Source organism: Lepus europaeus, chromosome 17 (assembly GCF_033115175.1).
Source record: "Lepus europaeus isolate LE1 chromosome 17, mLepTim1.pri, whole genome shotgun sequence".
NCBI lineage: Eukaryota > Metazoa > Chordata > Mammalia > Lagomorpha > Leporidae > Lepus > Lepus europaeus.
Window position 1 is genome coordinate 83,957,252 of NC_084843.1, and position 115,595 is coordinate 84,072,846.

The following is a 115,595-nucleotide window of genomic DNA, read 5'->3' on the forward strand; positions in this document are numbered from 1 at the left end:
ACATTTGGTGCCCCGTGTAAGGAGGGGCACAGGAAATCAGACTCTTACCCATGGCATTCCCTCAGAAACTGGCTGCTCCTTCATCCTCTGGGTAAGTGCCATGATCCGTCCCCCCCTTCTTCTGAAGTTTCTTCTTTCTGTGGCAAAGTGCTTTGGTCATTCATCTCCTCACCTCCACTTGAACTTTCTTACACTTTCTCCTCTCCCTGTAAATTGCAGATCTCATTGTTGCATGCTGCACTGGACCTCATTCTCAACCCACCAGATTGATAAGAGAGGCCTCTACAACCTCAAGCACTCTAGGGCTGATGCTCATGGCTGGTTCATCCCTCCTTTTTAGGGCCTGGGTGTTCAATCAGTTTTCCAGCCTCCTACACCTCCAAGAGGTGTGGGAAATACTCATCCATCACAGCTTAGAACTGGGACTCTGATCTAAGCTTTGGGATTCTCACTCTCTCCTCCAAGAGGACTTGGAACTTAGGTTCTCAGTTGGAATGACTCTTCCCCAGGGATAACTTATGAAACAGCCTCCTTCCCTCAGGCTGGATTTTGCTTAATCCATGGGTTCCAAAATTTCTCACATCTCGCCGGCCTCTCCTCTGGGCTGTCTGTTAGTAAATCTTGAGCAGGTTGGGCCTAAAGAGAAATAAAGCCAAAGCAACTAACTTTCTTCTGCAGTAAAGTGTGGCCTCAATATGAATTGGACAATGGCTCCAAAATGGCCAGAATTTGACCATTTTGTCTCAAAATCCTCTACAACTTTAATAACTTTACATAGAGAAATGGAAAACAGTCAGAGGTCTGCTGCATCCAAACCTTTGTCCTCTGAGGCTGACTTCCTCATTCCAAGCCATTGGGCAGGAGAAAGGCTTAGAGGCTCCTCTTGAACCTCTGATTTCCTCTCTTCCACTCTTCCTCTTCCTTCAACGATGCTGCACCTCAGGAATATGACTCTTTACTCACTGTGTCACCCTGTCTGGCTGCCTCTCTCCTCTCTACCTGACCCCTCCTCCTCTGTCCTGCTGCTCTCTTTCTATGGGTGCCAAAGGACACTGTAAAGGCTAGCAGAATGCACACTGTAAAGGCTAGCAGAATGTTAGCAGGTCTGAAAAGTCCTGCACCTGGGACATTCCAAACCACTAAGGCAGTGTACTGTAAACGTCACTGAGGAGCCTTGCTTACATTTTCTGCCTACCTTATCAGGGTTGATGTGGTGCTCTGTACCTCCTGCAGAAAGCAGCCTAAGAAAGGACTGTGCCTATGGCTCATTTGAAATGCAGACTGATCTCAAATCCTGCCCCTCACCCTGTGTCCGGGCAGGCTCAGCCCTACTCTCTCTTTACCCTCCTGTCCTGTCCTCCCTAGAATAGAATCTTCTCTAACTAGCCACCTACTCTTCTTTTATGAACTGTAAAATACTAAAACCTAACATAATGGAGCCATATCTCACATTGCTACTCTGTCTTACATATAAATTTGCTCTCTCATGAAGACAAAAACCTCTGTTCCAGCCATCTCCAGTAATATATTTCACAGAGCTAGAAAAAAACAAGAACAAAACAAACAAAAAGCAACTAAAGAACAGTGGTAGGTCCTAAGCAACTTTGCTCCAAAGAATGCTCCATGCCCAGCCTTTTTTTTTTTTTTTTTGACAGGCAGAGTGGACAGTGAGAGAGAGAGAGACACAGAGAGAAAGGTCTTCCTTTGCTGTTGGTTCACCCTCCAATGGCTGCCACGGCCGGCGCACCACGCTGATCCAAAGGCAGGAGCCAGGTGCTTCTCCTGGTCTCCCATGGGGTGCCGGGCTCAAGCACTTGGCCATCCTCCACTGCACTCCCGGGCCATAGCAGAGAGCTGGCCTGGAAGAGGGGCAACTGGGACAGAATCCGGTGCCCCGACCGGGACTAGAACCTGGTGTGCCGGTGCCGCAAGGCGGAGGATTAGCCTGTTGAGCCACGGCACCGGCCCAGCCTTCTTTTCTTTTCCCCTGCCTTGTCTAACGGCAGCCAAATCTTTTTGCCAGTATTTCATGGAGACAGAAGCTTGCCCACTCTCTTTCTCCATAATTGCCCTTTACTCTATCACCTATCAGATTCTCACCTCTTAGGAATCTCTCTCCATCCAGAGGGGTGCCCATCTGCTCTGATGGGTGCCCTCCCCCTTTAACCTAACATAATAGTGAACAATCTTCAGTGAGTAACTCATCCATGGCATTAGAAGACTTAATCAAATTTAGTATCTAACCTTAAATAAGAAGCTGTTAGAATAGTACATCACAGCAACTTCATTATTCCAACTAAGATTACCTACTACAGTGAACCTATTAAAAACAGCATAATTGACACAGAACATTGAAATATTTTCCCCTGGAAGCAGACCTAGACATAGCTGTTTGTTTTCATTATTTCTCTTCAACATTGTACATGAGGTGTAGTCAGAGAAATTAATAAAAAGGAAATATTGGGTGAAAGGACCAACTTTTTAGCAACAAAACTGTCAGTATATGTGAGTGATGCCATTGTCAACAGATAATCCAACATAATTCAGATATAATAGAAAATATTAACAAAATTAAACAAGATTACTGGGTAGAAAGTCAATATATGCCATCAACTGGTTCACTATTCACCAGCAAGAAATAAACAGAAAACAATTTGAAGGACAAAACAGAGACTAACAAACAAATCCCTATAGGAGAAATGAAAGATAAAATAGTCCATGTGATAGCTTTAAGTACAATCAGATAAACAGCTTTACAAACCCTCACGTGAGCTAACAACAGCAAGCCAAGACTGCGGGAAAGGCAGCGTTCAGCGAGCATCTTGTGAACTGCGGCTCTCAGGAAGCAAGCTTGGGCTCACAGGATCCAGCAGGGCCGCAGACAGCTGAGGGCGCCCAGAAGCCGAAGTCACCAGAGCTGGGACAGCGCCCCCTGCTGCCGGAGCACCCGGGCCGGAGAAGACGGCGGCTCCAGTCTGAGCCCCACCTCCCCTGTTACCAGGCCCCGCCCCAAGGAGCCGCCCCAGCCTAGGGGATGCTGATTGGCTGCACCTTCTGTGACGTCGCGCGGGCCGGCTGCAGCCACGGTCCAATCAGGCACGTCAGGGCGACGCTGCGGAGCCCCGCGGGACCTTTCTTTGTGGCAGCGCTGGGAGGGGGTCCCCGGTGCTGCTGCTGAGCGGGCGCAGGTGCCTCAGGGGCTGCGCTGTGTGAACTTCCTGCACCGCAGGAGCCGCCCGAGGACCCCAGAATGCCTCGGGAGCGAAGCGAGGAAATGGTGAGTGTGGGGCCCACCGGGTGGGAGCTGCGCTGGTGGCCAGGACCCGGGCTTCTGCCCGTGCGGGCTCAGCCCAGGGACCGCAGCCCCAGGTCTGCCCTGTTTGTGCAGTTAGGGCGGGACGGTCCTCAGGGGGACCGTGGACTGCACTGTGGGGAGGAGCTGTGGTCTGCGGGTCCTCCTGCCCCTCTCTCTGCCCAGGGTGCCCTGAGTGCCCTGAGTGTTCTAACTCCACGGGGAGTGGAGTCTCAGGTACACCGCCGGGTTCTCTCGGAGTAGCTCTTCCTGGGGCACTGCGTCCTTGTCCTGTTACCTGAGCACAGCATCCCACGCCGGGTGAGCGGTAGAAGCGGTTTATTTGGCTCAAGGTTTTGGTCCGAGGTTGACCAGCACCTGGCGGTGTCCTTTTGTTGGCAGAGGCCTGAGGTGGCTCGGGGACAAATACAGGGCGGGAGAGAGAGGCCAATTAAAGTGGATTTCATGGGAGATCCCCGGAGATCAGCCATTGACCCATTAATCACGTGAGTGGATTTATCCTAATCACCTCTTACAAAGTCTGACCTGGACACCCCGCCCCCTCTCCCCCCCCTTAAGATTCATTTATTTATTTGAAGGTCTGAGTTACACACAGAGAGGAGAGGCAGAGAGAGAGAAAGAGAGAGAGAAAGGCAGAGAAAGAGAGGTCTTCTATTCACTGATTCACTCCCCAAATGGCCACAACCGCTAGGGCTGGGCTGATCCGAAGCCAGGAACCAGGAGCTTCTTCTGGGTCTCTCACTGCTTTCTCAGTATATAGCATAGAGCTGGATTGGTGCCCATGTGGGATGCTGACACTGCAAGTGGTGGGTTTACCTGCTAGGCCACAGCACTGGCCCTTGGACCCACTTTTTAATATTTCACAATTGGGATTAAATTTCCCCATGAGTTTCAGAGGGGACAAATCATTTCCAGTCCAGAGCACTAAGTCTGGCAACAAACCCATAAATGTGCAGAGATCTCCCCAAGTAGCTGGATGCCAACTTCTGACCTGAAACTTACAGCATTATGAATCATTTTTTCCCATGGAAAATCAATATTTCAAAGGTTTGTTTTCTGTTTGTAAATGTTTTCCATGAGAGGAAAGGAGGTAATATATACTTAATACTCCAGTATAAAATTTTTATGCTGAGATGGGTGATTGGTGTAGTAGTTAAATTGTTTGGGAAGTCTACATTTCATATCAGAGAGTAGCTAAGTTTGAACCTTGCTCTTCCAATTCCATATTCTTGCCAGTGCACACCATGGGAGGCAGTAGGTGATCATCGTAGGTGATGTTTATTAAGTACATGGGTTCCTGCAATCTGCATGGAAACACAGATTGAGATCTAAGGTTTCTGGCTTCAGCCTGGCCCAGTCTTAGATGTAGTAGGCATTTGGTGAGTGAACTAGTGGGTGGACAAACTCTTTCTCTCTCTCGCTCTCTCTCTCTCTCTCTCTCTCTTTTTTTTTTTAACAAATTGATTATTTTAAAACAACTTTTAAAAAGCTGAGAGCTGGGAACTAAATCCAGGTCTCCAAATGGCTTAAGGTTCCCAATCACTTTGGCCATTGCCTGCTGGATGTGCCCCCAGGGTTTCCACTAGCAGGAAGCTAGAATTCAGTCAGGAGTGGAAATGGCACTCAAACCCTGGCACTATGTGATCTGGGTGTCCCCAGCAGCATGTTGAGCACTAGGCCAACTGCCCCCACCTCCTACTTTCTTTTAGAGGCGCTAAAGTGTTCTAAATTGGCAGCAGAGATGGCTACCAAGAACTGGAAAGGAATGAATTGTATGTATATTTTTAGTTCATGCATTCCGTGAACATAACTCATTTATACTACATAAGAAAGTTATATGATTTCTGATATTTTTAAAAGTATGTATTGGATTATTTCGGAGTTTTATGTAATATTTTATATTGTAGTATTCCAAACTCAAATCCACATGAAATCTGTCTTCCCTTCATTGCATATTTCTATAGACATGTGGATATAAATATAAGAGAAAAGTGATAGGAGGATGTAAACTGTACATCACAATGATTGATTCAGGACAGAGGTTGTGAGGAAAGGTAATATTAATTTTATCTGAATAACTGTTTAAAGAATATATTTGTAAAATAAATAAATACAAACATGGCCAGACAACACAGGTACATGACTAAATATTTTTAGTAGTGGTAATCAGAAAAGGTTGTCCTTAGCTCTTAATCTTTGTTGGATTCTGCATTTGTCAATCCCGCTTCCTGATTGTCAGTCCCTATATCTTCATAACAGGGACTATTCATTCTTCTGCATTCAGGAAAAGATAAATCCTCCAAATGTGAAGTCCAGCCAACACATGGAGTATACAGCTTGGACAACGAGAAAATGAGTGCCTAGGACAGCAAACTATCAGCGTGGTCTTCATACTTTCTCTCTTCTCAGGAATTCTCCCAGAATCCACACCTCCAATCCTAGTATGAGCAGCTCCTGGTGCCAGAGGTGTATGACCACCTAAATAGGAGGAACCATTCCTAGGAAAGGACATAAGGACCAAATGCTCTTTGGTACAGGCTAGTTCTTTGATACCTGCAAGTTCATTTTCTATTTCAAGGACTATAACTTTGAGCTCTATATATTCATGGCACAGTTGCTTCTCTGGTCTGAGATGCAGGGGCCTAAGCTTTGAAGTTTGAAACTCATTGCTTAATTTGTGGAATGAAGTCACTGTGGAGCAAGGGCAGAGTTAGAGAAGCCACAGGAATTTGAACAGTCCAAATGATATCTTGGGTATAAAGGAAACCATGGGTAGGTTGTTAACCAAGAGTTAGCACATCACACTCCCACTCAAGAACATATCAGCCCTGACCACAGGAGCCATGCCCATCTCTATTTGGAGAGGAGCTTCTTAAGTAGTGGGAGATCCATGAAATTCTGTTTGACCTCCTTGCCTAGTGGGAGGCACAAAGCAGCAAATGTCAGGGAAAGTTGAGGTCCTACTCTCGAAAGGGTAAGGGAGGATTTGTGACATAGATGAACAGATGGATTTCAGGAGTTCCTAGGCAAGTATCTACCAGACATTGTAATTTTTGTATTTGTACAATGAATTTGGGATGCACGAGCCTTAGGACCCAGTATCTTATTCCAGTGTATGCAATAGAAGAGTTTTCCCAACTCTCGAATATGATACATGAAAGATTCACAAGCTACTTTAATAGATTAGAGCAAGCATCTTTTTATTTTTTAAAAAATTTCTGCCTTTATTGCATATTAATAAAACAAATCTTTGCATATACAGCAATGTAAAATTTTGAAAACTATTACATTCCTATAAGTAGGTGCAGTCAATATGATGGAGGAATGGTGAGCACTGGTATAGAACACACTGTACCAACACACAGGGTTTTTTGTTCTGCTGGCACAATCTGAGGGGCAGTCTCCAACAGTTTAAGATGCAGCATTTGACAGCTATGTAAATGTGCTCCTGAAGCAACCTGTGGATTTTACCTTTAGTTTTTAGCTCAGTGTAATTCTCACTTTGTGATATCTACCTCATCTTTTCTCCAGAACTGTTTACTTTTCTCTCATTCTTTGTCTTGTCATGGTCATCATTTTTAGCTTTTTTTGGTTTCTTGTCTACATTTCTTTTTTTTTTATTAAAAACTTTTATTTAATGATATAAATTTCCAAAGTACAGCTTATTAATTACATTGGCTTCCCCCCTCCCATAACTTCCCTCCCACCCGCAGCCCTCCCCTTTCCTGCTCCCTCTTCCCTTCCATTCACATCAAGATTCATTTTCAATTCTCTTTATATACAGAAGATCAGTTCAGTATATATTAAGATTTCAACAGTTTGCCCCCACATAGCAACACAAAGTGAAAAAATACTGTTGGAATACTAGTTATAGCATTAAATAACAGTGTACAGCATATTAAAGACAGAGATCCTACATGATTTTTTTAGAAAATTAATTAATTTTCTATGCCATTTCCAATTTAACACCAGGTTTTGTTTTTTTTTTTCATTTCCAATTCTCTTTATATACAGAAGATCGATTCTGCATATACTTAGTAAAGATTTCATTAGTTTGCACCCACACAGAAACACAAAGTGTAAAAATACTGTTTCAGTACTAGTTATAGCATCACTTCACATTAGACAACACATTAAGGACAGATCCCACATGAGATGTAAATACACTGTGACTCCTGTTGCTGACTTAACAATTTGACACTCTTGTTTATGGCGTCAGTAATCTCCCTAGGCTCTGGTCATGAGTTGCCAAGGCTATGGAAGCCTTTAGAGTTCGCCGACTTTGATCTTATTCCGATAGGGTCATAGTCAAAGTGGAAGTTCTCTCCTCCCTTCGGAGAAAGGTACCTCCTTCTTTGATGGCCCCGTTCTTCCCACTGGGATCTCACTCGCAGAGATCTTTCATTTAGGTCTTCTTTTTTTTTCTTTTCCATGGTATCTTGGGTTTCCATGCCTACAATACTCTCATGGGCTCTTCAGCCAGATCTGAATGCCTTAAGGGCTGATTCTGAGGCCAGAGTGTTGTTTAGGACATCTACCATTCTATGAGTCTGCTGTGTATCCCGCTTCCCATGTTGGATCATTCTCTCCCTTTTTGATTCTATCAGTTAGTATTAGCAGACACTAGTCTTGTTTGTGTGATCCCTTTGACTCAGACCTATCAGAGTCATCAATTGTGAACTGAAATTGATCACTTGGACTAGTGAGATGGCATTGGTACATGCCACCTTGATGGGATTGTATTGGAATCCCCTGGCACATTTCTAACTCCACCATTTGGGGCAAGTCCAATTGAGCATGTCCCAAATTGTACATCTTGTCTACATTTCTTACCATCTCTGCTAAGCAAGCATCTTTTTAAAGGTTAGACATGAGTTGCCATAGTAATATCAGTTTCTTGTTCAAATATCTTAAAGTAAAATATTCATTGCCATTTTCCCCATGCTTTATAGAAGATCTGTAATAAAAATATATGTGTTCTATAAATACAGTACAATTTTCAGGACATAAAATGAAAATAAATGTAATGACAGTGATCACCACTGTCCACAGTATAATTTCTCTATTCCTCACACATTCCTTTAAAATGTAAGCTTGTGAATCTGTAAATTAGTCACCAGAATTCTACATGGTTGCCAGATAGAGGCCAATTCTGATGCATCACATCTGGTCTCAAGGTAGCAGGGCTGAGGCCCAGGACATAGACACATCATTTTCTTGTTTCTTTGTGAAGGGGTGCAGAGGCCTAGGGGAAATGAAGTCTCTCCTTCCCATGACAGCACCAGCACAGGTCCATGGGAAGGGATTTCTCAGGTCTTTCCCAGCGTGGGTCATGTTGCTCACTCTTGTCCTCTTCTTCCCTGAAACTCTAGGCCCTGCAACTGTCCTGATGCTGATTCAAAGGCACTGAGTGTATTCTGTGTTCCTGAAGGTAAGTGCTAGAGGGAAAGATGGGGCCCACAGACCACGGGGATCCCTGGGGAGTAGAACGTTTGTTCTGTTGTTGGGAGCAGAAGCATCCGTGGTTCTTGTGTGGGTGAGGCCTGATAGGGTGTTGCTTGCCACAGCTCTGGGCCTGTGGGGAACAGCACAGTCATTAAAACCTAAGGTCTGAGGGTGAGGAAGCCCACCATGGGCTGAGCTTCGAGTGAATACTCTGCTGGAGGTGGGTGCTTTGCGAGAGCACCTGTGTCCTTCCATCATGCAGAATCTGATGTCACATATTCCACAATGATGTGGTCAATCCAAGATGACAGTGGGGCAAGGAGCACCTGCAGATTGTATGAGCCGGGAGGTGTTTGGAGTGAGTCTAGTTCCAGCTCAGCCACTAGAGGATCCCATTACTGACCTCTGTGGCATTGGTTTATCCATCTGTAACCTGAAGGCATTCCCAGTACCAGTGACATAGCCCTGATTTCCCAGAGAAATCATTGTCAGCCCATGTACAGGCTGTTTACAAAAGTGTAGTTGTGTTTGTGGGGTTTGTTGCGTCTCCTCAGCAAGTGGAACTTCCTGTCCCCTGCTGCACTGTGTATCCTGCCCACAATGTTGTATGGGTTTATAGACACACAAGTTCTAGTTTCCAAGAATACTGGATCTCTAAGGGAAATTAGAGTGCTGATGGATGATCCTATTTTCTTTAGAAAAAAGTAGTTTGCTGTAAGGAAGAATGATTTCATGAGTAGAAATCCACCTGAAAGGATAACCCTTTGGTCCACATCTTCTGCCTACTGCTTCACAGGCGATCAGATGAATCCCTTTTAAAGGAGAAGATCCTAGCATGGTATGGCTGAGGCAACTATGGATCCTACTGCCCAGAAAGATAGAGATTTGAATGATGCTATCTTAGCTCATGCATAAGCTACTACAGACTGGATGACATTGGAAAGTTTGTATGATCTATGAGAAACAAGGTCCTAGGAAATATTGCTAATTGGAAGGGTCTTGAAGGTGTTGCCTGCAGTGGAGGGGGTAATTTGTCCTATCTGAGAGTCTATCAATATTGCCCCAACCCCATTCCCAGTACTTCATTCTGCTTCCATTATTCCCAGAATCGGAGCTCTCTGAAGCCTAGTCTGTAACCACCATTGGTATAGAGATGTGATGATGCCCCCTCTGTCCGGAGAGTTCTTCCTGTCAGGACAGGGGAGGTGAAAAGGATCTGTCTGCCTGATAGGAGAGATGGAACAGAGTAGATTTTTAGGAGATGAGTGAGTGGACCAGTGTCACATGATTTGTGGATATCAGGCTCTCTTAGTTTTGAGCAGTGCTGTTTGTCTTGCTGCAGCTCGTTCAAAACTCATGTTTAGTTTTGAGATTGATTTTAGGAATCACAGTCAATCTAGAACTGTTTTAAGAGACTTTGACTTCATAATGGCTTGTCTTTATCCTTTCTCCCAATACTGTGTATGGATTGTGTTAGCCCCAAAGGTTTGTAATACAAGCTTTTCTCACTTAATTCTAGTTATCAATTGTTGATAGTCATAAATTCTATAGACATTTAATATTAAACTTTTTTCAAATGTTTAAGATGGTAATCAATCACTTTATTAATTGTTTTGATAAATACAAGTGAAATGACATACAATGCCAAATACATGTAAAAAATTGAAGCATAGTCTTTTTAAAAATTAACATTTATTTGAAAGGCAGAGTTACAGAGAGGCTGAGGCAGAGAGAGAGAGGTCTTCCATCCACTAGTTCAGTCCCCAGATGGCCACAGGCCGGAGCTTTGTTGATCCAAATCCAGGAGCCAGGAACTTCTTCCAGGTCTTCCATGTAGGGGCAGGGGCCCAAGGACTTGGGCCACCTTCTCCTGCTTTCCCAGGTGATACTAGAGAGCCGGATCGGAAGTGGAGCAGCCGGGGCTCGAATCGGTGCTCATATGGGATGCTGGTACTGCAGAGGGCAGCTTTATCTGCTATGCCACAGCACCAGCCCCTGAAGCATATGATCTCCAGTCTCATGTGGCAGTGACCTTGCTGACATCCCTCTGGTTGGTGTGGCTCATACTCATGAATATATTTGTGTAATCATGAAATTCTGATCATTGTATTTGGCATGTAATTCAGTTTTTTTCTCACCGATACATAACAGCATTGATTTTCAACAAGTCAACAAAAAACTTGCAAATTTAAAGTATAAGCACTGTATTTATAATTCTGATTCAACATTTTAAGGTGGGCTTAGGTAGGTACTTCCTGTGTAGGTGTTGCCTTGGATCACAAATGAGGGTTAATATATGCGCTGTTGAAGGGAGCACACAAATGAGGGTTAAGTCATCCAGGGCCTGTACTGGGGCTGGTGCCTTGCAGATGGCTTCACTCACGTGTCTGGTAGTTGGCACTATATCTCAGCTGGGTCCTGTGTCTCCAACAGGCAGCTCCCAGGCTTCTTCACAAGGTAATTATGTCCAGTAACGTAAACCCCAGCAAGCAGTTAATTTTTAAAAGTTTGTATCATATTCCTTGATGTTCCATGGGCTAAAGCAAGTAAAATGACAAAGCCAACATTGTGGGGAAGGAATACATAAAAGTGTAAATAAATAAAAGAGGTATGTTGTTTAGAGCAATTATTTGGAAAATGTAGTAGGGCAAACCCTGTGGTGAAGTAGGTAAAGCTGCCACCTGTGGCGCTGGCATCCCATATGAGCACCAGTTTGAGTCCCAGCTGCTCCATGTCTGATCCAGCTTCCTGCTGATGTGCCTGGGAAAGCAGTGGAGGATGGCCCAGGTGCTTAGGCCCCTGCACCCATGTGGGAGACCAAAAGAAGCTCCTGACTCCTGGAAAAAAACACATCAGTTTTAAGAGCCATACTTTTGGCTGGCGCCGTGGCTTAACAGAATAATCCTCTGCCTTGTGGCACTGGCACACCGGGTTCTAGTCCCGGTTGGGGCGCCGGATTCTATCCCGGTTGCCCCTCTTCCAGGCCAGCTCTCTGCTATGGCCCAGGAAGGCAGTGGAGGATTGCCCAAGTCCTTGTGCCCTGCACCCGCATGGGAGACCAGGAGAAGCACCTGGCTCCTGGCTTCTGATCAGCATGATGCGCCGGCCACAGCGGCCATTGGAGGGTGAACCAGCGGCAAAAAGGAAGACCTTTCTCTCTGTCTCTCTCTCTCACAATCCACTCTGACTGTCAATAAAAAAAAAAAAAAAAAAAAAAAAAAAAAGAGTCATACTTCTATGGAATATTAGATATCTAAAAGCAAGAGAAGTTCTATGGGAATCACGAATATGGAATCCTTTGTGGAACATTTGTATCAGTAGAAAAATAGCTAATTCTACGCAGTATTTTCTGTGGTAAGAATTTTGGACACACCATGTTGTGTGTTTCTTCATTATACTACAATTTATTTGGATAATAATTCTCAAAATTATAACATTTCTTTGCAGTAGTATTAATTTTTTATAAAAAATCAATAGCAAATAAATGTTTTCATCAACCTTTAGATAATATATTTAATCTCTACTAATTAATAGAATGTGAGTGCTCTTTCAGGGAGCATTTTCCTGCCTCTCTAATGTAGAAGAAAATCTTCCCCCATGGAGAATCTGATTTTTTTTTATATATATATTTTTATTTTTGACAGGCATAGTGGACAGTGAGAGACAGAGACAGAGAGAAAGGTCTTCCTTTGCCATTGGTTCACCCTCCAGTGGCTGCTGGGACCGGCGCGCTGCGGCCGGCGCACCGCACTGATCCAAAGCCAGGAGCCAGGTGCTTCTCCTGGTCTCCCATGGGGTGCAGGGCCCAAGCACTTGGGCCATCCTCCACTGCACTCCCGGGCCAAAGCAGAGAACTGGCTTGGAAGAGGGGCAACCGGGACAGAATCCGGTGCCCTGACCGGGACTAGAACCTGGTGTGCCTGCGCCGCAAGGCAGAGGATTAGCCTGTTGAGCCCTGGCCCCGGCCCTGATTTTATCTTTTTTTTTTTAGCTGATGTGTCCACTATTTTCAGTTCATTTCTATCATGATCTTGCTTTTCACAGTAGAATCTAGAAGCAAGCCCAATCACTTCTCTTTGAACTCCCTCCATTCACCTTTTCTTTCAGATATAATTCCAGAGATCTGTACGTGTTTCTAAGGCAAAAGAAAGTGAATGTATCTCCAGTAAATCCATTACTTAATTATTCCTCAACTTGTTTTCAGCCACGTATTTTAGGAAATTTATGAGGGTTTATTATTTTTATTTTTTAAAGATTTATTTATTTATTTGTAAGTCAGAGTTACACAGAAATAGAAAGAGAGATAGAGAGAGAGAGAGAGAGAGAGAGAGAGAGAGAGAGAGAGAGAGGTCTTCCTTCCACTGGTTCATTCCCCAGTTGGCCGCAATGGCCTGGGCTGCACCAATCCAAAGCCAGGAGCCAGGAGCTTCTTCCAAGCTTCTCACGCGGGTGCAGGGGCCCAAGCACTTGGTCCATCTTCCACTGCTTTTCCAGGCCACAGCAGAGAGCTGATTGGAAGTGGAGTAGCCGGGTCTTGAATCAGTGCCCATATGGGATGCCGGCACCGCAGGAAGCACTTACCCGCTGTGCCACAGTGCTGGCCCTGAGTGTTTGTTAGTTTTAAAAACATATTTCAAAAAAAAAAAACAAAACTTATTTGAAAGGCAGAGTAATAGAGAAAGGGGGGGGGGGATGGAAGGTTTTCTATCCCCTGATTCACTCCTTAAATGGCCACAATAGCTGGGGTTGGGTCAGACCAAAGCTGGGAGTCTGGAACTGCATCTAGGTCACCCAGACAGGTGGGAGGGGTGCAAATATTGGGGCCATCTTCTGCTGCTCTCCTAGGTGGATTAGCAGGGAGTTGGATTGGAAGTGGACCCCCCAGGATGTGACCCAGTGCCCACACTTGATGCCAGCATGACAGGCAGCAGATTAATCTGCAGCACCAAAATACAAGCCTCAAGGGGATTTATTAATTTTTTAAAATTTGACAGGTAGAGTTACAGACAGTGAGAGAGAGAGACAGAGAGAAAGGTCTTCCTTCCATTGGTTCACTCTCCAAATGGCCGCTATGGCTGGTGCTGCGCCGATCTGAAACCAGGAGCCAGGTGCCTTCTCCTGGTCTCCCATGCAGGTGCAGGGGCCCAAGCACTCGGGCCATCCTCCACTGCCTCCCAGGCCACAGCAAAGAGCTGGACTGGGAGAGGAGCAACCGGGACTAGAACCCGGCACCCATATGGGATGCCGGTGCTGCAGGCGGAGGATTAACCTAGTGAGCCACGGCACTGGCCCCCAAGGGGATTTATTAATTAAATGGAATCATAATAATAAATATAATTTAGCATCAGGTAATATATATAAGCAAGGTAAAATTTGCATGCTTATAAGACATTAGAGCTATCTAATATGGGTGCAAATTGGTCTCTTCTTTCTGATGCCATATCAAAAAGACATTTTGTCCGGCTGTTCCTCTTCTGATCCAGCTCTCTACTTATGGCCTGGGAAAACAGTGGAAGATGGCCCAAGTCACTGGGCCCCTCCACTCATGTGGGAGACCCAGAAGAAGCTCCTGGCTCCTCTCTTTGGATCGGCTCAGTTCCAGCATTGCATCCATTTGGGGAGTGAACCAGGGGATAGAAGATCTCTCTTTCTCTCTCTCTCTCTCCCATCTCCCCCTTTCCCTGTATCTCTGCCTGTCAAATAAATAAATAAAATCTTTAAAAAAAGACATTTTCTTATATAATTCAAATTGAAACCTAGATGAGAATATGCTACATTGTTGTGGAACATGAAAGCTGAAATGGAGCTCTTATTATTCATATTTATGATAATGTTGATACTTGTTTTCCGTTTGTCTCATCTGACTTCTTCCGCTTTCTTTATTACCTTTCTTCTGGCTCATCAAGTATTTTTAATAATTTATAAATGTTTTGTTTATTTCAGAGACAGAGAGAGATCTTCTATCCACTAGTTTACTCTCCAGATGCCTGCAGTAGGTGGAACTGGGCCAGGCTGAAGTCAGATGATGGGAGTTCAATTCAGGCCTTCCACACAGGTGTCTGTAACTCAATTACTTGAGCCATCACTACTGCCTATCAGAACTGGAATCTGGGGTTGGAATCAAGCCCTGGGACTCCTGTGTGGTACAAAGAGATATTTATTTATTTATTTATTTATTTATTTATTTATTTGAAAGGCAGCATTATAGAGAGAGGAAGGGAGGATGGGGGGGAGAGAGAGAGAGATGGAGAGAGGTCTTCCATCTGCTGGTTCACTCCCCAGATGGCCACAGTGGCCAGAGCTGCACCAATCCGAAGCCAGGAGCCAGGAGCTTCTTCCAGGTCTCCCACGTGCCATGTGGGCATAGGGCCCAAGGACTTGGGCCATCTTCTACTGCTTTCCCAGGCCACAGCAGGGAGCTCGCTCACGCCTTGGAGCCCACACGGCTTTAAATGAAAGACGGTGGGTGATGACGGGCGGAGGTATTACCTGGGCACCCCTGGGGCTGAGACGCCTGCCTCAGTACAAAGAGATTTTAATTGACATCTTAGCCATGAGGCTTAATGCCTGCACCTATAAATTATTCTAAATATTTCATTTTGGTTCTTCTCTTTTAGTTCTATGTTATGGACTGAATTATTTTCTCCCAAAATCTATAAATGGCCGCTCTAATCCCCAAATTACTATTTGAGAGAATGCCTTCAAATAGGCAGTTAAGATTAACTGAGGGCCTGTAAAGACAACGAGGGAAGAGAGCACCTGCAGAAAAGACCAAGGGAGGTTGTGGTGAGAATTTGGCCACCTTCAAACCAAAAGGAAAGGCATCAATGGAAAGTAGAAACCAACCCAGAGACAGCTTTTCTTTGAACTTTCATCCTCCCAAACTATGACAAAATGATTTTCTGTTGTTGAAGCCACCCCATCTATAGTACTGTGTTATGGCAGTCCTATCAAAAACATATACTGCTTTGTTTCATTAATTTTCTCTGATTATGCATGAATTTGCTATTAATTCCTCCAAAGATTTGAATAATGAATAATTTGCCACAGTATTCTTGAGGTTATACTGTAGTGCTTCATAGGCAATACAGGAGCTGTTCAATAGATTAGTTCCATTTTTGACCTCTATACATTGTGCTATGATTTTATACATATATTTGCATAGTCAATCAATATATAAGTGTCCCACATAGTATACATTTTTTCTTCAAATAATCCTACCTCTTTTGACAAAATTAAGAGAATAACAAGGTATATAGCCTTTTATCTTTACTCACAATTTTTTTTTATTGTTTTATTTTTATTTGAAAGGCAGAGTTAGAGAGAGGAAGAGATGACCATGACTGGCATTGGGCTTGGTGAGGCCTTATCTAGGAGCCTGGAATTCCATCCAGGTTTCCCACTTGGGTGGCAATGGCCCAGATACTCAGGCCATCTTCTATTGCTTTTCCTAGGTGCATTAGCAGGGAGCTGAACCAGAAGTGGAGCAGCCAGGACTTAAACCAGTGCTTAAATGGGATGCTGGCATTTCAGGGGATGGCCTAATCCACTGCACCACAATGCTTGCCCTATGCTCACCCATGTATACCATTTTTAATGATCCCGATTCTTTCTAGTACATCCACATTAAAATTTTGTATTATTTCCTTTCAGTCTGGTGAACTTCCTTTAGCATTCCATAGTGCATGTCTACTGGTGATTAATTTAGTAGTTTGTTTTCATCAGAACATGTGTTGTTCACCTCGTATTTCAGTGTCTATTTATTTAAAAGGCCTAATGACACCCACAGACACACAGACACACACACACACACACAGAGAAAGAGAGAGAGAGCAAGCGAGAGAGAGAGAGCAAAAGAGAGAGAGAGAGACGTCTTCCATCTGTTGGCTCATTCCCAAATTCCCACAGTGGAGGCAAGCTCAGGCTGAAGGTAGGAAGCTCGACCTCAGTCTAGGTCTCCTGTGCAGGTGACAGGGACCCAGTGCTTGAGCCCACATCTGCTACCTCCCTTTAGGCACATTAGCAGGAAGCTGCCTTAAAAACAGAGGTAGAACTTGAACACAGACACTCAGATAGGATAAGTGGGCATTCCACTCAGCACCTGAATGCATTGTACTACAGTGCCCACTCCTGTTCGCCTCACATTTTAGAATAGTACCCTTGGATAATGAATCAGGGATTGGAGGATATTTTCTTTCAAATCTTTGTAGATGTCTTTCCATTGTTTCAGAGGTGAACTCAGACATCATTCATGCCTGGTTGTTCCTGGTGTGCTATGGTCTATAATTTCTCTCACTGCTTTCAAGTTATTTTCTTGTATTTGAGATTCTTTTGTTTCTGATTTCTTTAGCGTAGTTTTCCTTGTATCTATACAGATTAGGGTGTCATTGAGGATTTTCAATCTATAAATAAATTGATGTTCACAAATCATGGGATATTTTAGCCATGACTAAATATACATTTTCTGATTTACTCATTCTCTTTTCTATCTGAAACTCCAATTGCATGTATGAGGATACTTCAAAAAGATTGTGAAAAGTTGAAATAAAAGATAAGGTTATTTTGATGCAAAAATTTTTGTTTGAAATGCTCACACTAGGAGTTTTCAAGAAGTTTATTGATAGGGCCAGTGTTGTGGCATAGCAGGTGAAGCCACCAATGGGGACACTGATAGTGCCAGTTCAGTTACCAGTTGCTCCACTTCTGATCCAGCTCCCTGCTATCAGAGCTTTTCCAACCGTGTGAGAGACTTGGATAGAGTTCCTGGTCCCTGGCTTCAGCCTAGACCAGTTCCAGCCATTGCAGACATTTGGTTTTTGAACCAGTAGACGGACGATCTCTCTTGTCTGGCATGCTGCCTGTAAAGTAAATAGATTTTTTTTTGTTAACAAAAAGAAGTTCAGGGGCAGGCTAAAGCTGCCACCTGCAATGCCAGCATCCCATATGGGCACAGGTTTGAGTCCCTGTTGTTCGATTTCAGATCCAGCTCCCTGTTAATGTTCCTGGGGAAGCAGTCGAGGATGGCACAAGTCCTTGGGCCCCTACACCCATGTGAGAGATCTGGGAGAAGCTCCTGGCTCCTGGCTTTAGACCACCCAGCTTGGCCACTGAGGCAATTTGGGGAGTGAAACAGGGGATGGAAGATCTCTCTTTTTCTTTCTCTTTCTCTGTCTCCTTATCTTTTTGGTAGCTCTGCCTTTCAAATAAATAAATAAATCTTTAAAAAAAGTTTAAAAGGTTCCATATGATTTTAAAAATGTTTTTACCAAAGTGAACTTATGTTTACTTCCACTTTCTGCAAACTTTTTGAAGTACTTTAGCTTAGTATGTTGGTTTCATGGTGTTCTAAAGCTTTCTGCATTTTCTTTCTCTCTTTCATAAATATTAGGAAATATCAGGGCCAGTGAGGTGCAACGGGTTAAACCACCAACTGCAATGCCGGCAACCCATATCAGAGTCCTGGTTTGGATCTGGCTACTCTTATTCCAATCCATTTCCCAACTGATGCACCTAGGGAAGCAGCAGATGATGCTCTACGTACTTGGGCCAGCCATGCATGTGGAAAATCTAGATGGAGTTCTAGGCTGCTGGTTTTGTCTGGCTCAGCCCTGGCTGTTGTGGCCATCTGGGGAGTAAACCAGCAGATAGTAGATCTTTTTGTCTCTCTCTCTCTCTCCAACTATCACTCTACCTTTTAAAATAAATAACAATATTTTTTAAAGATTAGAAAATATGTATTTGTCTATTTTGTGTTGTTATAAAAATGTCATAAAATGGATAATTTTATAATGAAAAAATTATCTCTTGCAGTCTGAAGTCTGGGAAGTCCAAGGCCAAGAAGACCCATCTGAAGAGGGCCATATTCCTGCATTCTAACATGACAGACATCATTGCATGGTGAGAGAGTAAGAGAAAAATCTCATAGCCTCAGACCCTTTCAAAACTGGCGTTAATCTGTTCCTAAGAAGTGAAATTATTGCCTTGGGGATCAAGTTCCCAACACATGCTTTTGGGGGAGTATATCAGAATCAGACCATATTTCAAATTCAATTAAATTTTTTGTTCCTATTCCAAACTATTTAGCCTACAAGTGGATTTTTATTATACTCACTCTATTTTATAGATATAAAAATTAAATTACATTTTTTTCCTAGTTTTCCTTTCTATTGGTAATCTTGTCTATCACCCTTTATATTATTATTATTTTAAGATTTATTTATTTACTTGAAGATCACAGTTACACAGAGAGAGAAGGAGAGGCAGAAAGAGAAATGTCTTCCATCCGCTAGTTCACTCCCCAGTTGGCCACAACAGCTGGAGTTGTGCTGATCTGAAGCCAGGAGCCAGGAGCTTCTTCTCGGTCTCCGATGTGGGGGTAGGAGCCCAAGGACTTGGGCTATCTTCTACTGCTTTCCCAGGCCACAGCAGAGAGCTATATCAGAAGTGGCACAGCCGGGACTTGAACTGGAGCCCATTTGGGATGCTGGCACTGCAGGTGGTGGCTTTACCTGCTGTGCCACAGTGCCAGCCCCCCTTTATATTATTTTTATATTACTCTTTAAATACTGTAAGATATTTAAAGATAGTTTAGGCATCTTGTAAGATAGTGTAATCAGCAAACAGATGATTTTACTTCCTTGCACTTTCATGCGGTTTTCTTTTTCTTGCCTAATCATTCTAGCTAGAAATTTAAGTACTATATGCAATTGATATGATTAGAATGTATGTCCTTGTCTTTTTAAGTCTTAGAGGAAAAGCTTTCAGATTTTCACTATGACTCGGTGGTAGCTGCAGGGTTTTCATTTATGACTGTCATTGTGTTCAAGTATATTTCTTGGACATCTGATTTTTTTTTAAAGATTTTATTTATTTGAAAGGCAGAGTTACAGAGAGGCAGAGGCAGAGAGACAGAGAGAGAGAGAGATGTCTTCCATCAGGTGGTTCACTCCCTAAATGACCACAACTGTATTGGGTTCTACTTTCATATCACTGTGGTTTGAAATGATATTTGACATAATACTAGTCTTATGTTTTTAAGACTAGTTTTGTGACCTAATGTATGACCAATATATTCCATGTGCACCTTACATGAATTTTTATTTTATTGCTCTTGAACAGAGGTTTTGTATATTTCTGTTAGACCCATTTGTTCTCATGCATTGTTCAATTGAACTGTGTTTCTGACTTTACATTTTCAATCTGTCAGTGTGCTTTAGAGTGAATGAGTCTCTTGTATCCAACATATAGTCATATCTTAGTTTTGTTTTATTCATGCATCCACTCCATGGTTTTTGTTTTGAGAATTTAACTCATTTACTTTCCAAATAATTATTAATAGAGATTTGTTATTGGGGCCAGCATTGTGGCACGGTGGGTAAAGGTGCCACCAATAATGCCAGCATCCCATGTGGGTACCAGTTTGTACCCTGGCTGCTCCACTTCCTAGCCAGCTCCCTGCTAATGGTCTGGGAAAAGCAGTGGGAGGTGGTCCAAGTGTTTGCACTCCTGCCACCTGCATGGGAGACCTGGAAGAGGCTCCTGGCTCCTGGTTTTGGCCTGGCCTAGCCCTGGGCCATTGTGGCTGTCTGGGGAGTGAACCAACAGATGGGATACCGTTCTCTGTCTCTCCCTCTTTCTCTGTAGCTCTGATTTTCAAATAAATCTGTAAGAGAACTGGTGGTGCACTAAAAAAAAAAAAAAGGATTATTATTAACATTTTACTAATGTTTCTTGTTTTGTAAAATTTTTTAAGATTTGTTTATTTATTTGAAAGTCAGAGTTACACACAGAGAGAGAAGGAGAGGCAGAAAGAGGGAGAAAGAGAGAGAGGTCGTCCATCTGCTGGTTCACTCCCCAACTGGCTGCAAAGGCTGGAGTTGCGCTGATCCGAAGCCAGGAGTCAGGAGTTTCTTCCAGGTCTCCCGTGTGGGTGCAGAGACTCAAGGACTTGAGCTGTGTTTCACTGCTTTCCCAGGCTATAGCAGAGAGCTGGATTGGAAGTAGAGCAGCTGGGACTCGATCCAGCACCCAAATTGGATGCTGGCACTGCAGATGGTGGCTTTACCTGCTACGCCACAGTGCCAGCCCCTTGTTTCATAAATTTATTTAACCTTTTTTTCATCTCTAACCTATGTCCTTTGTGACTTGATTACTTTCTATAGTAGAATATTTGTAATATTTTTTAAAAAGCCTTTTTTTAAAAAAAAGATTTATTAATTTATTTTGAAGGCAGAGTTATGGAGAGGCAGGGAGAGAGAGAGGTCTTCCGTGGACTGGTTCACTCCCCAAATGGCCACAGTGGCCAGACCTGGGCCAATCTGAAGCCAGGAGCCAGAAGCTTCTTCTGGATCTCCCACCATGGGTGTAGGGGCCCAAGGACTTGGGCCATCTCCTACTGCTTTCTTTTTTTAAAAGATTTATTTTAGTTATTTGAAAGACAGAGTAGCGCTGAGAGGTGGAGAGAGAGAGAGAGAGAGAGAGAGAGAGGCCTTCCATCTGCTGCCTCACTCCCCAAATGGCTGCAATGACCAGAGCTGAGCTGATCCAAAGCCAGAAGCCAGGAGCTTCTTCCAGGTCTCCCACATGGGTGCAGGAGCCCAAGGACTCAGGCCATCATCCACTGCTTTCCCAGGCTATAACAGAGAGCTGGAACAAGTGGAGCAGCCAGGTCTCAAACAAGTGCCCAAATGGGATGCTGTCACAGCAGGCAGCAACTTTACCTGCTACACCACAGTGCCAACCCCCCAAAAACTTTTGGTTATCTGTGAGAATGTTCCAAAAAGTTCATGAAATTGGCATTAAAAGATAAGATTATTTTGGCAAAAAAATTTTGAGATATTCCCATGGTTTTTTGAACATTACGCATTTCCTAGAATTTTAAGAGGTCCCTCATATTATAGATTTATTCCTGGTAGTTGCACTTCTGCTTATATAAAACATCTCATAACATGCCATTTTAAGCTGATGCCATCATCGCGATACAGCAGGTTAGACCACTGCCTGTGATGCTGGCATCTCATATCTGAGTGCCAGCTCAAGTCCCAGCTATAGCTTCCTGATACTGTGACTGCAAGGCAGCAATATATGGCCAGCTACTTGGGCCCCTGCCACCTCCTTGGGATACCAGAATTGAGTTCCTTGCTCGTGACTTTGACCTGGCCCAGACCCAACTATTTTAGGCATTTTGAGAGGGATCCAGCAGATAGAAGGCCTCTCTATGTGTGTGTCACTCTGCCTTCCAAATAGATAAATAATTCCTTTAAAAAGTTGATACCCTTAATTTTGCTAATATATATAAACTATCCTTTTACTTCTTCTCCTCTAACAATCTATGTTTTGATGACACATTTTGTGTTTTTTTATCATTCAGAAAACATTGCAGCCATAGTTGTTTTTCATTGTTTTATCTTTTAACCTTTATGTTGTAATTGATCAACCCACTATCATTACGCTATTAGTGGTTTGAATTTGACACTGTATGCACATTTGCTGATGAACTTCCTACTTTCACATAATTTCCTTATACTGGTTACCATTCTCTTCCTTTTACTTGAAGAATTTTCTTTAGTATTTTTATAAGGCAGGACCAGTAAGTGGTGATAAACACCTTGACTTGTTTTTCTCGGAAAGTTTTTCTGTGTACCAATTTTGAAATATATGATCACAGGCCGGTGCTGCGGCTCACTAGACTAATCCTCCGCCTGTGATGCCGGCATCCCAGGTTCTTTCTCTCTGTCTCTCTCTCTCTCATTGTCTAACTCTGCCTGTCAAAAAAAAAAAAAAAAAAAAAGACATGATCACTTAATACAGTATTTTGGTTTGCAATTTTCTTCTTTACTTTTTTTAGGACTTTGAATAAACCGCACCATCACCTTCTGGCCTGCAAAGTTTCTCCTGGAAAAAATACTGACAGTCTTCAGGAGGTCCCTTTGTATACAGTGAGTTGCGTTTTCAGTGCTGCTCCCCAAAGTCTGTCTTTAAACCAGGAGCCAATTTTCAAACTCTCTTCATAATAGATAGCCAAATACTCAGTGTAAAATGTGCACCTCCTCCCTGCCCTTGCAAGTCATCCCCCTCCTTCCTTTACTTGTAACACACAGCAGGAGTTCTCTACCCTCTATGGGTGCCACAGTCCCTTTGCCCTCTACACACTTGCTCCTTGTCTCTGACTCACAGACACTCACAGACACAGTCAGGGGTTGTACTGTGCCTCTTGCTCATTGGAGCTGCTGAAATTGACTTCTTGCCTCAAACTGTCCTGAGCCCTCCATTGTCTTCCTTCTGCTATCTGCATTCCAGGGGTGGGAGTGGAGGAACCATGTTAGAGGCCTAAGTTTCTGGAGGAATCCCTCCTTTTTCAGGACACTCTTTTCCTATGAAAACAAAGTGTAGGGTGAGTAGGAGGCTCAGTTGGAAAGGAGTGGGTGTAGTGGTGGTAAAAGGTGTAGGAGCACAGTGGCAGTTTTGGGAAGTTTGGGGAAGTTCCATAAGGCTACACCTCCTTGCCAATGATGCCAACCGCACTTTGAGAAGTTCAGATCCAGGGCACGAGATAGGGCTAGGGTTCCCTTGGGGACTCTAGTCCCAACACCTATGCTATGCCAATCACTCATGCCGCCAAGTGAGGGGGGTCAACATCTCAGCATCATGCTTGTAGGAGGAAAGCCTTTGTGTTAAGCAGCTCCCTCCACAATACTGCACAATCCTCTCCGGGGTGATTCTTCTCAGCCCCAACCTTCCCTGTGTCTTGGCCCATCTTCTGAGTATTCCCCTTTTGTTCACCCTCTTGATTAAAAGTGACTTCACCTATGTCCTTCACATGGATATCATTAAGATTGTTATTGTGGGGGACAGTGCTGTGGCATAGCAGGTAAAGTCACTGCCTGAAACATTGGCATCTCATGTGGGTGCTGTTTAGAGTCCTGGCTGCTCCACTTCCAATCCAGCTCCCTACTAATGGCCTGAAAGAGCAGCAGAGGATGGCCCAAGTCTTTGGGCCTGTGCATACACGTGAGACACCTAGATGAAACTCTTGGCTCCTTGTTGCCGTTGAATTCTCTACAATGTTGCAGTGGGTTCGTTTCTGAGAGTAGCAGCATGGTGGGGGCAAGAGGTGCAGAGTCAACACACAGACCCCGGGAGTCAGGTGAAAGCAGGCTTGAGGCGAGCAGCTGGCAGACTCATTTATTACAGTTGGTACAACAGCTTATGTAGCCAAGACCAGCCAATCTGGTCAAGGGGTGGTCTATACCCCAACCAATCACAGCCTGTTGCCAGGCAGTTTCCAGAGCCATCCAATCACAGCCTGTCGCCAGGCAGTTTCAAATCCATCCAATCACAGCCTGTCGCCAGGCAGTTTCCAAAGCCAGGTGGGTTTCAAAGCCATTCCTGACTAACTGATGCTTGCTTGCCAGTGGCCACCTTGGCATGGCCTTCTCATTCCACTACAGCTCCTAGCTTTGACCTGGCCATTGTGGCCAAATAAATCTTTGTAGTACACACAAAGCATGGAAATCCTCAGACATTAAGTCAAACTGGCGACAGCAGTCTAAAGTCACTTGGAGACATCCCTGGTGGTCCCTTCAGCTATCCAACAACTGGAACTGCCCTTCTATGGCTCCTTTTCGGGTGACTCAGCCTACTTTCCTCCACATGTCTTCCAGATATATTTTTGAAGTTTCAGGATCAACAGATGTATTATTGCTGATAGGGCTCAGGACATAGTACTCATAAAATATTTGTAGGCAACAAGATTATATCACCCCAAAATATACTGTTTGTCATGTTTTGTGCTGGTTATTATGAGAAACTATACAAATATACAAGGGACTCTAAATAATGTGCTTTTTAAATAAAAGCTTACATCTATAAAAACATTCTACTTTAATATAATTATTTGTATTAGGAAGAAGGATGCTCTGTACCACTGTTATCACTCAAGAGGTTTTTTTTATCTAGTCTAAGCCTTTAACTATGAGTCAGTTGTTTGTTGTTTCCACTCAGATTTAATTGGAATTACACACTTCAAAACAAAATTTTTTTCTATATGTTGGTCATAGACTGACATTCTTTTATTAATATATCCTGTAAAGAAGCAAACACAGGTTATATTTGTAAGTGTGGGATGTACCAATGGTTATGTTACATATAATGAAGCTTTTATAGTCTGTTGATTTTGTAATATAGATAGAATTTTCAAGGAGCTCCTATGGCAAGGTCTTAAGCACTGAAGAGCATGAAATTCAAGACTCAAATTCTGTGTTTGACTTCCTGTAGGAGGCCTGCTATGGATCTGTGTTTCAAAGTACATTAAATATAATGCAGTACACATACTTTGAATAGTCCTCACTTAAGCCATATTCACACACTTTGCGTTTCCTTTAAAAGGAGGATAAATATCAAGAATTTAATTGTTGTAAAGTATTGTCTAATCATATTAATATTTGCTGTTAGCCTCTATTAATTTGTTGAGTAATTCTATGGAAAGTTTTATATTTATAGGAAATTAAGTCATAATGTATAGTTTTTTTTTTAGAAGATTTATTTGTTTATTTGAAAGTCAGAGTTACACAGAGAGAGGAGGAGAGGCAGAGAGAGAGATAGAGGTCTTCCATCTGCTGCTTCACTCCCCAATTGGCTTCAATGGCTGGAGCTGCGCCAATCTGGAGCCAGGAGCCTGGAGCTTCTTCTGGGTCTCCCACATGGGTGCAGGGGCCAAAGAACTTGGGCCAATTTCTATTGCTTTCCCAGGCCATAGTAGAGAGCTGGATCAGAAGTGGAGCAGCTGGGAATCGAACTGTTGACTGAATGGGATGCTGGCACTGCAGGCAGTGGTTTTACCTGGTACGCCACAGCGCTGGCCCTCATAATGTGTAGTTTTATATATTCATACATACAAACACTTAGCTTCCCACTTAGCGCTTGTTTCAAGACTCAAGATTCTGCTATGTTAAAATGATCTGATTATCGACACTGTTGAACCTGAAGTTGTTCTAGTTTTGAATAGTTTATACAAGAAATTCGTCTTTTCATAATTCTGTTTAATGAGACCATGTTCATATACATATGTTTTCAATGCAATTTTTGAATTTGCTGAGACTTGCTTTATGGCCTAGTATGTGGTCAATCCTAGAGAAGGTTCCATGTACTGCTGAGAAGAATGTAAAGTCTTTAGATGTAGGATGAAATGTTCTGTAGATATCTGTTAGATCCATTTGGGCTATAGCATCATTTAAATCTACTGTCTCCTTGTTGATCTTCTGTCCTGTTGATCTGTCTATCTCTGAGAGTGCAGTATTGAAGTCCCCCAGTACTATTGTATTGGGGTCTAAGTCTCCCTTTAATTCCCTTAACAAGTCTTTTAAATAAACCAGTGCCCTGTAATTAGGTGCATATACATTGATAATCATTATATCTTCCTGTTGAATGGATCCCTTAATCATTATATAGTGCCCCTCTTTGTCTCTCCTCATAGTTTTTGTGGTAAAATTTATGTTATCTGATATTAAGATAGCTACGCCCACTCTTTTTTCATTTCTGTTGGCATGGTATAACTTTTTCCAGCCTTTCACTTTCAGTCTGTGTGCATCTTTGTTAGAAAGATGTGTTTCTTGTAAGCAGCAAATAGATGGTTTTTGTTCCTTAACCCAATCAGCCAATCGGTGTCTTTTAACTGGATTGTTCAGGCCTTTAACGTTTAATGTGACTATCGATAAGTAGTAACTTTGCCCTACCATTTTTGGATTTCCTGTGATCTTTTGCTGTGAGGTTTCCTTCCTTTACCTTCTTTCATATTGGTGACCGTGTTTCTGTGTTTCTGTGTGTAACACATCTTTAAGTATCTTTTGCAGGGCTGGACAAGTGGCGACAAATTCTTTCAATTTCTGTTTGCTGTGAAAGGTCTTAATTTCACCTTCATTCACAAATGAGAGCTTTGCAGGATATAATATTCTGGGCTGGCAGTTTTTCTCTCTTAGTACCTGGGCTATATCTTGCCATTCCCTCCTTGCTTGTAGGGTTTCTGATGAGAAGTCAGCTGTGAGTCTAATTGGGGATCCTCTGAGAGTGGTCTGACGTTTATCTCTTGCACATTTTAAGATCTTTTCTTTATGTTTCACTGTGGTGAGTTTGATTACAACGTGTCGTGGTGAGGATCTCTTTTGGTCATGTATATTAGGGGTTCTATGAGCTTCCTGTACTAGGATGTCTCTGTCCTTCTCCAAACCTGGGAAATTTTCTGCTAGTATCTCACTAAAAAGGCCTTCTAATCCTTTCTCCCTTTCCATGCCTTCAGGAACTCCTATGACCCGAATGTTAGGGTTTTTTTTTTTTTTTTTTTGAAAGGCAGAGTGGACAGTGAGAGAGAGAGAGACAGAGAGAAAGGTCTTCCTTTGCCGTTGGGTCACCCTCCAATGGCCGCCGCAGCCGACGCACCACGCTGATCTGATGGCAGGAGCCAGGGGTTTATCCTGGTCTCCCATGGGGTGCAGGGCCCAAGAACTTGGGCCATCCTCCACTGCACTCCCTGGCCACAGCAGAGAGCTGGCCTGGAAGAGGGGCAACTGGGACAGAATCCAGTGCCCCGACCGGGACTAGAACCCGGTGTGCCAGCGCCGCAAAGCGGAGGATTAGCCTAGTGAGCTGCGGCGCCACCGAATGTTAGGTTTTTTAATAGTATCCTATAGATTCCCGACAATATTTTTTTTTAGATTTCTAATTTCCTCTTCTTTTCTTTGGTTTGCCTGTTTCCTTTCCTGTTCTCTGTCTTCTAAGTCCGATATTCTCTCTTCTGCTTCACCCATTCTGTTTTTAAGGCTCTCTAATGTGTTTGTCATTTGATCTATTGAATTCTTCATTTCATTATGGTTTCTCGTCACTATCACAGTTTCTTGTTCTACTAGTTGTTTCATTTCATTTTGATTCCTCCTTAATATTTCATTTTCCCGAGAGAGATTTTCTATCTTGTCCATCAAGGATTTCTGTAGTTCAAGAATTTGTTTTTGAGAGCTTCTTAATGATCTTACCAATTTTTTGAGATCTGCTTCTTGCATTTCTTCTATCTCATCATCTTCATAATCTTGAATTGGGGTGTCTTTTTCATTTGGGGGCATCATAGTGTCTTCCTTGCTCTGTTACCTTAGTTTCTACGTTTGTTTGGCATCTTGGAGGTGTTCTTTGTTTCCTTCGCTGTGGTGTTTTATCTCATTATACTATGACTCTATAGTATGTGGACTGCCTGCTTTTGATGGATCCTTAGAGGCTTTGCTGGGTGTGGCAAAAGAGCTCTGTTTGGTTCTTCAGGGTTAAGAGTGAGCCCAAAGTGACTCACCCAGATTGTTCTCTGGCTTGCTCTCTTGCTCTCTCTCTCTCTCTCTCTCTTTTTTTTTTTTTTTAAGACTCAGTTGGGAAGAAATTCCACACAGCTCACCGGGTTGCCTAGGTTACGGAGTTTGTTTCACTTATGTAAAATGGTGCCTGCTCTTTGTAAGGTGAGTGGTGAGAGAGGCTAGTGACCCTGCTGGTTCCCCCTATTTATTCGCTTTTTTTTTTTTTTCTCTCCTTCAGTCAGCCTGGTACACTTTCCCCCCAGTGTGACTTCAGACCACGCTCTAACCTTCCCGGCCAATGTCTGTGGTTACCTCTCCTTCCAGCACCGGGGGCTCAAATTCTGTGACTTTGCTTCTGTGGCTGGGTTGGCTGGGTTCCTGGCTCCTGCAGCTCCTCTCTCGCGGCTCCGGTCCCGAGGCGCGGCGCGGCAGTGGGCCACCTTGCTCTCCCCGTAGGTCTTCTGTGTCACATCCACTAGATCCGGAAGAGTTTCCTCTGCAGTTCTTTTTCTGAGTCTCTTCTGGGGGTACACTAACTCCACTTTTGTTAAACTATGTTTTCCCGGACTGCTGGTGCACGCTCTCACTCTTCCGCCATCTTGGCTCCACCTGCCAGCGCATTTTTTACTTTCAACTGGTTAACTTTTAAAGATTTCTAGTTACTTCTTGGAAGAATTATGCAGTTCTGTTCTTTCATTGCTGCTCCTTGGACTGTTGGGTGGTCCTGGGCCCTTCGGTCTTAGCAATGTGAAGAGAACAAAACTATCCCCTCCCTCTGGAACTCTGGATGCCTCTTAACTGAGGTCTTCCATTCACCCAGTGGGAAGCTTCTGTCAGTATTGCACTCACCCATGTTATCTATCAGCGATCACCCTAAAGTGCTTTACTGTGGGGCATTCTCTTTGGTACTGCCCTCTCACTGTGGAAATGCAGTAAGGCAGTGAATGCCTTACTTACTACTCATGTAAAGGGACAGACCTCAGATATATGAGGCAGGGGACTTTGCAGTCAGGTAGTTATAGACTGATAGAATGAAATTAATGTAAATATTGAAATCTATTATTGGATTTGAGATTTTTTTTTAAGATTTATTTATTTGAGAGGTAGAAAGAGAAAGAGAGAGAAAGAGAGTGAGAGAGAGATCAATTTTCCATCCACTGGTTCACTCCCAAAATGGCTGCAATGACCAGGACTGGGCCAGGCTGAAGCCAGGAGCCAAGAGCTCCTTCACATAGGTGCAGAGGCACAAGTATTTACCATCTTCCACTACTTTCCCAAGAGCATTAGCAGGGAGCTGGATCAGAAGTGATCAGCAGTGGAGCAGCCGGGACTTGAACTGTCACCCATATGAGATGCTGGCACTGCAGGAGGAGGCTTTCTCCATTATGCCACAGTGCCGGCCCCACATTTGGGATTTTTAAACAAATTTATTCTATTTAAGTCTAATTCTATAGTTCTACTTTGAAAATATGTATTATTTAGAAAAATAAACTATGTGATTGCTAGCTGAGGAATGGCTGTTTTACCTCAGTTGTTTGCATGGGAGGACTTTGTTACTAACTGGAGCACATCTGCTTTGTTTTTCACTATCTATAGGGGTGCTGGAGCAGGCGACATAGCAAATGGCAATGCCTTGAGTGTTTACTTCAAAACTATTGTTTTTGGATGACAGTTCTTTGGACATGTTTATTCCCTGTCTATCCCCACCCCTTTTTCTTCTACATATACATTCCAGGCAGATTATGTTTTGAAGATAGTCTTACCAATTATTTATTTCCAGTCAGGAAAATTTATCATGATTACATGATTGGTACTTTTTAATAGTTTTAAACACTTTGGAGGGGGAGTGAATGAAAATGATGGCACTAAGTGCTGCTCAAAGACCATGCAATAAAGAGATTTGGGTGCTATTTTGACCACTTAGTACATACTGACAGTTAATAAAGGAACAGAGGGGCTGGTGTTGTGGCACAGCATGGTAAGCTGCTGTGCCAGGGCAGTTTTTTTTTTTTTTTTTTTTTTTTTGACAAGCAGAGTTAGACAGAGAGAGAGAGAGAGAGAGAGAAAGGTCTTCCTTCCATTGGTTCACCCCCAAATGGCCACTACGACCAGTGTGCTGTGCCGATCCAAAGCCAGGAGCCAGATGCTTCCTTGTGGTCTCCCATGCGGGTGCAGGGCACTCCCAGGCCACAGCAGAGAACTGGACTGGAAGAAGAGCAACTGGGACAGAACCAGTGCTCCAACTGGGACTAGAATCCGGGGTGCCAGTGCCGCAGGTGGAGTATTATTAGCCTAGTGAGCCGCGGCGCTGACCAACCAGGGCAATTTTAAGCTGATGGTCAAAAGGGGTTGGGTGCAACCATACAAAGAAATTAGGAAGCTGTTGACCCAGTCAAGGGGATATTGACTATATTTTTTCTAAAGATTTATTTTATTTATTTGAAAGATAGAGTAACAGAGAGGCAGAGGCAGAAGTGAAGGCAGAGAGAGAGAGACTGGTTCAGTCCTCAGAATGGCTGCACTGGGTGGAGTTGGGCCGATCTGGAGCCAGGAGCCAGAAACTTTCTTTTGTGTCTCCCACACAGGGGGCAGGGGCCCAAGGACTTGGGCCATCTTCTACTACTTTGCCAGGCCATAGCAGAGAGCTGGATTGGCAGTGGAGTAACCAGGACTTGAACCAGTGCCCATATGGGTTGCTAGCACTGCAGGCAGTGGCTTTGCCTGCTATGCCACAGTTCTGGCCCCCTCCAGTTGGATTTTTATCCAAAGCCTGAGCCCCAAAGAGGGACATTTTCTTATATATCATCTTAGTTTCTTTTTCTCCCATATTTAGTTAGACAAATACATTTCATTGGATATTCTAATGTTACACACAATACTGTGCATGCATACATGGTTGCTAATATTGTTTTTTCTACCCACATACTGAGTTACATGCTGTATGGCAAGAGTTAACATCATCACTTTGTGCCAACAAGCAGAATCCTAGTTACATTGCAATCAGATGTGGATCCTTCCTAGGGTAGGATTTTTTCTGTTTCACCTCAGTAAAGCCTCTACCACATTCCTCCCTTTAATGCTCAGACCCACTCAGGGTCAGAGAGCACCATCCTGGTGTAAGGACTTACATTTTCACAGTGTCATGACATGTGTAACTAAGCTATTTTTTATTACTATTTCAAATCTCCTTCTTTTTCATTGGTCTGTCTAGGTTTTCTTTGTCTTTATGAGTCAGTTTTTGTAGGTTATGTGTGCCCAGAAATCTATACATTTCTTCTTGATTTTCCAATTTGTTGGCATATAGCTGTTTGTAGTGATTCCTGATTATTCCTTTATTTCTGTGTTGTCTGTTGTAACATCTCCTTTTTCATCTCTTATTTTATTAATTTACATATTCATTTCTTTGGTTAGTTGGACCAATGGTGCGTCATTTTTTTCCTTTTCCAAAATTGGTTCTTCATTTCACTGATATTTTGTATTTTTTAAATTTTATTTTATTTACTTTCTAGTTTTAATTAATTATTTCCTCCAACTAATTTTGGATTTGGTTTGTTGTTGTTTTTCTAGGTCCTTAAGATGCATTGTTAGATCATTTATTTAATGGCTTTCTAATTTCTTGATATGGGCACTAATTTCTATAAATTTCTCTCTTAACACTGCTTTTGCTGTATCCCATAAGATTTGACATGTGTGTCATCATCTTCCTTTATTTCTAGGATTTTTTTTAATTTTCCTTTTGATTTTTGCTATGACACCATGTTCATTCAGGAGCATGTTCTTCAGTCTCCATGTTGCTATATATTTTCTAGAGTTTCTTAGGTTGTTAATTTCCAGTTTCATTCCATTGTGGTTAGAAAAGATAGTGCTATGATTTCAATTATTTTTGAATTTGTTGAGACTTACTTTATGTCCTATCATATAGTCTATCTTAGAGAAAGTTCCATGCACTGCTGAACAGAATGTGTATTTTGCAGCTGTGAGATGAAATGTTCTGTAGATATTAATTAGGTCCTTTTGATCCATAGTTTGGATTATCTCTGTTTCTTTGTTGATTATTTTTCTAGTTGATCTGTCCAGTGATGAAAGTGGGGTGTTGAAGTCCTGCAATATCATTGTATTGAACTCTGTCTCTCTTTTTATCTATTAACATTGGTTTTAAATAGCAAGGTGCCCTGGCTTTGGGTAAATATACATTTGCTCTAGTCACATGTTCCCTTAATCATTATAAATTGTCCTTCTTTGTCTCTGTTGAGAGATTTTGTATTCATGTGTATTTTTTCTGACATTAAGATGGCTACACATGCTCATTTTTGCTTTCCAGTAACATGAAATATTTTTTCCATCCTTTCTCTTTTAGTATGTGTGTATCTTTGTTGATGAGGTTTTAAGGTTTTTTTCTTTTCTTTTTTTTTTTTTTTTTTGTAGGCAGCAAATAGATGGGTCTTGTTTTTATTCCTTTCAGTCATTCTGTATCTTTTAATTGGAGAATGTAAGGCACCTACTTCCAAAGTTATTATTGATAAATAATGACAGTTCTGCCATTTTCCCATAAATATTCCAATTGTTTTCTTTGGATTTCTTTTGTACTTTTACTTGGAGATGTTCTGTCTTCACATTCTTTCATAATGATGACTGTCATTCTCTATTTCTGTGTTTAGCACATCCTTTAGTATCTTTTATAAAGCTGGTGAGGTGTTGACAAGTTCTTTCTATTTCTTTTTACTTTGGAAGGTCTTTAATTCATCTTTATTTATAAAGATATTTTGGGTTGACAGCTTCTTTTTTTTTTCCTTTTGGGACATGACCTATGTCTCTCCACTCTCTCCTAGTTTGCGCGTTTCTGATGAGAAATAAGCTGTTAGTCTAATTGAGTATTCTTTGACAGTAATCTGACATTACTCTTGTGCACATTTTAGAATCTTTTCTATATGTTTTACTGTTCAAAGTTTGACTATAATGTGTTGTGGTGAAAATGCTTTCAGATCATGTCTAGTAGGAATTTTATGTGCTTCCTGTACTGGGTGTCTCTGTCTTTCTCCACATTAGGTGAATTTTGTGCTACCATTTCACTGAATAGATCTTCTAATCCATTCTCTTTCCATACTTTCCAGAACTCCTAAGACATGTATGTTTGGTTATTTGGTAATCTCCCATAAACCTCAAACTCTGTTTTCCATTTTTCTTCTTCTTGTTTTGAGTCTATTTTCAAGGATTTGTCTTTTAACTCTGATACTCTTTCTTCTGCCTCACAAAGTCCATTTTAAGGCTTTCCACTGTATTTTCTGTTTGATCTATCGAGTTTTTCATATCTAACATTTCAGTCTGATTCCTTTTTTTAAGATTTATTTATTTATTTGAAAGTCAGAGTTACACACAGAGAGAAGCATAGGCAGAGAGAGAGAGAGAGAGAGACAGAGAGAGAGGTCTTCCATCAGCTGGTTCACCCCCCAATTGGCTGCAATGGCCAGAGCTGCACCGATCCAAAGCCAGGAGCCAGGAGATTCTTCTGGGCCTCCCACGTGGATGCAGGGACCCAAGGACTTTGCGATTTTCTACTGCTATCCTAGGCCATAGCAGAGAGCTGGATGGGAAGTGGAGCAGCCAGGACCGGAACCGGTGCCCATATGAGATGCCAGTGCTACAGGCCAGGGCTTTAACCGGTTGCTCCACTGTACCGGCCCCTTTACTCATATTATTAAGATGACATTTCCTCCCTACAAGTTGCCAGCTGCCCTTTTGGGGAATGGGGAAAAAGAAATGTATTCTCCCTTCACTTGGTTAGGTGGGCACGTTGCCCCTGACTAGCACTCCAGGCCAGACTCAGTCAGTATGTTCTACAATGTTCTCCCTGAGGCAGTGTCACCAGTGGTATAGACTGCCACAGTCTCGTCTCACCTCACTTCAAGGAGATGGCGTCTCTTCCAGCCCTTGGCTGTGGGTATCACTGGTAGTGTGTTGGCTCACTGCTTCATGCTTGACCTTCATCACGCTCCATGGTATCTCTCCTCTTTCAGAAGTGTTTCACTACTTACTTCTCTCCAACTCTCCCCTGGGAATGCTGCCACTCCACCATTCCTCTTTTACCTCATTCCTGTTGTCAAAATCAGCACATCTGGTGCTGGTATTGTGGCTTAATGGGTTAAGTCACTGTCTGCAAGGCTGGCATCCCATGTGGGCACCAGTTCAAGTCCTGTCTATACCACTTCCATCCCAGCTCCCTGTTGATGTGCTTAGGAAAGCAGCATTTTATGGCCCAAGTACTTGCTAATCTCCAGAATTCTGTCTGTACATTTTCCTCTATCATTCTGTGTTGTGAGTTCTAGCTGACTTAGCTCCCCTGAGTCCTAATCTCTACCTTCTAGTCAGAAAGGCAACTGGAGTATGTCTGGGCCCCTCACCCTGAAATTGAGGCAACTGTATATCTTGCTTCATCTGTTTCCCATCACTTGTGGATGACTTTCCTTCAGTGTCAATGTACAATGTTGTTTAGTGCATGTTGTTTGAAGTTCTTTCAGGTAGAAGAAATTCAGTTCCTGCTATTATCCTGACTGGAAGTGGACTAGGTATGTTTTGAATCAACATTCTTACAGATTTTTGAATTGCTGTAAAAATTATAATATGTTTAATTAATTAATTTGAAAGAAATTTTTACAGGTTTTATTAACATTTTAAAACCTGTATCTAAATATTCTTGAAACTTATTCTAAAGGAAGAAAGACTGTCTTCACAAATGGCTATCTTTTCCCTGATCTTAAAGCTCCAAGACCTGTGTACTGTGACATTCTTTTTTAAAATTAATGTCTTTACTTAGTTTTCAAGTTGAACAAATTCAGTGTACATAATATATACAGACTTGGGTGCATAGTGGTACTTCCCACCCTCCTGTGCATGCTGCCACCCTCCCTCCTCCATTTATTTGAATTTTTACTATGATCTACTTTAAATTTTTGATTCCTGAATGAAGTTGTCAGTGTTTGAAAGCAAACTAGAGAAGAATCAGAAAAGAAAGAGGGAGACCAAATGAAAGAAACAGTGAAATTTTTCTTTATCTACAATATTTTTAATTAATTAATTTGAAAGGTAGAGTGACAGACAGCGAAGGGATAGAGAATGAGGGTGAGGGTGAGAGAGATCTTTCATCCTCAATGCCTGCAAGAATCAGAGCTGAGCCAGGCTGAATCTGTGAGCCAGGAACTCCATCTGGGTCTCCCACATAGGTGGCAAGAACCCAAGTACTTGGGCCACCATGTGCTGTCCCACATGAATATTTACAGAAAACTAGATTGGAGGAAGAGGACCCAGGACATGAACTGATGTTTTGGTATAGGATGTGGGCATCCCAAGCAATGTCTTAATTTGCCACAGCCCTCTTTATCTACAATTTGTTTGCTGAATTATGACAGGCACATATTATTGCAATGAAAATTTTAGAGTATTATTTATGTAGAAATCCTATTACCGGGCTAGGCCAGCCCAGCAACTATTGATAAAGCTCATGCCCTTTAATAAGTAGAAATCTTGTTTTAAGCTTTAGTGTTGGGGCTGCAGGGGTCAAGCTCACCTAGGCTTCCCTCAGTATTAACACAACCCTGGGGCTGTTTGGTGCTGGGAGGCACAATGTCCCATATGTCTATTTCCACTTGGAGCCAAAGAGCTTCCTGTGGACAATATGAACAGACAGACTTGATTATGAGACCAAGACAAAAAAACATTTTGTGTTGGAGAAGGTTTATATGTTTGAATATTTGCTATTTTTTAAAAATTTATTTTATTTATTTGAAAGAGTTATAGAGAGAAGGAGAGCAGAGAGAGAGAGAGGTCTTCCATCTGCTGGTTCACTCAGCAAATGACCACAATGTCTGGAGCTGTGCCGATCTGAAGCCAGAAGCCAGGAGCTTCTTCTGAGTCTCCCTCATGGGTACAGGGGCCCAAGCACTTGGACCTTCTTCTATTGCTTTTCCAGGCCATAGCAGAGAGCTGAATTGGAAGTGAAGCAACTGGGTCTTGAACTGGCACCCATAAGGGATGAGGGCACTGCAGGCCAGGGCTTTAACCTGCTGTGCCACAGTGCTGGCCCCCTGAATATTTGCTGTTTAGATCTTGTATATATTCTCATCAGAACTCTCATCTACAAAAAGATATTTCAAATTTGAGTGGCTCCATAAAGGGTAAACAAAATGTATTCTTTGAATATCCAAACTTTTATTGCATTATTTTTACTCACAGTGTATCCAACATATATGTCAATAGAGTTGATATTTTTAAACACTTAATATAGTGCCTAGCATGTTTTAAGTACTTTAAAAGTATTTGGTAAATTAATACAACTAATGCAACCTTAAAAAACTAGGTAGACACGCTGGATGCCTACAACACTTAATATAACTGCAAAAAGAAAAAATAATGCAGATTCACAGTTCATATATTTGAAAGACTAAAAATTAAAGACTCTTCTTTTCCATCCCATCTCATTATTTTGGCAGCAGAATCAGAAGACTACAGTTATTGTGCAATCTCATCTCTCCTTGAGAATCTGCACAACTTTGCTGTGTACCATGCAGCAGTTCCATTCTCACACCTGTTTCCTCTCTCAAAACTATTGAACAGCTCACAGTTGTTGCAAATGCAAATTTTAAATGTTCAGACTGTGTGCTCTCTGAGGTCTGGGATAGTTGTGGCTCAAAGCATGTATTCATGGGCCCAGATTGGGTTCAACTCTAAGGATATGCTTACTGCTCATATGAGGTGGAAGAAAGGAAAGAGGGAAGGAAGGAGAAAAGGTGGAAAGGCAGGCAGGTTTCTTAACTTTTTCAGTACTTACAGAGCAAGCTGTATTTGGACTCTACAGCAGGATTCCACTGCAAGGATGTTTTGCTTGAGATGCTCCAGAGTATGCTAATATTAAACTTTATGTCAATTTCTAAAGTGAAAGTACAAAATAAAATATTTCCTTATGAAATTGCAGGCACCGCATAATAAATCTAAGGACTGAAGTGTGTTTGCTTTGCCTGTTTTATCTAGACTTTGAGGATGGAAGGCTGCGATTAAAACTACCATTAATAATTCAGAAATACTTCCACAACTCAGAATGATATCTCACTGAACTCTGCAGGCCCTGCAAGCAAATGGCAGAACTGCCTGGTAATGCTTAGAAGAATTTGGACAGGCACGATGGGAACAAAGTGCAGAATAACAGTCTTGTTGGAAATGTTGACTGAGGTGATCTATCAATAGGATGAATGCCCACCCATATGGAGGTCATCAGCAGCTGGCAGAGGCCTAGGTGAGTGAAAGTCCAAGGTATACAACCTGTGCAGAGTGCAACAAGGAATGTAACTGAGGACTGGGAGCTACATAGCCAACCATGTGTCTAGAAGTGGGAAGAGATGCTGTGACATAGATGTCAAGAAGGAGCTAAGTGAATCAGGCGCTGAACTATTAAAACATGGGACAGAACTTTGAGCCAGAGAAATAGTTTTTGATTATTTATTGCTAGCTTATTTTAACCTCAGGGACTTGTGGTTTGGGTACATATAAGGTAATCACAAACTCTATTTTTAATATTTATTAATGTATTTCATAGCACAGGTCTAATACTATAACCATAGTTCCCTCCCACCCTCCCTCAATTCCTCCTCCTTTCATTCTTTCTTTTGTTCCTTTAATTTTTACAATAACACACTCAATTTACTTTATAATTACAGGCTCCATGCACTACTAACTATAATATTCAACAAGTAAAAAGTAGAAAGACCACTGTTCCACAGGAACATAGACAAGAGCTATAAACAATAATAAAATCATAATTTTTCAGTTTCACCCTTATGCTCTTTTGTATTCTCTATTAACTACTGCATATCAGAGAAAGCATGTGGTTGTCTTTTTGGGAATGGCTTATTTCACTAAGCATAATGGTCTCTAGTTGTATCCATTTTGATGCAAAATGCAGGATTTAGTATTCCATAGTGCATATAAAAGCATCTTCTTTACATCAGCTAATGGACATCTGGGTTGGTTCCAAACCTTAACTATTGTGAATTGAGCTGCTATACACAGGGGATACAAACAACTTAGGCTGATTTCTCAGTATTTGCTGTCGTTAATTTTACCTGAGTATTTATCAGGTCAGTTAGGAAAATGAAAAACAATGTATGGCTTCTGGTAAAAGAACTGCCGTAGGCAGGTGCAGATGGACTGTAAATTCAAAAAGCTTAGGGCCAGCATTGTAGTGCAGTGTGTTAAGCTGTCGCCTATGACACCAGCATCCCATATGGACATCAGTTAAAATCCTGGCTGCTTCACTTGTGATCCAGCTCCCTGCTAAAGGGCCTTGGAAGATTTCCCAAGTACTTGGACCCTGCCACCTGTGTGGGACCAAGATAAAGCTCCTGGCTCCTGGCTTCAGCCTGGTCCAGCCTTGGTCATTGTAGCTATTTGGGTAGTGAACTGTTGGATGAAACATCTCTCCCCCGCACACCGCCCTCCCCATCTGTTTTTCAAATAAATAAATGAATCTTTAAAATTAATGAAGCTTAACCTCTAGGCTTGTCACTTGCCTTTGGCTCCTTGCAAGTCTCACCATGCTCTTCTCAGGTGGCACGGCGTCAGTCACCTACTAAGCTTAGATCCTCTTGATATTCTGATCCTTGGATTGAGAGCAGAGTGGTGGGCAGCCAGGATTATTTCCAAACGGCCCTGTGCCCTGGAATACAGATGCCATCATGGATTCCAAGAGAAGGATCTGAGACAGTCTGCTTTGCTCCCTGCTTGGAATACCACAGTAACATAGGCTCATAGTCAGTTTAAGGTTGATGGGTGGGTTGGGAAATTTCTTTGTTCAGGTAGATGAAAGAAAGAAGTTTTCCAAAGGCTTTCATGGGCTGAACAGGGAAAAAAATGGTGTGCAAGTTACAGGTGTGGCAATACCAATAATTAATATGAAGCTGAAAGAAACTAAATCATCAATAATAAAAGCCAAATTCCCACCAATGTTATTATAGGAGAATCTGATGATCTTTCTATATTTTATTTAGAAAATGGCTTTACACAATTGTAACATGAAGAGATGATCAAGAAATATGTAGCTAATATAAAGAAAAAAGTATTGCAGATATCCATGAGACAGTTTCATAATAGTAATGCTATTTTCTGGATTTTATAATAGCCATATTCATGGTATTTGCTTTTTCTAGATTTCTCTTTACATTCAAAGTCAGTCTTAAATTTCTTACTTGATTTTCTATTTCTTTTCAAAATGGGCAATTTCCAAATTATATAAATTTTAATTCTCACAAAAGCTATATCTAACTTTTTTTTTTTTGACAGAGTTAGACAGTGAGAGAGACAGAGAGAAAGGTCTTCCTTTTTTTCTGTTGCTTCACCCCCCAAATGGCTGCTATGCTGATCCAAAGCCAGGAGCCAGGTGCTTCCTTGTGGTCTCCCATGCGGGTGCAGGGTCCAAGGACTTGGGCCATCCTCTACTGCCTTCCCAGGCCACAAAACAGAGCTGGATGGAAGAGGAGCACCTGGGACAGAACCGGTGCCCCAATTGGGACTAGAACCCGGTGTACTGGTGCCGCAGCGGAGGATTAGCCTAGTGAGCCATGACACCGGCCTCTAACTTTGATCATAGACAAAACTTGCAGTAACTAAATACCTAAACTTCTCTGCATCTGTTTCTTCATCCTTTAAAATGAAGATGGGTAGGTGAGGTGATTTCTAAGATCTTTTTAAATGTTAAAATATGTAAGAAAAGAGAAAAAAATGTTCAAATATGTAATTATCAGCATTATTTTGTTAATTTACCACATGGTAGAATGCTTAACAGGTAAGGGAGACAAAGCTGATATATAGAATCTGAATAAAATGATTCAGAAATGAAGATAAAACATTAATGATTACATAATAAATAATCAGGAATTATACCTTTTTAATATATTAAATTTGGATGTGGCCATGTATGTGTTATATAAAGTAATCTTATGTCTAAACCTCACCGGTACTCTTTTTACAGAAATTTCAGCTATATTATGTGATTACTCATAATCCTCAATTACATAGCTTTTAAAAGGCATTGACTCTTTTGAAAAATATTTGTAATTTGTGCTTGGGTCTTAAATAAAACTGGTATTAGATAAACACTTGTATAAGAAAAACTCTGTTTCAATATTACCATAAATGTTTTGGTCAGTAGTGCAGGAGAGCACAGAGGTGGAGCATAGACTTGATTAGAGCTGGTGATCTAGTGTGTGTCACAGCTGCCATAACAAAATACCACAGACTGGGTAGCTTAAATGTGGAAATTTGAGAAGTTCTGATTAAGATGCCTATAGATTTGGTGTCTGCTGAGGGTCTGATTTTTGATTCATAGAGTCCTTGTTGATTATTTGTAGTTTATTTGGTCACTTGGAATTTTCAGATGTTTTTAGACGTTTGTATTCTTTAGGATCCCTGATTTTCAACAGGTTAAACGTGTAGGAGTTTTAGTGGCACCCAAATAAGTTCTATCAGCTATTCCAGTGTTACTCCAAGCAAGTAAAATCTCTATGCATTTCAAGGAAATCAATCAATGCTGCATCCCACCCAGTTTCTCTCTATTTCCTGTCGAGAAATTCTAGAGCACAGCTGCTAAGGGTGTTTTAACTTAAATTCCACAGATGCAGTCCTTTTAAACATTAAAAAATATTTATTTTCCTCACATTCTATATCCCCTGGGTATCCTTTTCCAGAATGATTTAATTTCAGTTGAAAAATCTGTCAAGTCCTTTCACAATTACACTTGGGCACTCTTTGGTACAACCACATAGATTCACAGATGGATTGCTCTACTGTGTCAGTCGGACTGCGGCATATATGTGGTCTTGTGATAGAACTGTTAACAGCTTCAGTTTTCAAAATCTTTAACTGTTAACTTCTTCACCAATATTCCAGCTTTCTCTTAAGATAATTTTCAGCTAATGAACATAGAAACTTAGTTCTGTTTCCTGAACTACATACAATATATTTTTCATTTTATCAATTACATGTTCTATCATTTGTACTTCCTTGTCAATTGCAGGAGTACATTTCAGAGAATGTACCAGTCAACTTTTCTTGTCACTTCCTTTTTGTTGTTATGTTCACCTGTGCTCCCACTGCAAGTATAACCCTTTTATAAGTAGGACCTTGATTATGCATTACTTGTTGCTTAGCTGACAGTGATTTTTAACATCAGAACAATATAAAAAAACATAAATATAGCAACCATTTTGTGAACTAACAAGCAACATAATGTGCTGAGAATTTCATTGGTAATGTAAGTATTTGGGTACATACATAGTTTTATACTGGTTAAATTTTATAGAGTTAATTTTGTACATATAGGTTTTTCATAGTCACAGTTTTACATAGGGATATGTTTAGTTCTGTGGGAAAATCTTTATCCCTAAGAAGTTTATAATTGGGATTCATTTCCAGTTATTCAAAACTAAAATAAATATATTAATTTTATTTTAATAAACTCTGGAAGATTAGATATATGTCCTACTTGTGAAATAGCACTGCTGCTCTCATTTCAGCTACTTTGTTAAATCAAATCTTGAATTATTGGGTACAATGTGCTTGAACGGTGCTGCAAGTAAAGCATGAGCCATCCATGCAAGTCCTCCTTGACACAGAAACTTTAATAACCTTTATATGTAAGAATGATCAGTTATGTCGACTAAACATCTGATAAAAGACCTATCATTTCTCTTACAGGATTATAGTTCATTGTTTCATGATTTTAAGACAAATTAAAGTGTCTGTAGCTTTTGAAAAAGTGTCACTTTTGTCATGTTTGTGTGCCAATAGAAGTACAAATCAGATTTGGTGATGTCTTCTACAGTTTTTGACTCCAACATCTGTTATCTTAGTAATGGTGCCTTACATCCCAAGGAGCTCACATTTATTTTGTACTCTCTGTGTATCTTTCTCAGATGGTGTTAAGATTAATCATTTTAAAATGTAATTTTATTACTATTTTAATCTGTATTACACCTCCTTGTGTTACTATTTCTGCACCTACCAGATTTCCCATTGGTACAGCCAGTAGTCAGAATACAATGTATATGGGAAGGCACACATTTTTTATATTTTTCATGTTGCATTTGAATTTGTTATAACCATCAGAAAAAATTCAATAACCTAATTTGTGCCAATTCTAGCACTGAAAACTTCAGGAAGACTCGATTTGCTTTATCAATGTTTGGAAATAAATTTTCTAAAATCTGGAACTTGTCCAAGCAAATTTTAGTTCACAGTATCTGAGTATAATCTTGGGTCAGGTCCATCTCTCTCATTAGCAGGGACTCTTTGTTTTGTATTATTTTAGATTTTAAGGACTTTTATGGAACTTGATATTGTTTCACTTGGGAAATTTAATTTTTTGTTTCATCTTTGAGTTAATGGAGCTCACTTTTTTCACTAATCATATTCTAGACCATTCCCAGCTCTATGAACTGATGGCCATGATGATTTAAATTTTCATTGTGAGATCATCATCACCCACAACATTCTATAGGTGTCCTGGAAACCTTCATATACATAATGTCTTAGTGCTATCCTAGTCAAGGTTAATCATTCTCTCTCCTCAAGGTAATATATGCATACATATATAAATATAATATATGTAAAGTTATATATAAATATATATGCATTATTGGATTTTTATAGAACTCTGAGTCATTGTTTCTTCAATTTTGTTGATTATTCAAGTTTTCCACTGTGGGTCTAGATACTGTACATGTCTTGGCAATTATGTGATTAAGTGGCAGGATCTTGAAATGATTTTTGATCCTTGAATTATATTTTTTAATTTAATTTTAAAAAATAGGTATGGAGACCCAGAGGGACAGACAATGTGAGTCACAATCTAGTGCTTCACTCCACAATCTCATAATCAGGAACTGGACTATTAGGGAACTCTAAACTATATTTTCCTGATGATAAATAATATATAAGTATATAGGTAATATATATTAATATATGTTTATGTATATATAAATTTTGAAGGTCTAGCTCTAGATACAAACATCTGCTTTAAAGTTCTTCTGCTTATTTGAATGATCTTTGGTCTACTTCTATTCCTTAATTTGCTCTTATTTTCTTTTTAATGTAGAAGTAATGGACTAAAAATTGACAAGAATCTCTTTTATGTGCTTGTCGCATTATTATTGTCATTATCAAGTAGCTGAATTATATTCACAGTAAGGAAAGTATAATTTTTATTTTAACTGGTACACCTCTTTTGAAAATTTTGTTTTGTTTTTCAGTTTATTTTTTTTTTTCTTCTCTTTTCTTTTTTATTTGAGTGTTACAGAAAGAGAGGGACAAGATTAAGATTTTCGGGGCCGGTGCTGTGGCAAAGGCAGAGTGGATAAAGACGCCTCATGCAGTTCTGGCATCCCATATGGGTGCAGGTTCGAATCCTGGCTGCTCCACTTCTGATCCAGCTCTCTTCTATGGCCTGGGAAAGCCATGAGAGATGACCCAAGTCCTTGGGCTCCTACACCGGCGTGGGATTCCTGGAGGAAGCTCCTGGCTCCTGGCTTTGGATCAGCACAGCTCCGGCCATTGTGACCAATTGTGGAATAAACCAGCAAATGGAGGACCTCTCTCTCTCTCTCTCTCTCTCTCTCTCTCTCTCTGCTTTTCCTTCCCACACTGTGTGACTCTGACTTACAAATTAAATAAATAAATCTTTAAAAAAATTTTTTTTTCTAACTGCTGCTTCATTCCTCCAATGGCCACAATAGCTAGAGCTGAAGTTGGGGCAGGCCAAAGCCAGGAGCCAGGTGCTTTTTAGGGTCTTGCACATGGGTGGTAAAGGCACAAGTACTTGTGACATATTCAACTGCTTTCCCAGGCTATTAATAAGGAGCTGGATTGGAACTGGAACAGCTGGGTCATGAACCAGCACCATATGGGATGCTGGTGTCACAGGAAGTGGTTCAACTCACCATGACAAATGCCATCCCCTCTTTGAATTTTTTTAAAAGATTTATTTTTATTTATTTGAAAGACAGTTACAGAGAGCGGTAGAGACAAACAAGAGAGGTCTTCCATTCACTGGTTCACTCCTCAGATGGCCGCAGCAGTCAGAGCTGCACTGATCCTAAGCCAGGAGCCAGGAGCTTCTTCCCGGTCTACCATTTGGACACAGGGGCCCAAGGACTTGGACCATCTTTTACTACTTTCCTAGGCCACAGCAGAGAGCTGGATTAAAAGAGGAGCAGCCAGGACCATAAGTGGCGCCCATATTGGATGCTGGCGCTTCAGGCCAGGGCTTTAACCTGCTGCGCCACAGCGCCAGCCCCCCCTCTTTGAATTTATTCTTATCACCTGAGTATATGATCGGTAACCTAATGGAAGGCCAGCCTATGACTAAACCTATCAGTGTGTTGCTTGACTTTTACATTGGAAGGTCTTCAACATATGCAAAATTGTGATAATTTTCTTGTCCACTTTTATGTATACAGTTCATCAAAAGGATTTTTGGCCCATATCATTCTCTTTTTCCATGTGCTATAGTTTTAACTTTTCTGGTGGTTTATAAGTATAAATAAACTTTTGATAATTCATATTTTTAAGAGTAGCTATAGATGTGAGTAGCTTTCATTAAGATTTTTCTGGTAAAGGGCTCAATATTTTCTTTGCTTACCATTGTTGATCTTTTCTTTCACTTATCAAGTTTAGTGCACACTTAGGACACATTAGTTCACATAGTTTTTTGTATATATTTGTCATGCTATTGTTGCCCCTACGTTATTGCTCACTGCTACTTACAGTAATCAGAATATAGGTTAAATACTAACACACGTATTTATTTTTTATTCTGTATTGTATTTGATTCTGTATTTTATTTTTTATTCTGAATACATGTGTATGTATGTATTGATTGTGTATGTATTATTGATGTTATAAAAAATATACATTGTTTTAGTTGATGATGCATTTTAATTCAATTGTGTGACCTGTTAATGTCATCAATATCCTATTATAAGCTAACCCTACTACTATTAAATTTAGGCCTTCTTGGGTGGCATTTTTTTGGTGATATCAACTTGATGGAAGTCATCTAAATTCTCTTTGCAGCTCTTTTATGTCTCCAAATTATCAGAGCTATCTTAACCCATTCAGTCCTTCTCAATTCTCAGTTGTTATGCTATCGAGCTTTTCTGGAATTCTAGAGTACCATATATTTAACTTTAATTTTGAAGTTCTAGAGTGTAGCTATAGATTTAAGTATCTTTTCTTCAGGCTTTCTTGGTAATTACCAAGATATTTGCTTCATTTCCATCATTTTTCCTTTATTTTACATTTTAAATGCAAGTTAATGTACTATTTTTCAAACACCTTTGTATATGCTCATCACTTTATTATTTATTTATTTTTATCTTTTAAAAAATGATCTACTTATTTATTTTAAATGCAGAGCTAGAGAGAGAGAGAGAGAGAGAGAGAGAGAGAGAGAGCTAGAGAGACCCTTCCTCAGTCTGTTCACTTCTCAAATGGCTGCAATGCCTGGGGCTGGGCCATGCTGAAGCCAGGAACCAGGAGCTTCCTGGAGGTCTCCAAGGTGAGCGACAGGGGACCAAGCACTTGAACCATACTCCATTGCTTTTGCAGGCACATTAACAGGGAGATGGATTGGAAGAAGACCAGTCAGGACTCTACCCAGTGCCCATATGGGATGCTGGCATTGCAAGCGGTGGTTTATCCTGCTGCAGTGCAATGGTGGTCCCTGTGTTTAAGCTTTATGATTACTACACAAAATAAAAGTTCTACTCACAGTAATCACAATATAATCTATACCTTAATATGAGAAAAAAATTTTTTTTATAAAACTCATTGAGTCTTTTTTTTTTTTTTTTAATGTGACAAGCAGAGTTAGAGAGAGACAGAGAAAGGTCTGTTGTTGGTTCACCCCCTAAATGGCCACCACAGCTGGCTCTGTGCCAATCCAAAGCCAGGAGTCAGGTACTTCCATCTGGTCTCCCATGCGGGTGCAGGGACCCAAGCCATCCTCCACTGCCTTCCTGGGCCATAGCAGAGAGCTGGACTGGAAGAAGAGCAACCGGGACTAGAACCTGGCACCCATATGGGATGCCGGTGCTGCAGGTAGAGGATTAACCAAGTGAGCCACGGCGCCGGCCCCTATGAGAAAAAGTTTAATCTTTACTTTGTGTTTGAATATATGAATATTACCTTATTTTACCATCAAAATAAGGCTAGTGTTTACTAGTGCTAGCATTGTGAACATGGGGCCTTTTTGTTGGCTCTTTCATTATGTTGACAATTCACTAAAGTTTTTTAGGAAACCCAAGCAATTTTTATCTTTGAAGCTTTTCAGAGCCATCTAGGGCCATGGTACACTTTTACTCTTACAAGGACATTTTTTTTTTTTACCCTTTTTGGATTTTTATGTGATTGTATTTCCCAATAATATTGAAATTTCCAGTAATTTATTTCTAGATGCTGGTGTTGTTTAACTGAGATCATTTTGTAAGAGACCTGATATTTTCTGGATTTTATTTCCTGCAATTTTTATGACTTTACCTGAAAATTTATGGATAATTATTCAATAATTAGGCTCATTTTTTCTTGACACTCATTGTTCCTACCAAAATACTCTGTTTGCTCCTAGTTATCACATCATTCTATCATAACATTTACATCCCTTTATTCCCTTTATTTCCCTTTGAATTCAATACTATTCCCCATATATAATTTTGGTTTCTTAGAGAATCATGGTCTGTAGACACTTTGATTATTTTTTTTTTTCATTATAAGATTGTCAGCCCTCTGAAACTTTTTAAGTTGTCTTGGAATGTTTCCTGTAAACAGTATCTGAACAGTCTGACAAAATTTATTGTTTCATGCTAGTGAATCATACACTTTTTAAAATTTTGGAATTTTTAGGGAACTCCAAATTTATCACTGATGTTGAAATTTTCCATTGTTTTATTCTACATGAGGGAATCTCTCTATTAGGATTCTTCTGTAAAGTGGTATTTTCTTTTCTTGATTTAAGTTCCTGTGGTATGTAATAGTTTTTAAAATATAAATACAATTTTACATTGTTTTCACTAAATTCCTTTATATTTGGTAATTTGTAATTATCCCTACCAAACTACACAGCTCCAAACAAAGTGATCACAATTTACAGTGATATGAACATCACTTTCTATTTTTCTTTGATTTTATTACTGTCATTTGTGTATCAGTAATTTAGTGTATGCAAACAGCTAGATTGTTGGTTACTATCTGTATTAAAATTTTATCAACTCAATGAAATCATGTTGGTTTTTCTGGCCATTTTAATGACATCGTCTTTCAGAGCTATCTATGCATAGTATTCTCTGTCACTCACTCAAGTTGAATTTCTTTTGCTATTTCTGCATTGTGATAAGATTCAATTTAATGCTGGTTTTGAAACATCCCACAGTGTCATTCTAGACAATTTCATCTTTGTTTTTGGTTTTCTATTAACTTAAAGAGTGATGTTTGTTTGATTTCAAATGCAGGAATTTTATATTTATTCTATATTTTAATTTTAAAAATGTACATACAGAGAATACATTTCATTTATTTCACACAGTTTTTTTTTTTTTTTTTTTTTTTTTGACAGGCAGAGTGGACAGTGAGAGAGAGAGAGACAGAGAGAAAGGTCTTCCTTTTGCCATTGGTTCACCCTCCAATGGCCGCCGCGGTTGGCGCGCTGCAGCCGGCGCACCGCGCTGATCCAATGGCAGGAGCCAGGTGCTTCTCCTGGTCTCCCATGGGGTGCAGGGCCCAAGCACTTGGGCCATCCTCCACTGCATTCCCTGGCCACAGCAGAGAGCTGGCCTGGAAGAGGGGCAACCGGGACAGAATCCGGTGCCCCGACCAGGACTAGAACCGGGTGTGCCGGCACCGCAAGGTGGAGGATTAGCCTAGTGAGCCATGGCGCCGGCCTTCACACAGTTTTTTTAAAGCTTTTATTTAATGAATGCACATTTAATAGGTACAACTTTAGGAATATAGTGGTTCTTTCCCTCAGACCCACCCTCCCACCTCCACTCCTGTCTCACCTCCTACTCCCTCTCTCCTCCAATTCTTCATTAAGGTTCATTTTTTAATTTAACTTTATATACAGAAGACCAACTCTATACTAAGTAAAGATTTCAACAATTTTCACTCATACTCACACACAATGTATAAAGTACTGTTTGAGAACAAGTTTTGCAGATAATTCTCATAGTACAACTCATTAAAGCCAGAGGTCCTATATGGGGGATAAGTGCACAATGAATTTGGTTGTTAATTTAACAATTAGCACTCTTATTTATGACCTCAGTGATCACCCGAGGCTCTGGCCATGAGCTTCCAAGGCTATGGAAGCCGTTTGTATTTCACACAGTTTTAAGAATGTAATGATACTTGCCACCCTATCTTTACTCCCACACTCCTAACCTCCTTCCTCCTCCTTTTCCTATGTTCTAACTTTTATGACATATTTACAATTGACTTTATTAATTTTTTGATTGACAAGCTTAACCTTTTACTAAATAAAGAATTCAAAAAGTGGAAAGTAGAAAATCCACTATTCATAGCCAAAAGCTATAAACTAATCAAATCTCAAAATGTCAGTTTCACATGTGCATCACATTTTTTGTATTCTGTATATTAGATACCACAAATCAGGGAAAATGTATTTGTCTTTTGGGGGCTGGCTTATTTCACTAAGCATAACAGTCTCTAGTTGCATCCATTTTGTGGCAAAAGACAGGATTTTTAAAGTCTTTTTTTTTTATGGCCAAGTAATATTCTATCATGTATATATACCACAATTTCTTTATCCAGTCATCAGTTTGCAGACATTTGGGTTGATTCAATATATCATTTATTGTGAGTTGACCTACTGTAAACAATGGGATAGAGATAACTCTTTCATATTATATGATAATTTCATTTCCTTTCCCAAGAGTGGAATGGCTGAGTCTTATGGTAGAACTCTCTTCAAATTTCTGAGGAATCTCCATACTGTCTTCCATAATGGTTGTTCTAGTTTAAAACCCCACCAACAGTGTATCAGGTAGCTTTTCCTCCATGTCCTCACCAGCATTTATTTATGTTTTTTGATTTTTAGATGATAGCCATTCTAACTGGGGTAATGTGAAACCAGTTCATTGTGGCTTTTATTTGCACTTTTCTGCCTATTGATCCTGAGCAACTTTTCATGTATCTGTTGGCCATTTGTATTTTACCCTTTAAGATGCCTGTTCATATCCTTAGCCCATTTCTTAACTGGATTCTCTTGTTGCTGAGGTTCTTGAGTGCCTTACATATCCTGGATATTAATCCCTTTTAAGATGAATAGTTTGCAAATACTTTCTCCCATTGTGTTGGTTCCCTCCTCACTTTGTTGAGTGTTTCTTTGATGTGAAGATGCTTTTCAGCTTAATGTAATTCCATTGTCTGTTCTTGCCTGTATTACCTGTGCTTCAATGACTTTCAATGTTTCTCTATGTTGTCCTCTACTAATTTGATGATTTCAGGCCTTAGGTTTAGATCCCTGATCCCTTATGAGTTAACTTTGTATAGAGTTAGTGAGTAGGGATATTGTTTCATACTTTTTCATTTAGAGATTCAATTTTCCCAACACCATTTGTTGAAGAGACTGTCTTTTCTCCAGGGAGCAATTTTAGCTCATTTGTCAAAAATTAGTTGGTTGTAGATGTTTGGATTATTTTGTAGGGTTTCTGATCCACTGGCCCACATGTCTATTTCTGTGCCAATAGCACTCTGTTTTTATTATAACTGCTCTGTAATAAGTCTTGAAATCTGATGTTGTTATGACTCCAGCTTTATTTTTATTGTTTATGATTGTTTTAGTTATTCAAGGTCTCTTGTGATTCCATAAGAATTTTACAGTCTTTTCTTCCCAGATCTGAGATAAATATATTTGATATTTTGATTGGGGTCATGTTGAATCTGTTTATTGCTTTTGGTAGGATGGACATTTTTATAATAGTAATTATTCCAAGTCATGTACATTAGAAATTTTTAAATGTTTTTGTCTTTTCTATTTCCTTCTTTAATGTTCTATGATTTTCTTTGTAGAGATCTTTCATGTCCTTTTTTATATTTATCCCAAGTTATTCCAAGTTAATTTCATTTTTATAACTATTGTGAATGAGACTGACTACAAATTCTGTCTCAGCACTAGCAATTTTGTGTCTACAAATGCAATTGCTTCTTTTGCATTTATTTTATATCTTGTAACTTTGCTAAACTCTCTTATGAGTTCCACTAATCTCTCAGTAGTGTCTTGTGGTTCCTCTATGTGTAGGATTATATCATCCTCAAATAGGGATAATTTGACTTCCTTTTTTTCTCACTTGCATCCCTTTGATTTCTTTTGCTTTTCTAATGCCTTTTGCTAAAACTTCCAGGACTATATTGAATAGTAATGGAGATGTTAGGCATCCTTATATGGTTCTGGAGCTTAGTGGGACTGCTTCCTGCTTTTCTGCATCAATATGATACTGACTGTAGGCTTGCCATTTATTGCCTTGATTATGCTGAGGAATATTCCTTCTATACTCAATTTGCTTAAGATTTTATTATGAAAGTATGTTGTATTTTATCAAATATTTCTCTGCATCAATTGATATAATCATATTATTTTTATTCTTCAATTTGTTGCTGTGATGTATCATTTTTATTGATTTGCTTATGTTGAACCATCCCTGCATAACAGGGATAAATCCCCCTTCATCCAAGTGGATGATCTTTTTGATGTGTTGTTGGATTCAACTAGCTAGCATTTAGTTGAGGATTCAGTTATTGGTCTATAACTCATTGTATGTTTTTTCTTGTTTTGGAATGAAGATGATGCTGGCCTCATAGAAGGAGTTTGGGGGAGGATTCCCTTCCATTCAATTGTTTTGAAAAGTGTGAGAAAAATTGGAAGTAGTTCTTGAAGAGTATGGTAGAATTCAGCAATGAAGCCTTCTGGTCCTGGTGTTTTCTCTGTTGGGAGGGTCTTCAGGACTCCTTCAGTCTCCATCCTGGGCATTGGTCTGTTTGGATTTTCTGTGTCTTTGTGCCTCAATTTTGTATTTGTCCAGAAATAGATCCATTTCTTTTAGATTTTCCAATTTGTTGGCATATAGTTATTTGAAGTTTCCTGATTTTTCTTTTTGTTTCTGTAGTATCCCTCATAAGATTGCCTTTTATATCTCTGATTTTGTTAATTCAGATCTTCCCCTTTTTTGGTTAGTTGGACTTATGGCTTACAATTTAATTTTTTCCAAAAACATCTCTTTAGTTCACTGATATTTTGTATCATTTTAAAATTTATCTAACTTTTATTATTTCTTTCCTCCAACTATTTTTGAATTTGGTTGATTCCTATTTTTCTGGGTCCCTGAGATTTGCAATGCATTGTTAGAACATTCATTTTATGCCTAGAATCCTTTAAATGAGGTTTTAGATAAGACATGCCTATTAGGAGACTTGGGCAAATAGAATCAGTCACCTCATACAGATAATATACACTATGATAACAATAATAGTAATGGGGGTGGGTGCTGTGGCTCACTTGGTTAGTCCTCTGCCTGTGGCACCCACATCCCATATGGGCACCAGGTTCTAGTCACGGTTGCTTCTCTTCCAGTCCAGCTCTCTGCTGTGGCCTGGGAGGGCAGTGGAGGATGGCCCAAGTGCTTGGGCCCCTGCACCCGCATGGGAGACCAGGAGGAAGCACCTGGCTTCTGGCTTTGGATTGGCGTAGCTCCGGCAGTGGCAGCCACTTGGGGAGTGAACCAATGGAAGGAAGACCTTTCTGCCTCTCTCTCTCACTGTTTAACTCTGTCAAATTTAAAAAAATAATAACAGTAATGATAACATGAAGATCAAATTATTTGAAAGAACTATTTCAGGCTTTGTTGCAGGCAGGAGTTAATAAAATGGTGTATTGCTGACTAAAGACTCATGGAAAATGTATAAAGAGCTAAGGAAAAGAGTACAAATGAAAAGGTCATGTTGGAGCTGATGGCTCCCCTCCTTCCCCTGGCCTGTAGTCAACCTTGGGATATTTAAAAGGAATCAGGATAATGCTCCAGCCCTGGTGCCAGTACAAATCAATTAAGTCAGTAAAATCTCTTATAGCCATAGATTAATTTGACTGCATATTGGGAAAATGGATCCACCACAATAGCTAGGGCCTTAATTGATACTGGGGTGGAGGCCTTCCTAATTTATGGAAACCCTAATAGCTTCAAAAAGGGTTGCTTGTTACTATTACTAGAATTAGAGGAAATGGAAAATAAAATTTACAACAAAAACAGGAAAATTACCTTGGAAAGAATATTCTGTAGTGTTTGTGCCTATCATAAAATATATAATTGGAATAAATATTCCTTAAGGTATGGCCTTGAATTAACTTTAAAATATCAACTTGCTATAAAAATAGGTACTATAACAGTTTTAGTAAGTAAAGTCCCTATGCCGCTGGTGAGATTACCACAGCCAAGGTGATTGCTTTGAAAACAATATTGCATTTCTGGAGGAAATCACTGATATTATTAAGGAATATGTACAGGCAGGAACATTGACGCATACTATCACAAAATGAAATAATCCATCATGTGCAGTTACAAAGTCAGACAGAACTCTGAAAATGCATGTCAACTATCAGCTATTACATAAAATAACTCCTCTTGTTGCTGCAATGCCTGATACAATCACTCTAATAGATAATCCAGAAATCTTTTGCTTATTGCTATACTACTATTGATTTAGCAAATGAATTTCTTACTATACTTATTGATCTACTTCGATAGAATCAATTTGACTTTACCTGGCAAATTTGCCAATACAATTTTACCAGATCACTACTGTGCTATTTACATAGTCTCACTGTATGCCATTGAACAATGGGAGAACATTTAGTTGAATTTAGCATAACTGGAATGCAAATAAACCATTTTATCTAAGGTATTATTCAGGAAATGACTTCAGAAACAGTATAAGAAGCATTACACAAATTGATTACACACATGAAAAGCAAAAGGTTGGGGAATTGATCCAGCTAAAATTCCAAATCCTTCTCAAAATGTTAAATTATTTAGGAATACACTGTAATCAATGACATCAGGAAAATTCTTCCTAAAGTTCATCAAGGAAATCTTGGATCTTACTGACCATACCAATAAAAAGGAAGCTCAAAGATTTGTAGGTCTCTTCAGTTGTTGGAGGCCTTGCATTCCTCACTTGGGACAATTTTTACAGCCCCTGTATGAAGTTACAAAGAAAAAACTTTAAATGGGGAGAAAAAAAGCTAAGGCATTTGTAAAGGTCAAAGCTGCTATAAAGATTGTCCTAGATCCCTGGCCTTTGAAAGAGGGACCAGTGGAAATTCAGGTTTCTGTATAACGTGGTTATGCTGATTGTAGTTTATGTCAAATACAAGAGAGTTTTTTCTTGGGATTCTGGTCTAAAAAATTGCCTACAGCTGGCATTCAGCACACCCCTTTTGAGTAGTAGCTATTGGCTGCATATTGGGCATTAGTTGGAACCAAACAATTAATAATTGGACATGAAGTTCTCCTATGCTTGAAATACCTGTTATGGCAGGGGTAATGCATTATAAGATAATGAAGGGGAAATGGCATATATAAAATAGAGTTAAACATGGAATTGCACCATTACATAAAAGAATAGCTAATGAAGGATCCTCTCCACCAAGTAAATCAACTCCCACCTTGTAAAAAACTCTCCTGTCTGCTGAAATGTAAGATACAATAAGTTAACCGAGGAGCAGAAACAACATGTTTGGGTCACTGATGGAACAGCAAAGCATATAAGACAAATGTATCGCTGCAAGGCAATTGTTATATAACCTTTGCACAAAAGCGATTTTTAGAAATCACTGGGGCGCCATGGCCTGGGTGGGCAGTGCTTATGAAACTGAACACAACCAAAGTATGGATATGGGAAACAGCACCCTTCTATTAATAGGCTCCAGGAAATCCAGAGGGAAGTGAGGAACATAGAACAGCCAGTCATCGGCTTCAGTGGCCTGTCAGATGCCAAGAATTACAAGAAACTGGAGAGGATTCTGACGACACAGCTGTTTGAAATAGACTCCATGGAAAAAAAGGGAAAAGGAGACATCCAGGCGGTCAGGAAGCGGACGGCGCAGGAGACGGAGCGCCTCCTCAAGGAGCTGGGGCAGAATGTTAGCCTCCCGGCCGGCGGCGCACCCCAATAGGCTAATCCTCCACCTGCGGCGCCGGCACCTCGGGTTCTAGTCCCAGTTGGGGCGCCGGATTCTATCCCGGTTGCCCCTCTTCCAGTCCACCTCTCTGCTGTGGCCCAGGAGGGCAGTGGAGGATGGCCCAAGTGCTTGGGCCCTGCACCCCATGGGAGACCAGGAGAAGCACCTGGCTCCTGGCTTCGGATCAGCACAGTGCGCAGGCCGAAGCGGCCATTGGAGGGGGTGAACCAACGGAAAAAGGAAGACCTTTTTCCTCTGTCTCTCTCTCACTGTCCACTCTGCCTGTCAAAAAATTAAAAAAAAAAAAAAAAATGTCAGCCTCCCACACCCCACTGAGACCCAGAATATCTTCAAGGAGGCCCAGTCTCTGGTGCGGGTGATAGTGTCTTTATGTAGCTAGGGACAGCTGCGCCATCACCGACTTCGGGGAGAACATCCAGGACTTGAGGCTGACTGACGCACGTGATGAAAACCGTGGGAGGGTCTCGCTAGAAAGCAAGGTATCTCGCCTTAACCAAACCTGTGCCATTCAAGAAATTATCGAAGACTGAGTCAGAAAGCAGCCCTCGCTGCCACTCTGAGAGGATGTGCACCCTCTGTCGACAAGATCAGTTCTGTGATGTGCACAGTGAACAGGCCTGTGGTGTGGTGACCACACTTCTGATGGGTTCTGTCTGTGGAGGAGACCTGCTGGCACCTGTTCTGCGTGCTCTTGGGGCTGGTGGCCGACCTGGATGTTCTGGACGTGTGTGGGGGTGCGGACATCAGAAGCTACCAAAGGGAAGTGGTCGAAGGTATCAACAAGTTATTGAAATATTTGGATTTAGAGGAGGAAGCAGACACTTAGGGGTGTGACCTGGGACAGATTCTCACTTGTCTCAGTACAGCCCCCCAGGGCCCCTCCTGCTGAACATGTTGAGACCATGTATAGTGGGGCCAAGCGGGAGCTCCCAGCACCTGCAGGCTCCCCCCGTGGGTCCCTGGAACTCTCATTTTCACCAGAGTTGTTTAACGTTAATTGCCAACATTTCCCCTCAGAGCACCCATCGTTCTGAGAGCCGACTGTCACAGGTTTGTGCAGCGGGTGAGGAGCTGCGCTGCGGGCCGTGGGCACGGACGTGGCAAAGCATGAGCGGCCTTTCAGCAGGGCTTGGTGCTCTTCTAAGTCCCTCCTAGCCCCCCCCCCCCCCCCCCCCCCCCCGTGCCCCCTGCTGCCCCAGAATGAGCCCTTGTGCACACAGCCTGTAGCATTCGGAGCCTGCTGGGAACTGGGCGTGTGCCTGGCTGCCGCATGCCATCGCTAACCTGCATTTATCACGTTGTATTGTAACTTTCCGATCTCATGCCGAGAGAGTCTGTACTGAAGTGAAAGCTACTCCCCAAATTCAACACGGAATCCACGTTCAGGCAGAAACGGCTGGTGGTGTCGCTTTCTTGGCCTTGACTCAGCAGCGCCATCTGCTGCCGCGGTCCCCACAGGGAGGCTGCCGGCTACCATCCGCGCAATGAATGTGTTTGGGGCTAGGGTTTAACGCTGCGTTCTGCGAGAACACCTGTGTTTTTGGTGCATGTTAGTGTCTCCAGTTTTTCTCGCTTGTTTAATTGGCCGGTTTTATCTGGTGTTGGGGGATCGAAGTTCATTTTGTCTGTGCACGTTTTCTCGGGCAACGCTTTGATCAGGTCAGGTATGTTCCCCTGAAGAACGACTGGACCAATAGTTGCCACTGACTGATCATCACAGCGCGCTGAGTCCACGCCCCTCTATGAACTGCAACTATTGTACTGGTGTGTCTGAAGTAACTCATCATTTGAATGTGCCTACTAGTGTGCCCTTGATGATTAATGAAATAAATCTTGGCTTCGTCTTTGTGGTGGGGAAAAAAAAAAAAAAAGAAGAAACCACTGGTACACAGTTAAATAGGCAATTAGCTGAATTAAAAGCGGTACAGTAGGCCTTTGTTAATAAAAGGGGAGGAGAATGTCACATTTTCACTGGCCCATGGGCAGTTGCAAATATAATAGCTACATAGATGCCTGCTTGGAAGGATTAAAACTGGAAAATTCATGAATGAGACTTATGGGATAAGTAATTGTGACAAGACATCTTGGACATTTCACAAAATGCTAACATCTTGGTTCTTTACGTAGGTGCCCTTGCTGCTGTGAAATCTGAACATGAGTATAAAGATCAAATGGAACAACTAGCTAAAATTGCATCTAATAAAAAAATCAAAAGAGGACTATTCTCTGGAAAAATACATATACCATCATTCAGCCTACACAGAAGCACAAGCTATGCACAGGTGGGCATTAGCTGGAGGAATATCATTTAACCATCTGAAAACAAAAGGATATGAAATTTGTAAAAATACCAAGAATGGAAAGTACCACAAATAATTGGAGGATAATTGGCTTGAAGAACTTTACCAGCTCAAATATGGTAAATAGATTCTATAGGACCTTTACCTACTAGTAGAGAATACCAATATTATTTTTTTTCATTTATTAAACTTTTATTTAATGAATATAAATTTCCAAAGTACAGCTTATGGATTACAATGGCTTCCCCCCTCCCATAACTTCCCTCCCGCCTGCAACCCTCCCCTTTCCCGCTCCCTCTCCCCTTCCATTCACATCAATATTCATTTTCAATTCTCTTTATATACAAAAGATCAGTTTAGTATATATTAGGTAAAGATTTCAACAGTTTGCCCCATATAGCAACACAAAGTGAAAAAACTGTCATTGGAGTACTAGTTATAGCATTAAATAACAGTGTACAGCACATTAAAGACAGAGATCCTACATAATATTTTTTTAATTTTTTTTAATTAATTAATTGTCTATGCCATTTCCAACTTAACACCAGGTTGTTTTTTTTCATTTCCGATTATCTTTATATACAGAAGATCAATTCAGTTTATAATTAGTAAAGACCTCATCAGTTTGTACCCACACAGAAACATAAAGTGTAAAAGTACTGTTTCAGTACTAGTTATAGCATCACTTCACATTAGACAACACATTAAGGACAGATCCCACATGGGGTGTAAGTACACAGTGACTCCTGTTGCTGACTTAACAATTTGACACTCCTGTTCATGGTGTCAGTAATCTCCCTAGGCTCTAGTCATGAGTTGTCAGGGCTATGGAAGCCTTTAGAGATCGCTGACTTTGATCTTATTCCGATACGGTCATAGTCAAAGTGGAAGTTCTCTCCTCCCTTCGGAGAGAAGGAGAAAGGTACCTCCTTCTTTGATGGCCCTGTTCTTTCCACTGGGATCTCACTCACAGAGATCTTTCATTTAGGTCTTCTTCTTTTTTTTCTTTTCCATGGTATCTTGGCTTTCCATGCCTACAATACTCTCATGGGCTCTTCAGCCATATCCGAATGCCTTGAGGGCTGATTCTGAGGCCAGAGTGTTGTTTAGGACGTCTGCCATTCTATGAGTCTGCTGTGTATCCCGCTTCCCATGTTGGATCATTCTCTCCCTTTTTGATTCTATCAGTTAGTATTAGCAGACACTAGTCTTGTTTGTGTGATCCCTTTGACTCTTAGACCTATCAGAGCCATCGAATGTGAACTGAAATTGATCACTTGGACTAGTGAGATGGCATTGGTACATGCCATCTTGATGGGATTGTATTGGAATCCTCTGGCACATTTCTAACTCCACCATTTGTGGCAAGTCCGATTGAGCATGTCCCAAATTGTACATCTCCTCCCTCTCTTTTTCCACTCTGAAATTTAACAGGGATCACTTTTCAGTTAAAATTTAAACACCTAAGAATAATTGTGTGTTAATTACAGAGTTCAACCACTAGTACTAGAACAAAAACAACAACAACAAATACTAAAAAGGATAAAGTATTACATTGTACATCTAGAGTCAGGACAAGAGCTGATCAGGTCATTGTTGCTTATAGTGTCCATTTCACTTCAACAGGTTTCCCCTTTGGTGCTCAGTTGTCACTGATCAGGGAAAACAAATGATATTTGTCTCTTTGGGACTGGCTTAATTCACTCAGCATGATGTTTTCCAGATTGCTCCATTTTGTTGCAAATGACTGGGTTTCATTGTTTCTTACTGCTGTATAGTATTCTATAGAGTACATGTCCCATAATTTCTTTATCCAGTTTACTGTTGATGGGCATTTGGGTTGGTTCCAGGTCTTAGCTATTGTGAATGGAGCTGCAATAAACATTAATGTGCAGATGGCTTTTTTATTAGCCAAATTAATTTCCTTTGGGTAAATTCCAAGGAGTGGGATGGCTGGGTTGTATGGTAGGGTTATGTTCAGGTTTCTGAGGAATCTCCAGACAGACTTCCATAGTGGCTGAACCAGTTTGCATTCCCACCAACAGTGGGTTAGTGTCCCTTTTTCCCCACATCCCCTCCTGCATCTGTTGTTGGTAGATTTCTGAATGTGAGCCATTCTCACTGGGGTGAGATGGAACCTCATTGTGGTTTTGATTTGCATTTCTCTGATTGCTAGTGATCTTGAACATTTTTTCATGTGTCTGTTGGCCATTTGGATTTCCTCTTTCGAAAAATGTCTATTGAAATCCTTGGCCCATCTCTTAAGTGGGTTGTTTGTTTTGTTGTTGTGGATTTTCTTGATTTCTTTGTAGATTCTGGTTATCAACCCTTTATCTGTAGTATAGTTTGCAAACATTTTTCCCATTCTGTCGGTTGCCTCTTCACTTTCCTGACTGTTTCTTTTGAAGTACAGAAACTTCTCAATTTGATGCAATCCCAAATGTTAATTTTGGTTTTGACTGCCTGTGCTGTTGGAGTATTTTCCAGGAAGTCTTTGCCTGTGCCTGTATCTTGCAGGGTTTCTCCAATGCTCTCTAATAATTTGATGGTTTCAGGTCATAGATTTAAGTCTTTAATCCATGTTGAGTGAATTTTTGTGTAAGGTGATAGGTATGGGTCTTGCTTCAAGCTTCTGCACGTGGAAATCCAATTTTCCCAGCACCATTTATTGAATAGACTGTCCTTATTCCAGGGATTAGATTTGGATCTTTGGTCAAATATAAGTTGGCTGTAGATGTTTGGATTGATTTCTGGTGTTTCTATTCTGTTCCATTGGTCTATCCATCTGTTTCTGTACCAGTACCATACTGTTTTGATAATAACTGCCCTGTGGTATGTCCTGAAATCTGGTATTGTGATGTCTCCGGCTTTGTTTTTGTTGTACAAGATTGCTTTGGCTATTCGAGGTCTTCTGTGTCTCCATATGAATTTCAGCATCATTTTTTCCAGATCTGAGAAGAATGTCTATCTTGATTGGTATTGCATTGAATGTATAAATTGCTTTTGGGAGAATAGACATTTTGATGATATTGATTCTTCCAATCCATGAGCATGGAAGAGTTTTCCATTTTTTGGTATCCTCTTCTATTTCTTTCTGTAAGGTTTTGTAGTTTTCATCGTAGAGATCTTTAACGTCCTTGGTTAAGTTTATTCCAAGGTATTTGATTGTTTTTGTAGCTATTGTGAATGGGATTGATCTTAGAAGTTCTTCCTCAGCTGTGGCAATGCCTGTGTATACAAAGGCTGTTGATTTTTGTGCATTGATTTTATATCCTGCTACTTTGCCAAACTCTTCGATGAGTTCCAGCAGTCTCTTAGTAGAGTTCTTTGGGTCCCCTAAATAAAGAATCATATCATCTGCAAAGAGGGATAGTTTCAGTTCTTCCTTCCCGATTTGTATCCCTTTAATTTCTTTTTCTTGCCTAATAGCTCTGGCCAAAACTTCCAGAACTATATTGAATAGCAGTGGTGAGAGTGGGCATCCCTGTCTGGTACCAGATCTCAGCGGAAATGCTTCCAACTTTTCCCCATTTAATAGGATGTTGGCCGTGGGTTTTTCATATATTGCTTTGATTGTATTGAGGAATGTTCCTTCCATACCCAGCTTGCTTAGAGTTTTCATCATGAAAGGGTGTTGTATTTTATCAAATGCTTTCTCTGCGTCTATTGAGAGAATCATATGGTTTTTCTCCTGCTGTCTGTTAATGTAGTGTATTACGTTGATTGTTTTGCGAATGTTGAACCATCCCTGCATACCAGGGATAAATCCCACTTGGTCTGGGTGGATGATCTTTCTGATGTGTTGTTGCATTCTATTGGTCAGAATTTTATTGAGTATTTTTGCATCTATGTTCATCAGGGATATTGGTCTGTAATTCTCTTTCAATGCTGCATCTTTTTCTGGCTTAGGAATTAAGGTGATGCTGGCTTCATAGAAAGAATTTGGGAGGATTCCCTCTTTTTCGATTGTTTTGAATAGTTTGAGAAGAATTGGAGTTAGTTCTTCTCTAAATGTCTGGTAGAACTCCGCAGTGAATCCATCTGGCCCTGGGCTTTTCTTTGTTGGGAGGGCCTTTATTACTGTTTCAATTTCTGTGTCAGTTATTGGTCTGTTTAGGTTTTCTATGTCTTCCTGGCTCAATTTAGGTAGGTTGTATGTGTTCAAGAATCTGTCCATTTCTGATAGATTTCCCTGTTTGCTGGCATACAAGTCCTTGTAGTAATTTCTGATGATTCTTTTTATTTCTGTGGTGTCTGTTGTTACATTTCCCTTTTCATCTCTGATCCTATTGATTTGGGTCTTTTCTCTTCTTTTTTTAGTTAGTTGGGCCAATGGGGTGTCAATTTTGTTTATTTTTTCAAAAAACCAGCTCCTCATTTGGCTGATTTTTTGTAATGTTTTTTTGGATTCAATCCTGTTGATTTCTTCTTTGATTTTAATTATTTCTCTTCTCCTACTAGGTTTGGGTTTGGTTTGCTGCAGATTTTCTAGATCCTTGAGATGACTTGAAAGCTCATCTATTTGGTGCCTTTCCAATTTCTTGATGTAGGCACCTATTGATATAAACTTTCCTCTTAACACTGCTTTTGTTGTATCCCATAGGTTTTGGTATGTTGTGCTGTTATCCTCATTTACTTCCAGAAAATTTTTGATTTCTCTTTTAATTTCTTCTATGACCCATTGTTCATTCAGGAGCATGTTGTTCAACCTCCATGTGTTTGCACGTGCTCTAGGGATTCCCGAGTTGCTAATTTCCAATTTCATTCCTTTGTGGTCTGAGAAGCTGCATGGTATGATTCTAATTCTCTTGAATTTGCTGAGACTTGCTTTATGGCCTAGTATGTGGTCAATCCTAGAGAAGGTTCCATGTACTGCTGAGAAGAATGTAAAGTCTTTAGATGTAGGATGAAATATTCTGTAGATATCTGTTAGATCCATTTGGGCTATAGTGTCATTTAAATCTACTGTCTCCTTGTTGATCTTCTGTCCTGTTGATCTGTCTATCTCTGAGAGTGGAGTATTGAAGTCCCCCAGTACTATTGTATTGGTGTTTAAGTCTCCCTTTAAGTCCCTTAACAAGTCTTTTAAATAAGCTGGTGCCCTGTAATTAGGTGCATATACGTTGATAATCGTTATATCTTCCTGTTGAATGGATACCTTAATCATTATATAGTGCCCCTCTTTGTCTCTCCTAACAGTTTTTGTGGTAAAGTTTATGTTGTCTGATATTAAGATGGCTACGCCCGCTCTTTGTTCATTTCTGTTGGCATGGTATATCTTTTTCCAGCCTTTCAGTTTCAGCCTGTATGCATCATTGTTGGAAAGATGAGTTTCTTGTAAGCAGCAAAAAGATGGGTTTTGTTCCTTAACCCAATCAGCCAATCGGTGTCTTTTAACTGGACAGTTCAAGCCATTAACATTCAATGTGACTATTGAGAAGGAGTAACTTTGCCCTGCCATTTGCCAAAGATATTTTCTAATATATGGTTAGAGATTCCTGTGATCTTTTGCTGTGAGGTTTCCTTCCTTTACCTTCTATCATATTGGTGACCGTGTTTCTGTGTTTCTGTATGTAACACATCTTTAAGCATCTTTTGCAGGGCTGGACGAGTGGCGACAAATTCTTTCAATTTCTGTTTGCTGTGAAAGGTCTTTATTTCACCTTCATTCATAAATGAGAGCTTTGCAGGATATAATATTCTGGGCTGGCAGTTTTTCTCTCTTAGTACCTGGGCTATATCTCGCCATTCTCTCCTGGCTTGTAGGGTTTCTGAAGAGAAGTCAGCTGTGAGTCTAATTGGAGATCCTCTGAGAGTAATCTGGCGTTTCTCTCTTGCACATTTTAGGATCTTTTCTTTATGTTTCACTGTGGTGAGTTTGATTGCGACGTGTTGTGGTGAGGATCTCTTTTGGTCATGTTTATTAGGGGTTCTATGAGCTTCCTGTGCTAAGATGTCTCTGTCCTTCTCCAAACCTGGGAAATTTTCTGCTAGTATCTCACTAAAAAGGCCTTCTAATACTTTCTCCCTCTCCATGCCTTCAGGAACTCCTAGAACCCGAATGTTGGGTTTTTTAATAGTATCCTGTAGATTCCTGACAGTATTTTTTAGATTTCTGATTTCTTCTTCTTTTCTTTGATTTGACTATTTCCTTTCCTGTTCTCTGTCTTCTAATTCCGATATTCTCTCTTCTGCTTCACCCATTCTGTTTTTAAGGCTTTCTAATGTGTTTGTCATTTGATCTATTGAGTTCTTCATTTCATTATGGTTTCTTGTCACTATCACAGTTTCATGTTCTACTAGTTGTTTCATGTAATTTTGATTCCTCCTTAATATTTCATTTTCACGACAGAGATTTTCTATCTTGTTCATTAAGGATTTCTGTAGTTCAAGAATTTGTTTTTGAGAACTTCTTAATGTTCTTATCAGTTTTTTGAGACCCGCTTCTTGCATTTCTTCTATCTCTTCATTCATAATCTTGGATTGGGGTGTCTTGTTCATTTGGGGGCATCATAGTGTCTTCCTTGCTCTTTTACCTTGGCTTCTACGTTTGTTGTTTGGCATGTTGGAGATAATTTATGTTTTTTTTTTTTTTTTTTTTTTTTTGCTGTGGTGATTTTTTCTCGTTATATTATGCCTCTAAGTGGGCTGTCTGCTTTGATGGATCCTTAGAGGCTGTGATGGGTGTGGCCAGAGAGCTCTGCTTGATTCTTCAGGTTTAAGGCTGTGCAACCTTGCTCCTTGCTGGATCTCTCTCTCTCTCTCTCTCTCTCTCTCTCTTTTTTTTTTTTGACTCAGTTGGGATGTAATTCTGAATGGCTGAGTGGAATTGAGGGTAGTTGAAATCTGGCCTCTGTGAGTATTTGTTTGATCTACCCCTGGGACCACACACAGAGTTTATGCAGCCCTCAATGTGTTCTCCAGTTTCACCTTAGACCCAAAGTTACTGAGTTTGTGTACTCATTGCCGCTTTACATATGTAAAATGGTGCCTGCTCTTTGTTTTGCTCAAGTGGAGGGAGGGGCCTCTGCCTTTCCCCACTAATGTCTCGTGTTTCTGAGGCTTTTGTCTTACCTCCACGCTGGGCTCAGCTCCCACAGTTGGGTTTCCACGCGGTGGGCTCCTTGTAGGTCCTCTGTGTCACATCCACTAGATCCGGAAGTGTTTCCTCTGCAGTTTTTTTCTTGAATCTTTTCCTGAGGCTACAGTAATTCCACTTTTATGAAACTTTATTTTCCAGACTATGGGCGCACGTCCTCACTATTCGCCATCTTGGCTCCACCCCCCCGAGAATACCAATATTATTTGTACCTGTGTAGAGACATATTCTGGAATATTAGTGACTTGTCTTATCAGTGAGCTACTCAGAATACTTGCTGTACACTGGATGTAATCACTATATTTTGGGCCTTCTTTACAAAGTCAGAGAGACAATCATTCTCATTTTAAAGGAAATTGAGCATTGCAGTGAACACAATTTAGAATGGATATATCATATTCTTTATTATCCTCAAGCAGCATGTCTTATTGAGAATGAATGGTCTTTTAAAGGAATGTTTAAGAAAAGTGAGATAATTCTGTAGGAATTGGAAAGATAATTTATTCTTAGGATTACAACCAATAAAATAGACCCCAAGGAGACTACTCCTATAGCTCAATGAGGGTTTCAAATTTACAGGTTCAAAATCTGGTCAGAGCCAAAGTTGTCATTAAATGGTGGGTTCTGGGTTCTTCAGTTCAAGCTTCATATTAGGGGACTCTGTTCAGTGGGTAGTGACTTAGTGCTAATTAGAAGAATGGGTAGATATAGAACTAATTCAAGGAATACCACCTGGATTAGGCATACAAATCCTTACAGGGTATTTTGGACATTTACTACCTCAATCTACCTTTGCAAAACAAAAAATACAAATTTCAGAGGGCACAATAAACTCTATGTAGGGAAAGTTCAAGTTTGATTCACAACACTGGGAAGAAGCCTTGGCATGTCCTTCCCAAGGATTGTATTGTCCAGTTAAAAAGGGGACCTTGTGAAGATTGTCACAGGCCCCAAATGTCACCACCCATCTGGGAGGATTTGGATCCACAAATATTAAAATTGGATCTAAAGTTTGGGTAAAGATTCATGGTAAAGATAAACCAAGGCAATTGAGGTAATTACTGGGGGAAATATACTGCAGTAGTCACTTATTCAGTATAAGATAAGTTAGAAATATTGCCTACTAATCAGTCATTCTTGTGTGAATGAAAGTATTTTACAAGATTGCTGATATTCAGTTGGAGTCTTGATTTATGGGCATGGACACTGAACTCCTCAGTCTTCTGATCATATGATATCTTGGGTGGAGTGACTCTACCAGGACCAGATGGGACAACCTTAATTGTAGTCACCATCAAAGTTGTTATGTTTTTATTTATTTATTTATTTTTAATATTTTATTTATTTACTTGAGAGGTAGAGTTACAGACAGAGTAAGAGACAGAGAGAGAGGTCTTCCTTCCGTTGGTTCACTCCCCAGATGGCCACAATAGCCGGAGCTGCACCGATCCAAAACCAGGAGCCAGGTGCTTTTTCCCAGTCTTCCAAGCGGGTGTAGGAGCCCAAGGACTTGGGCCATCTTCTACTCTCTTCCTAGGCTACAGCAAAGAGCTGGATTGGAAGTGGAGCAGCTGGGACTGGAACTGGTGCCCATATGGGATGCTGGCAATGCAGGAGGAGGATTAACTACTGCACCATAGCACAGGCCCCAGTTGTTATGTTTTAAATATGACCCAGAGAGGAAACAACATTAGCCATTGAACAAATTCTTCAAGCCTCTATGAAAGGCACTTTGTGACTGGACATAACATCTCTATAACTATAGAATCTCAAGTTAACATCACCTGCTGCAACTATAACCTCACAGATTGACTTCCACAAGTTGACCCTGGGAAACAGATGTTAACTGTAAAACAACAATGTGAAAGTACTTCCAACAGTGTTGGAACTAATTTCACTTTTGCATATAATACTTCTCAGGTGTTGTTTTGCTTTAAAACATGTCCTTGTATGTGGTGGGCAGATTACATTAATATTGTTTATGCTGCCGGCAAAATGCAAAAGCACCCTACTGTTCCAGTCCATAAATCTTGTGTCAATGTAACTCAAAATAGAAACCTATTTTATGGTTTAACTTGACATTTCCTAGTCTAAAATCTTATAATTGGAGCAGAAGTTCTTGGTATGACACTATATTTGTGGGGCAGAAGCAGATTTAGGTGTAGGAAATTCTATGGACTTTGGGAGCCTAGCCAAGCAGACAGTGTAGTGCTGTGCAGGATTTGTCTCAGACATAAGTAGTTAATGCTCAATAGTTGCCCATGACCTTTCTGTCCCACCAAAATACCATTAATTGTGAAAAGAACTTATAACTCCCTTTAACCATTCCATAATAGCCAATTTTGCTACCTATTTTGGAATAAGTACCAATGTTACTGCATTTCTTAATTAAGCCCTTACAAAATATGTATATGTTAATTTAGAGAGAAAATGTGCAACACCTGTTAACCACAAGGACAGGTCTTACATGGAGGAAATTGTCTTCCCCATGTATACAAGCAGACCATTGGTTAGGTTTGAATAATTGGGAAAATTGTGCTGTGTTTTTTTGTATAGGGACAATGTATCATTACTATGTATACTTAGCCCATGTATTATGCCAATTTCATGTTATTCCTTTCATATGTCACCAATATTTTGCTTTGCCCCACAAAATTGGAATACTATTGGCTCTGATAACGTTACTTCCCAACTATCTGTGTGTACAGCCTGTTATTTTGGATTGACAGTGGATGATATAGTAGGCAAATAGAACCGTGAATGTTAATGCATTCTTCTAATCTATATAGCTTAACTTTTTATCCTGTCACAAATTTTGCTATGCTATTCAAGTCTCTCCTCAACAAGTGTGTATAGTAAATAATAACCAAAGCTATTTAAAGTATCTTGATCAAGTTTCCCTTTTTCTGGGTGTCGGCAACATTTTAAAGTTCTCCACTGGCAGTGTGATGTTTTTTACTCTCCCCTGAACAAATGGCTGATGTTGCCTTTCCTGAGTCCCTAACCCTGTCACTTCCTAGTGTTTATGCTTCATTATGGCCCCTTTTAAATATATTGCAAAATGCTTCCCAGGTAGCTACCTTGCTTCAGGATAATAACGATCACTTAAATCAATGCAAAATAAGAACTCACATAGTTGATAAAAAAAAAATTTGAAGGTATCTCACCCTTAGTTACTAGTGACACTATCATCATTTGTATGACTTCTTTTTTAGATCATCTACTGCACTAAAATATTTTCAGCCTTGTTTAATCCTTTATTGTTGCTGAAATTGTTATTGTGCTATTTTGTTGTAATGTCTACCTGTATACCAATATGAAAAAATGTAAGTTTACCCCCAAATTATGGATGGAGTATGTGACAGACATGTCAGATCTTAAGGCTGAATGAAGGGTTACTCCACCATGCCCTTGCCTACCCCATGAACTCAGTGACCTATGTCTGAATGTACAATTTTTCCTACAGGCTTGCTCGCTTACAGGAAAACAAGATAGGGAGCAAGGACAGATGTGTGTTCCTCTGGGTTCCTAGCCAGTTCCAAGAAAAATGGACAGTCTACCTAGTCCCACATAGGGTCTTTGTTCAGAATAATTTTAAGATACCATTGGAGGGAGAGACTTTGAAATCTCCCCTGCAGAGATGAGGCTCTGTGTGGGACCCCCCCCCCCCACAAGGAGAACCCTGAAAAGCTGCCCTGGGATTCTCCAGTTGTGAAGTTTCTGGAGCTGGCATTTTCTCCCAATTTGATGTTTTCTTCTTAACTTCTTTTCTCTTTGTAAATAAATTTCTGGCTGTTCTATCTCTGTGTGGAGAGTGCTTGTTGCTCACAGATTTGGCCCTGCTGAATAAATTCTGTAGCTGCACTTTAAAGTAGCTCTTTAATGCTACATATATACGGCCAGGTTCACTTTTTGTTTTACATTTGAAGTGATTACCATCACCATTGTGGATCAGGAGCCTGTACTGTAATGTTTGTCACAAGTCTAACCTCAAGTCTCCAAGCATGGCTTTCTGATTAGGGCATCATCCAGTCCCTGTCATTACATCAGTTGTCTCAGAAGCAGCCATGTCTGTGATTTTTGGATCCCACTAGGGACATATGTCATCAGGTGCTGCCCCAGGAAATGTATATCTTTACATATAGACATGTATGTTTTTGTTACTTTTGGGGGATACTCAGGAAAATAAATTTATTCTGCTTTTTTAATTGTTTAAAATACAATTTCTTAGCCTCACCTTTCCTTTAATACATTTGTTTTATATTTTTGTCAAACCAGTGGTTAAGAATGCTATACTACTATAGTTTTTATGATCTGTCATTATTTAAAAATTTATATTGGTGAAATGATTATATTTCCATTTGATAATTATTTATAACCCTTGTCTATATTCCCACTGAAGTAGGGTCTTTATTTTTTACATGTTGATCCTTTATTTAGTGGCTAATTAAGCCCTTGACTATAATGTTAATTAAAATATGTTATCTCAAAAAACAAGGATTAATTTCTTTGACCCATTTTTTTTTTAACAGGCAGAGTTAGACAGTGAGAGAGAGAGAGACAGAGAGAAAGGTCTTCCTTCCGTTGGTTCACCCTCCAAATGGCTGCTACGGCTGGTGTACTGCGCCGATCCGAAGCTAGGAGCCAGGTGCTTCCTCCTGGTCTCCCATGTGGGTACAGGACCCAAGCACTTGGGCCATCATCCACTGCCTTCCCGGGCCACAGCAGAGAGCTGTACTGGAAGAGGAGCAACCGGGACAGGACTGGCACCCCAACTGGGACTAGAACCTGGAGTATCAGCGCCGCAGGCAGAGGCTTAGTCTAGTGAGCCATGGTGCCAGCGACCCATTTATTTTTGATGATGATCCCAGTTAACCACTCTGCTTTTTTTTTTTTTAAAGATTTATTTATTTATTTGAAAGTCAGAGTTACACAGAGGAGAGGCAGAGAGAGAGAGAGAGAGAGAGAGAGAGAGAGAGAGAGAGAGGCCTTCTATCCGATGGTTCACTCCGTAGTTGGCTGCAATGGCTGGAGCTGCACAGATCCAAAGCCAGGAGCCAGGAGCTTCCTCCGGATCTCCCACACCAGTGCAGAGGCCCAAGGACCTGGGCTATTCTCTACTGCTATCCCAGGCCATAGCAGAGCTGGATCGGAAATGGAGCAGCCAGTATTAGAACCGGTGCTGATATGGGATGCCGGTGCTTTGGGCCCAGGCATTAATGCACTGCGCCACAGCGCCAGCCCCATCCACTCTGGTTTTGTTCCTAACAAACTATGAAGTTACAGGATTGTTGTGGTAATTTGATATCCCTGTCAAATTTCAATTGCATTTTTCTTAGGCCTCTCATTTGATTTAATACATTTACATATGAAATAAATGCCTCCCAAAGCTGAAAGTTAGGCTTTCGTAAAGGCTGTCATCTTGGATGCCAGTTTCAGTATCATCATGTCCATAAACATTGTTACATCAGCTGTGCAACTCTCATGTATACACTTTCTAAGGATCACGTTGGAATAGTGAAACTTATACAATGTGAGGTCCATCACTCCATGAGGGAAACACTGCATTATATATTTTGATAAAATGATTATTTTTTCAATGTTAAATATCAATTGTAACTCAATTTAATATTTTTAAAACTACTGTAAATAAGTAGAACTGATATTTCTAATTTTTTTGCTTGAAAATTTTTCTGGCTTTGTTATGGGAGGTGAGTCCAGTCAGGGCAGCGCTAGTGGGCAAGGAGAAAGTGGCTGCAGGTATTGAAACCTGTTGGTATGTCAGGCAGAGACAGAGCAGCCTTGAGTCCTGTGTGACTGTCTTGTGTTGAGAGGCAGCCATTCTCTCCCTAGCTCTCCTCAGCAACAGCAGCTGGCGCAGGGGCCAAAGTCAGCCCACTTCTGACTGCACTCCATACACCTCCCAGGGTTCCTGTTCTTTGCCCTGGCACCCTCACCTCCTGGAGAGTTCTATCTGTCTGGGGATCGAGGTGCACTAACCTTACTTTCATTTTGCCATATACCTCCTTACCTTCACTTTTCCCTGCTTCTCTTTCTCAGTCCTGCCTGTGGGCTCCTTTGCCTCCATTCCTCCAACCTCCTCCCCTGGCTCTTTGTGTCAAGGAAAGTGTGGCACCGCTGCCCACCACCTCCACCAGGCCCAGTTGAATAGGAGTAGTGGAAAGTGTAGGGAGTTCTGTGGGCTCAAGGGCAGGGTTTTCTGGAGAATTCTACTCCATCTCTTTAATTTCGGTGGTTGGAATTGTTAAGCTTTTTGTTTTTGTTCTTGAGGAGGTTGTAGGTATTTATAAAGGGATATGAGAGTGGATGAGATACATGAGTCAACCCTCTTAGGAACTTCCAAAGGTGCTGTGTTACCTGACCCTCTCATGTGTGCAGTTCAGGGTATTGAGAGTCTTGAGCTTTATTTCCATATTCAGAGGTGGAACCTCCCCAAATCAAGAATGGAGGTTCAGTGTCCATGTGTGGCAGGAATCCTGGGAGCAAGGGTTTCCTTGTTTCTCTTTTTCTTTTCTGTTTTACTCTGGCAACACATACACACACAATTCAAAAAAAAAATCCTCTAACTTGTTTGGACTGACTAGAGAAGACATTCAGCCAGTTATGCTATTTCCCCAGGTGGAGTGAATGGCTTTTCTTCATTTGTAAGTAGCTGAATGACATCTTGATCCAGTTTACTTTCCAGCCACAGGGCATTTTTGAATGTCTCATAGTGACACAGGCAATGCAAAGATGACACCAGCTTCTAATGGCAGTACGACAGCAGCAGCCAGTCACCACCACTACCACCATCATCACTGCCTTCCATACCATCCTCTTCCTCACCTCCACACCACCACCCTGAACACTACCTTCATCTGGAGACAGCTAATATTATCTACCCTGTACAGCAGCATACCTCTTCCAAGCTGTTAACAGCCATGTTGCCTGAGCAACCACAGCCATATTTCCCAGACTCAGCATTGAGTTAGGTATCTGGACCAAGTTACAGCAGCTCCAACTCAGATCCTGCTACCATTAACACACACCATCATCAGCGCTGATATCACCCACACCAGCAGCTAGATATGGAGCATAATAGATCTATTGGAATAAAGCCTTTTTGGTCATGTCTGGTCAGTAATAGATCCAAGAGCTGAAAAGGAGTAGCATTCAAAAAATGCCAGATGACTTGGAGAATCTGTCCTCTCTTGCAGAGTCTCCTAGGGACTGGAGATGTTGTGTGTTTTAAACATGATAATATACTCTTAGCCCTTGACATCCTTGGATCTCCACATATTGAATATTTTTAAGAAATTTATGTTGCACATTATTGATGTATGGTGACCTACATGAAATTCTTATCTCTCCTTAGCTGCTCAGCTCAGACCATATCAAAGTTTTCTTTAAAAGATTTTGAGGTTTGAAATATTCCCATTCATTTAGCATTTCTCATTGACGCATCAAGCCAGGGACTCTTGAGTTGGCCAGAGTGGAAAAATTATATAAATCCAAACAAGATTTAGGAAGCTGTTAAATAAGTATCACTGGGCTCCAGAAATCCTGATGAGCACCTGTCATTGCAACAGTGCTATTGAGATCTGCTTTGTCAATTGTATCTGTGCATAATTACTAGGACAAAAAAAATAGTGTATCAGTCACAGAGTACCATTAAGCAGTTGAATTTGACCACAGACCACCACTGGGAGCAATCATGACAGCTTCTTGAGGCACTATGAAACACACATTCCAGAGTCCTCATAAACAGCTGTCTCTTCCTGTACACTATACCCTGTCTAGCAGGCAACACATGAAGAGATGAAGCTATTCACCTTTGTAGGATGTTAGGCTTTGGTCCAATTAAAAGAATAGCCACTTAGGATGCCTTAGCCCACCCCTATCTAGATGAACGATGACTATGATACCACTTGTGTATATGTAAATCTTGCTTTTCCACCTCTAGAGGAGGAGTTTGTAACAGTGACTTTGAGCCATCACCAATCCAAAATTTGATAACACTATTGATAAGAATCTCAGGTCTCTAAATCAGTTTAAATATTCACCAGTTCCTTTTTGGAACAGCAAAAGGAAACAGAATGCTTCTTTGCATCAACTCTCAGTTTGCTCTGTGACTTTACAATCTTTGTTAGTTTCACTGTTGCTTAGCCCTCTGCCATACCCCCAACTATTCTGGTTTGGGAGTGACTGTATATTTGAGCCATTCCTAAGGATTTACGATTTTCTAAAACAAAAGAATCTAAAAACCTTGGCTATGACAAATCAAGAAACCTCCTGAGCTCATCATGGCTGCACTTGGGGAGTGAGCAGTCAGGAAGTAAGGAGAGGCAGATTATCTAATGACTAATCCCTATGATTAGCTTCTCATTCTAATGAGCTGTGATGGTCATGTGTGTTTCCTAAAATCCAAAATTAGGAGCTGGCATTATGGCACAATTGTTGCATGTGATGCCAGCAAACTACACTGCATTGCTGATTTGAATCCAGCTCTGCTTCTAATCCAGTTTCCTGGTTTTGTACCTGAGAAGGGAGCAGCAGATTACTTGAGTACTTGGGACCCTGCCACCCATGTGGAAAACCAGAATAAAGTTCCTAGCTCCTGTCTTTAACTGGCCCAGCCCTTGCTATTATAGCCATCTGGACAGTGAACCATAGCATGAAAAATTCTCTCTCCCTTCTCTCTCTCTAAAAAAGGCCCTTTTATAAAATAAAATCTAATGTTTTGGGTAAAGGAAATGAGTTTGTGACTAAGAGAGACTAAACTCTTATTTTTCTGTGTGATATATGTATACAAAATCTGTTCTTATTAGAGGCTTTTTTGCTCATGTGTATATAAAATAACATACATCTTTGATGTATGTAACTAAATAATTTCTGGACTATTTTAAAAATAATCCAACATTACTTTATATAGAGAGAATTAGTTTGCACATTTTGATCTGAAATTTTGTGGCATTTTTCCTGCGTTGGACAGTGAAAAATAATAAAGATAAAAACAAATTAAAAAATTAAAGCAAAAAAGCACAAAATTTGATTATATCAAAAGTGTTTGTATTCTTAGGCAATGCTGTGAATGTCACAGTGGTAAATAACTTTATTTTTTGACAGTCTTTATCATGTTGGATGTGTGTATGTATGAAAACAACATGAAGACCTCTACCTCCTGGAACTGTGTAACTGGTCTTGTTTACTTCCACTTGTTGATGATGACATTTTTAAATTCAATGTGAGACTGGAGCCCTTACTGTCCCTTCCAACTTTTATATTAAAAATAAAACAAGAAAATAACAAGAAAATTGAAAGTTGTTTATCACCTGTATAAGCACAAATGGGTTATCTTGAAATTGGTTGGGAATAAAACCTTGGTGTATGTTATAGACAATTAACTGTTAAAGTCACTGTAAGATATCTGTATTTAGCAGAGTATTTGTATCTAGAATGATCTGAGTTGAATTTAATGACTATTAATAAATCATGTTTGGAAGTTTTAACAACAGTGAAGTAATTATTTACTGTGAAATTAACAAACATTGAATTAATAAAGTGTTCATTTGTTAATAATATTAACTACCAGACCATAACATTAAAGGCTAAAGAAATAACAGTAAAAATTGATGAAAGAAAATGAATAATATTATTTATGGATTCCTTGTGTACAAAAAACTAATTTATTTACTACTACTAACAAAAACATTGAAAGACAGGTACTTTTGGGCCCGGCACAGTGGCTCACTTAGCTAATCCTCCACCTGTGGTGCCAGCATTCCATATGGGCTCTGGGTTCTAGTCCCGGTTGCTCCTCTTCCAGTCCAGCTCTCTGCTGTGGCACAGGAGGGCAGTGGAGGATGCCCAAATGCTTGGGCTCCTGCACCCGCATGGGAGACCAGAAGGAAGCTCCTGGCTCCTGGCTTCTGATTGGCACAGCACCGGCCATAGTGGCCATTTGGGAGGTGAACCAATGGAAGGAAGACCTTTCTCTCTCTCTCTCTCTCTCTCTCTCTCTCTCTCTCTCTCACTGTCTGAAACTTTACCTGTCAAATAAATAAATAAAAGAATTTTAAAAAAAGACAGGTACTTGTGCTCTCATCTTATTTATTCCAGGACATACATTAGATAATTTTTAAAGGCAAACACTACAGCCCACTTTCTTCTTGGAATTCTTACATTTGGATTGACAAAATGTTTTTTTTTTAATTGTATTGATTTATTTGAGAGGTAGAGTTACAGACAGTGAGAAGCAGAGACAGAGAGAAAAGCCTTCCTTTCGTTGGTTCATTTCCCAGATGGTTGCAACGGCCGGAGCTGAGCTGATCTGAAGCCAGGAGCCAGGTGCTTCCTTCCAGTCTCCCATGTAGGTGCAGGGGCCCAAGGACTTGGGCCATTCTCCACTGCTTTCCCAGGCCATAGCAGAGAGCTGGGTGGGAAGAGGAGGAGCAGCCAAAACTAGAACCGGTGCCCAAATGGGATGCCGGCACTGCAGGTGGAGGAAAAACCTACTGTGTCATGGCACCGGCCCCGACAAAATTGTTTTAAAAGAATAAACTATTTCTCTCCATCTCACTAACGTTCGCTTTTTGTTTTTTGGATAATAGCCATTGTAACTGTACTGAGATGATACCTCATGTTGATTTTTGTTTGCAGTTACCTGCTGCCGGAATATTTAAGGAGCTCAGTAAATACCATAACCACAAAACAAGTAACCCAGTTGTGAAGAGAACAAAGGATATGAAGAGATATGTTTTAAAGGATGAAATACAATGGGTAGCAGACAAATAAATAAAGTCTGTTTATATCCTTTGTCCAGTGGTGTATTCTGGATATTAATACTTAGATACATAATCTGAAAACATTTCTCCCTTTCTGTTGTTTGCCTCTTCATGCTGTTAGTTGTTTCCTTCACTGGGCAGAAGTTTCTCAGCTTATTGCAATCCCATTTATTTATCTTTGCCTTCATTCCCCGTGCTTTTGTGGTCTTACACAAGAAGTATTTGCCAGGCCAGTGTCTTGCAGCATTTTCCCTATATTTTCCTCTAATAATTTGATGATTTTAGGGCTTAAGTTCAGCTCTGTTACCCATCGTGAATTTATGTTTGTATAGAATGTAAAGAAGAGATACTGTTTCAAACTTCTGGAAGTGGAAATCCAATTTGCAAACACAATTTGAAAGGAGTACACTTTTTCATGAATGATTTTAGCTGGTTTGTCAAGATTATTTGATTGCAAATTAATTTCAAGATTTTTTTTTTTGGTTCTGTGTGAAATTTCCTTGGAATTTTCATTGGAATTGCACTGACTGTGTAAATAGCTGTGGATAGTTCGGACACTATGCTGATAATTATTTTAATCCATGAACATGTACAATTTTCCTGTTTTTATGTCTTCTATTTATTTCTTTTTTTGTAATATTCATTATAGAGATCATTCATATCCTTGGTTATTCATATCCCATGGTACTTAAATTTTTATAGGTATTATGAATGGCACTGTTGTTTTGAGCCCTTTTTCAGCTAGGACATTGCTGGATTCTCTGTGTTTTTATAGCCTGCAACATTATCAGTTCCAATAGTCTCAGAGGATTCTTTTGATTCCCATGTATAAAGGATCATGTTGTCTGCAATCAGAGATAATTTGACTTCTACCTTTCTAATTTTATTCCTTCAATTTTTTTTCTTATCTAATAACTGTGGCTAAAACTTCCAGAAACATATTGACTAATAGTGGTGAGAGTGGGTGTCATTGTCTTGTTCCAGACAATGTGGAAATGCTTCCAGCTTCTCTCCATCCCATATGATTTTAGCTGTGGGACTGCGATATATTCCTTGATTCTGATAAGGTATGTTCCTTCTACATCCAGTTTTAGGATTTTTATCATGACAGAAAGTTTTATCAAATGCTTGCTCTACATCTATTCAGTTAATCATTTTTACCCTTCATTTTATTTATATGATGTGTCAAATTTATTGATATGTATATGTTGAACCATTCCTGTCTCTCTAGGATAAATCCCAGTTGGTCTGGGTGGATAATGTTTTTGATGTATTTCTGGATTCAATTAGCTAATATTTTCTTGAGAATTTTTGCATTTGTATTCATCAGGAATATTGATCTATCATTTTCTTTTTTGTTATACCTTTACCTGGTTTTAGAATTAAGGCAATTTTAACATCATAAAATGATTTTGGAATGTTTTCCTTGCTTTCAATTGTTTTTGGAAAGTTTAGGAAGAATGGCTATTAGTTGTTCCTTAAAAGTTTGGTATAGTTAAGTAGTAGAATTAAATATCCAGTCCAGGGCTTTTCTTTGTTGAGAAGATCTTTAACCCTGCTTCAATGTCAGCCTTGGTTATTGATCTATTCATGTTTTCTATGTCTTTGTGCACCAGTTTTGTTAATTAAATGTGTTTAGAATTGTATCATTTTTTCTAGATTTTTCAATTTGTTGGAATATAGCTGTTTCTAGTAATTCCTAATAGTTCTTTTATTTCTGTGGTATCAGTTATGAATATCCTTTTTCATTTTGTTTTATTAACTTGAGTCTTCTCTTTTCTCTTTGCTAGTTGGGTCAGTGATTTATCAATTTTATTACTTTTTTCATTTCACTGATCTTTTGTAAAATATTTATTTTTTTATTTCTTCTGTAATTTTTACTATTTCTTTCTTCCTAGTAATTTGGATTAGGTTTTATTGTTATTTTTGTATGTCTTGAGATAAATTGTTAGATCATTTATTTGATATCCTTTATTTTTTCTAAAGATTTATTTATTTATTTGAAAGAGTTACACAGAGAGAGGAGGAGGAGGAGGGAGAGAGAGAGAGAGAGAGAGAGAGAGGTCTTCCATCTAATGGTTCACTCCCTAATTGGCCACAATGGCCAGAGCTGTGCAGATCTGAAGCCAGGAGCCAGGGGCTTCTTCTGGGTCTCCCGTGTAGGTGCAAGGGGGCCAAGGACTTCTTCTAATGCTTTGCCAGGCTACAGCAGAGAGCTGGATGAGAAGAGGAGCAGCCAGGTCTTGAATCAGCACCAATATGGGATGCCAGCACTTCGTGCCAGGGCATTAACCCACTGCACCACAGTGCCGCCAGCCCTTGATATCCTTTCTTTTCTTTTTTTTTTTTAAGATTTATTTATTTACTTTGAAAGGAGTTACACAGAGAAGGAGAGGCAGAGAGAGAGAGAGAGAGATAGAGAGAGAGAGAGGTTTTCCATCCACTGGTTCACCTCCTAGATGGCTGCAATGGCTGGAACTGTGCCAATCCAAAGCCAGGAGCCAGGGGTTTCTTATGGGTCTCCCATGTGGATGAAGGGGCCCAAGGACTTGGGCCATCTTCTACTGCCTTCCCAGGCCATAGCAGAGAGCTGGATTAGAAGTGGAGCAGCCAGGACTTGAACCGGTGCCCATATGGCACTGTAGGCGGCAGCTTTACCCACTACACCACAGTGTCAGCCCCAATATCCTGTCAACTTTTGTTATTTATACTTGTTGACATAGACTTTCCTCTTGACACTGATTTTGCTATACCTCATAAGTTTTTTTTTATTTGACAGGTGGAGTTATAGACAGTGTGAGAGAGAGAGAGCGATAGAGAGAAAGGTCTTCTTTTTGTTGGTTCACTCCCCAAATGGCTGCTATAGCTGGCACTGTACTGATCCAAAGCAAGGAGCCAGGTGCTTCTTCCTCTTCTCCCATGTGGGTGCAGGGGCCCAAGCACTTGGGCCATCCTCCACTGCCCTCCTGGGCCACAGCAGAGAGCTGGACTGGAAGAGGAGCAACCGGAACTAGAACCCGGCACCCATATGGGATGCCAGCACCACAGGTGGATTAACCAAGTGAGCCACAGCGCCAGCCCCTCCCATAAGTTTTTTTTTTTTTTTTTGACAGGCAGAGTTAGACAGTGAGAGAGAGAGAGACAAAGAGAAAGGTCTTCCTTTACCATTGGTTCACCCTCCAATGGCCACTGCAGCTGGTGCGCTGTGGCTGGTGCACTGCACCGATCCGAAGCCAGGAGCCAGGTGCTTCCTCCTCATCTCCCATGCAGGTACAGGGCCTAAGCACTTGGACCATCCTCCACTGCACTCCTGGGCCAGAGCAGAGAGCTGGACTGGAAGAGGGGCAACCAGAACAGAATCCGGCTCCCTGACCGGGACTAGAACCCAGTGTGCCGGCGCCGCAGGTGGAGGATAAGCCTGTTGAGCTGTGGCGCCGGCCACCCTTACGTTTTGATATGCTGTGTTTTTATTGTCATTTGTTTCAAGCATTTTTAAATTTCTCTTTCTATTTCTTCAATATCCATTCTTTATTCAGGAATGTGTTGCTTATTCTCCATGTGTTGCATATTTTCTAGAATGTCTTGGATTGTTTATCTCCACTTTCATTTCACTACGGTCAGAAAAGTTCCCTCCCACCCTTCTTCCTCCTCTCTCTCATTCTTATTTTTTACAAATATCTATTTCAGTTAACTTTATACTCGTAAGATTAACCCTAGACTAAGTAAAGGATTCAATAAATAGTGTGAAAAAAACACTGTTCCTCAACAATAAAGACAAGGGCTATAAAAAAATCATCAACTCTCAAAATGTCAATTTCAATCCTATAGATTATCTTTTAGGTACTCTATTACTTATCACAAATAAGCAAAAACATATGGTATTTGTCTTTTTCAGACTGGCTTATTTCACAAAATATAAGGGCCCAGTTGCGACCATCTTGTTGTAAACAACAGGATTTCAATTTTTATGGTGTAGTAGTTCATAATGTATATATATACACCACAATTTCTTTTTCCAGTCTTCAGTTGATGGATATGATGGATATGATGGGTTGATTCCATATCTTAGCTATTGTGAATTGAGTTGCAATAAGCACAGGAGTACATGTAACTCTTTCATATGCTGGTTTATTTTCATTTGGATAAATTCCCAGGAATGGGAGTTATCTCCATGCTGTCTTCCACAGTGGCTACACAAGTATACACTCCCTCCAATAGTGGATTAGGGTGACTTTCCCCCCAACATTCTTGCCAGCATGTTGTCTCTTGATTTCTTATGAGAAGCATTCTAACAGTGGTGAGGTGAAACATCATTGTGGTTTTGATTTGAATTTCCCTGCTGGCTAGTTATCCTGAGAATTTTTTCCTGTATCTGTTCGCCATTTGAATCTCCTTTCTTGAAAAATGCCTTTTCAACTACTCTGGCCATTTCTTAACTGGGTTGTTTGTTTTGTTGTTGAGTTTCCTGAGCTCTTTATAGACTCTGGATATTAATCCTTTATAAGTTTCATAGTTTGCAAATATTTTCTCCCATTCTGTTGGTTGCCTCTTCACTTTGCTGAGTGGTTTTGGTAGTACAGTAGCTTCTCGGCTTGATGTAATTCCATTTGTCAATTTTGACTTTGCCTGTGCTTCTGCGGTCTTTTCCAAGAAGGCTTTGCCTATGCTGATATCTTGCAGGGTTTTCCAATGTTCTCTAAAAATTTGATGGTATCAGTTTGTAGATTTATGTCTTTGTTCCATTTTGAGTGGATTTTTTGGGTAAGGTGTATGGTAGGCATCTTGCTTCATACTTCTGCATGTGGAGACCCAGTTTCCTCAGCACCATTTGTTGAAGAGACTGTCCTTGCTTCAGGGTTTGATTTTACCTCCTTAATCAAAGATAAGTGGATTGTAGATACATGGATAGATTTCTGGAGTTTCTATTGAATTCATTCCATTGATCTACACATCTAACCTTGGGTAGATCTTCATTTCACCTTTATTTATGAATGAGATCTTCCCGAGTAAGTATTCTGGATTGGCTGATTTTTTTCTATTAGAATTTGGACTGTATCTATCTGTTCTCTTCTAAACTGTAGTGTTTCTGTTAAAAAAAACACATTGCTATTCAATACAGTGCTGGGAGATTTAGCCAAAGCCATTAGGCAAGAAAAACAAATTAAAGGGATACAAATTGGGAAGGAAGAAGTCAAACTATCCCTCTTTGCAGACGATATGATTCTTTATTTAGAGGATCCAAAAAACTCTACTAAGAGACTACTGGAATTCATAGAAAATTTGGCAAAGTAGCAGGATATAAAATCAATGCACAAAAATCAATAGTCTTTGTATGCACAGGCAATGTCATGGCTGAGAAAGAACTGCTAAGATCAATCCCATTCACAATAGCTACAAAAACAATCAGATACCTTGGAATAAACTTAACCAAGGGCATTAAAGATCTCTACAATGAGAATTACAAAATCTTAAAGAAAGAAATAGAAGAGGATACCAAAAAATGGAAAACTCTTCCATGCTCATGGATTGGAAGAATCAATATCATCAAAATGTCCATTCTCCCAAAAGCAATTTATAGATTCAATGTAATACCAATCAAAATACCAAAGACATTCTTTTCAGATCTGGAAAAAATGATGCTGAAATTCATATGGAAGTACAGGAGACCTCAAATAGCTAAAGCAATCTTTTATAACAAAAACAAAGCTGGAGGCATCACAATATCAGATTTCAGGACATACCACAGGGCAGTTGTTATCAAAACAGCATGGTACTGGTACAGAAACAGATGGATAGACCAATGGAACAGAATAGAAACACCAGAAATCAATCCAAACATCTATAGGCAACTTATATTTGATCAAGGATCTAAAAACAATTCCTGGAACAAGGACAATCTATTGAACAAATGATGCTGGGAAAACTGAATTTTCTCATGCAGAAGCATGGAGCAAGACCACTACCTTACACTTTACACAAAATCCACTCAACATGGATTAAAGATCTAAATATATGACCCCACATCATCAAATTATTAGAGAACATCGGAGAAACCCTGCGAGATATAGGCAAGGGAAAGACTCCTTGGAAAAGACCCCAGAGGCACAGGCAGTCAAACCAAAATTAATAACTGGGATTACATCAAACTGAGAAGTTTCTGTACTGAAAAAGAAACAGTAAAGAGAAGAGGCAACTAACAGAATGGGAAAAATATTTGCAGATTATACAACCAATAAAGGATTAATATCCAGAATTTACAAAGAGATCAAGAAACTCCACCACAACAAAACAACCCACTTAAGAGATGGGCCAAGGACCTCTTTCCAAAGAGGAAAACCAAATGGCCAACAGATACATGAAAAAATATTCAGGATCACTAGCCATTGGGAAATGCAAATCAAAACCACATTGAGGTTTTACCTCACCCTGGTGAGAATGGCTTACATACAGAAATCAACAGATGCTGGCAAGGATGTGGGGAAAAAGGGACACTAATCCACTGTTAGTGGGAATGCAAACTGGTAAAGCCACTATGGAAGTCAGTTTGGAGATTCCTCAGAATCCTGAATATAGCCCTACCATTCAACCCAGCCATCCCATTCGTTGGAATTTACCCAAAGGAAATTAAATTAGCAAAGAAAAGAGCTGTCTTTACCTCAATGTTTATTTCAGCTCATTTCACAATAGCTAAGACATGGAATCAACCTAATTGCCCATCAACAGAAGATTGGATAAAGAAATTATGGGATATGTACTCTATAGAAGACTATATAGCAGTGAAAAAAATGAAATCCGGTCATTTGCAACAAAATGGAGAAACCTGGAAAACATCATGCTGAGTAAAATAAGCCAGTCCCAAAGGGACAAATATCATATGTTCTCCCTGATCGGTGACAACTAACCGAGCACCTAAAAGGAAACCTGTAGAAGTGAAATGGACTCTATGAGAAACAATGCCTTGATCAGCCCTTGTCCTGTTGAGGAATAACTTATTATTTTATTCCTTTTAGTATTTTTTTTGTTCTACCTAATACCATTGGTTGAACTCTTTAATTAACACACAATTATACTTAGTCATTTTAATTTAACTGAAAAGTGATCCCTGTTAAATATAAGTGTGGGAATAAGAAAGGGAAGAGATGTACAGTTTGGCACATGTCACTCAGACTTACCTCTAAAGGTTGAGCTAGAAACGTGACAGGGGATTCCAATTCAATCCCGTCAAGGTGGCATGTACCAATGCCATACTAATTATTAAAGTGATCAGTTTAAGTTCATAGTTGATAAAAAAGATAAGATTAAGTTTCAAAGGGATTACATAAATAAGACCAATGTCTGCAAATAATAATTGATAGAATTAAAAAGGAGAGAATGATCCTACATGGGAAGTAGGATATGCAGCAGATTCATAGAATGGCAAATGCCGTAAACAGAACTCTGGTCTCAGAATCAGCCCTTAAGGCATTTGTATCTGGCTAAAAAGCCCATGAGAGTTTCCCAGGCGTGGAAAGCCAAGACACTGTGGCAAAAAAAAAAAAATGACCTAAATAAAAGATCTCTGTGAATGAGATCCCAGCAGAAAGAACAGGCCATCAAAGAAGGAGGTACCTTTCTCTGAAGGGAGGAGAGAACTTTCACTTTGACTATGGCCTTGTCTAAATAAGATCAGAGTTGGTGAACTCAAGAGGCTTCCATGGCCTTGGCAGCGTATGACAAGAGCCTCAGGTGATTACTGACTTCACAAATAAGAGTGTCAATTGTTAAGTCAACAACAGGAGTCACTGTGCACCTGCTCCCCATGTAGGACCTCTGTTCTTAATGTGTTGTATTATGCGAATTAACAGTAAAAGTACTACTCAAACAGTACACTATACTTTGTGTGTCTGTGTGGGTGCAAACTGTTGAAATCTTTACTTAGTATATACTAAGTTGATCTTCTTATATAAAGATAATTGAAAAATGAATCATGATGAAGAATGGGATGGGAGACGGAGTGGGAGATGAGATGGTTGCAGGTGGGAGGGAGACTATGGGGGGGTGGGTGGGAAAGCCACTATAATTCAAAAGTTCTACTTTGGAAATTTATATTTACTAAATAAAAGTTGAAGAAAAAAAAGAATTTGGACTGTATCTATTTGTTCTCTCTTGGAATGTAATGATTCTGTTAAAAAACATGTTAGGGGCTGGTGCTGTGGCACAGCAGGTTAAAACCCTGGCCTGAAGCTCTGGTATCCCATATGGGTGCCAATTCTAGTCCTGGCTGCTCCCTTTCCTATCCAGCTCTCTTCTGTGGCCTGGAAAGCAGTGTAAGATGGCCCTAGCAAGGTTTCTGCACCCTCGTGGGAGACCTGGAGGAAACTCCTGGCTCCTAGCTTTGGATTGGCACAGCTCTGGCTTTTGCTGCCATCTTGTGTGTGAACCCGCAGCTGGAAGACTTATCTGTCTCTACCTCTCTCTGTAACTATGTCTTTAAAATGAATAAAATAAATCTTTAAAAAAAAAAAAACCCACGTTAACCATATGGGTATGTTTTACAAATGATCAGCCACTGACCAGCCATTGAAAGTTTGACTATAATGTGTTTTTTGTGAGGATCTTTCTGATCATGCCTATTTGGGGTTGAAGGTGCCTCCTGTATTTATGTGTCCATTCTTTCTCCAAATTAGGGACATTTTCTGTTATTATTTTATCAAATAGAATTTAAAAACTTTCCCATTTTTCCATTTTTCACAAATTTCTAAGCCTCATGTATTTCATCTTTTGATAGTATCCCGTAGATCATGAATACTTTTTCCATTTTCTCTGATTTTTATTAGCTTTACTTTTTTTTTATCTAACTGAAATATTTCAAAAGCCTCTTTTTGCAGACAAGTTACTCTTTCTTCTGGATCATCTAGTTTGTCATTAAGACTTTCCATAATGTTTTTTAAAATTTGGTTAAGAATGTAGTTTTCTCTCTGAATCAGCAGGACCAGCTTTCTGGGGCCACACCCTGCTGCTTAGTGGTTTGGATTGGATGCAGCTACCTCAGGCCCAAGCATCCAGTAAGCAATAGTATTCAAATTCTGGCAGATTCTGTGGAAGGAGCTGGAGCCCAGAGCTCTGGGTCACTGTGACTGGGAGAAGAATCCAGAGTGACATCTTAGTTGGATGTAGTGGACGGCCTCTCTGGCTACAGTCAGTGGAGTGAAGGGGATGTTGGCTCTCTCTGGTGTATTTGAAGTTTTCCATGTGCTAGTCAATTCACAGCTCAGAATGAGCTCTTGAGGCCATCATACTTCACCAATCCTTATGTGTTCACATTCCAGAGCACTGACTCTCTTTGCAATGTGCCCTCCATCCCCACTGTGAGATTTGCTCCCAGTGTGCCCTCAGTCAGACTGGGCATGTGCACAGGAGCACAGCTTAAACCTGTGATTTTCCAAGTGATGAGGAGAGATATCCTAGGGTATTTTCCAGCTGACCTGATCCTACTATTTGCTGCAGGAGAGTGCTAAATGGGCCTGGAATCCAGGCCTGCAATTGCTCTGCTAAGTCCAGCTGGACCTTCTGAGCTCATTGTTCCCCATTAGAATGTAGGACTGTCTCTGGGAGTCCTGGAAATAAGACAGAGAAGAAAAACTTGTGTGTGGGTCCTCCTCTCAAGACAGCACATCCCCACCACAGTCCATGCCCTAAGGAGTGGGAAGTGGGGGAAGGAAACATGTGGGTTACCCCTCTGAAATCCAGGAGACCTGAAGTTTTCAGCAACCACTTTTCATTGAGCTGCTGATCTGTGGCTGCTGGATATCTCTCCAGATAGTATCACCTGGGCAATAGATCTGTGAAAATGGGCTTCATCTCCTCCTCACCCTGCCTGGGGGTCTCCCACACTGACAAGTTTGGACTTCTTCCTCCTTCTGCTTTCTCCAACATGCTATGCCTGTTATCAAAATTATGCTTGTGTCTTCTTGCTATTTGTACTCTTCTGGAAGCACTTATTTGTAGACATAGCTGCAGTGGAGTATCTCAGTAGAGGAGTGGGCAAACACTGTACTTTTCCATATGGCCACCTTGAACCCCCAACTTGATTATTTAATTAGGTTTCCTTCCCTCACCAAATATGACATAGCAGAGAAAAAGACAAATGTTATAATCTCTGTTCAAGACTGCTTTACCAGAGTTTAGAATGAATAAGTATAAGTATTGGAAATTAATTCTGGATCCATCTGTCACTCACTAAACATCAGACAGCCTGGAGGAAACTTATCAAGAACTCAAATCCTTAACATCTCTTGTATGTATTAGAAGCTCCCAACTAGAGAAGATGCTTGTCTAATTGTAGGAAAAAAAAAACAAGTCTCTAGCGTTTCAGTGTTCACAGCCAAGAAACCAGCTACCACCTGTGTGCCTCTGTACTCTTGCTCCAAGACTGCCTAAGCACTGAGCATGCAGACTGAGCAAAAAGTAAGAGTGCCTGGAGTCCAATCTTATCTACAATTGCTAGGTGCACATGACATGATTCCCCAAATTTTAGCCTCAAAAGGACCCCCAGACCAACCCATATGCACATGCAGAGTACTCTAATAATCTCAGGGAAGCATCTACTCTCCTCTCACTTGGTCAAAATTCTGAAACCTTTGGCAATTGCTATTCATAAAGAATGCATTCATATCCCCATCTTATATATGAGAAAATAAAACTATAAATTATATGTTAATTATACTTAGTGTTTATTCACTAACTTCCTTTAATCCCAAATTTATGAAAATCTGACACATGTGACTCCAAATCCAAGAAATTCCATTAATTTTTTCAGATTTGTTCTTGATGTACTAACTTTGTTCCCTCATTCTTCACAGAAGGCTCTAGCCTCAGATCCTCCCAACCTTGAGTGGGGGGACTGACTCTCTGAGGAGAATGACATATTAAATCAGCTTGTGTTCTCCATGTTGGGGATTCACATAGTGTGTGTTACATAATTCTGGCCACTACCTCTCCCTCAGTGATGTATTTGGAGTTCAGCACAAGCAACTATGGCACAAATTTAATGAGGTAAAATACATTGGAAGATTCAGATTTCCATCAGAAAGGTCTCTAAATTATCTGGCAAACACTCTAATGCTAGTGTCCTATGATCTGTGCATGGCAGAAAAGACCACAAAATACACAGTGAAGAAGTATGGGGGAAAGTTATTGGTTTCATATAGTACACTAGTGAAATAGTATCTGAAATCCTGTCCTATATTAATAATCGCTGTGGCAGCAGTATCCTGCAATGTTAATGTTTGTGTGGCATTTGTTAATTAAAGTTATGCCTAGTACACTTACTAATTAAATATGCTATATGGATAAATGATACTTCTGTGAAATAATAAGGGCAAAATGAATTTTACCCTTTGATACTGAGATGCCTAATAGGAAAAGGTACACAAAAATCTCCACTAACTAAAAGTATGTTATAAAGTTTTGCATATTGAACCATTAAGAATCATGGAGAGCCACGAATGTTGGGTGCAGCAGTTAAGATGCCACCTTTTGGGAAGCCTGCATCCCATATCAGAATATCTGGGTTCAAGTCTTGGCTCTGAATCTGATTCCAGCCCCTGCTAACATGTGCCCTGAAAGTCAGCAAGTATTGACTCCGGTACTTTGATTCCTGCTGGCTATGTGGGAGATCCAGGTAGAGCTCTATGCTCCTAGCTTCAGCCTGGCCCAGCCTTTACTGTTATGGCCATTTGAAGAGTGAATCAGTGAATGGAAGACTTCTGTCTCTATCTCCACTTTCAAATACATTTTTGAAATATTGCTTTTTTAAGAAATATTTTATTTATTTATTTGAGATGCAGAGTTACACACATATAGAGGGAGAGACCGAGAGGTCTTCCATCTGCTGGTTCACTCCCCAAATGGCCGTAATGGCCAGAGCTGGGGCAATCTGAAGCCAAGAGCCAGGAGCTTCTTCCGGGTCTCCCACACAGGTGCAGGGGTCTGAGCACTTGGGCCATCTTCCGCTGCTTTGCCAGGCCATAGAATAAAGTTGGATTAGAAGAGGAGCAGACAGGACATGAACCAGTGCACATATGGGGTGCTGGCACTGCAGGTGTAGGCTTAGCATAGTACACCTCAGCACCAGTTTCTCAAATACATTTTTTTTAAATCAGGAATTAGACAAAATGGGGAGTTAAGAGAGTGATGACAAGCTGGCTAAAAAAGTCTTCAAAATATGAGGGTGTAGTAAGTGATATAATATGGTGGCCTCAACCTCAAGAGTTTCAAATATCTTTATTATTCAATCAGTGAATTTTAATAGTATTCATCAATAAAAATAAAAATTAAAAAATATTTATTTTGTGGAAAGGCAGAGTGACAGGAAAATAAGAGACATAAAGCAGTCTTCTAACCACTGGATCATTGCCCAGAGGCTTACAATGGTCAGGGCTGGGACAAGCCAAAGCCAGTAGCCTGGAACTCTTTCTGGGTTACCCAAACGGATGATAGGGGTCAAGACACTTGGGCCACTCTCTGCTACTTTTCCATGTGCATCATCAGGGACCTGGATCAGAAACAGTGCAGCTGGACATGAACCAGTACTCCCATATGGGATGCCAGCATTGCTGGTGGCAGCTTAACCTGCTGCTCCACAGTGCTAAGCCCTGGAAAGGAACTTTTTATTCTCACAGTTTTTGACTCAACAATTCTGATGCTGAAGGAAGGAGCATCAATAATGGTAGAAACTGCACGCATGGAAATTTGTGACAACTCCAGGAGCTGTATCACAGTGCCAAGGATGATGTCCAGCACTTAGTAGAGTCACGCAGATAATAAATGTTTGTGAAATGACTAATGACAAAAAAGTAAACACAACCAAAGAGGCTAATATATTTAATCTGGGTAGATTTAAACTATTATATTGGGGCTAGCGCTATGGCGTAGCAGGTAAAGCCACTACCTGCAGTGCCGGCATCCCATATGGGCGCCGGTTTGAGACCTGGCTGCTCCGCTTCTGATCCAGCTCTTTGCTATGGTCTGGGAAAGCAGTAGAAGATGGCTCAAGTCCTTGGGCCCCTGCACCCACATGGGAAGGCCCAGAGGAAGCTCCTGGCTCCTGGCTTTGGGTCAGTGCAGCCAACTGGGGAGTGAACCAGTGGATTGAAGAGTTCTCTCTCTCTCTCTCTGCTTCTCTCTCTCTGCCTCTCCTCTCTCTGTGTAGCTCTGACTTTCAAATAAAAAATATTTTAAAAAATGTAATGGTAAGCTTTTAAAAAATGAACTATTATAGTATATATTTTTTAATGGAATATCACATAGTCATCAAAATTAAGCTTTTGAAAACTATCAATATATGACATGGAATGATGTTTGGCCTAGTGGGTAAGATGCCTGTATCCCATATCATCCCATATCTGAGTGCCTGGGTTCAATACTCACCTGCAGCTTCCTGCTAAGGCATACCTTGGGAAGCAACAGATAATGACTCAAATAATTGAATCCCTTCCACACATGTGAGACATGAATTGAGTTTCTGGCTCCTGGATTTTGTTCAGCCTGATTATTGCAGCCATCTGGGGAAGTGAACCAGTGAATGAAAGTGCTCTCTCAAATAGCTAAACTTTAAAAAAAAGACTGGATAAAACATTGTAGGTACATGTAAATCTTAAAAAATTAGAGGAGTTATTCACCTGTTTGTCTTAAGAGCAGTAATAATCACATAAATTTAAAATCAGAAACTATGAATTTTATGAAAAATACTTAACTGTTTATGCAATAAATATTTTGCTTCTTCAAGGAAAAAAATTTAGCTGCAGAGTTTGTAGTATATAAAACTGAAAAAATTAACTGTATATTAATGGTCTTGATACATGCTAGGGGAAAAGAAGTGAAATGAAATTGTCAGGAGGAAGGAATCTTCAATAGTTTTAAACAATTTTAAACATTCAAACATTGAGATATAATGACAGAAAGCACATTGTTATACTTTTTAATCATTATTCCTTCTGCAAGACATTATGATGGTTTCAAAAACTACTTATACTTTCTTTTAGATTATCTTGTAATGCAGAAAATTATAGTAACATAATGGTCTGTTATATAAAAAGTTTGGGTTTACTTTTATTCCAGTGGTAAGAGTCAAATAAGTGAACGTAATTTCCAATTAATATTTTAATTTATATGATATTTGTCCCTTTGGAACTGGCTTATTTCATCAGCATGATGTGTTCCAGATTCCTCCATTTTGTTGTAAATGACTGGATTTCATTTTTTTTCTCACTGCTTGGATATCATTTAATATATGATGATGTTTTCTATTATGTGTCAGTTTAATTTACAGTTTCAATATTTATTCTTAAATTTAAAGTCAATGGAGTTAATGAATAATTCTTTTTTAAAAAGAGTTATTAATTTATTTGGAAGCCAGAGTTACACAGAGAGAAGAGAGGCAGAGAGAGAGAGTCCTTCCATTCACTAGTTCACTCCCCAGTTGGCCGGAACTGCTGGAGCTGCGCTGATCCGAAGCCAGGAGCCAGGAGCTTCTTCCAGGTCTCCTATGGGTGCAGGGTCCCAAAGACTTGGGCCATCTTCTACTGCTTTCCCAGGCCATAGCAGAGAGCTAGATCGGAAGTGGAGCAGCTGGGACTCGAACCGGCGCCCATATGGGATGCCGGAACTGCAGGTGTCGGCTTTACCTGCTAAGCCACAGCACCAGCACCAATGAGTAATTTTTGAATGCCTTTAGATTCCACCTCTCTCTTCCATTTGCTATGATTTCCTAAGAGACTAACAAGAGAAATGCAATTTTTCTTGCAGAATTCTCCTATTCCTGTTTTCATGTGTTTATATATTTTCTGTGTAGATGGATGGTGCTGTACATAGTTTTATATGTTCTCCTGATTTTTGTGATCTCATAAAAGCTCAGTAGAGTGCTTTGTTCTTTGCAGTGTGTTGATGTACTAGGATCAAGATGCCCTGCTGGTGTGTACTACAGAGCTGCTCAACCTTTCCCAGTTGCTGCCTCCATTTCTGGTCACATGTTGATGATTATGTGGTACTTGCTGTTTTCAAAGCTTCCACCAAAAGCCAGCTTTACAAAAACCGTTATCTTTGAAAGAACATGTGATTTTAATCATACCTCAGTAAGTTTGACTTTGAAAAGGACTGACATTTACATATTTTTATAGAATGAGAGTACCAGAAACTCATTCATTTCTGATAGCCACATAAATAAGTTTAAAAACTTTGTAAAATCATTTGGCTGTGTCTACTAACAACCAACCATAAATAGAGATATGCTGTGATCCAGCAAGGCTGTGTTTAGCTATATGCCCTAGACGTGTGCTTTGCAATATGATATATATACAACACATAGAGCTATTGGACACTTGAAATGTGATTTGTTTCACATGTTGTATAAACCATATTTTTCTTACATTTGGTTAAAAGATATTAAAATTGAGAGAGCGGCAAGATGGCGGAATAGGAAGGGAGCACATTGATAGTTCGGCAAGACACAGGTTAATAAAAGTGGAGATACTGCAGGGTCAAGGAAGAGTAGGGGAAGAAACAGCAGAGGAAACTCTTCCGGAACTAGTGATTCACAGTGGACCTGCGTGGAGAGCGTGGGAGCCCAAGTTCGGGACACCAGCAGCAGACTCAACACACCAGCGCTGAAACGCGAGGTGAGCCAAACCTCAATAGCCCAAGACACCAGCAGGCAAGCGGAAAGAGGAGACTAGAGGGAACGAGGCTTGAAACTCCGTGGGGAAAAGTTCACCAGGCTAACTAGAAGAGAGAGAGGAAAAAAAAAAAAGCGACCGATACGGACACGAGTTTCTCTCTCTCTGCTCACCCCTCAAAGGCTAGCAAGACAAAGAGCAGGCACCATTTTGGACATACGTCATAAGCAGGGCGACCTCAGGTCTGCACCAGCCCTGAGCCTAGCAGAAAAACCTGACTCTGGGGGGAGGGGTGAAATAACAGGAGATTAGGATCTAACTTGGCAACCCAGTGGGAGACTGCAGGAGAATTGGAGCCCACACTGAGGGCAGCAGAGATTCCCTGTGTGGTCCTTGGGAAAGAGCTTCCGATCTCTGGCTCCTGTGGGTATATCATTCGCCTGCTAACTACCTCCAATTACGTTCAGCAGTGCGTTCAGCTGTGTGGAATTACTTCCCTTTTGAATCAAAAAAAAAAAAGAAAGAAAGAAAGAAAGAGAGATTTACCACGCCTAACCTGGGAGTGTCATCTTTGACACACCCTCAACCCTGAGGAACCAAACACAACTCTCATCTCAAGCCTCTAAGGCTCCACTGAAAGCAGACAGTCCACTTAATATAGAGCCATAGTGTAACAAGAAAAAACACCACAGTGAAGAAACCAAATATCTCCAACATGCCATACAACAAACGCAAAAACCGAGGTAACAAGAACAAGGAAGACACTATGACGCCCCCAAATGAAAAAGACACCCCAATTCAAGATTATGAAGATGATGAGATAGAAGAAATGCAAGAAGCGGATCTCAAAATATTGATAAGAACATTAAGAAGTTCTCAAAAACAAATTCTTGAACTACGGAAATCCTTATGGACAAGATAGAAAATCTCTCTCGTGAAAGTGAAATATTAAGGAGGAATCAAAATGAAATGAAACAACTAGTGGAACAAGAAACTCTGATAGTGACGAGAAATCATAATGAAATGAAGAATTCAATAGATCAAATGACAAACACATTAGAGAGCCTTAAAAACAGAATGGGCGAAGCAGAAGAGAGAATATCAGACTTAGAAGACAGAGAACAGGAAAGGAAACAGGCAAACCAAAGAAAAGAAGAAGAAATTAGAAATCTAAAAAATATTGTCGGGAATCTACAGGATACTATTAAAAAACCTAACATTCGGGTTCTAGGAGTTCCTGAAGGCATGGAGAGGGAGAAAGGATTAGAAAGCCTTTTTAGTGAGATACTAGCCGAAAATTTCCCAGGTTTGGAGGACAGAGGCATCTTAGTACAGGAAGCTTATAGAACCCCTAATAAACATGACCAAAAGAGATCCTCTCCACGACACGTTGTAATCAAACTCACCACAGTGAAACATAAAGAAAAGATCCTAAAATGTGCAAGAGAGAAACGTCAGATTACTCTTAGAGGATCTCCAATTAGACTTACAGCAGACTTCTAATCAGAAACCCTACAAGCTAGAAGGGAATGGCGAGACATAGCCCAGGTACTAAGAGAGAAAAACTGCCAGCCCAGAATATTATATCCTGCAAAGCTCTCATTTGTGAATGATGGTGAAATTAAGACTTTTCATAGCAAACAGAAACTGAAAGAATTTGTTGCCACTCATCCTGCCCTGCAAAAGATGCTTAAAGATGTGTTACACACAGAAACACAGAAACATGGTCACCAATATGAAAGAAGGTAAAGGAAGGAAACCTCACAGCAAAAGATCACAGGAAGCTCAGTTTCTCTTTGACATAGAATTAAACTCCGATGCTCTGTTAAAGCAATGTGTTAAAGTAATCTATTATGTTCTCTTGATGTCTGTTAAATTCTAATTGTTCAAAAACAGCTGAATTTTTATTAAGAGCTATGGGTTATTGAAATATGTGCTTATTTTCAAAGACTTGAATAATCACCTTGTAACAATGATCAAATTGGGTCTATGTTATGTCATGATTTTAAGGAATCTTATTTCAACCAGATAGTTTGGATTTTGAGCCTTCTTGGCATTCTTGACAGGCATTCAAAAAATCAAAGTTTCAAACAATCTGGACTCTAAAATTTCCAGTAAATCTTGGACTTTTGTTTTTCCAGTTTGGGCCCAACTGAAAAAAATCAAAGGACCTATGTCTCTCGTCTTATAGAGACACCAACTAATCAGGCTATTTGGATTATATTAGAAGTACTGTCAAGATGTGACGTGGTACTAAATTTTAAGTTTCTATAATGGAAAATGCTATTAATACAAATGTTTGAGAATTAATAAGTCTAATGATTTTGTGTTACTAGACATGATAGTTATCTTAATGAGAAAGCCCCAGAGGCCTAAAGGGTTAAATACTTGTAAGATCCTACAGGTGCTTTCAAAAATACTGTGAAGTAAGCAAGTGCCTCTTGTTGGTTGATGAGTTTATAATTTTAAACATGGCGACTTAAAGTCTTTTGTCATCCATAGTTATATATGATTTGCTGCTCATAAAACTAAAGCGTTGTTGGTTCTGTGTTTAGCTGTCCTCCTATAGGTTCCTATGGACTTTTTCCAGCCACTTCTATTGTATTCAGTACTTTGGGATGGCTCTGTAAACAGATGAAGCCAATAATGTATTAACAGTACCAACTGAGAGAAAGCATGGTTAACTGAGGTTACTAAAAAGAAAAAGCAATTCAAATCAATTGGCAATCTACAAAAAGAGTTAACGATTTTAAAAGCTATTATTAAAATTTCTATATAGGTCTATTATGCTATGTTATATGTGTGTACATATTGTATGTCCACAAGGGGAAATTTTATTAAGAGTTTTATTTTAAATGGCTTATAGATAAGATTGTCCATAAGTTTAAGCTGCTAAAATCAATCAAAGATACATTTTAATTTGTGGGACCTGAATCTGTGTATTATATGTTTTAAACTTGTTGGTAGAAAGAAACTAAAAACATTTTATATGGTTGTGTTTAAGTTTACTGGTTAAACAAACTACACCATGTTAGATATTTAAGAGGTGTTTTCAAATACATGATCCTTAAAATTTATAGAAGGCATTGGACCTTCTGGTAAATGTTTACTTAAGTTGTTATCTAATGGTTGAAACTGTTTGCTAAGTATTCATGTAATATTGCTATTGTCAGCAAGCGATCTAGGACTTGCTCCCTCATTTCTCTATTCTAAGCCCAACTTGTTCTTTCATTTCTCTATTCTCTTCAAGGTAGGAAACTAATTCTATTATGAAGGAATCTGTAGGATGCACAATTTAATCTTTAGACCTTATAAAAGAGATGGCTAACATTTTTCTGTAATAGCATAGCCAAAATAAGAGCTTAAATAATAATCTCATAGCTAGATTCACTTCGCCATCAGCAAAGTATACAGTAAGTAGAAAAAACCTCCCTTTCAGACCAAAGGGAAAGAAAGTTTTAAAGTGAGAATATAATTTTCCTCATGGGCATTGTCTACCTTAGAAAAACTACTACAGAACATGCCTGTGACTATAGACTTGTAGTTCAGGCCACCGAAGATTAGAGATGGGACTTGAACACTCCCTTGACTTGCATCCTCTGGTCTGCTTTAACATAAACCAGGAGGAAAAGAAAGCTAGGCATCAGAAGCAATGGGTGGCAGGCCTATTAATGGCTGATCTGTACAGTGATCTGCACTCAAGGAGAACCATCAGGCCAGTCCACTGCAGTGGCTTTCAATGTGGTAAGCCTGGGCTTCAGCAGAAGTCAGCTTGTGAAGAGCCCTGGCAGCTCTGCCAAGAGTTGGATCACTGGAAATGGACCTGCCCTGGAGTCGAAGGATGCCCAGGTCAGAGCCACAGATCTTATTAGCTCTAAGCTGAAAAGCCCTTCACTCAGCCCAACTTCCAAAGTGACCACTGCAGCTGAGGGTATGGTCAAGTAGGGTCAGCAACATTGCAGGCAGAACTTAAATTTCTTGTTAGAGATGCCCCCTGCCTTTACCTGGCCAGCTCTCCTCCCAGGCCAGCCAAGTAATGAAAGTCAACAGAGTGCCTTCCCCTAGGAGGTTCACACCTCCCTTAGGATATACCCCATGTGAAGAGATAGATAGGTCTGGGCATCTTAACTTACAAGGCCTAAAGCCCACCAGATTATTATCAAGCCCCGTCTGTCAGGTTCTATTTGCCTCTCAATCAGAAAACTTAATTGTAGCTTAGACAGCACCTTTCTTAGCTCCTCTAATAATGACTCTGTCCTTTGTTCTAGACCCTGTCTAGCGCACTTGGGCCTCATTCCTTCATAATCATAACCTCTACTCTACCACCAATGGCTCTACTCCCAACCTGTGTGTACTGATGGTCCTCTTCCCCACTTAATGCTGTATAATTGTCCAGACCTGGTTAATGCCACTCTTAGGATCATTGGTTACTATCCTCACTCTGTCTTTTATGACCTTGTCTAAATATGATCAGAGTCGGCTAACTTGGAAGGCTTCCATAGCCTTGGCAACTCATGACGACAGCCTAGGATGGTTACTGGCGCCATAAACTAGAGTGTCAATTTGTTGGCTCAACAACAGGAGTCACTGTGCACTTGCTCCTCATGTGGGATCTCTGTCCTTAATGTACTGTACATTTTGATTTAATGCTATAACTAGTACTCCAACAGTATGTTTCACTTTGTGTTTCTATGTGGGTGCAAACTGTTGAAATCTTTATACTAAATTGATCTTCTGTATATAAAGAGAATTGAAAATGAATCTTGATGTGAATGGAAGGGGAGAGGGAGCGGGAGAGGGGAGGATTGCGGGTGGCAGGGAAGTTATGGGAGGGGGAAAAAGATATTAAAATTAATTGCAGTATTTTTCATTTTATTTTTTAGAATGTGTATACTACAGGGGCACACCTTGTGGTATATTGAGTTAAGCTATTGCTTGAGACACTGAAACCTCATGCTGGAATGCCCAGAATCAAGTTTTGCTTCTTTTTCCAATACATCTTCATGTTGATGCCCACCCAAGGGGACAGAAGATGGTGGCTCAAGTGCTTGGTTCCCTAAGACTAACATGGGACACTTGGGTGGAGTTTCTGGCAACTCTTCAGCCTGGCACAGCCCCTGCAGATATGAGCATTAGGGGAGTGAACCACAGGATAGAAAATCTCTCTATCCTTCTGTCTTTCAAATAAATGAAAGTCCCTTTAAAATGGGAAAAAAGAAAAATATGTCTAGTAGCTAATAATCACATATGAGGCAGGCATAATATTTCTATTAGAATGTGCTGTCAAAGAGGAATGTGTGAATATATCCACCAAAAGATACATAAAATTTGTTTGTGTTTATTTAAAATATTCCTACACTGGAAACCCACCAAATGTGCAACAAAAGCATAATAAACACGTTCAGATAGATTTTAATAAGAAAAGATTTGGGGGCCAGCATTGTGATATAGCAAGTAAAGCCACCACCTGTGATGCTGACATCCTGTATGTGCTCTGATTCATGTAGCGGTTGCTCCACTTTTGAGCCAGCCCTCTGCTGGTGGCCTGGAAAAAGCAGAGGAAGATGGTCCAAGTATGTGAGCTCCTGCCACCCATGTGGGAGACCTGGAAGAAGTTCCTGGCTCCTGGATTCAGCCTGGCCCAGTTCTGGTTGTTGTGGCCATTTGGTGAGTGAGCCAGTGGATGGAAGATCCCTCTTTTCCTCTGTATCTCCCTCTTTCTCTGGAACTCTGATGTTCAAATAAATAAATAAGTATTAAAAAACAAAAAATTAAAAAGATCCTGATATATCCTAGATTTAGTCACTTGGCTTGCAAATGGAAAGGATGAGAGACAAGAAAACTAAATACACAGACTACCCTTGCTTACTATGGAAACACAAAGCTGTGTCATTTTTTGCCCTATTTTACCATAGCCAGAAAGGATATATTTAAGACAGCAAACAGCAAGTGCTCTAAGAAGGTGGAGCAGCTGTACCTCTCCTTGGTGAGAGATCATTATTGAAAAAGCTGATTGGTTGTTGCTGATAAAGTTAAAATTACACTCCCCCATGACCCAGCAACTCCAGTAGTCGTTGGCCCACACTACAGGGAAATGAAGGTACAAGATTAAAGAGGGACCCACACCAGAATACTTCAGAGGCAAGTGCCATCATTTGCTGTCCCCATGAGGAGACATCTTTATATTTCTGTCTTCTGCACATAGAGCCAATGCTAAAGACCTCTCTGGGATGGAGGCCATTTTCTTTCTTTCTTTTTTTTTTTTAACAGGCAGAGTTAGACAGTGTGTGTGTGTGAGAGAGAGAGAGACAGAGAAAGGTCTCCCTTTTTCCATTGGTTCACCCCCCAAGTGGCTGCTACAGCTGACGCATTGCAGCCGGCACACTGCGCTTATCCAAAGCCAGGAGCCAGGTGCTTCCTCTCATCTCCCATGCAGGTGCAGGGCCCAAGCACTTGGGCCATCCTCCACTGCAGGCCACAGCAGAGAGATGGACTGGAAGAGGAGCAACCAGGACTAGAACCCAGGGTGCTGGCGCTGCAGGCAGAGGATGAGCCAAATGAGCTGCAGAGCTGGCCCCTGTCTCAGTTTCAGTTGAAGGGCTACTCTTCTCATTGTGGGCCATGGCTTCCTGTCCCTTTTCATGTGTGATATTCGCTGACTGATGTTTACCTTCATGTGAGCTGGCTAGTTTGAGCCCTTCAAAGGTTATTTCTCACCTCCATGTAAATGACTTGGTATTTGATCATTTTTGGCCTTGTTTTTATGAATGTGTAAGGCAGATCAGTTTTTTTTTTACCTCATTTTCACCACCACAGAGGCAACATATTATTGAGAATTCTATCCAATGTTACATGAACAATCCAGTCTGGTGGGTGGGACCAACAATTATTTTTTTCACCCTGTGGCCACCAGGCACTGTTCTACATCCATTCAGAAATTTCTTTTCTTGGTTCAGTAAGTTTCTTCACAAGTATATGCTGATCAGTAGTTGCCCAATATATGAAAGTGACTCTTCCAGGTCCCTGGATTATCTCTCTAGTCTTATTTTGCATTGCTGTATCTTTATCCCATGAACTGTAGTTGTCATGAACTCCATATCCTCAGCTTTACCACCTTGATCCTGGGAGTGGCCCTCAAATTCCCTCTTGATACCCATTCTGGGAGCTCTCTGAAGGCAGGATGCTGGGTGGTGGTTGGGTTCACCTTGTTTGTTTGTCATCTCTCAGGGTCTTCTATCCTTTATTGCCAAATTTGCAATGCTTAAAAGCTGTAATTTCAAAAGTTTTCTCCTTTTGGTAGGGATGGAAATAGATTTCAGACAGGAGAGCAATCAAATTTCTGTTAGTCACCTTTACCAGAGGTGGGAAGATCTCTCCATTTGTTCTTAGTTTCACTTCAACAGGAGATGTGTCAGTCTGAATCCCAGTATTGTTTTGTAACTTATTAGAGGGCTTTTTGCTCCATACTGTTTTCAGTACAACACACTCTATAAATTTTTCTGATATCCCAGTGAGGGCAGTGGTGACCTCTTAACTTAAGTAAGTGTGACAAATGAGAGAATGGCATGATCAATGTTGTTCAGAGATATTGTGTTGTGTACCCTCAAGGATGAAATCTTCAAGTTATTATAAGTCTTCCAAAAATTGGTGAGCCACTTCACTGGGCCCAGAGAAGTGTGACCAGAACAACCTATGTTGCTGCCTGCCAAGAAGCTCATCTAATGATAAGCTGTGCAGGGGGAGGGAATCATTGGTTCTATACTTTTGTTCTTTCCTTTTCTGTGTGAATTGTATTATACCATTGTTACATTCAGTCTCATGACTTTTGTCCTTCCCATACTGGAATGAATCAACATGCTGATAATCATCTGCATATTATTCCTTGACAGTGTTTACTTTTTCTTTTTTTTTTTCACATTGCCAGTTCTTTTATTGTCATACAGGGTTTTGTTTCTGTTTTTTCGCTGAGCCAGTACCCAAGTAAGGTCCACAAATTGCAATTGGTTGACATGCCTGTTAAATTCTTCTTCCATCTGTGTGGTTTTATTTTCTTGGTTTTTGTTTTTGTTTTTTGAAGAAACTGTGTAGTTTTTAGAGTTGCCCACAGTCCAGATTTTGGTGACTGTCACAATGGTGGCTGTAGACATATTCCTCTGTCCTCTGTAATTCCTATAAATTGGTTGTTGCAAACTTGGTCAGATTTAATCCTCCAGACAAAGATGCATTCTCCCAGAAAAGATCCGAATTTGCCTCTGGCAGGCAGCTATTGGTGGCATTATCAGGCTGGCACCTCTTTAAACTCAATTCGGGGGGCCAGTGCTATGGCATAGTGGGTAAAGCCGCTGCCTGCAGTGCCAGCGTCCCATGTAGACGCCGGTTAGGGTCTTCCTTTTGCCGTTGGTTCACCCTCCAATGGCCGCCGCGGCTGGCGCGCGGCGGCCAGCACACCACGCTGATCCGATGGCAGGAGCCAGGTGCTTCTCCTGGTCTCCCATGGGGTGCAGGGCCCAAGTACTTGGGCCATCCTCCTCTGCACTCCCTGGCCACAGCAGAGAGCTGGCCTGGAAGAGGGGCAACCGGGACAGAATCTGGCGCCCCAACCGGGACTAGAACCCGGTGTGCTGGCGCCGCAAGGCGGAGGATTAGCCTATTGAGCCACGGCGCCGGCCTTAGTGTTTACTTTTTCTACAAAATTTCTATTACTTGACACAAATCACTGGGGCCATAAAATCCTACCACTAACTGCATCACATGTAAAACTGGATCCTTACAGTTATTTTCTCACTTTTCATGTTGAATCTCAAGAGCAAATATGAACTCCTTGACTTTGACACTAAATCTGATTCTCTGAGATGTCTTCCTGCACCACCCCAATACCCATTCACTCCTCCATGGATCAGTGTGTCTGTGCCTACTTCTCTCTCCCTCATACCCCAGGTTGTTCCCAGTCTTATTCATTTTATTCTCCTCTTTTTGGATTGATGGGTTTACTTCCATCTCTGACTATTTTGTTCCTCAGGCTGAGACAGAGGTACCCTCCCTACATGATAGGAAGGTCTTTCCAGATGGTGACCTCCAGACTTTCCATAAATCCAGACTTTCATCTTATTCTCAATTAATTATCAGATTAAATTGTTCAGAGTGTACACGCTGTTGAAATAACTTTCCTATCATCCCATTTTCAGATTGATTCCATTAGAATCTTGAGGTCTGGAGTAGAGATCTTGATCTCTCTGAGTGCCATCCCTTGGAATTCCATCATTCATTCAGTAAACATGTATTAGGTGCTTGCTAGGTGCCAGATCTTTTCAGAGTGAGAGATCACATAATAAGGAAGTCCAAGACCTTACCCCAGGGAACCAACTTCTAGAAGCATCAGGAGGAGGCAACAGAATTCGTTAAGAAGGAGCACTTTTGGTCGGATACTTCTCATGGGCATTTTCCATCAGAGATGAAGGGGACAGGCATCGAACATGACAAGTGGAGCACAGTAAAAATGGGGAAATGAATGACTTCATCTATAATATTTATATATAAAATATATATTTATAATTATTACATTATATAATATTATATAATTATTATAATATAATATATTAATGATATATTATATATTAATATAATATATTATAAATAATAATATATTATATAAATTATTAATATATTATTGTAATATATTTTATGTGTTATATATTATATAATATATATTATATAAATATAGTATATTATATTATATAGTATTATATTATTATATAATATATAATATTATATGAATATAGTAATATATACATATAATATATACATATAATATAATATAATATTAATACATAATATATAATTATATATATAATTTAGATACACACACATTCACCTGAGCAAAGTAGTTACTTATTTCTAATTTTACTAATTGTTGTCTATTGTTCTGCCAAGAAGATTTAGCAAATCTTATTTCTAACAGGCATAAGTGTATTCTTTCCACTTTCCTTGCCACTCTGTAGAGTGCATCCCTAGTATTTCATCATACTTGGCAGTTTATTGTAAAACACATTTCAATGGGTGCACATAAAGCCACACATACAACAAGGCTTGTGAGAAAGTATGTGGAGTTTTCATGCCCTCTCTGTCTACATAACTCTCCAGTAACCTCCTAGTGTTGGGATATCAAGAAGCTCTCCCCATTTGTCCTTTTGGGTTTTGTGGAGACTAGATTACTTAGGAATGGTTGATTATGTTCTTGGTTATCAACATAACTTTCATTCCCTCTCCCTACCATGGAGATTGGTGGATGTGGCTGGGGGTCCCAACCCTCTAATTAAGACATTAAATCCATCTTCACCAAAATTTGCATTATATTATTGTCCCCTACCACTTTAAAGAGCAAGTTTTTCCTCTCTCACATTTCATAACAGAATTGAAAATCTTCTGTTTGTATTCCACTTCACAGTTTCATTTTGAAACATGAATCCATAAAATTTGGATTGTTTAGGAAACTAGCAATGACAAATCACATTGAGAGAGAATCTACATCCTTGATTTCACTACTTTAATGCCCCAAACAGACAGGGCTGGGCAGGATGAAGTCAGGAGCCAGAAACTCCTTCCAGGTTTCCCACATGGGTGGCATGTATCCAGCCATTTGATCCATCGGTGTTATCTCTCAGGATCTGCAGTGGCAGGAAGTTGTATGCTGATATTAATCAGGTATGCAATTGACATATTCAACATTGCACCAAATGCACTCTTCTGTTTTCCAGAAATTGACACATAGTACTTATATGTATTTGTAGGGGAATTACCTTCTCTCAAAAAGTATTTTTACTGACAATTAACTTATTTTGGAGGGATCTTTACAGGAAAATTTGTGCTCATTTGTTTCAACTTAACTGGTGTCCCACAGAAGATAAAAACATCATGATTTTATCCTATTATTTTAGATCCAAACTCTTCTCTCTCAAATAACCTGGATACCCATGGTAAGTCAAATCCATGACAATTTCTATGTAGACGTTATTGCTTATTTGCACACACTGTTGTAGAGTTCATGGGTGGAGGTCTGGTTCACAGGCAAAATTTGCAGTATTTTTTAAAAATTTGAGTTATTTGAGAGGTAGAGTTACAGACAGAGGGAGAGACAGAGAGAAAGGTATTCTGTCCACTGTTGCAGTCCCCAGATGACTGCAACAGCTGAAGCTGAGCAGATATGAAGCCAGGCGCCAGAAGCTTCCTCTGAGTCTTCAATACAGGTGCAGGGGCCCAAGTACTTCGGCCCTCCTCCACTGCTTTCCCAGGCTACAAGCAGAGAGCTGGATCAGAAGAGGAGCAGCCAGGACATGACATAGGATGATGGCACCACAGGTAGATGTTTGACCTAGTATACCACAGTACAGATCCCTAGAGAAGATTTTTTAATTTAACTTTCTCATATTGAAGCTGTAGATAATATATCTTTCACTTAATTTCCTCTGACAATAAGAGGATATATTTCATGTTAGGGCTTTAATTTATTTGAGACATCTTTATAATCATGGCTCTTCTATTGCTTTTGTTGAATTTCTTGGTCCATGCTGGTATGTGATGTATGCTATAAAAGCCTGTCTGAAAATTGCTATTCAACAGGTATTGTAAGTTTCTGCCAAGCTTCTAAGGAAGTGGAAAAAAACCAGACAATTTGACTAGGAAGAAGTAAAACTATTCTTATTTATATTAAATTATATGACCTTTACAATCCCCAACACATGTACAAAAATTTAAAGATATATTTATTTATTTGAGAGGTATATTTCCAAAGAGAGGGAGAGACAGAGAAAGTTTTTCCATCCACTGTTTCACTCCCCAAATGGTAGCAATGTCCAAAGCTGGGCTGATCTGAAGCCATGAGCTTCTTCCAGGTCATCTATGTGGGTGCAGGGGCCCAAGAAGTTGGGCATCTTCCACTGCCTTCCCAGGCCATAAGCAGCACTGATTGGAATAGGAGCAGCTGGGACATGAACTGTGCCCATATGGGATGCCAGCACCACAGGTGGAGACTTAATCTACTATTGCACAGTGCTGGCACAATAAAAATTATTAGAACTAATACATCAGTCCATCAGGGTTGCAGGAACATAGAAAAATCTTCAAAAAATCAGTTGTGTTTCTAGGCAGATGTATGAAGCAAACTAAAAATAAAATTAATAATTCTGCTTACAATAACTTCAAAAATATAATACTTAGGAATTAATCAAATGTAAGAAGTGCTAGATTTTAAATGAAAACTGAAACTGTTGAAAGGAATTAAAATGTAAATAAAATAATAGACATCTCCTCTGATGGATCAGAAGGCATAATATTGTTATGATGACAATATTCCCCCAAATTATCTATAGGTTCAGTGCAATCCTATCAAAATACAAACTTTTACTTTTTGCAGAAATTGATGAGATGTAACTAAAATTTGTTTTGAAATGTAAGAGGCTCAGAGTATTTACTGGTAGAAGCTGAGAGGGCAGCAAGTTCTGGGGAAATGACAAAGTAATCATGTTCTTACTGAACCTTTGGTTACATGAGGCAAAAGTCTGGCATGGTCAGGAAAAGGTGACCAAATCTTTACTTGAAGTATCTGGAACAGTCTGAACAGCATGAATGTTGACCTGCTGAAAGATAGGAGGAATAGCTTCCTTTACATGATTTGGACTTCCACTGTGCTGGGATGGAAGGTCTTGATGAGTCTGGCTTTGAGGGCCATTGCCAAAAGAAAGTAGTGGACTTGAGACCCAGCTGCTTCACTCCTGATCCAACTCCCTGTTAATGTGCCTGGGAAAGTGGTGGAAGATGGCCCAAGTCCCATGTGGGAGACCTGCAAGGGGTCCCTGGATACTGGCTTTGACTTGGCCTAGCCCCAGCCATTTGGAGAGTGAATGAGCACTGGACTTATGAAACAATGTTGTGGACTTATGAAACAATGGATGTACTTATGAAACAATGTTGTGGTATCTGGAAGTTAGTCTGAAATGGTGAAACAAATATGTAAACATGGAAAAACAACACAAAGCAAATGAAGGAAACTGTGAAGTGATCCAAAAAACCCAAGCTTACTATTCTTGCAAAGTTTTGGCAGGTTTCAAAGGGGTTTGTTGTTTCTGTTTAAAGGAGTCTGGAACATGATATGTCCCAGGTTGTCTTTGGATGAGAACTGTGGAAGGAAGATACGAAGTGTCTGAGTTGAAGGGAGCAGAGGTGTCACCATCTAGCCCCTCAGCATATGGCCTATCTCTCAAATGGAGTGATGGTTTTCATTCTGAAGGTTGGCTTCAGTGAGGTGTTTGTGAATTAGTTTCAGTAAGCCCTGTGCTACTGACCCTTCTGAGCCACTGCAGATGTGGGGAGTATGAGGTTCCCTGAGCAGGAATCAAATCTAGGATGTGGCAGTAAAACAGTGAGTTTAATCATAGCCACAAGACTCCTAGAGATGCAATGAGTGGATTTGTCTTTGTTAGGCAGTTGTAGAAGAAAATGTCAAAAACAAAGGTCAGTTTTCAAGTTGCAAAACGTAGGATTGGAAACAGTGGATGGTGACCCGGGCTGGTGTCAGATCTTCAGGGTTTTCACTGCAAGCATATTGTTCAAGCTTCTCTCACCTCTAGCGTGGTCCATCTTTGGGCTCTAGGGCAGAGCCCCAGGTCAGCCACCTATGTTCCATTCTAGTATAGCTTTAGTGCCAGTGTAATCCATGCCAGGCCCAGCTTCTTGTCACTATATTGCAGACTTTTCTCTCAACAAGCACTAAGCAGGATTGCTCTAGATTTGAATCCGTATACTGGCTCAAAGTACTCTCCAGCAATGCCACATACTGTAGAGGTCCCTGATCTTTTTTAGTCTGGCTCAATTAGACAATCTTCAAAATCTTAATCTATGTCTTGGGCTAAAGTCTCAGATGCAGAATTGTCTACATGTTTTCATTTCTAATTTTTTCTTTGTCTGGCAAATGGACCTGTCCCATGAATGTGCTCAGGGTGGGAGGATGCAAGATGAACTCTACAGGAAATAACTTCCTGGTTTTTAGAGGCATTACCCCTGTCAGTCTGTGGAGACCATTTAGAGATAGATGAGAAAGTTGGAATTTCTGGATCTAAAGCTAACACTATGTGCCCCTTGTCTTGTGGCCTCATCTCCAATCCCACTAACAGACACAGGAGGCTTCTTAGTCCTTAGCAGGTCTGTGAGCCAGGGAAGTCCTCTTTCATGTCTTGTAGTCAAAGGTGAAGATAGGCTTTCTGTTTTAAAAACATATTAATTTTTTTTGAAAGGTAAAGTTAGAGAGAGAGAGAGAGAGAGAGAGAGAGAGAGAGGTCTTCCATCTGCTCATTCACTCTCCAAATGGCTGGGGCTAGGCCAAGTCAAAGCCAGTATCCAGGGACCTCTTGCAGGTCTCCCACATGGGACTTGGGCCATCTTCCACCACTTTCCCAGGCACATTAACAGGGAGTTGGATCAGGAGTGAAGCAGCTGGGTCTCAAACTGGTGTCCATGTGGGATGCTGGCACTGTGGGTAGCAGCTTAACCCACTTTGCCACAGCTCTGACTCCAAAGATAGGTGTTCTGCCTCTTCTCCTTCCTTTTAAAACACAACTTTAATGTGAAACTGTCAGAAACATGAGGATGCCTCTGCCCAGCTTGGAACCAAGAAGTTTCCCCCTGCTATGTAAGAGCACCAACATAAACATGAACAAGGACAGTGCCATCCTCTGGGAAAATCTATGGTACTGACTTTTAGAACTATCACTGCGGCAAAGTGAGAAATTCCTGTGTATTTTGACATCTGAGTGCCAGCAATAAAATACTGAACAAGGCTTTGAGAAGCACCCACAGTAAAGTGTAGATGCTGGGATCCTACTTTCTGGCTTTTGGATTTTGTGTCTGATGTAAGGTTTCCTGTTCCAAAAATGAGTGCTCAGAAGTTGCAGAAACCAACAGATGATTGTGCAACTGACCCCTGGGCATGCCCTGATGTGTCCAGTATGGATGCTGCCCTTCTTTTCTGCAGAGAGTTCATCAATGCCCTTTTTCACTGCAGCAAACAGTTTTTGGAAGATTATGGTCCTTTTTTTTTTTTTTTTTTTTTTTTTTTTTAGATAACAGACTCTTAATTTTATGGAAGAATGTTGGTGACTTAACCCTAAACCAAACAAGGAATACACAAATGTGTCCAAACACTACAACAGATTCATCAAGAAAACACCTTCATAGTAAATGCAGATAATTTTAATAAGCATGAGGGCAATTTTAAGTTCAGAATCTAAACATAAAAAAGGTACTGTAAATAAATGCTTCCATAACCACCATCTCTACATAACTGATGAAATATAATAACTCTCTTCTAATGTCCCCAAATGTAGGCAACTACTACTTAAAAGCAGGTATCATTTAGAAACATTAAAAAAAAATTTCCATAGTAATCCTATTTTCAAGGAACTTAAAGATATTATATTTCAACACATTAAGTCCTCATTTGTGTGTAAAAGTATTATTCCAGTCCTCTTGTTACTGACAGATGACGGGCCAATGACCTTTAAACAAGGACTTTTCACTCGGACCCTGCACTGTATATTAAAAGGGTTAGTAGATTCAGTATATTCTCTGTGGTTTCATATAATTGCTTTGCAATTGATTAAATTGCTTTCTTTCAAAGGAATGTAAATTCCTTTAAGAAAAAAAAGCAACGTTTTTTTTTTTTTTTGAAAAAAGGGGTATGTAGCTATAGTGAAATATGCAGAAAGTGAACATATGTCAAAATATGAAATGCAGGCTATTTATTCTTGCTCTCCTAACATAGGAAAATGTTTTTTAAAAAATTAAATTAAAGAAAAAAAAAGCCAAATGTCCTTAAGAAACTTTCACAATTCCTAAGTCAATGTTCCTGTACTAAGAGGTTGACTATGAAGAGGAAGGAATATAAGGAACCTCAGTAAAATAAACAGTTAAGATGAAACTGAACCCTGTGGTGTATAGAAGACTTAACTCTTTTTGCTTTTCCTTTTGTGAGACCATGTTGGTGAACACACACCCTAGTAGCAGGCTAACTGAAGGCTTTCTGCTGGGTAACGCTTTCGCCTAGTGAACAGCTCATACACTTCTGCTAGTGCACTGCCACACAACTAGTTCTCAGCCTCATTATCTAAGAAGAATTATCCTTTCCTCTTTCCAATTAGTCAGATGAGCACTTGTAAAATGATGGGGTGCAAAGTTACTGCAGCTCTGTCCAATTAATTTTTAGTGCAGTGAGGACTGTGAATCTGTCTGAATTTCAATAAGTGATGGTGGCTGCTGACCACCCACTGTGGACAGCACTGGTCTTGGGTTTAGACGGGGTGGCATAGAATTAGCAGGGTGAATGAGAGGTGGGGGAGGCTGATTTAAAGTTGGCCGGGGCTGGATGAACTGGGCCTGCTGCTGGAATGGAGGAGGCTGCTGGTGAAGAGCAGGGCAGCAGGCAGTGTTGGACGAAGAAGTGATGGAGGCTGGTTCAGAGTGGCAATGGGGGCTGTTGGTGTTGGAGTGGATGATGGGGCAGGAGGTGATGGACCCAGAGTCCGAGGAGCATATGGGGTCTGTGCCTGGCACTGCTAGAAGTTACTCCTCTGTGGTCCAACGGGCATTAATTTTCTGATTTGACTCAGGAGGTTTGAATTCTTCAATTCCACCTTCCATTTTCTGTTTAAGGGCTCTGTTTACTTGCTTAGCATTCTGAACCTGACGTTTTAGAGAGATCAACTCCATGTCCAATTGCCTCAGGATGGTGTTGGCTGCATTGGAGCTACAGGAAACAGCTACCACATCTTCCTGGGTTCAATACATGCCCTTGGGTGGATGGCACTTAGAACGCTGAGAATGATGGCGATATTGTAAACTCTGATAATCTCTCCTTCCAAGTCCAATCTTGCTGCTTTGGACAGGCTGTTCAGCATTACCCTCCTTTTTGGCTTCTCTCTTGGGATCATAATCACTATCATTCCCATCCATTGGGTGTGTTTCTTCCACATCATCATCATCACTGTCCCCCTGGTTGTGTCTATTGGCTAGTTTACGAGCCTGGTGATCCATCAAACTTGTCTTAGAGCGAGTTTTTTTCCAGGAATAATAATATTTTACAAGACTTGTGATTGTCTTATCTGGAAGCATTTGCTGAATCCTGTGAAAGCTCTTCCCATGGAAACTAAATGCTTGTTCAAATAAGACTTTATCTTCCACTGTCCACTCATCCGGGAAGGGAGTAAAATTAGGGAGGTCAGCAAGGGACTTCTCAATGTTATGTTTATGCCAGAACAACATGCCAAGTGCCTGTTCCACATTGTAGCTGTGTTTCTCCTTTGCAATTGCAATATATTCATCCAATTTGGCATCTGGGATAGTGTGACATGGAGACCATACAAGCATTCCTCCATTGTCTTTATCTGTGTACTTTGTGGCACCTGGATCAAATTCAGGGATCGGAGCTTGGTATTCAGTCCCGACTCTCATCCCAACATCTGCAAAGCAATGCCAAGAAATAAAGTCACCTAGTGTTATATTAGAGCTATATCTCCCTTTATATCCATTTACATTTGTTTTATAAGACTGTGTGCCCTATTATTTAAAAAAGACACATCTGTTTGTTGAATTGGCTACATTTAAAATAGTCACATCATTTTGTTGAATTGAATTCTTAATGTTTACATAGTGGATTTCTGTGTAATTTTTTAAAGTTTTGTTTTATTTATTTTTAAGCCAGAGTTAGAGAAAGTGAGAGACAGAGAGAAGTCTTCTATCTTACAGTCTCCAAATGGTTGCAGTGGCTGGGTCTAGGCCCAACCAAATCCAGATGCCAGGACCTAGGAGCTTATTCCAGGTCTCCCATCTGGATGCAGGAGCCCAAGCACTTCCGCAAATCACTGGTGATTTTTCAGGCATATTAGCAGGAAGCTGGATAAGAAATGGAGCAGCTGGAACTCAAATTGGCACCCTGGGGATGCTGGAACTGCAGGAAACAGCTTAATCCACTAAGCCATAACACCACCCTTTAAGTTGTTTTGAAGTCTGATTTGTGTGATATGAGTACAGATACTGCTACTCACTTTAGATTTCAATTTGTGTGGAATATCTTTATCCATCTTTTTGGTCAGTGATTCTATTTGTGAATGGTGTTTCTTGTACATAACATAAAATTGAAAAAATAAACAAAATTGACACACAATTGGCCCAACTAATCAAAGAAAGAGGGAGAAGACCCAAATCAACAAAATAATAGATGAAAAAGGAAATGTAACAACAGATACCACAGAAATAAAAAGAATCTTCAGGAATTACTACAAAGAGCTGTATCCCAACAAACCGGGAAACCTAGAAGAAACAGATTGATTCCTGTACATATAAAACCTACCTAAATTGAGTCATGAAGACATAGAACATGTAAACAGACCAATAACCAAACCAGAGACTGAATCAGTAAAATTAAGACCTTTCCGACAAAGAGAAGCCCAGATCCCAATGACTTCACTGCTGAATCCTATTATTTTATTTTATTTTTTAAGTTTTTAAGGATTCTACTCGGTGAGAGAAATGTGCAGGAGAGTGAGGGCTTTATTTAGAGGAGGATGGGAAATCTAGAAGCTAAATTGGGTCCATGCCAAGAAGGACCAGGCCATATGGAACAATCATGCAGGCAGGAAAGCAGAGAGCAGGTGGCCTGATGGCCATACATCCCAATGGTGCAGGGCAACAAGGGCAGCAAGGGCAATAAGGGAGGGGCCCACTGTATTCCAGGCCTTTTATCCACTTCCAAAGGGGAGTGGTTATGCAGCCTGGTTGGCGGGTGGGCATACAGGTGGGGTCAGGTGGGGCATGAGATCACTCAAGGGGTCTTCCAGTTCACAAATCTAATCAACTTTACCCTACCTACCTGCCTACATTGTTCCCCACTCAGAAACTCCAGCCTTTAACCCTAAGGGATGTTGAAGGGCATAGAATCATCATATGTTCCATAGTTGCTTCCTGCTTATTAGGGGCATAGCCCATACCCTGCTTGTCCTGGGTCTGGAAGTCTCTGCCTATCTCATCTAACAAATTCACTTTATGAGCTGCAGTACTCTCAGCCAGCACCAATGGCTGTATCCCCTGTATTGTCTGTTATTCTCAGAAGTTGTTGATTTCTGAAACATGATAACTTTGTTAATTAGCATTAGCAAAACCAGAACAAAACCAATTGCAAGTGGTGTTCACCTTTCCTCTTAAGATGGAAAGAACATATATCTCCCAGATAGTGGGTGGTGATCGGCTACCCTTATGTAGATTATAAACCTATTTAGCTTGAGCTTAGAGAAGGAGTTTTATTGTCAGTAACAGTTTATAGAGAGAATCAAAAGAGGCAGGTACAGCATATTTGCCTTAAAGTGCAGCAATCTTGATGTGATGAAAGCAAAAGTTTTACTTATATTTTTGTTTTTTTTTTTAAGAAGAAGTAGTTAAAATCTCTGGCTTATAGGAATAATCAGGAATGTCTTTTCAGTTCACCTGTGAAGATGTATGATGTAGAAGCTTAACCCTAATTTTACTGAGGTAGTCGTGATCAGTAGCACCTGGTAAGGTCCCTTCCATTTGAGCTGCAACTGATCTTACCAGGATCTTTCTATGAAGGGCTTGTTGAAGAATTCCTAATGTTGTAGCATTCGTTAAAAGCACCTCAATTCTTTGGAACACCTTTTGTAGCTCTCCTGTACAGCATATTATATGTCAGGGCCTTGTAAAGCCTCATACAAAAGCTTTGAATCCAAATTCTGGAATCCATATCCCATAGAATCCTATCATTAGCAATTACCAATGTTGGAGCTTCTGTTAGAAGCTCTATAATTATTTGCAACAACTTTCGTAGTCCCCCTGTCCAGCAGTGTCTGCATCAGGGCCTTTTAAAGCTTTATGCAGCCAGTGTCATGGCTCACTTGGCTAATCTTCCACCTGCGGTGCCGGCAGCCTAGGTTCTAGTCCCGGTTGGGGCACCAGATTCTGTTCCAGTTGCTCCTCTTCCAGTCCAGCTCTCTGCTGTGGCCCAGGAAGGCAGTGGAGGATGGCCCAAGTGCTTGGGCCCTGCACCCACATGGGAGACCAAGATGAAGCACCTGGCTCCTGGCTTCGGATTGGCACAGCGCATCGGCCGCAGTGCACTGGCTGTAGCACGTAGAATACCTTCCTCTTGGGGTTAGAGTATATCCTAGATAATCTACCTCTCATTTAGAAACCTCAGCTTTTTGGGGAAGTTCTTTATCTTCACTTTCCCAGATTCTGAATTTAGTGGGATGCAGAAGAAATTATCCCTTAGACCAAGGTAGAACACACAATAAGGTGCATTAGTAGTCCTGGACCTTTAACCATTTTGTACTCTGTATTTGACCTTATGTTAAAACATGCAAGATAGGAATATCATAGACATGGATCCAAGAGTTTTTTTTTTTTTGACAGGCAGAGTGGACAGTAGAGAGAGAGACAACAGAGAGAAAGGTCTTCCTTTTTGCCGTTGGTTCACCCTCCAATGGCCGCTGCGGCCGGCGCACCGCGCTGATCCGATGGCAGGAGCCAGGTGCTTATCCTGGTCTCCCATGGGGTGCAGGGCCCAAGAACTTGGGCCATCCTCCACTGCACTCCCGGGCCACAGCAGAGAGCTGGCCTGGAAGAGGGGCAACTGAGACAGGATCGGTGCCCCAACCGGGACTAGAACCCGGTGTGCCGGCGCCGCAAGGCGGAGGATTAGCCTGTTGAGCCGCGGCGCCGGCCAAGAGTTCTTGTTTGAGACACTTAATCAACTTTAAAGAAACACCTAAGAATACAGGCAATGGAGTTCGACATTTAACATAGCTAGAACTTATGATACAGAGAATATAACATGCTAGAACAAGGTTAATCTTTTTGATCAAGTATTACCATTAATTCTAATACTGTAACTCTTTGAGGACAGATGTTCTGCATGGGAAGTCAGTGCACAGTGATTCCTGTTGTTAATTTAACAATTAACACTCTTATGTATGATGTCAGTGATCACCCGAGGCTCTTGACATGGGCAGCCTAGGCTATAGAAGCCTTTTGAACCCACAGGCTCTGTCAGTATTCATACAAGGCCATAAGCAACAAATACTTTTCCCAAAGTACATCCTTCTTTGATGACTACTTCTTTCCACTGGGATCTCACTCAGGGAGGTCCTCCTTGGAGGAACACTTTTTGCGTGAGTGTTCTGGCTTTCCATGTCTGAAGTGCTCTTGTGGGGTTTTCAGCCAGACCAGAATGCCTTTAGGGCTGACTCTGAGGCCATTGAGCATTACTTATAGCAATTACCATTTATGAGTCTGCTGTATGGGTTGCTTCCCATGTTGGAGAATTCACTCCTCTTTAATCCTATTTATTATTATTATTAAACATTTAATCTTATTTATATGATCATTTTAACACTTAGTCCTATTTATATGATCGTTTTAAAACTTAAACATAACTATATGATCACTTTGACAATTCAGATGTTATTTTACCATCTAGTCCAAGGGTATTTGGAATCCCATGGTAAGTTTTTAAACTGTCTCTTAGAAGTAAGTCCATAGAAATGCATGCAGAGCTATACAGTTTTATAATTTCTTTGTAGGACCTAGGAAGATAAAAACAGACACAGCTCTTTGTGAGCCTAATTATCCTTAAGCAGTTGGCATGGATACATTGCATTAGTTGTAATTCCTTAAGGATGTGACTTGAATGCACTGTATTAGTTATAATTCTGACACCTTCTGGCACATAGCCATAAAAATAACTAACTGCAAAAATTTAACAGGAAGCTATTTGAAATAACAAAAGAGGGAAATACCTTCCAGCATTTAGCCAAGAAAATAACAAACTAAAAAAATAACCAGAATCAGAACTGATGCATAGCCATAACATAACAAACTGAAAAATACAGAATAATGTTGCTCAGCTAACCAGGCATGCATCATGTGCCTGGCCATGGGAGTCACCATCTTGGGAGTGTGGAGTCTGTTACTCATTTTCTGGTAAGGGCAGAAGTTCCCATAGGGGGAGCCTCCACTTTTTCTAATTTTTTATTTATTTTTTATTTTAAGAATGCATTTTTTATAGATACAACTTTAGGAATACACTGGTTTTTTCCCCCATACCCATCCTCCCCTTCCCTCAACTCCCATCCCACCTCCCTCTCCCTCTCCCATCTCCTTCTTCATTATGGTTCATTTTTAGTTTGACTTTATATACAGAGGGCCAACTCCATGCTAGGCATAGACTTCAGCAATTTGCACCCACGCATACACACAACATATAGAGTACAGTTGGGAACACAATTTGCAGTCAATTTTCATGGTACAATTCATTATGGACGGAGGTAGTATATGGAGAGTAAGTGCACTGTGACTTCTGTTGTTCCTTTAACAATTAACACTCTTATTTGTGATGTCAGTGATCACCCGAGGCTTTTGCCATGGGCTGCCAAGGCTATGAAGGCTTCTGTGACCACAGACTCCATTGGTATGACCATAAGCAAAGTAGATGTTCTCCCCTCACTTCAGAGAAGAGTACATCCTTCCTTAATGACCTTTTTTTCCATTGAGGTCTCACAGGGATCATCTGTGTAGGATTTTTTGCCACAAAGTCTTAGCTTTCCATGCCTGAAATGGGAGCTTCCATCTTGGAATGGAAGTCTCACCCTCTGCAGCAGGAAGTGGAGCACCTGCCATGTTTAATGCTCCACATCCCTGATGCTAACATGTTCCTAGGCAACCTAACCAGTTCTCCAGCTCAAAATTAACAATTGAAAACATGCTTGATTTGAAAAAAGACCCTGAGGCAAAACAGAATTTTCAGTATCCTTGAAACCAGCTCATAAAATACTTTCTAAAGTTTCAATCTTAGATAATTGTCTTTTTTTTTTTTTTTTTGACAGGCAGAGTTAGACAGTGAGAGAGAGAGAGAGAGAGAGAGAAAGGTCTTCCTTCCGTTGGTTCATCCTCCAAATGGCTACTACAGCTGGTGCACTGCACCGATCTGAAGCCAGGAGCCAGGTGCTTCTTCCTGGTCTCCTATGCGGGTGCAGGGCCCAAGGACTTGGCCATCCTCCACTGCCTTCCCAGGCCACAGCAGAGAGCTGGACTGGAAGAGGAGCAGCCGGAACAGAATCTGGTGCCCCAACTGGGAATAGAACCCGGGGTACCAGTGCTGCAGACAGAGGATTAGCCTAGTGAGCCACGGCACCTGCTAGATAATTTTCTTTTTTTTTAATTAAACTTTTATTTAATGAATATAAATTTCCAAAGTATAGCTTATGGGTTACAATGGCTTCCCCCTCCCAAAATTTCCCTCCCACCCACAACCCTCCCCTTTCCCGCTCCCTCTCCCCTTCCAATCACATCATGATTCATTTTCAATTCTCTTTATATACAGAAGATCAGTTTAGCATATATTAGGTAACGATTTCAACAGTTTGCCCCCATATAGCAACACAAAGTGAAAAAAAATACTGTTGGAGTACTAGTTATAGCATTAAATAAGAGTGTACAGCACATTAAAGACAGAGATCCTACATAATATTTTTAAAAAAAATTAATTAATTTTCTATGCCATTTCCAATGTAACACCAGGTTTTTTTTATTTCATTTCCAATTATCTTGATATACAGAAGATCGATTCAGTATATAATTAGTAAAGATCTCATCAGTTTGTACCCACGCAGAAACACAAAGTGTAAGAATACTGTTTCAGTACTAGTTATAGCATCACTGCACATTAGACAACACATTAAGGACAGATCTCACATGGGATGTAAGTACACAGTGACTTCTGTTGCTGACTAGATAATTTTCTTTAAAACACATTACAAGCAACTTAGAAACCTGAAACTAGCATCGCATCCTGTGAAAATCCTTCTCATCTCTCTCCCCAAGTTCCATTAGCCCTAACAGCACATTCTCAAAACAAGAAACAGAAAAAGAAATCAATCCATGCTTTTTCCAAAAGTTACCAATGCCGAGACTTAAATACAAACCATCTAAGTTAATCATTATTTGCCCATTTTGGATGAAAATGCTGGCCAAAGTGGCTGCAGTTTCTTGGGCAGGGCAGGGCTAGCTGGAGCATGGCTGCCGCTGCACTGAGCACATGAGCAAGGTTCTCTCTGCTCCCTTGGCAGAGTTTCGCACAAGTAGAAAGCCAGTGTGCATGCAGGGCAGGCCAGCGGAGCATGTAGACCAGATAGAACATGTCCGGCAGACCTGAAATGATCAGTTACAGTGGTGGGAGGGATGAGAGGCTTCTAACCCCATCTCAGCTGCTTCAGTTCCCACCCCTCCCCCAGGGTTGCACCCATCATGGTGCCTAGGCCATGTGCTATTGGAGCAAGGCAGGTTTCAAGTAAGCACAACCAGCCAGGCTAGAGGAGTGAGCACTCACTGATCCAGGTTCTGTGCCCCATGCAAGAGTTGAAAACCATCCTTTACTCCCCATCCCAGGATGGGTTCTCAGGGTAGCTGTGCTTTTTCTGATTTAAAAGGAAACCACTAATACAGATGGTGGAAGGAGTAGAGTTCAAGAAGATGCATAGAGTTAGAAACCATGGGAAGCCAGCTCTTATCATGCTGCTCATTTTTCCTTTTAAACCAATAAAATATTAAAAAATTTTGGGGAGTCCCTCCATTATGGAGGGTCCCATCTGGGTCACCATTATGATATAGTCCTACTTATTAATAATTCCCATTATTAATAAGCCTGTGGGCTGTTGCAATGTATTCAAAGAAGAATTCTTAATACTGGCTCAACTGGCCAACAACAAAGTAAGTTTTTGAGGATTTTATTCAGTGAGGGAAATGTGCAGAAGAGTGAGGGCTTTATTTAAGGGAGGAAGGAAAATCTAGTAGCTAAATTGGGTCCATACCAAGCAGAGAGCAGGCCATGAGACACGTGGAGCAAGCATTAAGGCAGGAAAGCAGGGAGCAGGTGGCCTGGAGGCTATGTGCTCCAAAGGCATGGGGCAACAGGGGCAACAAGTGCAGAACGGCACTATCAGATTGACAGAATAGTTCTCAATTAAAACCCACACTTGCCAAAAGAGAATGGAGAAATAGAACTAAAGGTCTAAAGGAAAAAATACTGGTACAGCCTAGAATATTTTATGGAGCAAAATTCTCATTCATAAGTGAAGGTGAAATAAATATATTCTAAGACAATCAAAAATTGAAAGAATTTCTCAACACTTGCTAAACCTTACACATGATGCTAAAGGATGTCAATCTGATAGGAGCTCCTTTATAAATGACCTTGTGCTTTAAGAAAATAGGATAGTCTCTTAATGTTTTATTTTTGAAAATTTGACTATCATGTGTCAT

General features: G+C 40.5%; 1 long non-coding RNA gene and 2 pseudogenes across 9 annotated transcripts; 2 read left to right on the top strand and 1 right to left on the bottom strand.

Moving 5' to 3' along the window:
• Positions 1 to 3,137: 3,137 nt before the first annotated feature.
• On the top strand, positions 3,138 to 74,553 carry LOC133776143 (uncharacterized). Of its 9 annotated transcripts, none has more exons than XR_009868344.1 (9): positions 3,138 to 3,277; positions 8,686 to 8,744; positions 14,702 to 14,813; positions 18,569 to 18,655; positions 22,605 to 22,695; positions 34,590 to 34,646; positions 37,105 to 37,366; positions 56,516 to 56,807; positions 74,447 to 74,553. It is a non-coding gene; the product is annotated as an uncharacterized LOC133776143 (long non-coding RNA). The 9 variants fall into 9 exon arrangements; XR_009868349.1 differs by having other exon boundaries at positions 56,516 to 56,670; XR_009868348.1 differs by having other exon boundaries at positions 37,196 to 37,366.
• Positions 52,594 to 55,277, top strand: LOC133776300 (BAG family molecular chaperone regulator 5-like; annotated as a pseudogene).
• Positions 74,554 to 106,581: 32,028 nt separating the features above from the next.
• LOC133775903 (REST corepressor 3-like) lies at positions 106,582 to 107,723 on the bottom strand (annotated as a pseudogene).
• Between the last annotated feature and the right edge of the window lie 7,872 nt (positions 107,724 to 115,595).